General features: G+C 33.1%; 13 protein-coding genes and 2 long non-coding RNA genes across 25 annotated transcripts; 6 read left to right on the forward strand and 9 right to left on the reverse strand.

Moving 5' to 3' along the window:
- Positions 1 to 11,933: 11,933 nt before the first annotated feature.
- On the forward strand, positions 11,934 to 16,927 carry LOC129311903 (proline-rich receptor-like protein kinase PERK12). Its single transcript, XM_054954388.1, has 8 exons — positions 11,934 to 13,093; positions 13,174 to 13,599; positions 13,715 to 13,801; positions 14,352 to 14,422; positions 14,552 to 14,628; positions 15,086 to 15,233; positions 15,987 to 16,148; positions 16,283 to 16,927. The coding sequence occupies exons 1-8, from the start codon at positions 12,154 to 12,156 to the stop codon at positions 16,496 to 16,498; spliced, it is 2,127 nt and encodes a 708-aa protein (XP_054810363.1). The 5' UTR covers positions 11,934 to 12,153; the 3' UTR covers positions 16,499 to 16,927.
- Positions 16,928 to 18,378: 1,451 nt separating this feature from the next.
- Positions 18,379 to 19,343, reverse strand: LOC129312033 (uncharacterized). Its single transcript, XM_054954585.1, has one exon. The coding sequence runs from the start codon at positions 19,092 to 19,094 to the stop codon at positions 18,624 to 18,626; it is 471 nt and encodes a 156-aa protein (XP_054810560.1). The 5' UTR covers positions 19,095 to 19,343; the 3' UTR covers positions 18,379 to 18,623.
- A 1,526-nt stretch (positions 19,344 to 20,869) lies between these two features.
- On the reverse strand, positions 20,870 to 22,508 carry LOC129312183 (uncharacterized). Its single transcript, XR_008593458.1, has 2 exons — positions 22,112 to 22,508; positions 20,870 to 21,489 (listed from the first exon to the last, which is right to left on the reverse strand). It is a non-coding gene; the product is annotated as an uncharacterized LOC129312183 (long non-coding RNA).
- A 2,994-nt stretch (positions 22,509 to 25,502) lies between these two features.
- On the reverse strand, positions 25,503 to 32,572 carry LOC129312120 (pantothenate kinase 1). The gene is given in 12 exon segments (XM_054954714.1): positions 25,503 to 26,123; positions 26,306 to 26,418; positions 26,899 to 27,030; positions 27,198 to 27,291; positions 27,597 to 27,691; positions 27,795 to 27,914; positions 28,669 to 28,785; positions 29,128 to 29,174; positions 29,786 to 29,815; positions 29,818 to 29,994; positions 32,073 to 32,195; positions 32,316 to 32,572. Coding segments are annotated over 11 exon segments (1,215 nt in total). The 5' UTR covers positions 32,158 to 32,195; positions 32,316 to 32,572; the 3' UTR covers positions 25,503 to 25,918.
- Positions 32,573 to 38,659: 6,087 nt separating this feature from the next.
- LOC129312016 (type 2 DNA topoisomerase 6 subunit B-like) lies at positions 38,660 to 45,165 on the forward strand. Of its 3 annotated transcripts, none has more exons than XM_054954555.1 (12): positions 38,660 to 38,765; positions 38,906 to 39,014; positions 39,557 to 39,637; positions 39,741 to 39,767; positions 40,374 to 40,482; positions 40,569 to 40,644; positions 41,433 to 41,453; positions 41,712 to 41,908; positions 42,607 to 42,739; positions 43,331 to 43,546; positions 43,867 to 44,217; positions 44,677 to 45,165. In XM_054954555.1, the coding sequence occupies exons 1-11, from the start codon at positions 38,730 to 38,732 to the stop codon at positions 44,068 to 44,070; spliced, it is 1,209 nt and encodes a 402-aa protein (XP_054810530.1). In that variant the 5' UTR covers positions 38,660 to 38,729; the 3' UTR covers positions 44,071 to 44,217; positions 44,677 to 45,165. The 3 variants fall into 3 exon arrangements, with proteins under 3 accessions (XP_054810530.1, XP_054810531.1, XP_054810532.1); XM_054954556.1 differs by having other exon boundaries at positions 43,346 to 43,546; XM_054954557.1 differs by lacking the exon at positions 41,433 to 41,453.
- Positions 45,166 to 51,337: 6,172 nt separating this feature from the next.
- On the forward strand, positions 51,338 to 53,783 carry LOC129311550 (putative pentatricopeptide repeat-containing protein At3g49142). Of its 2 annotated transcripts, XM_054953890.1 has the most exons (2): positions 51,338 to 52,760; positions 52,917 to 53,783. In XM_054953890.1, exons 1-2 carry the CDS (start codon positions 51,569 to 51,571, stop codon positions 53,591 to 53,593), a joined length of 1,869 nt encoding a protein of 622 aa, XP_054809865.1. In that variant the 5' UTR covers positions 51,338 to 51,568; the 3' UTR covers positions 53,594 to 53,783. The 2 variants fall into 2 exon arrangements, with proteins under 2 accessions (XP_054809865.1, XP_054809864.1); XM_054953889.1 differs by having other exon boundaries at positions 51,338 to 53,783.
- Positions 53,784 to 55,502: 1,719 nt separating this feature from the next.
- On the reverse strand, positions 55,503 to 60,011 carry LOC129311182 (ADP-ribosylation factor 1). Its single transcript, XM_054953256.1, has 7 exons — positions 59,852 to 60,011; positions 59,075 to 59,244; positions 56,737 to 56,807; positions 56,441 to 56,560; positions 56,170 to 56,288; positions 56,002 to 56,083; positions 55,503 to 55,750 (listed from the first exon to the last, which is right to left on the reverse strand). Exons 2-7 carry the CDS (start codon positions 59,220 to 59,222, stop codon positions 55,745 to 55,747), a joined length of 546 nt encoding a protein of 181 aa, XP_054809231.1. The 5' UTR covers positions 59,223 to 59,244; positions 59,852 to 60,011; the 3' UTR covers positions 55,503 to 55,744.
- A 2,967-nt stretch (positions 60,012 to 62,978) lies between these two features.
- Positions 62,979 to 78,070, reverse strand: LOC129311244 (phosphatidylinositol 3-kinase, root isoform). 2 transcript variants are annotated; one of them, XM_054953394.1, is made up of 18 exons: positions 77,714 to 78,070; positions 77,055 to 77,151; positions 76,681 to 76,777; positions 75,713 to 75,871; positions 75,423 to 75,632; positions 75,014 to 75,192; positions 73,962 to 74,109; positions 68,553 to 68,648; positions 66,873 to 67,008; positions 66,661 to 66,782; positions 65,407 to 65,601; positions 65,057 to 65,227; positions 64,802 to 64,939; positions 64,569 to 64,723; positions 64,073 to 64,216; positions 63,825 to 63,972; positions 63,566 to 63,739; positions 62,979 to 63,324 (listed from the first exon to the last, which is right to left on the reverse strand). In XM_054953394.1, exons 1-17 carry the CDS (start codon positions 77,823 to 77,825, stop codon positions 63,602 to 63,604), a joined length of 2,445 nt encoding a protein of 814 aa, XP_054809369.1. In that variant the 5' UTR covers positions 77,826 to 78,070; the 3' UTR covers positions 62,979 to 63,324; positions 63,566 to 63,601. The 2 variants fall into 2 exon arrangements, with proteins under 2 accessions (XP_054809369.1, XP_054809368.1); XM_054953393.1 differs by having other exon boundaries at positions 62,979 to 63,432.
- Positions 78,071 to 80,379: 2,309 nt separating this feature from the next.
- On the reverse strand, positions 80,380 to 84,566 carry LOC129311386 (1,4-dihydroxy-2-naphthoyl-CoA synthase, peroxisomal). Its single transcript, XM_054953673.1, has 9 exons — positions 83,978 to 84,566; positions 83,773 to 83,895; positions 83,286 to 83,387; positions 83,153 to 83,191; positions 82,900 to 82,998; positions 82,584 to 82,631; positions 82,397 to 82,492; positions 82,166 to 82,288; positions 80,380 to 80,714 (listed from the first exon to the last, which is right to left on the reverse strand). Exons 1-9 carry the CDS (start codon positions 84,224 to 84,226, stop codon positions 80,598 to 80,600), a joined length of 996 nt encoding a protein of 331 aa, XP_054809648.1. The 5' UTR covers positions 84,227 to 84,566; the 3' UTR covers positions 80,380 to 80,597.
- Positions 84,567 to 85,666: 1,100 nt separating this feature from the next.
- On the reverse strand, positions 85,667 to 90,287 carry LOC129311385 (polygalacturonase At1g48100). Its single transcript, XM_054953672.1, has 7 exons — positions 89,780 to 90,287; positions 88,676 to 88,807; positions 87,997 to 88,221; positions 87,859 to 87,903; positions 87,560 to 87,767; positions 86,812 to 87,002; positions 85,667 to 86,319 (listed from the first exon to the last, which is right to left on the reverse strand). Exons 1-7 carry the CDS (start codon positions 90,209 to 90,211, stop codon positions 85,927 to 85,929), a joined length of 1,626 nt encoding a protein of 541 aa, XP_054809647.1. The 5' UTR covers positions 90,212 to 90,287; the 3' UTR covers positions 85,667 to 85,926.
- Positions 87,017 to 88,835, forward strand: LOC129311388 (uncharacterized). Its single transcript, XR_008593284.1, has 3 exons — positions 87,017 to 87,423; positions 87,641 to 87,695; positions 88,701 to 88,835. It is a non-coding gene; the product is annotated as an uncharacterized LOC129311388 (long non-coding RNA).
- Positions 90,288 to 101,397: 11,110 nt separating the features above from the next.
- Positions 101,398 to 105,748, reverse strand: LOC129311685 (probable polygalacturonase At1g80170). Of its 2 annotated transcripts, XM_054954091.1 has the most exons (11): positions 105,661 to 105,748; positions 105,342 to 105,381; positions 104,865 to 105,046; positions 104,494 to 104,622; positions 104,228 to 104,398; positions 104,104 to 104,124; positions 103,777 to 103,984; positions 103,394 to 103,475; positions 103,002 to 103,110; positions 102,517 to 102,633; positions 101,398 to 102,028 (listed from the first exon to the last, which is right to left on the reverse strand). In XM_054954091.1, the coding sequence occupies exons 3-11, from the start codon at positions 105,018 to 105,020 to the stop codon at positions 101,750 to 101,752; spliced, it is 1,272 nt and encodes a 423-aa protein (XP_054810066.1). In that variant the 5' UTR covers positions 105,021 to 105,046; positions 105,342 to 105,381; positions 105,661 to 105,748; the 3' UTR covers positions 101,398 to 101,749. The 2 variants fall into 2 exon arrangements, with proteins under 2 accessions (XP_054810066.1, XP_054810065.1); XM_054954090.1 differs by lacking the exons at positions 105,342 to 105,381; positions 105,661 to 105,748 and having other exon boundaries at positions 104,865 to 105,273.
- Positions 104,908 to 108,157, reverse strand: LOC129311684 (putative pentatricopeptide repeat-containing protein At3g05240). Of its 6 annotated transcripts, none has more exons than XM_054954087.1 (3): positions 105,661 to 108,157; positions 105,342 to 105,381; positions 104,947 to 105,046 (listed from the first exon to the last, which is right to left on the reverse strand). In XM_054954087.1, exon 1 carries the CDS (start codon positions 107,649 to 107,651, stop codon positions 105,663 to 105,665), a length of 1,989 nt encoding a protein of 662 aa, XP_054810062.1. In that variant the 5' UTR covers positions 107,652 to 108,157; the 3' UTR covers positions 104,947 to 105,046; positions 105,342 to 105,381; positions 105,661 to 105,662. The 6 variants fall into 6 exon arrangements, 4 of the variants coding, with proteins under 4 accessions (XP_054810064.1, XP_054810062.1, XP_054810063.1 ...); XM_054954088.1 differs by having other exon boundaries at positions 105,003 to 105,046; positions 105,656 to 108,157; XR_008593383.1 differs by having other exon boundaries at positions 105,022 to 105,046; positions 105,342 to 105,415.
- An 8,644-nt stretch (positions 108,158 to 116,801) lies between these two features.
- LOC129310866 (DNA (cytosine-5)-methyltransferase DRM2-like) lies at positions 116,802 to 121,692 on the forward strand. Its single transcript, XM_054952770.1, has 11 exons — positions 116,802 to 117,053; positions 117,581 to 117,631; positions 118,115 to 118,249; positions 118,612 to 118,708; positions 118,822 to 118,948; positions 119,074 to 119,088; positions 119,136 to 119,181; positions 119,337 to 119,436; positions 119,647 to 119,774; positions 119,884 to 120,618; positions 120,829 to 121,692. The coding sequence occupies exons 1-11, from the start codon at positions 117,036 to 117,038 to the stop codon at positions 121,270 to 121,272; spliced, it is 1,896 nt and encodes a 631-aa protein (XP_054808745.1). The 5' UTR covers positions 116,802 to 117,035; the 3' UTR covers positions 121,273 to 121,692.
- An 11,285-nt stretch (positions 121,693 to 132,977) lies between these two features.
- On the forward strand, positions 132,978 to 136,042 carry LOC129310867 (uncharacterized). Its single transcript, XM_054952771.1, is given in 10 exon segments — positions 132,978 to 133,621; positions 133,812 to 133,895; positions 133,994 to 134,074; positions 134,177 to 134,202; positions 134,205 to 134,315; positions 134,650 to 134,770; positions 134,834 to 134,871; positions 134,874 to 134,902; positions 135,387 to 135,449; positions 135,527 to 136,042. Coding segments are annotated over 10 exon segments (693 nt in total). The 5' UTR covers positions 132,978 to 133,559; the 3' UTR covers positions 135,605 to 136,042.
- The last annotated feature ends 1,144 nt before the right edge of the window (positions 136,043 to 137,186 follow it).

Genomic DNA, 137,186 nt, shown 5'->3' on the forward strand with positions numbered 1-137,186 from the left:
GATAAAATTTAGGATTAAGGCTTATTTTTACTCTCAATTTTTTTTAAAGAGTCTAGGGCATTGAACTAATAAGTAGGATAATTTCTCTCCAAACCATTTTTTCAAGGAGCATAAAACTTTTTTTATTAATCATTCATTAACTTTGTTATTTTTTTATTGATGTAACATGTGTATGAATCCACGTATGGTGACAGATAAGATTCCGATCACATTCATGGTAATAACTTACCCTTTAACTATTTTTGCAGAATTGCTAGGCACCCTAAAATTTTATTAAAATAAAAGGTTAAAGTATATATTTAGTTATTTAACTTGATATAATATTTTATTTTAGTTCCTTCATTTTATAAAATGCCTTTTTAGTCTTTTAGTCCTAACACTGTTAATTTTATCCCAATAAAATTTTACATTAAATTTTCAAATATTGATAAAATATTTTAAAATATTGATATATTAAATTTTATTTTTCAAAATAAAAGCATTTGATACAAAAAAAATAATCATTTGAAACTAACAATGTTAGGGTTAAATAATTAAAAAGATACTTTATAAAATTAAAGGATCAAATTAAAATCTTATATAAAGTCAGAAGACTAAAAATATTCTTTAGCCTAAAATAAAATGTAATAAATTTTATTAAAATATTTAATATTTTAATAATTTAAAAATTACTTTTATAAATATTAATAGCTCAAATTAATTTTATAAAAAGTTATAAATGACTTGAAAATTGTGTGTGAAGGTCTGTAAATAGTAATAATATTTACAAATAAACTTGTGAGCCATTTAAAAAGTTTGATTATTACATGAAATATTCAACTCCCCTAAGGACAATCACTCCCCAAAAATATTTAGGGTTTAGGGAAGGGCTTAAAAAATTGCATATTTTTTATGTTCTAGACTATTCGTGTTGGCTTGAACAAACATGAAAAATTTAGGCCAAGTCCGACTTGAATATCCAAATAACATTTCCAATTTTTTTAAAAAAATGTATAAAATAGATTAAATGTTAATTAATCCTTTAAGTCCTAGATTTTTTAATACTAAGAAATCATATATCTGAGTATATTATTATTGATATTTCCTTAAAAAGATAGAAAAATTAATATTTTTATATTTTTGTTATTTTTAATCTATAGAATATTTTAAATAATTTTTACAACGTATTTTCATACTATTTTTCAAACTTTAAGACCCACAATTTTTTTAAATAATTAAGCCTTCTACATTTTTAATAATTCTAAAATGTATATTGTGTATATTTTATATTAATAAAAATAATTAATTTAAAGGAAAAATTGAAATTCATTTTTTAAAAATGGAAAGAAAATTGGCAATTTGGGGATTCGGGTCGACCCAAATAAGCCTGAATCCCAAAAGTGATAGAACTAGAATTGGCTATATCAATTTTTTATATGTTCAATTATTCTAAATTCAATTCAAATAAATCTGACTCAAATTAAGCCTGATTTGAATAAACTAGCTCTTGTCCAAATTACTAGCTCTACCCAATATTTTTGTGGTTCCATCTCAACTTGTTGCATCTGTTTCCACCAAAACCACATGTAAGAAGCTTAATCAAAATTGGAAAAGTTCAGTCTACAACAGCAAATACTGATAGAGTAGAATATAACCCTTGCATAACCATATTTTGACATGCGAAACTATAAAACTAGTTTAATTTGATCATAAGAAGCTATAAATTACAGGAAGATTAGGAAACAGAAGAGTAATAAATTATCAAACAAAATATTGAAATCGAATGAATGCTTCTGAGGCTACTTGAAGCAAATAAAATTAAGAAAAAATGATAATAAAATCTCTCTAAAATGTATATATGACAATTTGATTCCTCAAAATGTCATAATTCTCCTAAAGTTTTTAAAAACTTTTCTGTCATTAATGAATTTATATAAATTATTAAATTGCTCTTGTTAAAAATAAATTATTCATAAGCTTTGTTTAAATATTCATAACTTTTCTTTTTATATTCACAATAATGTAATAACAAATTACAATTTGCTGTTAATTTTTTATTCACTGTTGCATTGTGATGAATATAAGAAGAAAAGTTGTGAATATTTAAATAAAATTTGTAAATTATTTATTTTCAATAAGGATAATTTGATAATTTATATAAATTTATTAATGACAAAAAGGTTTTCAGGGACTTCATGAGAATTATAACATTTCAAAAGACTAAATTATTATTTATATATTTTAGAGAAATTTTATTGTCATTTTTCTTAAAATTAATTGAAAAACAAATGCAGTAATGGAGTGTAAGAAACATATCTTTGTTTCTCTCATTCTCTGGCAAAGCATTAATTTATCTACTTCTCATAATTTAACTCATCTAAACTTTATATATATATATATATATATAAAAGAATTCATCTTCTTTAGTGTAATGCCCTCCAAAAATAATAATCATAATAAAATATAAATATATTTTAGAAATAATCACATTCTGATGCTATACAAATAATATATATGAACATAAAAAAATAGGATTTATGAATAAATATATATGGTAGAATGCATGATAAAAGATAGTGATAATAATATTAGAATAAATAGCTTGATATCTAAATGCCAGGTATTTAATTTCCATGTGATAGCTATTGATCTTTTGAAATTTTTCTCATTTTTGTCTAATATCACGAGAGAAAACGAGAGGGGGTGAGAGTGGAAAAGGGGTTTGCTGCATGGAAGGAAAGGGAGAAAAAGTATCTGATGTGACAAGCAATTAGATGTTAGGAATAAAAAATGAAAAGACAAATGTAACATGAATGATAAGATTTCACTTGCAGGGATACAATGACTATGGTCAACCCAAAAAATTGCAACAGTAAACGATGATCAAGTTAAACCCTAATCATTCATTTGTGCAAAAACCTACTCAAACTGTGCCTATAAATAGCAATTGGTATATGAGAAGAGATGAAACGAGAGGAAGTGGGAGATCGAGGGAAAGGGGGTTAAAAAGAAAAGAGAGATAACATAATAAGATCTTTTTAAAAATCTTTTCACTATTTTTTAATTATACTGAGATATTGTGTTTACATTTTGTAAATAATATTAGTGTATTGTTTTGTCTGGTGTATTGTTTTGTCTTTATTAAAATTCTTTTAAATATTTATTGTTAATTATTTTGATACTCTCGTATGTGTTATCTTCATACAACTTCACACCCTGTGCTATAATAAATATATATATATATATATATATATATTCCTTTTCACATGTTGGATGAAAGAGACAAAAAGAAAAAAGACAAATTGCACACACTTTACGCACATGTTAGTGATTTTAGTTGTAATTTATGTTTTCTATATTATATTTTTTAATCATATAGTGAGTTTGTATTCTTTTTATAATTGAAATGGATAATTATTTATTTACTTCATAGTTACTCATTTAAATTGTTTGGCAAAAAAAAAAAAACTCATTTAGATTAACAATTCATATTTATTTCTTTCTATAAGTGTTCATTACATATACCTATTGTTTTAATTTTAAGTAATAATTATTTACTCATTTAGCGTAATAATTCATTTAGTCATTTTTATAATTGTTACATTGTTATTAATAATTTCTTGTTTACTATTCCACATATCATCCATTATCTGCTTAAATTTATTCCTATCATTTGCTCCTTTAGATAAATAATTAGTATTTATTTTTTTCTATAGTTGTTAGCTCATTATTATTCATGTTTTAATATTAGCAATATTTGTTTAAATCATGCATCAGCTCCTTAAATTTACTTTAGTTACTCAATTAATATTTATTCTCTCTTATCAGTATTAGTTACATATATTCATTATTATATAATGTTTAGTTTTAGTAATACATGTTTAAATACCGTGGCAATATTTATTCTTGATATTATTATTACTAGTATGAATAAAATTATTACTGTGATATAATCACATGTAATTTTCTCAAGAAAATTCCTTTTATATAAGAATTCTTTTATAGAAGAAGATTCATAATAAATTTAATAAAATTTTTATTTGGAAAGAAGATCTAGGGAAGGAAACCATCTTGTGAGTTCACCGTAAGGGATGTCCTTGCATGGTTTCTTATGGAAAAATATAATTACATATATAGTTAATATGAAAATGTGTTTTCCCATCATGCAACAATTATTAGTTTTTAACACTTTTCGCTCAATGTCATTATTTATTTTTGCTTATTATGCCCTCAACTATTTAGTGGTTGTATTAAAAAATGTGAATCTTTTGTATTTGAATTAGCACCATTATTAGCTTGAAATATGTTATCTTGTTGATAATTTTAATAAAAGAAATTCTCATTTATTTACTTTCATAATGTGTCCAAATGCCAATCAAGATGATAGCCATGAAAATCAACTAGACAGTAATTAAAGTGCTTGACTATGGACTGGCCAAAATAACAGTGGACACTTGCATCTACTTTAAAATTGTTTGGGATCCTCCACCACTAGGGCCGAAGCCAAAAAATTTTACTGAGGGGGTCGAGATAATAAAATATACATGATAATCAAAATAAAATAAAATTTATATATATCACTAATATAATATAAATATTTTAATGTATATATTTATATTCAATTTCACACACACACAAAACAAAAATAAATATATAACTTTATTTTTTAAGTTTTTCTCGTTAATTTTTTGTGGTATAAGAATAATTAATTATCATATCTATGATGAAATTTTTAATAATTTTCTTGTCAGCATAAACTATCATTAAATTAGTGAAGCTTTCATCTTCTCAATGAACATTAAATAATTTGAATGTATCATTATGATCTAAATTTTTGTGCAATATAAAAAACTCTATTACTTCTTACTAAATTTACTATTTAATTTTTTCAATAATTAATGATTTTAGTAAATAAATATATTAACGTGATGATGATGCAATTGTCACAAATTCTTTATGTCGATAAGATATAAGTATAGCATGGTAAAAAATATTTATATAATAAATTTCAATAATTTGGTTATTGTCGACAAGAGTAATTTTCCTCTAAAAAAATACATTTTAACCATAATCTCTTGACTTTTAGATAAGTAATTTTATGACAAATATCAAACACATAAAATTTAATATATCTTGAAATTTTTATTGCCTTGCTTGACAAAATTTACTAACAATAATTCTCATAATTTTTTTAATCAAATATAAAATAAAAGTAAAATTAAATGATATCAATGCTTTGAAAACAACTATAACATCATCTTGTTAAAAATAAGTAAACCCTATAACAATTATATTTTATATTAATAAAAATAATTAATTTAAAGGAAAAATTGAAATTTATTTTTTAAAAATGGAAAGAAAATTGGCAATTTGGGGATTTGGGTCGACCCAAATAAGCCTGAATCCCAAAAGTGATAGAACTAGGATTGGCTATATCAATTTTTTATATGTTCAATTATTCTAAATTCAGTTCAAATAAATTCGACTCGAATTAAGCCTGATTTAAATAAACCAGCCCTCATCCAAATTACTAGCTCTACCCAATATTATTGTGGTTCCATCTCAACTTGTTGCATCTGTTTCCACCAAAACCACATGCAAGAAGCTTAATCAAAATTGAAAAAGTTCAGTCTACAACAGCAAATACTTCTAGAGTAGAATATAACCCTTGCATAACCATATTTTGACATGCGAAACTATAAAACTAGTTTAATTTGATCATAAGAAGCTATAAATTACAGGAAGATTAGGAAATAGAAGAGTAATAAATTATCAAACAAAGTATTGAAATCGAATGAATGCTTCTGAGGCTACTTGAAGCAAATAAAATTAACAAAAAATGATAATAAAATCTCTCTAAAATGTATAAATGATAATTTGGTTCTTCAAAATGTCATAATTCTCCTAAAGTTTTTAGAAACTTTTCTGTCATTAATGAATTTATATAAATTATTAAATTGCTCTTGTTAAAAATAAATTATTCATAAGCTTTGTTTAAATATTCATAATTTTTCTTTTTATATTCACAATAATGTAATAACAAATTACAATTTTGCATGTTAATTTTTTATTCACTGTTGTATTGTGATGAATATAAAAAAAAAAGTTGTAACTATTTAAACAAAACTTGTAAATCATTTATTTTTAATAAGAATAATTTGATAATTTATATAAATTTATTAATGATAAAAAGGTTTTTAGAGACTTCATGAGAATTATAGTATTTCGAAAGACTAAATTATTATTTATATATTTTAAAAAAATTTTATTATCATTTTTCTTAAAATTAATTGAAAAACAAATGCAGTAATGGAGTGTAAGAAACATATCTTTGTTTCTCTCATTCTCTGGCAAAGCATTAATTTATCTACTTCTCATAATTTAACTCATCTAAACTTTATATATATATATATATATATATAAAAGAATTCATCTTCTTTAGTGTAATGCCCTCCAAAAATAATAATCATAATAAAATATAAATATATTCTAGAAATAATCACATTTTGATGCTATACAAATAATATATATGAACATAAAAAAATAGGATTTATGAATAAATATATATGGTAGAATGCATGATAAAAGATAGTGATAATAATATTAGAATAAATAGCTTGATATCTAAATGCCAAGTATCTAATTTCCATGTGATAGCTATTGATCTTTTGAAATTTTTCTCATTTTTTTCTAATATCACAAGAGAAAACGAGAGGGGGTGAGAGTGGAAAAGGGGTTTGCTGCATGGAAGGAAAGGGAGAAAAAGTATCTGATGTGACAAGCAATTAGATGTTAGGAATAAAAAATGAATAAGACAAATGTGACATGAATGATATGATTTCACTTGCGGGGATGCAATGACTATGATCAACCCAAAAAATTGCAACAGTAAACGATGATCAAGTTAAACCCTAATCATTCATTTATGCAAAAACCTACTCAAACTGTGCCTGTAAATAGCAATTGGTATGTGAGAAGAGATGAAACGAGAGGAAGTGGGAGATCGAGGGAAAGGGGGTTAAAAAGAAAAGAGAGATAATATAATAAGATCTTTTTGAAAATCTTTTCACTATTTTTTAATTGTACTGAGATATTGTGTTTACATTTTGTAAATAATATTAGTGTATTGTTTTGTCTATGTATTGTTTTGTCTTTATTAAAATTCTTTTAAATATTATTTTTAAATATTTATTGTTAATTATTTTGATACTCTCATATGTGTTATCTTCATACAACTTCACACCCTATGCTATAACAATATATATATATATATATATATATATTCCTTTTCACGTGTTGGATGAAAGAGACAAAAAGAAAAAAGACAAATTACACACACACTTTACGCACATGTTAGTGATTTTAGTTGTAATTTATGTTTTCTATATTATATTTTTTAATCACATAGTGAGCTTGTATTCTTTTTATAATTGAAATGGATAATTATTTATTTACTTCATAGTTACTCATTTAAATTATTTGGCAAAAAAACAACTTGTTTAGATTAACAATTCATATTTATTTCTTTTTCATATTTATTTCTTTCTATAAGTCTTCATTACATATACCTATTGTTTTAATTTTAAGTAATAATTATTTACTCATTTAGCGTAATAATTCATTTAATCATTTTTATAATTGTTACATTGTTATTAATAATTTCTTGTTTACTATTCCATATATCATCCATTATCTGCTTAAATTTATTCCTATCATTTGCTCCTTTAGATAAATAATTAGTATTTATTTTCTTCTATAGTTGTTAGCTCATTATTATTCATGTTTTAATATTAGCAATATTTGTTTAAATCATGCATCAGCTCCTTAAATTTACTTTATTTACTCAATTAATATTTATTCTCTCTTATCAGTATTAGTTACATATATTCATTATTATATAACGTTTAGTTTTAGTAATACATGTTTAAATACCATGGCAATATTTATTCTTGATATTATTATTGGTATGAATAAAATTATTACTGTGATATAATCACATGTAATTTTTGTAATAGCCCTCTGGGTCACCACTGCCTCTCTAGGGTCTTTTTCCAGCGCTGGACAATACACATGTCACCACATGATTGCCGGCTTTTCCACTGGTGGTACAGTGGTTATTCCTCACCCCACCCTCACGGAGGTATTTTGGAACCTCCCCAGACTTGAACCTCCAACCTCTACCACCTTAGCGAAGTTGAGGCAAAGTCTGGTACCACTGAGTCAAGTTGACTCAATGGTACCAGACTTCAAAAGGCCCCCGTGAGGGTGGGGTGATGAATAACCACTGTACCACCAGTGAGAAAGCCAGCAATCATGTGGTGACATGTGTGTTGTCTAGCGTTGGGAAAAGACCTTGAAAAGTCAGTGGTGACCCAGAGGGCTATTACAATTTTCTCAAGAAAATTCCTTTTATATAAGAATTCTTTTATAGAAGAAGATTCATAATAAATTTAATAAAATTTTTATTTGGAAAGAAGATCTAGGGAAGGAAACCTTCTTGTGAATTCACCGTAAGGGATGTCCTTGCATGGTTTCTTATGGAAAAATATAATTACATATATAGTTAATATGAAAATGTGTATTCCCATCATGCAACAATTATTAGTTTTTAGCACTTTTCGCTCAATGTCATTATTTATTTATGTTTATTATGCCCTCAACTATTTAGTGGTTGTATTAAAAAATGTGAATCTTTTGTATTTGAATTAGCACCATTATTAGCTTGAAATATGTTATCTTGTTAATAATTTTAATAAAAGAAATTCTCATTTATTTACTTTCGTAATATGTCCAAATGCCAATCAAGATGATAGTCATGAAAATCAACTAGATAATAATTACAGTGCTCAATTATGGACTGGCTAAAGTAACAGTGGACGCTTGCATCCACTTTAAAATTGTTTGGGATCCTCGGCCACTTAGGCCGAAGCCAAAAAAATTTATTAAGGGAGCTAAGATAATAAAATATATATGATAATCAAAATAAAATTAAATCTATACATATTATTAATATAATATAAATATTTTAACGTATATATTTATATTCAATTTCACACACACACATACAAAATAAATAAATATATAACTTCATTTTTTTAAGTTTTTTTCATTAATTTTTTGTGACATAAGAATAATTAATTATCATATCTATGATGAAATTTTTAATAATTTTTTTCTCAACATAAACTATCATTAAATTAGTGAAGCTTTCATCTTCTCAATGAGCATTGAATAATTTGAATGTATCATTATGATCTAAAGTTTTGTGCAATATAAAAAACTCTATTACTTCTTACTAAATTTACTATTTAATTTTTTTAATAATTAATAATTTTAGTAAATAAATATATTAACGTGATGATGATGCAATTGTCACAAATTCTTTATGTTGATAAGATATAAGTATAGCATGGTAAAAAATATTCATATAATAAATTTCAATAATTTGGTTATTGTCGACAAGAGTAATTTTCCTCTAAAAAAACACATTTTAACCATAATCTCTTGACTTTTAGATAAGTAATTTTATGACAAATATCAAACACATAAAATTTAATATATCTTGAAATTTTTATTGCCTTGCTTGACAAAATTTACTAACAATAATTCTCATAATTTTTTTAATCAAATATAAAATAAAAGTAAAATTAAATGATATCAATGCTTTGAAAACAACTATAACATCATCTTGTTAAAAATAAGTAAACCCTATAACAATTATATTTTCAAACTATTAAAATAGTTGAATTGTAAATACATAAAAGATTATCATAAATTGAAATAAAAATTTTATCTAATATTTTAAAATTTTTATAATGTGTAAATTTAAAGGATTGAAAATATATAACCTTTATATTTTATTAAAAAAATAAAAAGTTATAGAAGGTCGTGATTCCTCTCCACCCCCGTCCACCACCAGCTATTTCAGATCAAATCGTATCACGCTCGCCCTCACACCCCTCGGGCCCTCACTAGCTCCACTACTGCTAATACCCTCGTTGACACTAACCTTAATCACCTCCTCACCTACTGCTACTATGCCACCATTGCGGCATCGCCATCACTCTTCATGCCACCACCGTTTGTGCAGCTGTCTCCGCCCTTCCTGCCGCTATCACCATCACCACCCGACTATATACACTTGGCCTTGATTAAGATGATGCCACCACATCCTCGTATGTCTGATGGCGCGTATTTAGATATTTTAGTAAAATGAGAATGTATATGTGAACATGTGGGACCCCCTTTCTTGACGTATCACACTAGGGGTTATTTTGTCATATTTTGGTATAGTACAAAATCCCAACCCCTCACTTATTAGGAAGTTGTAAAAAATTCTCAAATGCTAACCAACTATTTATGCAAAACAAGAAAAAAAATATTATAGTGTATTTAAAAAAAGGTGCGCGCGCGCACACATGATCTCAACTAAATATGTGCAAAGGTAATCTTTCATTATTTATTTCGTAATTTAGTTTCTGTTCCTTCAAATGTTGAATAATTTAAAGGCAAGAAAAAAAAAGCACGATTTTCTTAAACCTTGAGGTAAATCTAAATAATAATAATGAAGAAAATTACCAAACTAAATCATTCTGGTGGGGGAGGTTACATTTAGCTTCATCAACAACCCAAAGGAAGTCTGGAAACTTGAAAAGCAAAGGGGAAAAAAATGAATTGGACCATTTTGATCTTTCCAGATATCAAAACTCTTTTAACAAATCGGACCTTTCTAATCTTATCGAACGATTCAAAGAAAGATATAAATTTCTTGCGTCGTCTTTAAATTTAAGCACAGAATCCAAACTTTAAAAATGAGCATGAACGCATTTGATATAAAAAAAAAATCACACACATTGAAGAAGGAAACAAATAAGGTGAAGGAAGATGAAAATGTAAATATATCATGTGTGGTTGAAACGTTCTTACAATAAAAGAAGTGTATGAAAGAATAATATAAGATATAAATTGTGTTAAAAGAAAATTGTGAACAACAAATTAGATAAAAGTTGTTCAATTAAGAAAAATTACATAGGGTGCAACATTGCCTTTGCCTGTGTCCCTTTCCAAACCTCCAATTAACAACGGACTCATAAATGTCTTGGAGGTATTCATGATTCCTTTATTTAACGTAGTTAAATATTTTAGGAATCAAATACAAGACTTTAGAATAGATTAATTTAGATGATCTTCCTTTTATTTCATTCATGGGTCAAGGTGCAACAATAGTCAATTTTTTTTCTAGCTTTTAATATTCTTAAATCAACAATGATATCTATTAATCTTATATAAAAATATATTTTCCAATTCATTAAAGTAAATCGGTGCTAATTGTTTAGTTCTAAGGTTAGAACTTCACAAATTGGGAAGTGTTAACCTTTTTTATAAAGTTAATGGTATTTAAATATCATCTTAACCCTTCATTTATTTATACAAATCTTTAAATATTTCACTTATTTACATGAATCTCTAAATTTTTTCATCTTTTTGTAATTTTTTCAAGTATTTAAAAAGTGAGTTTATTAAAGAAAATTGTGAGCGAGAAATCTATAGAAAAATCAATGTATCAATAGTAAAAGTATATGAAAATAAATGTCAATGTTATCAAAATAACTTCACATAATTTAAAGGCGAGAGCCAATGCATGGAAAACTAATCGGGTCAAGCAAGAAGATCCGGAACTTTTAACAGTGACGTGGCCCGTTATGAAGTTTGACCCAGTTCTCATTGCGCGGTAACCCGAAATTCAAGGACGAGCAGCACAGAATCTCTGTCCAAACTGGAAACTACCTTCTTTTTCTTGCCAAAAAATCGCATGGACTTTTTTCAGGGTTTCTGGATTTTGCTACCATACGCTAATAGTTTTTTTTTTTTTTCAAATTTCTTTTTCAAAAAAAGTCGTTCAATTTTAAGCACAATCGCGCACACTCTCTTCCTTGTCAACCCGTTGTATCGTTCTGGCCATTCCAGCTTCATGTTCCTAACGACGAAAGTTCATTCTCGTCGTTCCTATTGTTTGTGTTTTGATTTGCATAACGAAACTTTGGCTTACAGAAATAGTTTTCATATCATTATCTCTCATCTGTTTGACTTTGATTCTGGGAAAACAACGGGGCGTTCCCTTTGCTTCTCATTCTGAGAGTCGCCCTGAGATTACAAATTCTGATAGAAATAGAAATGAATTTTAGTGAGGAAACGAACAACGTTTCGCCGTCTCCGGAAGGATCGCTTCGTCCAACATCAGACAATAATTTGGAGATCCTCACGCAGAAAGATAAAAAGTCACTTTCGGCATCCGCCCCTTCAAGGTCGGAAAAGGGTTCGGAAAAGGACGACGCTCCGCCACCGAACTCTGATGATTCAAACTCCTTATCTAAGCCACCACCATTGCCGTCTCAGACTACCCCGATTCTGCCAAGCTCACCATCACCTAAAGAATCACATTCTAAGAAATCACCGCCAGCACCGCTAACGCCTCCTCCACCGGTAAAACCACCGCCGAATCCAGAGGTAACGCAACCACCCCGTTCATCGGTGAGGCAATCGCCTCATTCACCACCATCTCCACCTCCACCACCACCACCATCACCACCCTCCTCACTCTCGCAACCTCCCACCTCTTCGCCGTCGCCACCGACGCCGCCATTATCGAGTAATGGGAAAAATCTCTCTCACAGTCCCCCTGAACAGTCAGCATCATCACCAGATTCACAAGACCCGTCTTCTTCGAATAACTCTTCTAATAATTCACCACCACAACAACCTTTTGTCAGTGTCCTTTTCCCATCGTTGATACAAAGCGCCCCGCCACCACAAACGCAGGTTGAAGAGGGTATCGAATCGGGTTCAGATAATCCTTCACCGCCCCACTCACCAGGACTTAACACTGGCTCAAATACAAGATCAAGGGGTTCTTCTAACGACTCCGTGCCGTCAACGTCAGGAGGTGACGATGGCAATGGCAGCGACGGTAATGCAGCAAAATATGTGGGTATTGCATTCGCCGGCGTCTGCATCGTTGTCTTTGTTGGTTTATGTTTTTTGGTCGCAAAAGTAAGAAAGAGAAAACGAGGGGCCGTCCATGATGTATCTCACATTCCGCCCAATGTGAAAGCAGGTATAGTAAGCGGCCAGTTCTTGCATGCCTAAGCCTGTGCATCGGACTTAATTTCTAATGATTTTGGTTTTGATCATCAGGTGAAGATTGGCGTTGCTACGGACTGCAGCCCCTGCAAGATGACCAGTACAAAAATGGGAGTCAAATGGCAAGTGTGCAACCTTTGGGAACTTCAGAGTCAGTGCAGCCCATGAGTGCTCAGACAGCTTTTAGCTATGAAAGTATTGTAGAGATCACAAAGGGGTTCTCTAGTCAAAACATTATAGGAGAAGGGGGATTTGGATGCGTTTACAAGGGTTGGCTCGCGGATGGAAGAGCAGTAGCAGTCAAGAAGCTGAAGGCAGGCAGCGGGCAAGGCGATCGGGAATTCAAGGCAGAAGTGGAGATCATCAGCCGTGTTCATCATCGACATTTGGTATCCTTAGTTGGTTATTGCATATCTGAGCAACAAAAGATTCTTCTGTACGAGTTTGTTCCCAATGGAACGCTCGATCATCACTTGCATGGTAATGTGAGTTTTTTTTATTGCTTTTTTCATACATCATTACAAAATGTGTTTATATTCTCTCTAACTTAAGAATCCATGATTCTAATGGGTGGATTGTTTGTATGTGCGGGCAGGAAAGGGAATGCTTGTGTTGGATTGGGCCATGAGGGTGAAGATAGCAATTGGTGCTGCAAGAGGCCTGGCATATCTGCATGAGGATTGTAAGTGTATCTTGCCTTTGTTTTATTGGTTTCATAAATTCTTACAGTAAAACAGAATCATCCTTTGAAAACAGTTGTGCTATTGTCATTTTGTAAGGACACATGGTTCCAAAATATCCATGCCAACCCAGAGTCTAGGCCAAAGACAACAGTGCTTTTTGTGGTTGTCTACTCATTCCATCTCTTGAATTGTGCTGATATTTGATGAATTGCTAGATATTAGTATGAATGGACGAAAATGCCCATATGGCAGCCTAGGGGATCTTACGTTTTGCCTTCAATTCTTAATGTTATCCTGAGGTTGAAATAACGCTCTTAAAAGTTCTGGGCCACCTTATTTTATCCATCTGTGGTCTTATATTCCGAGATTTTTCTCTTACATGTTGGTCCAGTTTTTAAAAAACATGAAGCAAGAGATATTGACTGTTGCCATGCGGGTGTATTTTTTTCTTTTTTCAAGCATAAATTCTCTTCTAAGCATTTTCTCGTGTCATTGCAAATTTTTAAATTTGCTTTTGAAAGCCAACTGTAGCGTTTTATCTATTTCTAGGCCAGCCAAAGATTATCCACAGAGATATAAAGTCAGCAAATATACTTTTGGATGATGCTTATGTGGCGAAGGTATTATATACTCAAATTTTCTTCTTCAATTTGTGCTTCCTTTCGGAAACCGTTATATAGTGGTTAGCCAAGAGTTGATGTCTCTTAATGCATTTTCATTCGATACAATTTGATGTTGTTTTAACGCAGGTTTCAGACTTTGGACTTGCGAGGCTAACAGATGATGCTAATACTCATGTATCAACAAGGGTCATGGGAACCTTTGGGTAGGGTTCATTTCTCAGAACACAGCCATAGATTCTAATGTATCATTATTTTCTGTGAGTTGCAACTTACTTTGAATTGTAAATACCTTGGGGTATTTAAAGAAAGAAAGAAGGACCGAAGGAAGGAAGGAAAAAACACGTGATAAAATGGAAGAGATCGGTGGTTTCTAGAATTTTGCAGGACGATGGTACTTTTGATACTTACTTCTCATGATATGACTTTGGCTAATGACTGAAACATTATATCTGCAAAATTATACTTCATTACTGTCAATTTGAATGTAAAGTAGTATTGAACCTCACGAATCAGCCAAGCTTTTAACATTTGATTTTACAGCAAAACTTATTGCGATACATAGTATAGAAGTGCAATAATGAATGTATTTGCTAGAAACCCAACTCTAATGCGCCCAATTCTTGATCTTATTGTACAAGTAATTCCAACTTCGCTTTGTAGGTACATGGCTCCAGAGTATGCTACAAGTGGAAAATTAACTGATAGATCTGATGTTTTCTCCTTTGGAGTTGTCCTCCTAGAGCTTTTGACTGGAAGGAAACCTGTTGATCAAACTCAGCCACTGGGAGAAGAGAGTTTGGTTGAGTGGGTATGAATGAACCTTTTTCTTTATTTTGCATCGAAATATACTAGGAAATATGACATTTTCTGTTCTTTTGTTCCCCCATATCCTTTCTATCCAGTGATGATGATGAAACTATGCTCTGAAAACCATTATCCTTCCACGCATTCTTACCCTGGGGCATAATATGCCATTTTTTAAAAGCATGTTTTTGACAACTGTAGCAAACCAAAGTTCTTTTTGTAGTAGTTTGTGTGTGTTTTCTGGGAAGCAATTGCACATTTTCTGGGTCTACGGCAACATATTCAGGTCTTTTAACTCATTAGAGCATGCAAGTTCATAATATTTTTAAATACAGCTTGAAATAGCATTAATATCTGAGCAATTTTTTTTTTTTTTTTTTACCCTCTCGAGAGAGACTTTATATGCGCATAGGCCAATTGAGATCGTCTTGTACTAGTACTCAATTGAGTATAACTTACAATGACCATGTTAAAGACGCACTTCCCTGTCAAATAATACCCTACTGGAAGGAGTCCAGTGGGACATACCCATCATCCAAACTAGAAGTTAAGAGTTGAAATCATCTAAACCCATTGTAGTAGCGTTTAAGCAAGCTCTTATTTATTGTGAATATTTTATAAACCAATCTTTGAAGGTCTTATTTTCCCTCATGTAAGAAGATGATGACACATACGCATCATCAACTGGTGATTCATGTTAGGGTCTTGTGATTCAATTCAAGTAACATAGACTTCTAAGATCGATACTTATTTGCAGGCTAGACCTCATCTCATTCATGCAGTGGATACTGGTGACTTTAGCAAATTAATAGACGCAAGGCTTGAAAATCATTATGTGGAGAAAGAAGTGCTTAGAATGATTGACGCAGCTGCAGCATGTGTTCGCCACTCTGCTCTAAAACGGCCCCGGATGCTTCAGGTATTAGAAAAACTAGAAACAGCTATTACGGTTCTCCAAACTTATATTTCATCTGTCAAGTCTGCAACTGTCACATTTAGACACAATTTTGTCCGTTCTCAACGCTTACAACCTGACCTCTTGGTTCTGACCAGGTCGTGAGAGCCTTAGATAGTGGAAGTGAACTAATTGACCTATCCAACGGATTGAAATATGGTCAGAGCACTGCTTATGATTCTGGACAGTATGATAAAGAAATTATGAGATTTAGGATGATGAATGGTGTAAGCTTTAGCAGTTCTGAATTTGATTTGCATGATGAAGAATACAGTTCGAGTGAATTATCTGGCATCCAACACACATGTGCCTAGGATAGTTCAGGCGGCTCGAGCTTTCAGCAAAGGTGGGAGCAGTGGGCATACGATGGAGAAGCAGAAATGTTGACTACCAAGTCTACCAAACTCCTTTAATGGATTTACGGCATCAAGGCAAAATATTAAAGATCAAGTGTATGACTGCCCCCTTCCTTTGCTGGATCCTCTGTGAATTAGAGAGGTAGAGAGAAAATAGTAAACATGAATCGTCATGAAATCAGGACCCTATACCAAGTCACATTCCCTTGTGTCACCTCTCTCCGGATGCATGAATGCATGAATGAAAACGATCTAAGGCTTGCACTAACCACTGACTTAGTGTATAAATGCATTGCCGACCTTTGGTTTTCTTTGATTTTTATTCTATTTCCCCATTTTTTTCAGTATTGGGGGCGCGCGAAGCTTGTTAAAAAAAAAAAAAAAACCTTTTTGTTCTTCTACATGTGTAATGATTAACGTAAACTGATGATTGCAATTATATTTTATTCAGTGTATTAAGTTGTCTTCATTAAAGGACTAGCTTCAGGTAAAACTTTTCAATCCCCACCTCCCCCCTTCAATGATAACGAGGTGTGAAGATTTTTCGTAAAATATTTGCTCAGAAATTTGGTAGGAAAAAAAAACATTTAAAGGGCATTATTAAATGACTTCTGTTCAGTTTTTTTTATTACAAAATTATTTAGGTGAGTTAAGTTGTAGAACTCATCAAAATTATGGCATATTTCCCAATTAAAAGCATTTACAAAAATATTATAGATTGTTCATCGAGAAGATGCTTGCATCACCTCTGGAATCCATTTAAATTATTTGAGACAGTGACTCATTGCTGCTGATTTTACAGTGAGGGCTTTTTTTGAGTGAAAATGTCAAAATGTTAGGGCTTATTATTTTATATATATATATATATATATTTGATGAAATGAAAGTAACGTTCAGAAAAACAGTAAAAGGCAAAATGCTTTCAACCGTCTTTTTAATTCCCCAATTCTCCCAGTTCTTCTTCTGCTGTTCTCGACCAGACGACACCATTCATCTTCCCACGGATCGCAACTCACTCAAATTCAGAAAAATTGTGCAAATTCATGATAAAAACAGATCAAGGAATAGATCGGTACCAAAATTCACCGGATTCAAGCGAGAATGAAAATTGAAGGAAGGAGCATTGCTTCATTTTTTGGCAGTGAGGTCTCGCTTAGAATATTTTATCTTATGCTTCTTTTGGTCTGTATTCCCCATTCCATTTTCTTGCTTTCTAGTTCCATTCCACTAAACAAACTTGACCTTAATGTTGAAACCGTCAGTGTTTGGAGAAAGGATTCCCGCATGAAGCGATGTAACAGCAATTCCTTGTTCTCTCGAAGTTATTTTATTTGATCCCGTAATTCCTGGGTAGTCATTTGCATTTTAAGAAGTTCTTTGGCCAGAAAAAAAGTTGGTCTTTAAGAATTAATGCTCTGTCCATCAACCAAATGGGATTCAACCAAAAGTATATGAGGAAGTAAGTTTCTGGGTTTATACACTCATCTAATTCATTGGAAAAAGGGGTTGTAGTTGAGTATAATTCCAGTGTCAAACACTATCTAAATCTTTAAATTGTATAAGGGCATTATATTTGATTGCATCATATTTTTCATTCGTGCCAGTATTCATACATCTCAAGTCGAAGTTCCAACTTCAGTTCTCATCCTTTACTCTTGGCCAAAAACAATATCAAGACACAAGGATTACTGACCCATCTTGGACTTGTTTGCCTGTTGAACATTACCTAAGGAAGCAAAAGTAAGGAGCGTGGCTAGTTATATGACTAAAAATCATCATTCATTTTCTTTTGTTGAATGAACAAGGTTTCGACATCCTTGGTGTGAAAGGCAAAGCCATGTTCGGAAGTAGAAGGTCCTGCCTTTTTAAAGACTAGTTCTGGTATTAGAATGTTTCAGAAGTAGCTCCAATGTACTGAGACAGTACAGCACGTTACAAAACCATGTATGGTTATACATTTCAACTGGCAGCTGCAAATCTAACAGACTAAAAGAGTAGAGAAGATAAAAACAGTAACACAATACAATATAACAACGCCATAATTTGGCACTAAGTGTATATATATTTCCCCCTTTCGATACCATCATACGCCGGCCTTGAGCTCCCCATCATGACCAATCTTCAGATCAAAACCCTTCATGTCACCATTAAAGTGTGGTTTGGACCCTCCTCTGCCTCCTCCTCCTCCTCCTCCTCTTCCTCTTCCTCTTCCATGCCCATGCATATTATACCCATGTCCATGCCCAAGCTCAATGGGCTTGGAACTGGCGATTCTCTTGTCAAACCCAATTTCAAGATCTCCTTCTTTTGGCCGGAAGTTGTGGTGGTTTTGCTTTTGGTTCTTAGGAGGTTTCTGGTTGTGGATGTGTTTGTGACTGCTGCGGCGGCTGCAGAGTCGCCCCAGAAAGCAAGCTATAGCAGAAACGACAACTATCACAGCCAGAACTATAAAAACTGTACCAAAAGACCCATTTGAATGATAAGGAGGAGGGCTTGAAACAGCAGTATACGGGTAAATTTGAACAGGTTGCTGAGGTTGAACTTGAAAAGACATCCTGGTAAAAGGTTGGAATACAGCAGAGATGTTGGATTTGAGGGCTTTGTTTGGCTCTGAAACTCTTTGTTCTGTGAGTGCAGAGAAAGGAAGGTTTGGGTTTAACTCATGAAGCAAGCTGGTAGGTTGATTGCCTGTGAGAGGAAGAGGTTGAGTATAATGGGTTTCAAGGAAGTAGGATTTTTGAATTCAAAAAAGAGTGAAGAGAGGAACCTACCTACTTTCTTTAATAAAGAGAGACAACCAAAAGATATTCTCTGTGTTCTTTACAGCAGAAGAGTCATTGGCTCTTGTAATTGCTTTGTAATAAGAGAAAGTAGGATTTTGGAGCTCTTAAACCTTATAATCTCTCATGGCCCATAAAAGTGCAGCCTTTGATAACCGGGGTTTTCCCATTGAATCATTGGAATAAGATAGTCTCTATGTTACTATATAGAGAGTAGAAGTGATAAAATATTTAGAGCATACAATGTATCAGTCACTTTGGTTTATTAGGGACTTTTGTTGCAGCAAATATTACTGGCAGTAAGTGATCACTAAATACTCAGTACAAGCTCTAACGAATTTGTTCAGTATTCCTAGTTTTTGATGATAGTTCTGCTTAACTGCTTCAACTAATCAGGTTTTATTTCATTTTGCAAACTACAGCAACGAGTCTAAGTTGTGAAGAGGGTCAAAAGCATCCATATGAAAATGAGATTGTTTTAGTGGACGATGGGCTATAATGCCAGTTATCAATTCTTGGGTCAAGCGCTTCTCCGAAATTTGTGAAAGAAAAGACAGAGAGATCGTGGTTTTAATATAGGGATCTGTGCATAAAATATCATGCAGCACCACTTCCAAGCACAATCTTATGATCTTATCGCTTTAATAGGGTCGCTATGTCTTCTTGTCTCCTTTATTCCTTTATTCTTTTCAAAGGGAGAGGGAATCTGCTGGATAGAGTTGAGTTGTGACTTGGGAGTGATTTTAAAACCATTGATAATTAAGGGAAAAAAATTAAAACTTTATCAATAGAGTAATAGTGCATTTTATGATAAACGCAATTATAATATCCTCTGTTATTATCATATATTCAAATTTGCGCATTCCGCAGTTCAAATAGGGACAGTTCACTCAATATATTTTTATCCACTTACGAGATTACATTGTCCAAGGGATATTACATTGTTTGTTTTAGTGAAAAAATGTCTAAAGTTTTGAGAAATCAATAATACTAAAGTAGATTTCATAGTTTAAAGAGCGTGCATTAATAAAGGTTATGGATTACTCTTCCATTTAAAAAAAAAGGTTATAGATTACTCAATAGTAAGGTCCTAATATCAGATAGTTCGATTCAAACTCAGACTCTTGTAAGTATAAATTGAATAAGTTGAATAAACCTTTGTTGGTAAATTTCTTCCATTTTGATTCAACTGCTAAAACTACCAAATGGGTACATCTTTTTAAATGTCAGTTTGGCCAAATATTCCAATACAGAAGCTGGAAGAACATTATTTGTTAAAGCTGCTGAAAGCATCTGTTGTCTCTGGAACTGCTTGAAATCTTTTCAGTTTTACTGGACAACAAAGGAATCGCTAACATCAAATTTGAGAAAATAACAGTAAAAACCCAAAACTTTTATTAATGACAATTGAAGACTTCATTCATAAAAATTTCTCTTGAATACTCCGGAAATGAGATAACATTTATGCTTCTTAAAATTAGCTAATATCCCTTATGCTTTATTTGATAGCCTGCAAGAGTTTTGATGGAAGTGAGAATGGAAGAGGAAGTGAAATAGAATAAAAATGTGTATTTATAATATGAAAATACTAAAATACCCTCTCACAACAAGATCTCTTCCACCATCAAATCATGAACCATTGTCAAACCCAGGAACAAAAAATTAGCAAAAATTCAACAACAATCAATCAAGAATCAAAACCCCAAATCGAAAACAATAATCGAGGGAGAAATAATCAAAATCTCAAGCAAAGAAAAAGTGTTGAAGAAGGAGGGGTAGTAGAAATGCTCATGGGCGACGCCATCACTGGTGGGAAATCGTCGTTGCTAGTTCATCGATCTAGAGCTGGAGCATATTGTCAAGGTTATCTGAGCATGCTTCTTTTGGTCGCTCGACGTCGCCGCCGCCGCCGCCGAGCATGGTTGTGGAAGTCGCCGTTGAGCATGCAGCTGCAGAGGTCGGCTATGGAGGCCATCAATTGTTTCAAAATGAGAGGGTGAAAGGGCAAAATGGTCAAGCGATGAACTTCTAAGGGAGTGGAACCTGGTTCCTTGGGTTTGAGTATGGAACCCAGTTCCATTATTTTTGGTGGAAAATAAGTCTCTTCATATGCAAACCAAACGGTCCAAATTTGGGTTCCACTTTCACTTCCCTCCCTTCAATTCCTTGCTACCAAACGGACATTTTCATGTTACAATTTACAAACATCATATAAGGTTCATAGAAATAAATTACCACTTATACATCATATGGTTACTATTAGATTAAAACATCATTATCTAAGAAAAAATAGTTATAGCGTTAGGGAGCACGAATGATTGTTCATTTTTATGCTTTTTGAGAGAAATTTCACTTACTAGAATTTAATTATTATTAGTATTAGTTAATGGTCTTTAATTATCATTCATTTGTTCATTTTCTAGGCAAATTATTATTTTTTTTCTCTGGAAGTTAAATTTCATGTATCAGATTCCTGCGTTTGATATGAATCTCAGCTCTGAAACGTAAATAACAAAACCTAGCTAGGTTTGAGATCACTTTGGGTGTACAGACTTTGGAGATATTTCAAGAAGTCGGTTTGAGATTCAAAAGAAATGTGCGAAAGGATTATTAGCATGAAAAGAGAATGTTTCTCTTTATAAAAGAAAGTAAAGGGAGGGGGCAAAAAAATGCTTTAGATGCCTTAAGTTATTTGACAGAGTAACTAATGATGCAATTTAATTTTATGAAAATTTTTAGGGAAAACCATTTTGTTGGTATCTATAGTTTCCCTCGATTTTTAATTTGGTACCTCTAATGAGGAAATTCTTCGCGTAGCCTTTCAAGTCTCCACTCCGCACCGTCACTTCTACGCTTTCTCGTTCTTGCTTGAGCCTTCAGACTGCAGCACCGTCGCCTCTCCTCCTCCTCCTTGTTCTTGCTTCGGCCTTCACGCTCCAACTTAAGCTTCTCTACAATGTCGAGGAGCTATGCCAATAAACAAAGGCACCAAATCAATGAAGATTGCAACCCCACTCTTTGGTGAACTTAGATTGGCTTGTCGTACAAAGATTTGCATGCTTTATGGTGATTAGAGATCGCCCATTATCACACATGAAGATCACTCGCTAAATCTTGAACCTCCCTACCCCAGCACACGAAGCCTTCGGATCATTTTCTATTTTCTGGTTTAACCTCATCTATTCCTCTGTTCGTCCCCCCTTACCCAATTTCCCAATCTACAGGGGCTAGTGTCTTTAACGGTGGAAAGTTGAAGGTGAGAATAAAAAGGAGGGGGGAAAAAATTAGAGGTACCAGATTAGAAATTGAGAAAAACTATAAGTATTAACAAAATGGTTTTCCTAAAAAATTTATTTGCATTTCATTTATTGTCCTGTTAATATATCATCTAATAACGAAAGATATATATATTTATGTAACATTTTATGATTATAGATTATATTATATTTTATACAAAAAGTTATAGTACTGTGGCGGATAATAACAATAATAAAACTCAACTAGATTGGATTTCAATATTCATTTGATGTAGAGTTGAGAAGCCAACAGCAAATGTTGTTTGATATACTCCTTCACATGCATATACATGGCTGCGTATACGTGTGCACAACGTACCATACACGTGCTTGCATGCACCAGCAACTAGTTAGGCATGATTCCAACCTTTAAAATCTAGCCCGAAACTAATTGGACACAGTCGGGCTAAGGCTAATATTTAGGTTGGACAAAGTTTAAAGTTAGGATGTCTAACTAATTTACCCTGCTCAATCCAAGGAATAATTATTATTTTTTAAATAATATTATACGATATTGTTTTGTAAATTGCTAGAGGTATAAATGAAAAATTAAAATATTGAAACCTTGAAAAACTCTAATTCACATCTAAAAGATTCAAACTCACTCACTCTCACATTTTCAATTTACAGCTCTCCTTTGCCTCTCTTTGCCTATCTTGCTTGAGCTCATCTCTGATCATCACTCTCTCTTGCTAAAGCTTGCCTCTGGTCTTCAGTGAGGGTAGGTCTATTTGAGCTTCGTTCGTCTCATGTGTCAATGGACTAGTAGTTTTAGATTTTAGAGCTTAATAGAGTTCATTGGCTCATCTCTTCAAAGCTTAGGTAAGTAATCTGCATATCTCTACTTTTCTTTTACTCTCTATTTAAAGCTTAAATTTGTTGCTGGTTTGTTGTTTTCTTTGCTAGATCATTGTTTTTGTTTTGTTTTGGTTAAAATCAAAATGATTTATACTTTGTTGCTAGTTTGTTTAAAATCCAAGTATATTTTGAGCCCATTATTTATTGTTGGACATGGTTTATTAGGGGCTACTATGAGCCCAATCTTGATATATTTTGATCCAATAAAAAGCTTTCAAATACCCAAAAAAATGGTAGGACTGGACATCTAACTCAAGATGCACAATCCTATTTGACCTTACCACCTAACCCCTCTAAGAATGGACATCTTGGGCTAATGTTGGGTTTTAAGTGCAGTTTTCTTGTCCAAAGACATTTAGGATAGGATATCAAGTTAAGGGGCTGCCTTACCAGACCTTGTCCATGTACAACCCTACACAAGATTATTGTCATTTTAAATTAAAGTAAACTAGTTTTGAGTTAACATGATATACTTTATCTCATTTCAATATTATAAGGCCATTTGATTGAATTATACTCTCAAGGAGTTAATTAGCTATCTTTAAAATTACATACTTTTTAATTTTACCTTTAATATGTCTCAATTAGAAAATCATATCAGTTACACCCTTTAATTAAGAATTTTTGAAAAAAAAAACTTATTAATTATACTTTGAAAGATCTAAAATGTCTTCTATTTTTTAACTTCTTGCTTTAGAAAAATGTCTTATACTCTTAATAAGAGTATCTCACTTGAATTAAGAAACGTAGTTGACTTATTAATTTTGTCTGAACATACTTAGACTTCAAGTCTCCTTTCTTTCTTTCTTTTTTCTTTTTTAAATAGAGGGGTAGACACTAATGGCTTGAAATTACGAGCAGAATTGCAAGAGAGCTTACATATCACTAGACTACAAAGTTATTAGCCAAGTCTCCTCCTAATAAATCATGAAGAGGGACTGTTTGAAAAAGTTAATTCCTCCTAATAACCCGTGAACAATGATATATATGATATTATAATCAATAACCGATCGATTTATAATTATATATATCAGACGATCGATTTGTTTTAAAAACGCCTTGTATGAAAGACTGAAGGGAGTATAGCTAAAATTTAATCAGGTTTCGGGAATTAATGGCGATGACCTGATGGATATTATTATTACCTTACGAGATCTCGTTTTATTTTTTTATTTTATTTTTCTGGTTGCCAAACCACATTACAAGATCAGTAATCGGGCTTCATTTTTGAAGTCTAATGTCCGTGGACCTCTCAGAGCCTGATCTAAAATAGTGATGACAATATTTTTTTTCAAAATGCATTCTGGATTGATTTTTTTTTGAAAAATTAATAATTTAATTCTTATAATTTAACCCTAAATTTTAGCTTGTTTTAACTCAATTCTTATAATATGGTTAATAAAATTTAAAAATTGAGTTACAACTTAATTAAAACTATAAAAATCAAGTCAATGAGTTAAAGTTCAAGAATTAAATTATAATTATGATTGAATTAAAATTATATAGACTAAATAATTAATTTTTCCCCCTTCCCTTTTTTTTTTCTGGTGGTTTTTGGTAAACAGATGGTTTGAGTTATGTTGACTTTAAAGCTAAATGACTTAATCTGGTGGTTCAGCCCAAATTTCTCGTCGTATTTAACTGGGTTTGGGAAAATTAGGTCGAGTTGGACTGATTGGGGACTAGATCACGTTATAAAATTTTCTTAATTCTTATACTCAACTCAATCATGTAACTTTTTTCCACCAAAAAATATGTAATTTTAAATTTATTAATTGTTTATGCTTTCCCATTATTTAATTCCCAATTTTGCAAATAAAAAAAAATATGAAGGAAATTTTTTTTACAGACACTCAAGAAATAATATATCAGTATTGTTTGTTAGTAACAAAATAGACCATTAAATCAACAAATGGAAATTTATGCAAAAAAATTACCCAACCCGCTGGAAACTCACAACACACCACAAAAACAAATTTCTCAGCCAACAATAAATAAACTTTAGTACTGCAAATGTTCAAAAGGACAGTTCAGAAAGAGAAATGTAGAGATTAAAAAAGTGAATGCTCAGAATCAAATCCTCGTTAAATAAGGCACCTCAGATCAAAACGTTGGCGCAAAGAATTCATATTCTAGCGTAACAGAATGGACCTGTGAGCCTTCATTCAATCATTTGTCTCAAAGTTGCCTTCAACTTTTGATCATTATACAAAATGGACAAGATTTCGATGCAGTTCCATAAGCATATATAATGAGATTCATCATGAACACATAACTAGAGGAGATTTTTCTGACTCATTAATTCTTGTTATATTCAAATTGAAGAACTGATAACGAACACTAAAAAATTTATCTATGTTATGTTCTCGCAGGATTCAGATTGCAGAAGTTACAAACACAAGTCAGGTGGAAGGCCAGGCAATGAAGAATTGCCTTACCTAAGCCTAAGCTGAATAGACACAGCACTCTATGCTTTCATCTCCATGCAATTCCCCAGCAACAGCACAGGCTACACTGCTGGGAGCTTGTTGCAGCTCTTTATTTACCAGTAGTTTCTTGAGTTCATGCTGATCGGAACTCATGAAAGCACCCATGGCTCCAAGAAACCCCTCATGCTGCAAAAACATTGCTTTGGCCTCGCCTTTAGACCTGCAATGATCAGAAGGGTAATCTTGCATTCCATTTTCCAAAAATTTTGGCCAGAAGGACAAGCAAGAGATCAATAAAATTGGCTTGAATTTCGTATTGAAAACTTCCAAAAATTCCAGGCATGCTTGAAAATGGCCAGGATGAGCAACATAGAAAGGTCTTGCTTGTTGCTTGGTGCTTACCAGAAATTAACAGCAACAGATATTGTGTCCATTGTAAAAGGATGCCTTCGGATGAAAAACCCACCAAAAAAAATCCTCTTCAGGCCAAATCGAAGAGCATTTAGGTAAGAGATCTGAGAATAAGAAGAGGAATAAAGAAACAAAATCCATTTCAAAGCCTGAGATAAATATACCGGGTAGATTTATAGAAGGCCATATATAAAAGAAATTTTGATAGGAGAAAAAGAAAGGGAGAATATCATTGAAGGACCTCTGATATGATTTAACATTAGCTAAGGACTTGTAACAAGTAAACATTAACAATTGACAAGTGAAAGTTCAGGTTTTAACAAGTATCCGATCTGTTCAAGTCCTTGTTTGATGTTAAATCATTTCAAAGGTCCTTCATTAAATTCTCCCAAAAAGACATGCACATTAATCTATAAACATAAAACATCAGTAAATGGACTTGTCATCATATTAGTTTATTTTTTGTAACCGAACCAAGGTGAAAACAAAAAATTATTTTCCTTTTTAGTTCATTACTGCACACATACATACATATGCCTATGATGTATCATTACTTAATCATTACTAAACAAGCTATAACTGACCTGTCCAATATTATTTGAGATCATTCTAAGGAGAGATCGAGCAATATCTTCAGGTTTGTAATCTTCAATCTCCTTATTATCGGAAATTGCCTTCCCAAAGCTAGAAGCTATTGTTGTTGATGAAAGGCCTATCTGTCATCAATAAAAAGAAACGATTACAGTTAACAGCCACAAAAAGAAAATATTCTCCACCGAAAGCAATTCCTGATTTACAAAAATGTATCAAAGAATGGAATCACAAGAATGCTAGTTTTATCACCTAAAAGTGGAAAAAGGACTTACACTTTCACGAGTCATACCTTTGAATAATCCGTTCCACCATAGATATCTCCAACAAGCATATCTATCACTCTGTTGTTCCCCTGATAACTTAATTCCAGCAATTCATCAAAACTGGAAGAAAAAGCAGATATATTATTGGTTATGCAACGAATCTATATGGACCAGTAATTACCAATATTCTCTTGGTTCAATGGCACCCTACACGCCTTTTAAAGAGGGAGGTTGTGGATTCTATCCTCATATGCTTAAGGGGTGGGTGGGTGTTACTCTTTCCTGTGGGGCGAGGATCACTCTTCTCTACAGGAGAAGGGGCAGGTATGTAGATGGGTGTGGGGTGTATTTGTATTTGATCCATTTCTTTGTTTTTTTTTTTTTTTAAACAAAATGAAGCAGTACTGAATTAGAAAGGAAGATACCTCTTGCACTTAGTCAAAAGCTTTCCCAAACCCCAGAAAGTTCCTCCTCCTATACTTGTTCCACTAACTCGCTCAAATTCACCGTCTCCTTCCACCTAAATGAAAACAACAAAATATTCTGAAGAGCTTCAAGGACTGTATTTTGTAATCATAGAGCAAGTAATATAATATTATATGTAATCTATACATGTAATCTACCTTAATCATGCTAACACCTGATCCAATATTAACAAGAAGATATGGATACAGATCGTCATGGTCTACATTCATGAATTGCTTTTGACCATCCATGTAGGTATATGCCTCCTGATGGACAACCTATAGCAAGAAAAAGTACCAGAACAGATGTGAGATATTCTGTTGTCGTATGTTCAAGGTGCATGAGAGAGAAAAAATCACATTGAAACAGATAATGTAACAACACCCATCCTAAAGCCCGAGAAAGAAGTAAAGGAAATTCAGAGGTAATTTCCTAAAGGCATTGATAAAGAGAAAAGAAAGCATGGTTTCAAAAGGAGAAATATCATAAAGTGCAAGGTTTCTTTAAATATGGCACTAAAGAGTAGTAAGAATCAATTATGAGTTTGAACGACCGACATCATTCTCACCAAAATAGGAAGGGCTATTGTCAGAAAGGATGGCCATTCATTCCTGATGAGTGTACTAGTAGCATGGAAAGGAAAAAGACATGCTTTAAATCCAATATTGTAGATGCTGGAATTAAGTTTGATAATAAGGAAGTTTCTTATTGTCTCCACATGGTAGCATAAGATACAGAAAACTTTAAAATTACCACTTACAATACTAAAATATCTGCTTCTACAGTTCTATGTAATACCAAAATTTCCCATATGCATGCCAAAATACATTAATCTTCAGTAATATCAGATGCTGTTTTCTCAATTGAATAGAGGAAAATGAGTATCAATTATATGATAATTTCAAGATAACTTTAGACGAGAGAATATTCTTTTTTTTTTTTGGTTAGTTAATCAAAGAAGAGAGCATAAAGAAGAGAGAATATTAGCACGAAGCGAGATTGAAGAGTTAGTGTGTACTATTAGAATCCCACCTTAAGCAGAAAATTTGCTCCTGCTACTAGACAATCCATTTCATCTTCCTTGTCAAGATTGATCCCAATTCTTTCCTTGAAGAGATCTGCATATTTATATGCTCCACCACCTGTGGCCTTCGCACCAGTAGATTTCAGTCTTAGGAAGTACATAACATAAATCCAAGTGCTGTATGACAAAGTATACATCATATCATCCAGAAACATGTTTTATTTATTCTCTATAAGCTTGCGCGCACAAAGACACAGGTGTGAATACATAGAATGCATACCTTTTGGAAACTACCAATATTCTATTAATTTCAAATCATGTTTTGGGACCAGTGTTAGTACATAGAACTTGATTACTAGCTAAGTAAGAAGGCATAAAATTTTCTTATTTTTATGGATGGACAAAGACCTAATATCACCCTGCCAAATCAAAGTGGGGAGTAGTAACTCATAAGGATACTTGATTACCTTAACAGCTGTAGTTTGACTTCCAGGATTCCCTTGCCACTGACCACCTGAACATGTCATTAGTTACATCAATTGACCATATATTCTGAATAACCTTAAAAGTGAATTGGATATAAAATAACACATGATCACAATTGTGGTCAGAAATATATTAAATATCTTTCTAAAGTTTATTAATCAACTTGAAACTCCCTGCTTGAGTTTGGTTTCGTAAAATCTAATAAGCTTATCCACAACCTTAGCAAGCTAAAACTAGCTTTGCAGCTGAGGTCAAAGGCTAGCCTTGCCCAGATAGAGTTTCTTTACATTCAATTAGTTCTGATGGATGAACAGTTAATAGTCAAGACACCTTCAAATGGATATATCTAGATCAAGTAGAGGACTATTTGGAAATGAAGGAGGACATTGGGAAACAGGTTTACTTTGCATTGGGCAAATAGGAAGGGTAATTTTTATTCAGTCAGATTGGGATAGTTAGAAAATTGAGATCAAATTAAAAGGCTTCCAGTGGCTAGCTATATTCAGAATGCTCTCAGATCAAGTCTGAGAAAGATTCAAATATTACTAACTTGTAGCTTGATTGCAAGCATCATAACATTTAGTTCAATTGAAACAAACACCAAGACTTTTGAAAGCAGAGAAACAGCTCTGTGAATACCTCCAAGATGAAGTTTCATGGACCTTATAACTCTAAACAGTCATCTATCTTGCTTGTTTCAAATGTTTTAAAATTGATCTTTCCTCTAAGAACTGGATAGCTCTTACTGCCTTTGGATTTTGCCACAGCCTTTTCAGGAGATATCCCATCCTCGCCCTGAATAGCATAATCCTCATAATTTGTAAAGTACACTAGCTTGGCAAGAGAGCCTAAAAAGAAACACAACATTATTGTAAGGAAGTGCAGCTGAGGGAGAAGCAGAACTGTTCTAGCCATGACAAATGGGCAGCAGCCTGACAAAATTACTGAATATTGGACTCCATAATAATAACCGTCCAGTTTCTCTCAACTCTAGGAAAATATTATGAAAAGCCAATGTCTGCATCTTAGCAAGTAAAAATAACCATTAATGGCAACAATAAGATATGACCCTGAGCAAAAATGGGCATCCATTAATTAATGAGAAGCTAGATGCATAAAGATGAACAGTGAAGGGAAAAAAAAATAAATCTTGTACTTCTTCAGTCCAAGCAAGGCACAATAAACAATCAGAGGGAGCCCTTTTCCAAGCACGATATCGTATGAATTAATATTAACAATGAGAAATATAACAATAGAAACATTGAATACTTAAAAAATATTGGTATCCAAGAGTGGTCATATAGGAGAAGGAAAAGTTATAACTTTATGAGCAAACATACAAAATGAAAATGAATAACAATAAACTCAAAAAAAAAAATTACAAAAGAGCTTAGCTGATTTTACAACAGGATATACATAGTTTGACCTCTGGTTTCCACCTTGGGATCCATAATTGATTTCTGGTAGTCGTAGAATTAGTGATAAAGACTTCTTAAAAAGCAAGCAATTGTGATTTCTATCAATAACCAGGAAAAGGTTAATTCTCAAATGATCCATAGGGAGAGCATGACTGGGTTGTGACAGTTTTCATGTGTATCTGATCAGAACAGACTGCAATACAGTAGCTGTAGCTCTGATTGGAAAGACACCTTGAGTGTCTAATGGCAGAATAGAAAATAAGTATAAAATTTGGGAAATTATTTAAGTCTGCAACTCTTGTTCTTTGAAATGCAGACAAAAGTAGAAACAAGTTAAATCGCTAATCGGTCAAGTGTGTTACCCATGATAATTCAAAGGGAGAAGACAAGAACATTTTTTTCCCTAAGAGAGAAGCTGATCGTATTTTTATGTGTAACACTGACGTGATACTGGCTCTTGAGTGCACTTTGCAAAGATTAAATGCAATTTTTTTTTTTTTATCTTTTTCGATGCAACACTTTTCAGTCCTCTTGCAATATGTGGAATGAGATATTCATATTCGACCCAAAAAAAAATAAATAGATATTCATATGATGTATTGTATATAACAAATGCGAAGCAAAAATACATGCATCCTATTTTGCTACTTAGTGCGAACATTTTTTTTCACCAATAGAAGCAGCAAGGATAATGGCAATCTTGCTTGACACAATGGCTTTCTAGGCCTTGAAGACCATGGTTTGAACGGACATACCCACGCATGTTTAGCAGCAGTTGGGGATATAGTGTAGCCAGATTAGCAGTCCCCTAGTCAAGCATATATCTAAAATTTGTGGCACGAAGAACTTTATTTCCATAATTACAAAATTATGATTGTAGGGTTGTGGAAATGCAGCAGAAAAAACGAGATTGCCTAACTTTATCAAATTTAGGAATATGCTAATAAAAAGTGAATAGCAGAGGGTCTTCATTCCAGTAACAAGTTAGATCAGGAAAAGTCATGAGAAGCAACTACATTAATGCGGCCCCGATATATTTTATCTAACCAAAATGTAATCAAGTGCGAGTGTCATTCCCACGCCACGGCAAGGTACATAATTAATAGCCGAACTGCATTGGTGAATTTCATTCAACCAGCTTGACGGATACAGTTAACAGTAATATGAACTGCAAAGCAAAATTCTGGCCTCTAAGAAACTCATGATAACTTTGCATTCATGTTATGCATGATTAGAATGTCAACGAGGTTCAGTAGGCGGCCCTAGTCAGATTAAGATAATGAATCAAGCATAATTGTTACAATCACCAGACGCGACCCTCAAGGAGAAACCAGAGACGAGAGGAATTTCAAAAGAGCTCTATTGTTTCAGTGTAAACCAGAAAATTGCGCAATAGAGAGATAGCAAACTGAACACAAATAAATAAAAATAATGAATGAATTAAACGTTCACCGGTGGAAACTATTACGACAAAACAGGGCTAGACAAGGGGAGACTTGAAGATTTACCTCCAATATCCAAAGCCATATGATATATACGTCCGGATTGGTACGGATCCAAATTTCCTTCATTTTCACTTTTCCGGAGATCCATGAATTTTGCCGTCTACTCTCTATGTTTAGCTGTACCTACTAAAAATGGATCTGTTACGCCTCTCTCTGTATGACCCAGTACTTCAATACTGCAATAATGGGCCGACGTGATTGTAACTAACCCCCTCTCATCACAAGACACAAGAAGAAATAACTCACAGTAGTATCCGTTACACAAAGAAAAATTTGATCGCTGTCCATCAAAAGATATAATTGCTACTGTGGTAACGGAAAGTGATAGAGCTGCTTTGCCAATGAATCAGATGGAAAATGCGTGGATGCTTATCTGCCCCCAGTTCTGATCCATTTTACTCGTGTTTGAAAACGAATAGTTGCTCCATTCCGTTGAAATCAAAGCAGATGAAACAAAGCTGATGGTAGTTTGGTGGAGGGTCGGTAATGAGTAGATGCGGAATATGGACATGAATGGATTAGAATGGTGGATTCTATTTTTTTTTTTTTAATTTCTTTTTTCAAACATTTACTTCGTACCGCACTTTCGTGGCATCTTGGTCCCCCTGTTTTAAAAACAGTACCGAACATTAAAACAAAAAAAAAAAAAGTTAATGATTTTAGGTTTTTATGATCTTATGGATCAGAGTAGAAGTTAAATCAATAATATAATAATTAAATAAAAATAATATAAAAAATATATATAATATTATAAAAATGACATAATTTGATTGTAAATTAATAATATTTTAAATATAAATTATAATTTTATAATTTATTAAATTTATAAAATACAGTTTTAAATCATATTTTATACATTGTTTAAAAATAAAATTAATTTTTAGTAAGATCTAATTTTAAATTTTTTATTTTTAAAAAATTTTAAATTTTTTAATATTATATTTAAAATCGTTGAATGTTTGAAAACCGCTCCAGTTCTTGATCCAACTTAAATTTTTAGCTTAATAATAGTTTAACTCATTTAATTCTGATCTAATCTAACTCAATTATAAAAATAATTTTTTGATTCAGACTGAGCCGTTAATGATTTCAATCGACAATCCAACTGATCCAACCACCTGATTTGATCAAGTTTTTAAATCATTACTTGCTCCAAAGGTTGATAGAATGAAAAATTTCCACCGAATGAAAATATTATTTTCCACCCTCCGCCGGCGAGCAAGCATTAATAAGTTTTTTTTTCCCTCAATTCATGAATCATCACCGGGCCTTTACTTTATGGGCATTAGGGGTGTTCATAGGTTCGGTTTGGTTTGGTTTTGGGCAAAAACCAAACCGAACCGAACCGTTCGGTTTAATGATAATTGGGACCTGATCGGTTTTTATAAAATTCGGTTTGGTTCGGTTTTATTTTCGGTTTGGTTCGGTTTGGTTAAGGTCTTGATCAAGTTTTAATGCACTTGTTTAATTTTTTTTTTCTTTTCTCCATCTTCACAATGGTGCTATGTACTAAAATTAAATTTAATTCTTTTTTACTCCTTTTTTTCATAAATAGAGGTATAAAAATATAATAAAATTTTAATGTGATAACAATAATTAATCATAAAAATTCATATAAGTTTTTAATATTAAAATTATTTAATATTATATATTTTCATTTAGATCCTTTGAAAATGTTTATCTATATATCTATATTTTAATAAATAATGAAAAACTTATTATACAAAATTCAAAACAAAATGTTTCTTGTAGATAAATTAAATACTGAGGCTTTTAGATTGTAAATAATAAAATGATGATCATAGCATGATTATTATAATTACTTAATATTATGCATTTTCATTCAAGTATTTTAAAAATGTTTATTTATTATTCTAAAAAATTCAAAACAAAATGCTTCTTATAGATAAATGGTTATATATTTTATAAATAAATAAATAGAATTTTTTTAATCAAGTTTGGTTCAGTTTCTAGTATTCAAAACCGAACACCAATCGGTTTTTATGTCATAAAAACCGAAGCAGACCTAATTATTATTCGGTTTTGATCGGTTTTTATCGGTTTGGATTGGTTTGGATCGGTCCTTTCGGTTTGGATCGGTTTTGAACACCCTTAATGGGCATGTCTTAATGGAGACATTCTTAAATAAATTAGACATGTCACATCATTCATAATCTCTCTAATTAAAATATTATAAGTAATTTAAATAAAATTTTATGTGATATTATTTTAATTAATTTTATTTTTATAACAGAATTTATATTTAATTTATTTCTTTTTTCTATGATTAATGTTATAATCAATTTATGTTTAACATGATTTAAATATCATGTTTTTATTAAACAGATTACAAATGATGTAATGCACCCAATTTAGCTTAAAAATTTTTTATTTTAATGAGAAATTTCCATCACAGGTTTCTTTCAAAACATAGGATTGCAGTTAGTAAATATTTAAAAAGCACAATATGATTTTTTTTTTTCATTTTCTACTTGAAAATAGATCATAATTTGAGAACAATTGTGTTTTTTTAATAAAAAGTTTAAATGAGTTAACTCTTGTCAACTCATTGAAACTGAGACATTGATAAAATTGACTTCACATGAGAAGTCATCCACTAAGGATTAATTTTGATTATTATTAACGTTTGGAAAAACTTGTATTGCACTAAAAAATTGACTAAATATTTTTTAAAATGACACTTATTTAAAGCCTAACTTATTAAAATTTCTATTCTAATATCATCCATTTCATTTAAAAATAGTTGATATATGGCGAGGAGTTTGAATTTTCGATGGCTACTCACAAATCACTCTCTATTTTGTTTTTTTTTTTTTTTCACTGGGACTTGAGCTAGCCCAATAAATTTTCTTTTCTTCCATTTGTGTCTGACATGTGTGTCATAAAAAAAAATGTCCAACGAATATTGAATATACAAATTAATCTATAGGGGATTTTTTTAATAGGATCTATATTAATATTAATTTATATGTTTAATCTTTTTTTGGCCAAAAGAATACTTTCATTCCAAACTCGAATAGAAATCCTACAGTACAATGCAAGGGCTCAAGATAATAAGCCAACTAAAATCAACAGCAAAAGGACAAAGAAAGAGCCAAACGGTAACAATGAAGAAATCAGCCGCCGTCATCTGAGACAACAGAGGAATTAGTGACAATAGACAACTCCTTAAAAGTTGACGGTGAGAACACCCATCCTATCAGACACCTCCTTAAAAGCGGACATTGCAATAAGATCAACAATAGAATTACATTCGCGTGGGGTGAATTTAACAAAAAACCTAGCGTTGGTTGCCACTAGTGCCGAGATGTCTTCAGTGATACTTCTACACCATCAATCTACAAGAATGATTTGGCCCTTCTAAATACAGTTATCCAGCACCAGACAATTAGTTTCAAACATAGCATGAGCATTGCCTAAATCATGAGCAAGTATAAGCGCACACCGTAGGGCTAAGGCTTCTGTCACAAAAGCAAACAAAGATTTAACTTCATCAACAAAAGCCCACAAGTAAAGCCCTGCATCGTCAAGACACACCAAGCCATTTGATGTTTCGCTCCTACCTTTCACAAAAGAACCATCACAATTGATCTTTAAATAGCCAGCAGGAGGTAAGGTCTAGACTTGAGATCTAGATGGTTTGGTGACATTTGAATCCACAGCATTATCAAGTCCACTAACATGCCAAAATTCAGCAGCAACACATTGAGCAACATTATTAACACCATAAGGGTTTGGATCCACTTGATCGAAAACTTTCTCATTTTGCTCCTTATAGATGCACCACAATAGCCAGCTAAACAAAACAATCCCATACTCCATGAATGGGGAATTACCATGAAAAAATTCAAACCACCATTGGCCAAAATTATAAATATCAACCAGATTCATTCAAAGGGACAGTCCACACCCAAACCAACACATTAAGTCCAAGGACAAGAGGGAAAAAATGCTCAACTGTTTCAACATCATCCTCACAAGCAAGACACATATTTGTATGCCATTATGCTGATATGTCAATGCCTTATTCATAGCAAGAGCATGTGAAAGAGCTCTCCAAATAAAATGAATAATTCGTGGGATGGTTTTAGTTTTCTAGAGATTACGCCACATGTGATCGGTAATAGTAAAAGACAAGCTAGAAGCGAATTTCCTCACCTTATGTGACACCACAGTTGTATTGTTGCCTTGCTTAACAGAGTACACACCATTGCTTGCCACCGTCCAGCATAACTTGTCACTGGAAGCATTTTTGAAAGTGGAATTTGTGAGATGGCTGCAAGAGATGCTGTATCAATGTTGGGGGTCAAGGCAGTGAGGTTTCACTGCCTATTTTCAATTACGGACACCACTAGCAGCTCAAACTTAGCTAGATTTCTATCTTCAGCATGGAGATGCATATTGGGGAGGCTAGGGATCCAATTATCCTTCCAAATCCAAGCAATCATTCCACCACCTATATGCCAGCATAAGTGTTTTCACAAAAAATTCCTACCATTAATAAGGCTGGACAGCACCAAGAGGTTTTGGACCATTTTTTGGCATCAAGAAAGTGATTCTTGGGAAAATAAATTCCTTTGTGCACTCGCCATCCAGATTTTATAAGAGGTGCCACGTTGTTTTGGCCAATACCAATAGTGCCAAATTATAATTGATAAAGTCTTTGAAACCCTTACCTCCCTCCGTCTTAGGTTTAACCATTTTCTACCAAGCTAACCAATGAATCTTATTACCAGCTGTACCTCCATCCCACCAAAAATTGGAAATAAGACTATTGAGATCCTTGCATGATTTGACAGGAAACTTGAAACATAGCATTGGAAACATAGGAATAGGATTGACAACTGCTTTTATCAAGACCTCCCTCCCTGCTTGAGAAAGGAATTTTCAACTCCAACCATTTACTTTGGAGGTAACTCAATTGTGAACATAAGCAACAACTTGGTATTTAGTTTTCCCGACAACACTAGGAATACCCAAGTACTTCCTTGGATCATCTGTAGACCTAATACCCAAAATAGTCACATAGATTCCCGTACATTAGGTGGTGTATTCTTAAAGAAGATATTTTTTCTGAATTGGCAATCTAACCTGAAGCTTCACAATAAACCTTAAAGATTCTAGCCAGTGTTCTGCACCTAGTCCTAGCAACATTCATAAAGCATAAGGCATTATTAGCAAAGAAGCTCCGCGTTATCATAGGACATTGAGTTCTCAATTTAATGCCCTTGAGCACAGCGTGGTCTTGAGATTTCTGGATCATACTTGAAAGTACTTTTGGTGCAAGGATAAAGAGATATGATGATAGAGGGTCTCCTTTCCTCAAGCCCCTCCCATGTTTAATAGCAGCAACTTTACAACCTGAGAGACAAAAATTCAGAGATACAGATTCCGCACACTTCATAATAAGATTCACCCACATATTGCAAAAATCAAGTTTTAATAACATGACAGAGAAAATCCCATTCAATTCTATTATAGGCCTTACTCATGTCCATCTTAAGAGTAAATTCATATTTCCTGCTGTTACATTTCCTTCTCAAATAGTGATACACCTCATGTGCTGCAATAATATTATCATGAATATACCTCCCCAAGATAAAAGCCCCTTGACATGGAGAAATACATTCATTAAGAAAAGGTTTTGTCCGGGTAGCAATAATTTTTTATATAACCTTATAGGAAAAATTACGAACTCCAATAGGCCAAAAATGAGAAACTCATTCAGGTTTATCTGTCTTGGGACTGAGTGTAATATTCTATCATTGATATCAGTGATATTAATGTTTGCCTTCGGAAAAAAAAAAAAAAAGTTTCTTCACAAGCAAGAAAATACTATCATTCACTTCATGCCACACAGATTGATAAAATTTACTTAAAAAGCCATTAGGACCTAGTGCTTTAGTAGCCCCCAAACTAAAAACAGCATCGTGCACTTCAATCTTTGTGAGCGGAGCCACATGAGTTGTTCATTAACAGAATCATCAACACAGTGATCCAGAAGTGCTTCGTCAAATTGCCTTGGGTGGGGGGACGCAGTAAAAATTTGTATGTTTAATCATATGTATACAATTCCATCAAAGCTATTATTTTAAACATAGGCTTAACTTTAAATTAAACTAAACATCTCTTACCGAGAGAATTGAGATGCACAAAATAGATAATAGTTTAAAATATTTCTGGGAGATTGCATTTTTAAATATTTAAACTCTGTTGATAATTGTAAAAAATAAAAAATTGCGTAAAACTCAATACAATATATTAAAAATGTCGGTTAATAAAAATTGCAAGGATTTTTTTGCAAAAAGCCAAAAAAATTGCAAGGAATTCATTCAGAGGAGTCAAAATATTCATTATTTATGAATATTTTGGCTATTTTATATTGATATTGATCGATGTTGATATATTGAATTTATTAGTTGATAATAAAATTGATATTTTTAATTTAAAATAAAAATTGAACCGGCACTTTGCAGAAGAAAGTTTAAATTGAAATCGAAATAAATATTTGGCCCAAAAAATTGAAATAAAAAAAAATGACACTTTAAAGTTTATACTCCATACAGATTCGCGCGCGTACCCGGGTTTACCGAGGGAGGGAATCAGGGAAGGAGAGAAAGAGAGGCGAAGGAGCCCCCAATGGAGTTTTCTTCTGTTAATACACTCTGTCTTGATGTGAGTTTAATCTTCTAAAGTATCAACACGACAGATTCACTTCTTTAAGAATGTCTTGATTATTAACGGAATTACTTTATCTGGTATTCTCGCTCACTCTGATTTTCGGTTTGTTCGGATACATGAAATTATGATTGCAGTTGATTTCTTCTGCATTTCAAAGATGCCGATTATCTGAGCAGATTTGCAGATTATCAGTCATCATCAATCGCTCTTCCTCTTCGCGTCATCCCTCCGTTCAAATTTCAAGTAGGCTTCTCCCACTGTATTGAGAGTGTGGGACTGCATTTACATCTTTGGTGTTAATTTTATTGTCTGAGAATCGGTTAGCGATACGAATTAATAAACAATTTGTTCTGACAGAAGGTAAATAAATTAGAAAATGAGTCAAAACCACGTCCGTGGGAGTTTTGAGTTATCTGATTTTTGAATTATTATTCCTATGGAGGTTGAGATATAAATTCTTGTTTTTATGCCTTAGCATATGATTACGTTGCTTTAGAAAAGTGGTGTTCTGATTTGGTGCCGGAGAACGTTGACCCCAGGCTAAAAAAAAAAAAAAAGAAGAAGAAGACAAAGCACAATGACCAGACTATAAAATAAGATAATTTGACCAAGTATTCTGGGTTCAAATCTCAGCCGGAGCTTGGTCAATCTGCCTCGATACTATGTTGGAGAACTTCTAGAAAATCAGCCTATTATCTATCTTAGATGCCTCGATTAATATTATGATTGATGATGTCGTCTTCCATAAAACTTCGAGGAGATTGAGTGGTATCTTGTTGAAGCAGTTTCTGATACTGGTATTGGAAGCTGCTTAAAAGAATTTCAAGACTTGAAGTTTTCTAGGGGAGGTATCGCTGAGAATTGGGGTATGTGAAAAATTCGTTGTTACCTGAATGAATTTGAATTTTCGTTTTTTAGCTTCCAATTATTTATTTACTTATTTGTTGTTTGTTATGCTCCTTGTAACAGATGGAATGCTTCGTGTTAACACCACCAGTGAGTTTAACTCTCTCTTCATTGTGCTTTGATCTGAATGAACCTATAGGAGGTGTTTAGCACTTGATATGTGTATTCTTATGTATCTGGGATGCATAAGCACAAGATATATGGGTGTCTAAAATTCCTATTTTTGGGGTACAAAGCGTTGATTCGTGAGCTTGAGTCTCTCTCTTTTCTTTTATAAATGTATTGCGTTGCTATTAAATAAAACGAGTGCAGAGAAAAATTAAAATTTGAATTTCTACAATACCTCCCAGATATACTCAAATGGAGAAAACTATTTCGTTTCCCCGTTACTTCAAATATATTGTTCGTAATACAGGAGGTGATATGCCAGCCTTTTAGTGTGAGGATATCGGATTAAACCCTTTCCTTTTGACCATATTTTAGGTTAGCTATTTGTCATAGGAACTTGGTTATTATCAATTATATAGTCTAATAAAATGTTTTGTTTACTTTCTTGGTTCCTTGTTATCATATGCCATCATTTCAGAGTGACTTAGAATTCAACAATTCATTTAATTGAATTGTTATCAATTATATTGCTATGTTTAGTTTCATAATTCTTATGAGAATTGTTGATATAGTCTAATGACATTGCAGGCATCAGTGATACTGAGATTTATATTTACCAATTTAGTTTGAAAGAGAATGGTTCTTCCAGAAGAATAAATAGGCTACCTTCATTCCAAAAAAATGGCGCAAAATTCAGGCATACTAGATGATTAAATTACTATTAGTTTAAGACATTATCTGTACGTCTAGTTTCCTGTAACTGATCGATTGCCCTACTTGCAGTGGTACTGAAGTTTCCCTGTCTTTTGCTCAAAGCCTAGATATTTTACTGGCCGATGTTCATAGATTTTTGCTGAAGGTCAGTTGAATTTCTAGTGCTACTTCGTTAATTCTTCCATGACACAATGCTGGAAAATTAGTTAGATAGATTAACTTATATGGTAATTTAATCATTTTGATAATTATTTATCTCTACTCTCATGTGATAGTACAAGCAACTGCACTCAGACATTTAGCCATACGCTTTTTCCATTGTAAGCACACAAACTTAATTCATTTAAATTCCACTATAATAAAGTAATTGCCTGATTAGTTTACCAAAAAAAAAAAAGAAAGAAAAGAAAAGTAATTGCCTGATTAACGCTGCAGAAAGTAAGATATATCTGAATGTCGTTCAGCAGTATAAAAAGGTCTTTTCAGGCAAAAAAACAAGTATAAAAAGCATTAATATCAGAAATAGAAGTCAATTCAGTGATCTTGACTGTACAAATATACACCACAGGGGGATGTGGAAAGCAATTTTTGCCATTTAAGCCATAACTTGATTGAGTAAGTAAAGAGTATGTGTGCTTATATGGGGTGCAATGACACATCAAATATTCATAGGAAGAATTTTCTAGAAAGGAAGAGATATCAGTGCCAACCAGATAAATAGAGGTAGCTTTGGCAAGCATGAATTTACTGCAGTGTCCTTCATTTTTCTGGTTCATCACTGCATATCAAGTGATACTATTTTGTTTCAAAGGATTTTAAATTATTGCGTTGAATTTCTGATGCTTCTTTGCTTCTTCGCAACACATTGGTCTGTTTTTGATTATTTATTAATATTATATTTCTCTTTCTACTTATCAAATTTCTCTTTTGCAGATGCTTATTCTAAGGATACCTGTAAGTTAAACTGACATTATTGCAGAATGCTGTAGTATTCTCATTTTTGCTTTTTAAACATCAATTAGATGCAGTCTATAGAAGCCTTGCTGATGCACCTCAAGAGCATTTATTCTTGATTTTGCTATCAGTAATTATCAATTATGCCAAATTAAATTGCTAAATTCCATGACTAAAAAGCAATCCCATAACCTGCTATAGAACCCTTGATCAAGACTTTGGCACGGATGTAGTGATTAGCTTTACTTTTTCATTCAGAATATTGCAATACAATTGGTGGCAGAAGACTGTGATGTTCCAGGATCTCGATATGAAAAGGTTTTTCTCGCAAATAAGCCTATGCAATCACCTATCTTGGCACCAAATCTTGAACATCTGAAATCAGGCTTTGAAGAATATGTCTTAACGCATGGAAATAGTTTAGATAGCAAGTGTGATTCTTGCTTCCAAAGTTGGTAAGTTCACAATCATGATCAGATCCCCATCTATTATTGAGAATTGATGATTTTATTCTATAGTTGGTAGATTGATTAATGTGCTGTGGTTAAGTTCCTCAGCAGGAGATCCTCACTCCTCTGCCATAGATTAAGGTTACGTGTATAATTTCATCATTTGTTCCGTGTTGGATACACTTGAACAATAAAGTATCTTATATATATACCGCTCTATTGTGCATAGTGAATGTAATCATCGTAGTTTTCATGGAAAGAAAAATCCAATTTCATACATTTATGTCCCATAAGCCGGTACAGCAAATCAGTTAACTCTTTCACCAGAAGTAATTCTACATTTATGTAGAAGTGCCCAAACTGTGATACGATCGAAGCAGTCTATCTTTTTTTTTTTTTTTTTTCCTGACATCAACCTGCTTCTCATGTTAAGTGCGCACTGCTTTAATCTTTAATTGGATCTGTTGAAAGTGATGTTGATATGTAATATCACATATTTGGAGGCAAAATATCTCGCACAATTTATTAGAACAAAGAAGTCTCACATCAAGTAAAAGTGGAAGTCGGAAATTAATATGTTGTTTAGCCATAATTCTGTGGGCTGTTCACAATCTTCATTTTCTGGGTAATCAGAAAAAAATCTCTAGATTCATAAGTCATGTACTGATAGATTTGGAACGATTTACTTCGTGGGCTATTGTTAGGGAGCATCTCAAGGTTGGGAGTGGACGAGCATGCTGCACGGAAACTGAACTGGTGATGGAAGCAGTGATAATAATTAGTGATATATCAAAGGACAACACTGCATGCTTGAGAGAAAGGGGTGATAAAACTGAGGTTCTTCATGATATTTCTTGAGCTATAAGTTTCAGTTCAGTTTTGTATTGAATAATGAATAATCAACAATGCCATTTGCATGCAAGCAAGTCTACCAGTAGTGTGTGTATACAAATGGACAAATTAGTACATCTGGCATTAGTTTGTGTATGCTCATTATCTTTGATAGCTTAGGAAGGCAACTTAGTTCAATGGTAAGGGTAACGTTTGTAAAGTTAATATTAGTTTATGGATACTGCTTTCAACATTTATATATCTAGAATGAGATCAATATTGCCATGGAAATATCTGGTAGAGTTACTGAAAAGGTTTGCATTGTTATATAAACGTTTATGATACGCTGTCATTGACGATAATTTTGAGATTAACCATCTATCAAAGATGTTTATGATACGCTGAAAATCATCCAAGTAGAAGACAAGGTTTTCTTAGTTGACTTGATGTGAAAAGAAGTGATGATTCATTTTTGCCTTAAAGTCAAGGATTATTCTGGTGACTTGTCTGCATTTTCTACTGTTTGGACGCTTTGTTTGTGATGCCTTTTAGGTTCGATTTATTCTCCAATTTAATAATAACCTTGTTTAATATCAGGTTTTGTATTTTAAGGATTTCTCACCTTGCACAATCCCTCAATCATCTATGAAGGCGTTGAAAAGCGTTGACTGGAGAAGATATGGTTTGAATTTAGCAGGCATAGCGCAGCAAGATGGCTGTGCATTACTAGAATGGGAAACCTTGCCAACGGATACTCATATTGATATTGTGCTCCACTCCTATTATCAACAATGTCCAGCTTTTTCTGAGAAAGTATTTGTCATTTGATGCTTTCCTGTAGGATTGAACAGACACATTATTGCATAGAAAGCATCGCATATTTTAATATGAAAATTGCACTTTATATCTTGCTCAGAGCACAGCAATAGCTTGTGTCTGAAAATTACACTATATATCTCGCAAAAAAATAAAATAAAAATATCTTGCTTATAGTCGATAAATGTGGTAGATAAACTGAAGTGGACGACAAATTTCTTCACATGCATTTAATAATTAGTATTTGTGTCATGCATCGGTGGGTGCATATAATTTCTTAATTTATATTTGATATATTTCCTTGACGTTTTGTTAAGGCCATCATGCGAGCACCAAGGAAAGACTCTCAAATTGATAGAAATCTTGTTAAAAGAGCCATTAAACTTTCATTGGATGACTTGAAGGACAAGCATGCAGGAGTTCTTTTAAGTGCCCGTGCTACTAAGGTGAACCCTCACAAAAGCACAACCTCCCTCTCTCCCCGCACAAAAGCACACATTGGCATGCATATGACCAACTAGCTTGGCTTGTTCGTTAGTCTTTCAATGATAATTTAGATATTAAGATTTTGATAATTTAGAAATCTTGTTAAAAGAGCCATTAAACTTTCATTGGATGACTTGAAGGACAAGCATGCAGGAGTTCTTTTAAGTGCCCGTGCTACTAAGGTGAACCCTCACAAAAGCACAACCTCGCTCTCTCCCCGCACAAAAGCACACATTGGCATGCATATGACCAACTAGCTTGGCTTGTTCGTTAGTCTTTCAATGATAATTTAGATATTAAGATTTTGATAATTTACTTTATGGGTGCAGATCCCTTTATCTAGTCTATCATGACCGGATTTTTATCACTTTGCACAACTTTTTTTGTGGCCTTTTGTTAAAAAAAGGAAAAATAGATAGACCAAATTGGCGTTCCCTATCAAATTTGTACTTTCATCAATTTTACTTTTACTGTTTCTTTGTGGCCTTCTATGTTGGTGGGCTCCTTTAGCTTTGCACGGGGTCTGAGATAGATAAGTCACATTATTTATGATTTGTGAAGTATATAGTTTGTTGTGAGTTTTATATTTTATTTTAAATATTGAGTATTGATGATATTGATTTGGCTTCTTACATTTCCAGATCTGTAGTTATGCCCCTGATCTAGCAGAAACAATTGCTGGTTTAATTTTGTCCTCTAATGACTTGGAATTCCAAGAAGAATGCTTATCACTTCTTGGATTACAGTCTCAAGGTTTTGGAGCTGAAACTGTGAAAAACAATATTAAAGATAGGATTGTTTCAGTGATAGAGATGAACGACAAAAAGGATCAGAAAACTCAAGAAGCTGCACCTTGCCTTTTTGATGACGACCGTCACCGAGAAGAAGGGTTTCAAGAAAACGACGATGAAGGTGATTATAACATGTTTGCGTTAGAAGATTAAAATTCTAGATCTTTTTACAAATCACTGAAGCATCCATTGAGGCATCCTTGAACATTACAGCCTTTCAAACTTGCGTTATCCCTTTTCGTCAATTTTGTTTGCCTTGTTAGAATGCAAGAATTTTACGTATCTTTAACAAGTTTTGTTAACTACATCCGTGAAATTGAAATGATTTAAAGAGGTTCATGTGCGTATAAGATATTATCAGACTTTTTTGATACATTCCAATGTTTGTAATAGCTTGAAGGTGTAAAATATTCATGTTACCAAAATATAATAATGATACAATCTACTAATCAATGCGCCGATTTTAACAACATATAGCGATCTCCATGTTATGAAACAAATTTAACTATCCAAAATGTGTAACATCTATTTGTTATAACTATCTTTTACTTTCCAGTGCATTATTTTTATAAAATTAAATCATCAAAATAACTATGTATATTCCAGGAAATCTATTTTTTAACACTAGGATATCTATTTTTAATATGATTAATTTCGCAGTAATTCAATTGATTACATCAAAAGTCATATTTTAGCTAACATATGCAAGCTAACATCTTAGTAGTACACTTCTTGTTTTGCAGTACACTACTATTTCGTCATTCATAACATATATGTATTTGTCGTATAATATATAAACTTTGTATTGTCTTTATAGATTCAAGAGATGAAAGTTTCATTTAATTATTTTCAAACATGAAAACAACATATTGTGTGTTATTGTCAAAACCATGACATATAGGCTTCCCTTGCAAGTTGCAACAAAGACACACTTTTTTATTGGTAAACAATGAAAGACACCTCTATCTCGTAAAAGTCTAAACCTAACCGCCTTGGTCCGAAAAAAACCCAAAAAACTGGCCGCTGGACGCTAGTTATGAATTTTAGGACAACTTTGCCCCCTGTCCAATTTTCATATTAAACTTCTACCATCTAAAGGAAGAATGATAATTAGGTTTTAAAATATTGAATTAATAATAGTTAAGTTTTCAACAATATTTTGAAAATAAGTTATAAATATCAATTCAAATTATTACAAATCTAAGAGTTTTAATTATAAATTAATATTTAAATATCATATGTAGAGTTAGGAATAAGTATTAGGCCTATAAACCCTGTAGAGTTTAGGCTTAAAAAATGGAGAATTTAATTTTTAAGATAATGGGCTTTTGGACCTAGACCTGATGAGCCTTAAAAAATGAGTTTGGGCTCGAGTGGCCTACCAAGCCCTGTTATCTTTGTTTTTTTTAAACAATCTATCTAAAAAACGGGTATAGAGAAAAAACCTAATGCTTAAACTTCTTCAATTTCTAATCTCATGACTCTCACTCTCTCAGCCTTCTTTGTTTGATTGAAACTTTCACTCCCTTAGCTAAAGATAGAAGATTTCAAAGTCACTCATCTGCTCTCCATAGGCCATCGCTTATCTCTGTCTCAATCAGCATCTCTACTCTCTCATTAGCTGTTGATCATCCTACCTCATCTCTGATCTTTTGCCCCACTCAGAGTCACTCAGCTCTCCCTCCCGTATTTGCTTGCCTTGTTACCCCTCATGTCTATCAATTACTCCCCTTACACCTCTCATAGTTTGCTTTTCACCCACAGCTGTTGTCTTGGTGTGGGTGCTAGGTAGCGAATGGTGATACTTTGATATTTGCTTGTCTTAGAAGAGTGCCCTGATTCTAACCAAGTTTAACTAAAGTAGTTATTTTTTTTGCTAGAGTAATTACTTTAATTTATTTATGTGTAATTTTAAAATATTCTAATTAAATTATAATATTATTTGTTTTGTAATCGGGCTAACGAGCCCCGCCTGAGCACTTTACATAAATGCTGGGCCTCAAGATTTGGAGGAATTTTGAAAAATTAGGCTTCAGGGCCTAAGTCCTTAAGGATCGAGCCTGCCTGTCTCCCAACTTTTATATAGTAATAAAATTTCTTTCTTGTAATTGTTTGAATTGATATTTATAATTCATTTTTAAAATTTTTTTAAAAAAATCTTATGTTATTAATGCATTACTAGACCTATTCTCCTAAGTATAAACCCTAGTCGCTCCATAGGGATATCTTGGAGGGGTTCTTTGAAGGAGTAATACAAAGCAAGGAATGATTAGAAATAGTAGGTGAGTGACTGACTGAGCACGGCGGTCAACAGTATGAAAGTTAAAAGACTCAAATCTTCGAAATCAATAGGAACCATTTTTTGCATTTTGTCATTTTATACTTTGCTGATATCCGCTTTTTTGCAAGCTCACCATAACATGTTTCTGCTGCCCATAAAGTTTCTAGAGGAATAACTTGAATGAACACGAAAACCAGGCCTCATGAATAAAAAATGTGTCATAGCTGCACTCTGTACCCCAATCATGACCTGACTTGCATTAAGTGCTCTATAAATCTTTGCCAATTCTATCGTTTTGTCTGGCTTTAAAACTTCAACTTTAAACCCAACTTTTTTGCTTGCAAATCTCATTAGTTATCATTCTTGATCTTGTTCTTGACATAATAGTAAATTTAGGTTTATTCCCTTGATTTTCTGTTAATATAGGGAATAATCCATCTTATGCTTCCTTTGCCTTGTCTTGAATCAAGCACTTAATCCGATGTGAGTAAGCTCGTCCGAAGGTTTTGAAAATCAATGATGCTCTTGTTATCCTTCATCAAGTTAGAATCCACAGTATGTTTCTTGACTAACATCAATAGGAGGAAAGGCTCTGATAGATGAGAAAGGAAAGGCTATTCTTTGTACTTTTCTAGGTATGTTTCTTGACATGTTAGTTTGATATGATATTCTTGATCTTATTGATCTTGGGAAATTCTCTACTTTCTCAAACTCTTAGTTGTAGATTCCTTACCAACCTTGTTATATTTATTCTCAATTGTTTTGCTGCATTTTTTTTGGACCTCAGATTGATTTACTATTAAATGGATTGTTTGTGTGTACTCTCTATTTTGCTGTTTTTACTTGACTGTGAGCTTGTTGAGTGTATTGATGTGAGAATTTTTTTTAAAGAATAATGATACAAATTTAATTTTAAACTATTTCTCAAGGAGTGTTTGGTAGCTTATATTATAAGGTTGTACAAAATAAATTATAAACTACTCAAAACGGAACACCTAGCACATTTCCATCCATATGAGTAACGTCTGTTTTTTTTTATGGTGGGCCTTGTATTGTTGACATCATTCTCTTCAACTCCCTTTGTCTCTCCCCCCTCTTTTCTCTCTCATTCATTCTCCATGGCTTTTTTAGAACTATACAGATGAGAACTATGGAAAATATTCACCTTTAATACACACAAGTTCGTTAGAACAACAATTGATCTTGCCTCTTAATATTTGTATTTGATTTGTGAACCAGTTTTGTTAGAGAAGATAAGACATGAACAGTGAAGCATGGTGGTCGAAGGAGACAAAATAAAACAAACCATTCAGTAAGCTCTAGATGCGATGGTCTATATAGTAGCCAACAAGCCAATGTTAAAGAGCAATATGGTGCCGATACAAGAGGCGAAGATGAGGGTGACTAGAAGAAATGGGATAACACCAAGTAGATTGGTAGCTCTGGCACATAAAGTAGTGGCTTACAATGAGGAATGCATGATAAAGGAGGATAAGGTCAAGATGAGTGATATTGTTTACAGTACGACAATGAGATTGTTAACGGACAAGGAGGCAACATGGCAGATGCTCGTGGAAGTGGTGTTTGTAGAGTTGAGGCACAACACTAATGTGTCAACCACTCAAGGAGAACAACTTCGATGGTCACCACTGCTAGGCTCTCCCTTCTCTCTCTTATTCATTACATCACCCACCCCTTTTATCTTCATTTAACACTAACAGTCTGATGCTGCTTAGTAGTATTCCAAATGGGATGCCTTGCTTACACATGCTTTATGAAGTTATAACATTGTTGTATTTACTAGGCTATGTAATCCATGAAGAAGAAATGAAGAAGATGATAGATATGGGTGTTAATAATGCTATTTCTGGTCTATGAAAGCCATATAGAGGATGAATGAAAGGGGGAGATGAAGAGGATGATGTCTTAAATCCGAGTCCTACCATAAAAAATAAATGGACATTACTCATTGGATAGAAAAGTGCTCGATGTTCTACTTTAAATAGTTCATAATTTATTTTGAGGAAATTAATCTTTTAGTAGTCCTTCAACTTTTAACTAATTTGTAACTTAATCTCTTAATTATGATTTATTATGACTGAGTCTCTTAACAATGACTCACTACGATTTAGTCCATTAACTTTTGATTTACTTATAATTTGGTCCTTATTTTTTAATTTTTTAAAAAATTATCCTTATTAAATAAGAGGGATAAAAGAAATACTCTTATCTTTTTCTAAAATGTTGTCATCTTGCTCTTTAATGTGGGATCTAAGTTAACATAAAAAAAAGAAACAAATAAAAGTTGAGGAATCAAGTCATAGACGAATAAAAAGTTAAGAGATTGAGTTGAGTTGCAAGTTAATTAAAAGTTGAAAGATTAAAAAATTAATTTTTTTTATTTTGTACACTCTATAATCTAGGCCACCAGACACTTACAATATAATTCAGGGTTAAATTTGTACCATCCCCTTTCTTTTTAGTTAAAAAGCAAATCGTGGATTTCTTTTTTAAGGGGGGAAAACCCTAAATGCAGTTTTCATTCTTATATGGGCTGTAAAAGAAGAGACGCAGACAGGGAAATGGGCCAGAAATTGGAGGCCTACGGTGGACTTCTTACACTTGACTCTCTGGCGGTGAATAGAATTGACAGCTTGCTTTGCACACAAAGGATGATAAAAGAGTAAATATAGCAATTTGGAAAATTTTTAATGTGTGTGTGTGTGTATATATATATATATATATATATTCATTTTTTAATTATCCATCTTCAAATATTGTTCAAAAAGGGTTTGCCACAAATTAGAGCTTAAAATTTTAATTTATTCCCGATATTGCATATATATTTAATGTCTAATTGTTAACTTATCACAGTAATTTTCATTTAAAGTTAATTAGTTAATCTTATTTCTAAAAATAAAAAAAAAAAATATATATTTACAAAAATATATCATGAATTGAGAGAACTACATGAGAGATTCAAGGTTGTCTAACATGGACAAGATTTTATTTATTAGATGGGAAGTTTGTATTTATTAAGCAGCAGACGAGTTTGACAATTCATTACAGTGCTGCAATTGTCTTTGGAAAAAAAGCCTATGCATCGATTTTGTTCAAAATTCTCTGTGCAGCAAATATCCAATAGGTTGGTGGCTTTATTCTTGCATGATAGAATGTGTTTGCTATGCTACTCAGTCTTGAGCTCAGTCTGTCTTATACTTGAAGCCTTTCTTGAATCACGAGCTATTTATAAGAGACTGAAGAGGTATTTTTGTAATTTGATTAAGATTTCAATAATTAATTGTAGAACAATATTGAACATTATAAATACAGATATTGTAAATTTCACTTAATTTATTAGCGATGGCAATCATAGAAATGTAATATGTAGCATAAAAATAAAATCAAATATGACATTAACAGTCCAAACAACATGATTGAAAAAAAAAAAAACAATCATTGAAGAGAAGCCATGTTAACAGCCAGCAAAATGCTACCTTATACAAGATAAACCGATAAAGTTATAAAATTATTTTATTATTTAAATACATGATTTACACAATTTTTTCATCAAACAAGTCAAACCAAATTTAAAAGAAGTATATGAATATCACATTAGGATGGTCCTACTTGTGCTTTAAAGCGGGTGATTGTTCCCTCAATGTGACACCTAATGTAAATATAGACTGAGTTTTAATTTATTTTCATTAATATGTTAATTTTGAACTCATTGTTAAAAAAAAAAAATCAAGGGAGGTGGAAGAAAGAAGGGAAAAAGATGACAATCATATTGGCTTAGGTGAGAGATTGGAGTGGAGAGTTTGTAAAAGGAGATATAACGGATAGTTGTATTTAAGATTTTAAATTTAAGATATTAAAAGGAGTGAAGTTGATAAAAAATCATTAATATTTTAAATGATTATTTTTTATTAAAATTTTTATCTCAAGCAGTTTAATTCTTATGTTTCTAGTGGAACCCTTTATTTTATTTTTTAGTTGTTTTTAAATTTTTATTAAAATGATTTATATAGTTTTAAATAATTTTGATCTCTAAATATTCATTTGTTATTTAATTTTTTTAATAAATCAAGTTGATATACAGATAGAGGTCTCATTATTATTTAGTAAATTGGTTAAATAAAGAATTAATTTTTTATCTTATTGTAATTCTCCTTCTAAATAAAAAGCTCTTGAAGATCTCACAAAATTTGATGGTGGTGGAACTGGTATTAGAGTGGTGGAGGCGAAGTTTGAAAATTACTCCTTGAGCCGTTTAAATCAAATATTGATCGACTTGATTTTTGGTTTTGTTTTGTTTTTGTTTTTTTTTTTTAAGAGGGATCGACTTCGATTTTAAACGTGATAACTTGAGCTGTTTATCGATCAAATTTTCGTGGCGTCGCCGTCAATTAAACGCAGATTTCAACGCCCAATTCTCGCATTGAAGGAAGCTTCAAATTCATGAAAGCTAGTTCTTTTCTTTCTCGGCAATTTTTCGAATTACAAGCCTCGTTTTCATCACTCCAAAAATCCTTTCTGTTACCAGCTAATCTAAGTCTTGTTGAAGAACTTATTGGTAAAGCGTTAGATCAATTTCCTACTGTCAAAACCTTAAAGAATGTCCACTCAATCATATTTCGTTACGATCTTCATCAAGACCCTTCTCTGGGAATCAAACTAATGAGGGCCTACGCTGCAAGCGGGGAAGTTCACCTGGCACGCAAGGTGTTTGACGAAATTCCTGTAAAAAATGTTGTTTTCTATAATGTCATGGTAAGGAGCTATGTGAACAATCATTTGTACGACGATGCACTGGAAGTTTTTAAGACCATGATTAATGGTGGCTTAAGTCCGGATAATTATACATACCCTTGCGTCCTAAAGGCCTGCTATTGCTCTGAGAATCTAAGAATTGGGTTGCAACTTCATGGGGCTGTGTTCAAGGTTCGACTTGATTCCAATTTGTTTATTGGAAATGGTCTAATTGCCATGTATGGGAAATGTTGTCGTTTATTGGAGGCACGGCAAGTTCTGGATGAGTTGCCAGGCAGAGATGTCGTTTCCTGGAATGCAATGGTTGTCGGGTATGCACAAAATGGACAATTTGATGATGCATTGGAGATTTGCCGGGAAATGAAGGTGTCAGGACAACAGCCTGATGCTGGTACAATGGCCAGCCTCATGCCAGCTATAGGTAACACATCATCTGAAAATGTTTCATATGTTAAGGATATGTTCATGAATTTAGAGATGAAGACTTTGGTCTCATGGAATGTGATGATAGCTGTGTTTGTAAAAAATTCAATGCCTAACGAAGCTGTTAAGTTATATTCACAAATGGAAAAAAGTTGGGTGGAGCCTGATGCAATCACTTTGGCTTGTGTTACTTTAGCCTGTGGGGACCTATCAGCTCTGTCGCTTGGAAGGAAAATTCATGAATATGTTGAAAAGAAGAAACTATGCCCCAATTTGATATTAGAGAATGCATTGATAGACATGTATGCTAGGTGCGGATGTCTGGAAGATGCAAGGAAAGTGTTTGACAGAATGAAGTTCCATGACATTGCATCATGGACATCATTGATATCTGCTTATGCTATGACTGGGCAGGGTCGCAATGCTATCATGCTCTTCAAAGAAATGCAAGATTCTGGTTTAAGTCCTGATTCCATTTCTTTTGTTGCTATTCTCTCTGCTTGCAGCCATTCAGGTTTCCTGGATGAAGGCAAGATTTACTTTAAACAAATGACAGTTGATTATAAAATAACCCCAAGGATTGAACATTTTGCTTGTATGGTGGATCTTTTAGGACGTGCTGGGAAAGTTGATGAAGCCTATAATTTCATCACACAAATGCCTTTGGAGCCTAATGAAAGAGTTTGGGGAGCTCTGCTTAGTGCTTGTCGTGTGTACTCCAACATGGATATCGGGCTATTAGCTGCTGATAAACTTTTTCAGTTGGCTCCTGAGCAGTCAGGTTACTATGTGTTGTTATCTAATATATATGCAAAGGCCGGTAGATGGAAAGAGGTAACTGCTATTCGATCATTAATGAAGAGAAGACGACTCAGGAAAATGCCTGGAATCAGCAATTTTGAGCTGAATAATCAGATTTACACCTTTCTTGCTGGTGATAGATCTCATCCACAGTCAAAGGAAATATATGAAGAGCTAGATGTATTGGTGGGGAAGATGAAAGAATTAGGTTATGTCCCTGAGACTGATTCTGCTCTTCACGATGTTGAGGAAGAGGATAAGCAATACCATCTAGCTGTACACAGTGAAAAGTTAGCAATTGTGTTCGCCATTTTGAATACCCAACCTGGTTTTGCAATCAGAATTACCAAGAACCTTCGTGTCTGTGGAGATTGCCACATTGCTGCAAAGCTCATCTCCAAGATAGTTGAGCGTGAAATTATCGTCAGGGACACTCATCGATTCCACCATTTCAAAGATGGGTCATGCTCTTGTGGAGATTATTGGTGACATATAAGCCAACCTGATCAGCATCTAACTGAGACTGAACATCATATTTGAGGGACTATTTAAGGTCATATTTTGGATCGAATATTATCTGAAGCAAATGATTGTGAACTGCGATGATGACCAAACTTTAAAGTGATGGTTAGGTGCAAAATATTATAGATTTTAATAATATATTAGAATCTCTATGTTAGCTCCTCGCTTAAGTTACATTTTCTCTTTGCATGAAAAATATCATGCTCTGTAAATTTTAAAATTTGTAACAGAAACGCAAGCAAGCCAATTCAAGAGTGAAAAGAAATGATTATCCTTATATTATGAATTAAAGTCTAGATTGATTTTTTTTGAAAAAAAACTACTGACACAAAGATGAAAAAGAAATTGAAGATGTATTTGTAACGGTTATTACTAATTATACCATTCTTATAAAAAAATCTTCATCAAAATTAGTTTAAAAATTTAGATTACCAATAATTATGGAGTTCTCTAAATTTCAATAAGAACATTTCTTTTACAAGGCTGGCTTTATGTACACAATGAACACGTTTTTATCCATTATTTAACATTTAACTTTCTTCTTGAAAATCATAATTTTATATTCCTATTTGGAGCGAAAAGAAAAACGAATGGATTCTGCAAAGAAAATCCTAAAGTAAAAGGATATTGTCACAGAACAATTTGGAAGGAATTAAGCATTAAATAAATATTGCTTCAATATTTTATTTCTATTGACCTCAAGTTAATTTGATAAGATGACAAAAATGTGCGGGATGTTAATGCTAAAAACTATCGGGTAAAGATGATGCATTTAGAAGAAATTATTTTTCTTTTATCCTGAACGGATTACAAATAGAGAAAATGATCAACTAGAGGCCTTGAAAATTAGTCAAATATAACAATATAAAATGAACTAAAACTTAATAATTAATATTTAATATATATATATATTTTTTTAAAAAAGTTATAATGTTGTTCGACCCTACTCAAATATAGTAATACACCGGAATAATTAAAATTTGTTGTTTTGTTAAAGACTTATTCAGGACGGCCCTAGTTCTATAAATCATTGGCTTAGAGAGTTATCTTTGAAAGGAGAATACAAGCGGACTGCCCAAGTCCAACATAGCACATTTATAGTATCACTTCATATTTTAATCAAAAACCTTAACGAGTCTTTCCACTTATATACCATTTATTATCCAACCTAATTCCATTCTATCTAGGACTTCTTTCTCCTACAAAGTGAAGCCAACTAAAACATGCTTCCACATATGCCCACACTATGAAGATACCATCATGCCAAATTTTTTCATTGTTTTCTCACTAAGTCTCTTACAAGGACTTATTCTAATATCACTTGTTAGACCCAGAGAACATCTCGAAAGAGAACACAGCTAGACTCAACACTCCCATAGGATACAAATCTAATGCCACATCTCAACCTAAAATTGGGTTTATGAATATTGTTCACTTGTATATCTCCCCTTAAACCCAATACCGTTCAAAGTGGAGGCCCCTTGGGGAAGAAAGGCAAACGGCAGAAAGTGAGTAACATTTGAAAGGGTTGGGTCAAGTTGAGCTTGGTGCCAGAAATTTGGGAAAAGCTAGACGGCATTTGGTCAAAAAAAATGCCATCCCAAAAAGATCCTAAAGTTACAAAGATGAAACCAATTCCATCATCGTGATACAATCTGACCTTCCTAAGGGAAAGCAGCAGTGCAGCTTACCAAACCACAAGTCATTCGTCCTTCCTTCTCCTTTCCCCTTTTCTGCAGGCCCAAAACTCCAATGCACCAAATAGAGACTAACATATACGTGGGACACGTGTTTAAGATTTACTGTGCGCCTTCTAGTAATTGCAGCAGCAGCAGCCCAAATAGAGTTTTCAGAGAAAAAAGGATGGCGCATTGAATTAGTTTCCATGACAGTTATAAACATTGCAGCCAAACACCAGTATAAAGCTCTGGTCTTACATATCCCCATCAAAACATTTCTACTATAGCTCGAGTCCTACTACACAGCAGAAGATAAACACAACCAAATTTATCTCTCAATGATTCCCTTTTTTTTTTTTTAATAGAACAAGAAAAATAAAAACCTAGATAATATTCACCCCTGCATCCAGAATTACTCCCACATGACTCCGAAAGAGCATCAAGCCTGAAATGATGGAAAAAGCAGGTAAGAATCGCCTCCTAGCATTTTAGCAAAAGAGCGTAACTTAAATGTTATTGAATTCTTAAAAAGCCTGTTAAAACAAATCAAGATGAAGAACACGTGCAAGCTAAGAGCCTAAGAGGCATATATCAGGAATTTTGCCATCATTCAAAACTAACGAAATATCCAAAACCTCCATCCATCATTAAGCACCGTTTTTAAGCAATACAGCAAAGAGCAGAACCAATAGCTACCTTGGTGGCAATATTGTTGGAAAGCCAATCCAAACCCTCATAAAGGCCTTCCCCAGAAGTTGCACAGGTGCTCTGGATATACCTGGAAAGGCCACAAAACCATCAGACCTCATCAGGATCGCTAATCCTATCAATGCTAAATGACAAGAAGGTTATCGAATTATTTACCAGTGTCTCTGCCTGAGAGAGTGGAGGCCCAGCTTATCAGTGATCTCAGCAGCATTCATTGCATTGGGAAGATCTTGTTTGTTGGCAAATACAAGTAATACTGCATCTCTGAGTTCATCCTGAAAGATAATTAAAGAAAATGAAACATTTTCAACGTCCCTCGTAATCAAAAGAGAACCACTCAGAGCAAGCTAACATCAATTGCTAGACTAATGCATTAACAATATGGAATCGCATCACATTAGATAAAGATAAATGCTGACAGAGGTACCTCATTCAACATTCTGTGCAACTCATCTCTTGCTTCAACAACTCTGTCCCTGTCATTGCTGTCCACGACAAATATAAGGCCCTGTGTATTCTGGAAGTAATGCCTCCACAAGGGGCGAATCTGCAAAACATTAAATGAAAAAATAAATATCCAGACATCAGCCTCCAAGACAAGAATATCTAAAAACAACAAAAGGTGTATCAAAACATCGTTTGGCAGTGAGATAGAAGTGGCCTACACTACGAATTATGTACGCCTAGCAATATAAAAGAATGAAGAGGGATCAAAATTGACACCTTATCCTGACCACCAACATCCCAAACAGTGAAGCTAATATTCTTGTATTCAACAGTCTCCACATTAAACCCTGAAAAAGAGTGTCAGAAAAGCCCATAAAAGCACAGGTACTCCCTCTGGTCCAAAATATAAGCATTTTCCCTCAACTAATTTTGGTTCAAATTATAAGCAACCTAGCATATGTAAAAAATTTCTCCCAATTTTACCTCTTGTATCTATTAGCCTAGATCCTTGTGTAAAGTTATCCCTCACTTATCATAAAGTGCATTAGTAATTGGGACTAAAGGTAAATATATATATATATATTATGAGAATGAGGGCTTTATTGGTACATGAATTTTTCTAAAAAAACTGCCTATATTTCAGACCGGAGGGGGTATTTATTTAGTCAAAAGGGAAAAAAAACACATGCATCACAAATGTTCAGACTGACAAATAGGATATCAAACAAAAACTTCACATGCATAGGAATCAAGAGAATAATATCAGAATCACTACAGTAGATCAAGGAAGAAAAAAATTCAGTCTGGGTGACCAGCCACAATAAATACCTCATCAACTCTCAAAAGCGAAAACGAAGCTCAGAATTGACCACCAAAAGTTATCAAATTATGTATGCCCATGTATATGGAAGTGGCTTTAAGTGTAATGCCCGCTAGCAAATATTTACACATCCATAACAATCAATCAAGCAAAATTTATTACTTTCACTCAAAGATAACTCTTGAATAAAATTATGTATGCCCACACACCTTTCTGAGGGGGAATGAAACCAAAAATAAAGAGTAATCAGGAAATCATATGCTTGTACTTTTACTTCCCTTTTTAAGGGGCTAGAAATGCTCCTGTCTTCCATGTGAGGATCTAGACTGCACAAGAATTGCACTGTAGACTGTACCAGAAATCAACAAGATTATGTGTTCATATCTCAACGTAAGGATCAAGAAAAGGTAATACAACTACTGTTGTCAGAGGCAGCACTGAGGCAAGATGCTAAAAGGCCTAAAAGCCTCTCATAAAGTCAAGGTAAAGTGCCTTCAACCTGGGTAACTGGCAGCAACTTTAGCACTTCTATGGTCTATGCAACTTGCCAAAGGCCTGTTGCAGGCATAAATTGTTTTTATCCCTAAAGGTCCACCCACAAGTTTTCTGAAAACAATACAACTATTTTAAGGGCAGGGAAAACCATAAAACCCTTAACCTAGACCAAAACTTCATAAGTAATAGGGTAAAGTGGTTATTCTCACTTTAAAATATTTACTTAGCCTCTTTGTTATTGATAGAGTTCCTCCTGTCATTCACACGTACTCTAGGAGGCACAAGAGGAAGTGTGAAGAATCAGCCTTTGGGGGTAGCTTTTAAATAGCATTTACATTAAACGAGCTGTTATATGTAGTTATGGATTAGGGCGGTTAAAAACTTCATACTTTCTTGGACACAAACTTCTTTACTTTGGCTTCTATACTTCTTTTCCTCAATCCAGACTTCTTCTTTTTCCTCTGGAGCCTCTAACCTCAAGCTGTTGTACTTATAATCTAGCACCTTAAGTGTACCTTTTGTATTAGACTACCTTGATAAAACATACCAGCCATATATTCAATGATCAAGTATCAGGTTGGCAATTAGACAACTCATCGTTAAACTTCTACATAGATATATATAAGTATATCATGCTGATACAAAATTGAACACTTAAAATTTCAAGTGAACGATCTGCCCAAAATTTACCAGGAAATTCACAATGAATATGATATTAATCAAGAGTATTTAGTAAATTAAAGGCGACAAGTTGCATGCTGGATCTCATCTCAACAATCCAATATTAGGTGGCATGTCTGACATCTAAAAGGCCAGATCATCTAGAGTTTTAGCAGCCGCAATTTTCAAGGTTTGTTCATGGCTCTTGATCTGCTGCTAACTGGCAATTTGTAATACATTGTGATTTCAAGAAAGCTTATCAACATATCAACAACAGAAATCAGTTATCCCAAGTCTTATTTGATCAAGATAGACCTATAGAATACTATAAAAGAACAATAGTGAAAAGTACAAAGTAAATAGTTACTATTAAATTATAGTTATTCCAAGATTTAGGATCACAATTAAGGACTAACAAGTTTCAAGCAAATATAAAAGGGGAAGAATTGAATGCATCTGTTGCACTTTTGGGTAGGAATTCAAACCGGCCCAAATGGGGATTTAACCAACCCCATCCCCCTCCCCCGCTCTTCTAAAGTTTCTCCCCCAGAAAAAAGTCGAATGGACAAAGTTGTCCAAATTAAAAGCACACAGCTGTAATAATAAAGCATCAACAGAAAGTATAGTTCGGAAACTTACCAATGGTAGGAATTGTAGTTACGATCTCTCCAAGCTTGAGCTTATACAAGATGGTGGTCTTACCAGCAGCATCAAGACCCACCATGAGAATTCGCATCTCCTTTTTGGCAAAGAGCCGACTGAAAAGCTTCGTGAATGTCAGTCCCATTTCTCCTTCAAACAACGGACCCCTGCATATACCCATGCATAAAACATCAACCCGCTACAATATTTTAGGAGCAAATTTCCAAGTGTTAAAATTTTATTTTACCACAGAAAAGTCTGTCTTAATCAGGGAATCTAACCAAGCCGAATCTTAAAGGAGAATAAAGTTAATGCCACTGAATTTGGCCAGATCTCATGATAATGAGACCACAGCGTCATACAAAATGATTCGAAATTCGCATCGCATAGTCTTTTGAAGGCAACGGAAATGGATCGCACAGATCAAAATTACGATTTGAACAAGGCATTTTAAACATATCCTGCCGGATTCATTACAATATCGCGAAAACAAACTATCAACGTTCCCGAAATCATCAGATCAACACAGTTAGAGAACAATAAAAAAAAAAAAACCAAATAGTCAAAATACCAATAAAACCAACCCTCACTAGAAACTTCATTCAATCGGAAAATGAGCTTAAAACTCTTATCCCCTAAACGATACACGCTAGAAACACTTCTGGAATGCAATAATCCAAAGGAAAAAAAATAGAAACTTCAAAAACGATATTCAAAAAGATTGAGGGGACTGACGAAACAGAAGGAATGAATGATCTTCCATTTAAAATTTACCTAGAGAGATGTGCGGCTGAAGGATCTAGTAAAATAAATCGAATCGCAGAAAGCGAGAGAGACACGCGAGGGCTGAACCACGCTTTGGAGCAATGCGAATGCGAGGGGATTTTATAACAAAGGAAGTGAATTGTCCATAAAATCTAGTAAAACTACGGAATTACCCTCGATCGGAAAGCGGAATTGATCAGAAGCTTCCAAATGCAACAACCCTTCATGTAATCTGACACCAATACTTATTTTATAGCAAGATTTTTCAATGTGTAAATTTCAATTCGAGTTTATGAAATTATGAATGGCTGACATATTTTTTTACATTCATTTTAAATTAATCTAAACATGCTATATACACCCTAATTAATAACATAGGATCAAATTCAGACAAAAAGAAAGAATAAGACCAAAATATATAAGAGTTTATATTGCGTAACTGTTTATGTATGTAATATTGTATAATAAATTAAACTATGGACAGTATTTTTAACCGCATCTTTAAATTAAAAATTAAATTAATTAGATTATCAAAAAAACTAATTTTTTTAATTAAAGAATCAATCAGAAGTTCATCCAAAAAATGTAGATGCAAAATAAAGGTTTAAATGAGAAAAAAAATAGTAAAAAAGAAAAAGAAAAAAGAAACACTTGACAAAACGTCATGTGTTAACCATGATCTAAGAAAACTTTAAAAATTAAACAAGGAGAACTTGTAAGGACCCTGATAGCTATCATGTATTCACAAAGAGATGTTAACTCTCTGATTTCTGGAACTGTCAAAATCGACTTTGCAGCTCTTACCCGTTCAAATAAATCGATATGTTAATTCCATAAGAAGATGGGTCTTTCTTCTTCCTGTATGCAAGGAAGCATCTTGATGTGTGTTAAGATTTGCTCATGATAGCTGTACATTTGCATTGCTTGCCAGATTTCACCGAATAAACAGACACCTTCCTCTTTTTCGTGGCAAACACGCTTTAAAAAGAAATGAATCTGGTTAACTTCAGACATTGCTGTCCATGAATAAATTAATGCATTGCTTTAAATATATATATATAGTATGACATGAAAGATATTTAAAATTTTCAATGCAATTTATTCAAGTTTTATTATAAATTTTTATACTTTTATTTTTCAATATTTTAGACCTTTCCACAAGCAGTGTTATAGGCACTTAGAAAATTAAAAAAATATATATAAAGACTTAGAACACTAAGAAAAAAATACAGGAACTTATAGCAAAATTTGAGTAAAATATAAAGACCAAAGTTATGTTTTCCCAAAAAAAAAAACTTCTTTCCACTGTTCATTAGGGACTATTTTTTTATTTTGGTTGAAAATAAACAACTATATATTTTTGCAATCAAATTAGATTATAATCCAAACAAAATTTGGTATAGGAGCCAAATTTTACTAGTACCATGACGTGAAGCCTTTTTTTCCCCATCACATTGAATCATCTATTCAACTTACTAACTCCCAGATTTTTTTTAAACACAAATGTGCCGACATCTATTAATGATCCTGCGAAACCATGTGTAGGAGTATAAACCATCTATTAATTAACCATATCCTCCTGCCCAAAAAATTATATCTTGTGAAAATTCATATTTTTAATATAAACTAAACCCATTTTTAATATGCTGTACAGGATCTGAAAAGTTGATTGTATCGCCCATAATTTATAAATGATGCCACTAATTAAAAAATTTATCATACATTGACCTTCATAAAAAAAATTGAAATGAATGTCAAACCAACTTAACTTCTATAGATTCTTTTAAATTAATGTTGATCTAACATAGCCTCGATGTTTTTTGCCCCTCGCGCAACCTTAATCCTTTTTCTTTTTTTTCTTTTACTTTTCCATTCCAAAAAAAAAATGAAATATTGTTAATAAAAAAAATTGCATGCTGAGAATGAAAACTATCTCGTATCTGAATAATTTTAAAAACATATATTAGCGTTTTTGTCACAACTCAACATTACGCTACGTCTTCCAAACAAATTTCGCTCACCCATTCCTTGCAGACTTAAATCCACGCATATGATTGAAGAATCACTGCAGCAAGGCAAAGAATTACTTCCTCTGTTAAAAAATATAAGATATTTTTAATCAAATTTCACCCTTAATAAAATAGTTACTTACTTTTCAACTAACCCAATCTTTACATATTTACCCCTATTAAATACCTTACAATAAATTAAAGTTATCATTAATAAGGATACTTTTGAAAAAAAAATGATTACATATCAAAAGATTAAAAATACTATATATTTTTAGATAAAAGGAGTAAGATGGTTTACTTGGTGGTTGATTAGCCATATTGTGAGGCCGAATTTAGTTTATTCCCACTACATTTTCACTACAATTTTAAATGGTTTAAATTAAATTTTAACAATTCAGATTTATTTAAACTTTTTAATAACTATTTAATCTGATTTATTAAATTTAATCGAACCCACAATTGAGAAGATCTCTCCGCCATGTGATTCCATTACTTGGTTATTTACGAGCAGATTGCGTCAATCAGCCAAGACTTTCCCGAGAGGAAGAATGCGCTCTTTAAAGGCTATTCCCAACATCCTACCATCCGTACTTAACTAAGGCTACCCAAGAGAGAGATGCCCAAAGATCTTCACAAGGGGAATTGCTGCATCTACGGCTACTTCAGATGGAAGAGTGAGCAACTCTTGCTCTTTTCAACTGGTCTGGGATAAGTGCTGTTTTCGTAACCGGACTTGAGAGTAGGGAAGGGGGGAAAAAAGTCAACGACTAGTTGCATCAACGAATGGATATGTTCCTGCTATTAGATTATTCAATGAGAGCATTACAGAAGAGAGAGCCTTCAGACAATGCATTCAACAGCTTACAGGGCTTCTCTCCAGTGAGCACCCATCGGCACAACTAGAGCTTAAGATCCATATAAATGTTATCTAACCCATCAATTTTTCTTGCACAGGCACATTCTTTAGGCACGCTGAGTTTTTCAATATTATTGATACTCAAATATTTGAAATAAAGATTACAATCTTTTCTTATTACCATTTTTAACTTCTTCACATTGAATAAAAACAGTATTAAGGTGGAAGGACGTAGACGAGTTCAGAAATATACAGTCGGAGTCAGCGATTTTAATTTAAAAACTTCAACTCGATTATCACCAACATAATTGCAAGAATAATCTGAGAATCCTACAAAAGGTAGGCGAAAATTAACCCTACTTCAAAAAAGAGTTCATGAAGTACGAGATTATAATTGACAACGTAATCTAGACACGAGAAATTCTATTCAACCTAAGCGGCCATAAGTTAGAAGAAGACACAGAAATTAAGTTAAGCTGGCGTGTTGATATAAATTTAGCCAGGAGAATAAAAGAAACTATATATTATATACAGTAGCAGACAAACTCACTGCCTTCCAGATGATGAAGTTCCAAGAATATATACAGAATTCAGAAGCCTCCGGACATCTGAAGCTGCAAACAAGGGAGCAAGTGTGAGGAAGATGAGGGCAGAAGTCCCCACACTTGAATTTGTTGAGGTGAGACTTAAAGGAGAAACAAGAAACAAGAAACGCACAGGCACTGCAAATTCACCAGAAAAGTAAACCATTAAAAAAAAAAAAAAAAAGCCTTGTCACCTTTCACGCAGTTGCAAAACAATATTATCCCAGTATTGATCTTTCAAGAAGAGAGCTAAAGTGACAATAAAGCTCACCAGTTCTGTTTGAAATTCGAGCTAATAATAATGGGGTTAGCGCCAATACTGAGCCCAGCGATGAATGGTCTCAACCATCTGGGGAAACAAGGCACTAACACTCTCATTGATAAGATCCTGGAAGAAATGTATGCTAGCTTCATCATCCAAGTCTAACCGAAACTTCTCCTGAAGCTGTATGGCAACGGAATTTCTAAATAGTGTGAGAAACCAAAGAACATGTTTTGACTGAGTGATGTTTAAGCAAGAATAAACTCACCTTCAGAATTCCTTTTTCAGGATCAGAAGCAATGTCAGGAATATTGGAACCCGCCATTAAATAAAATAAGTTCAAAATTAGGTTGCTAGATTTGCGAAGGATGTTGTATGCTTCACAACAATAGGACTTGAACCTTGTGTAATATTGGCTGCAGGGAGAGTCGTCAACGATACACATTTTAAGCCACCAAACACATGATGCAATCACCACCTTGAATCTAAAATGAATAATCCTAATGTGAAATTTACCTCTCAGCTCCCCCCATAGCCTCAACCATTTCCTTGCAAAGCTTCATCGGTGGCGGAAATGGCTTAGGATCTCGCCCAAGAATGAAGCCAAAATCAACATGGAAAAGACGCCCATCATCTCTAAGGAGGAGGTTGTCTAAATGCCTATCAATCAGAATAAACTCCTAAGAATTCACTTCAAGTGGGAAAACAAATATTTTTGTAAATTGCAAAGGATATTTTTGTCTTTTCAATTTTTTATATATATTTAAATTCCTTCCATATCCTTCTAAAGCCATACCAAATACATTGATGGTAATCGATATTGCATTGCATTGCAATAGGGATGTGTAATTGAACCAAACGGAACCCTTAATAGCAGTAAATCCTCATTGTAAATTCAAACCCTTGTCAAACCCAATGAGAAGTGTTCGCATCACAGAGATAAACAAGATTGGAGTGTTTAAAGGATTAAGGTAAACTACTCTAGATGAAAAATACTAAAATTAACAATCACCTGTCTCCAATCCCAAGTATATATGTTATAACAGAGTAGCCAGCACAGCTTTTAATAAATGTTTCAAGACAGGCAGCTGTAATGCCAAAAGGACCTTGGTCATCAGGATGAAACTTCTGCAAATAGCTGATAATACTACGATGCTCTGACAGGATCTAGAATGCAAGGATTATATATTAGTTTGGGAATGAATTCAACAGCATGCAAATACAAGAATTTAGAACAGATCATACCTGTGCCAATGAACGAGATGGAATGAATTCTAACATGCCTTCATCTTGCCCAGTTGCGAGCACTTTGTATGGCGTTAAGTGCAGATCAAGATTTTCTAACTTTAGCAATCGGTCCATGAGTGAGACCATTTGGACAACCTAGAAAAAATGTGTTAAACTAAACTAATTCTTTCTAAACATTCATATCCAGACACATGCGATAAAGCTTCTGCGCATGCTTAGACACACAGAAAAAGCAAGAATCTGAATGATTACCAACTGATCCTGCCGAATATCATCTCCCTTCTTAAATATGATTTTACAAGTACCGCCATTTGCCGTTCTAAAGGTAAGTCGCAATGGATGCAATGCGCTCTTAAATATTGATGACTCTGATGGTATAATCCCAGTTATGAGGATATTTGGTGCCAAGGGTGAACGTATAGGCTAGAATCAAAACAACACATCAATATTTGTTTGAGAAACTGAATAAAATTTTCTTGAAATAATATGGATATAAATCAAGAGACTACAATTACATAATGTTTCTGGTGATGTATCATTCAATGAAGTACAAAAATGTTTAAAAAATTATAACAATAAAGAGCATCATGGTAAGGACATACCTCTTCGAAATAGGTAAGTTCACTAAGAATCCCAGAAAGTACATGTCTAAGCTTTTCAATCTTCTTTTGGGTATTACCACGGGTACCCCTTACTTCTCTTGAGACTGAACACAATTGAGCAGTTAATTCTGTCTGACGCACCAAACTCTGCCACAATTTAAACCCATCTTCCTCTCCATTCACACCATTAGCTGCCTATTTCAAAGACAATGTCATCAATAAACTGATTCTACCTCAGACCATCATTTTTAATCACCTTTAATAACTTCAAAATATCACTAAGAAGATCAACATGTTGCCAGAAAAGTTTTAATTGGATTCCTTTACCCCCCAACCAAAAAAAAAAAAACTATATATATTTGCAAAAATTAAACCATGATGTATAATTAAATTAGCCAACTTAAGCGAAGCCTTATGCTGATTTCATAATAAAATCTTAGGAAAATTGCCATAAAATCCCTCCTTAGGAGGGAAATTGTTTTGAGGAATCAAGACCAATTTAAGGACCAAACGCATAACAGGTTTATCACTTTGCACACCAGGCCTACTACCTTGCACCTCAAGCCTACCACCTTGTACCTTGCACACCAAGCCTACCACCTTGCACACCAAGCCTACCATCTTTCACCTTGCAGGTCAAGTTTGTGACCTTGCACACCAAACCTATTACCTTGCACACCATAAAGGTGCAAATTTCATGGAAATACAACCTATGATCCTGAAAGTGATGGTCTACAAGAAAATAATAACATGGACAACAGAATGTTCAGACCACAAGCATGTAAATTACATGATATTTTTGAAGACTAACATGTAACTCTGTTACAAGGTGATAGGCTCGGTGTGCATTTAATACTTAAATTGGTTTTGGTCCCTCTAAACAATTTCCCTCCCAAGGAGGGATTTTATGGCAGTTTTCCTACTAAAATCTTTTTCTTTAAGTAAAAGCATATCTGCTGGCATCTCCAAGCTCTACATTTTGAAAACATTTTATCAAAGAAAATTCACTTATTCAGGGAATAAGAAAAATGTTTAGATACACTGAAACAACAGAAGATTTCACATAATCCTAGGCATTCAGTGACAGGATATCAGAACAGTTAAGACGCAGAAATGGTTTTGCTATTATGTCAAACTTGCAAATGAAGAGAGGGAAAGGGGAACAAGATATCAAACAGCTCTACATTAATAAGCAATTAAGTGAAAATTATTATGGCAAATACAAATATATTAATAATTCATACAAGCTCACACCTTCAGCATATTCTCCTCCAGAATCTCATATGTGCAATAAAACCGTTTGGCATATGCAGGATCATAGAGTTCAGCAGTTACATACCAGCGAAGAAAGCTGGCAAATTCAATATTGCGTAATGCTGTTGACGTTTAAAAAAGGCTCACTTCAGACAGGAGGGTATAAAATGAAAGAAACACTTGATCTCACTCTAAAACCCTCATGCACATACCACGTCCGACAAGGAAATGACAAAGGCGAGATTTATCAGAGCGCTCAAATCGAAGAGCTTGAACCAATTGAAGCAAGTAACACTGAAGCTCTTCATTATCTGCTCTTTCAAGAACACTAACTGCATATGCACGGACCTGCAAAGCAGAAGTAGAGTAAGGCCTGATATATCTTGTGGCCAATAAAACAAAAAGCTGTAAATATGGTGTAATGCATCTATACTAGCACCAAAAGAAGTGGATGCATTGGCATTTCAAGTTGAACAACCACTTGATTAGGTGACAGCATTATAAACATATCCTTACACTGATAAGTATTCAATTAATATTTAACTGATAAGTATTCAATTAGTATTTAAGGATAAAACAGCAGAAGTTTAGATATGTCAAGGGTTAGTGTTGAAGTAAGGCCCATGAAAGTTTTGGCATGAATTTCTTATGTGAAACCTCCTTGGGCTTGAAATGTGGACAAAGTACACAACTATTTTACTGGTATAAGAATAAAAAATTAGGGGTGGAAAGAATCAAAGTCTTGCCCGACTGTTCAACGAGGCTTTGCCATCATGTCAACGATCAAGAGCATGGATGAATTGATCTCTTAAATGAAAGACTAAGAAATCTCCTACACTCGAGGGTAGCATCCAAAGTCCTATTCTATCAATCTTTCTAACATTTTTCACCCATAGCTGCTCTAGAAAAGAGGCTTAACATCTTTGAAGTTTGAATGGTTATCATCACTAATTCAGATACAAAACAAAAGGTCCACTGTAGCACGAGACCACAAGCCCCTATAAAATGGATTATCATTAGAAGCCCAAGCAAGTGAAAACATTCAACTTTTTTCAGAGCAAAATCCAGTTGCTTCAATAGTTGTGTCGTCCAAAAGGTCAATTATGGCTGTGAACTACCTCAGACAAGCGAATATATCCAAAATCTGTCACTTTGGAGATACTCCTCTAATTCTATTTATAAATTACTTCCAACATGTTTCACCTAGAAGGAAAGCCTTTGTGATGAAAATTTGTGAATCATGTAACTTATAAAAAGGATCAAAAAAATTCTTCTCTCTTTGCCCTATAAATAGAACCGAAGAGAGTATGCCCTTAGTAGCACACTTTTAAAAACAACACTATGTAAATGTAAAACATACCTCAGATTACTGTCAATCCAACTGCCAGAGTCACAAGCTTTGGTGGCACATTTTTTTCTAAAATTATATTAAATGTAAAAAAACCTGAGATAACTGTTAATGTAATTGCCAGAGTCCCAATCCTCGCAGTGCACAAAATTCAGACTACCCAGCTAAAGCTATAATATTTATATATAGTTCATAATTTTGATCATCAGTAATAATAAATTTAAAAACATGGTGAATCAAGGAGAGATGATATGGGCATAACAACAGAAGCATATGTAAGGATTCATAAAAATTTTGTGATGGTATCCTGTAAAATTTACCATTACACCAGGAAAAGACAGAAAAGGCAGCTTATCATTTGCGACAGTATTTAAAATGAGGTATTATGGACATACCAACCAGAGCTTAAGTAAGAAATAACTCTAGGTTTGAGATGGTACTCCTCAATATTTACCATTACACCATGAGAGACAAAAAGCCAGCTATATTAACAACATTTAGGAAAGCAGGCATAGCTCTGAACTAAAATATACGTCCAAATTACCTCTTCACTTTCAAAAACAGGAGATAAGAGTTCAAGCGCATCACAGACATCAATCATTTCCCATTTTCCCATCAATTCCACAGCTTGTTTTGCTTCCTGCAGTCAAATGAATATTATAAATTAATAATGTTGTCATTATCTTCTTAAAAATAGAAAAAAAAAAGATTAAGAAAAAGGAGAAAGAGAGATAACAAGTCAACCATTGAAATAACACAAATCAACAAAAATAGAAATTCAAAGCATGTGATTTGTTGGTTGATAAACTTTCAGTCCAATTTAGATAATGACAATGCAGCTATATGTACAATAACGAGAAACTGGGAAACAGTTAGTATCTGAATGGAAACAAAAAGCATGATAGGCCTCAAACAGATCCAGTCCCAGAATTACCCCAAATTCCTGTTTCCATGTAAAAGACCCTGGTCATCCTCATATACACTTTCAGAAAAAATGTCTCTATATAAACATCAGTAGTTCTCACATTCTCCAAAAGCAAAAGGTTCCCTGCTCAAAATCCTTGGAATTAGTATTTGACTCTTGTTGAAGTGTGCCCAATACTTCCAGTTCTTAATGAAGAAATATGGTAGTAGACATTCTATTTTACTAATTACACAAGTATCCGTCTATATTTTTATGAAAACCAAGGCAGTATAGGATGCCTAGACCCAGATGGAGAAGAATGACATACTCAATAAGGTACTTGAATGGGTTGGTTTCCCTACCCCAATGACAATAGCTAGCTTTTTGCGATAATTTCCCATCTGATAGGAGCTTAGAATAATCAGAAGAAATAATAAGAATAAATTTATTAAGATGATATAGAACAAGAATCTCATTCTGTATTTCTCTCAATAGCCACGCTCGGGAGAATCTCCAAAGGGTTTGAAAAACTGTTTTATCAATCTGATGATATGCTAGCTTCTAAGTTGCTAGTCATATTTATAATGCTGAATACAATCTAAAATAAAATTTAGATAACTATTTAAGATAATGAATAAAATCTCAATAACTAGATAACTAAATAAAATTTCCTAAAATCTAAAATACTGAATAAAATCTAACTAGATAAAATACTGAATCTAAAGAATTAAATAAATAAATAAAATCTGAAGAAATATCTAAATACTAAATAAAATACTAAATTAAATGAAATTAATCCGAATTTATCTTTTGCCTCTTCCTTCTTGAATAAGTTTGAATTCTATCCAGAATCTTATCATTACCCCCTCTTGAAAACTCAACTTGTCCTCAAGTTGAAAAGAAGGGAATTGAGCATGCAATAGGTCATAGTCCTCCCAGCTTGCTTTTTCCACAGGTCACTCGTGCCATTCCACCAATAATTCAAGCAAATGATAACGAGTCCATCTGTGATCTAAGACTCAATGAGGTCGTACATGCAACACAAAATCAAGTGATGAATAAGGAATGACTACTCAATGACCATAGAAAATTTTTTGATTAACTAGATGGAATTTAGGACGAGATGTTGGATTGTTTTGCAAATCCTGCATTATTTCATTAGTGAATGGATCTAAGCCCAATGCAGAGGGGAGGTCATGTAGCTTGGTCACAAAGGGTACTGCCAGTTGAAAAAAATCTGCATGTTACGGTCATCTTGACAACGCATCAACCCTCTTATATCCCACTCCTGCTTTGTAGATAATAGTAAAATTAAATGGTAAAAACTTGATGATCAACCTATGTTAAGTGTTGGTGGTGATACATTGTAGTAAATATTGAAGGCCGGCGTGATCTGTTCTAATAAAGAAATGCCTCCCGAGGAGGTAATGGAGCCATTTTTGTACTGCAAGCACTAACACAAGGAGTTCACAATCGTAAGTGGACTTGAAGCAGTTAGAGAAAGAAAACCCTTTACTGAAGTAAGCAATGGGATGGTTGTTTTGCAACGGTATAGCTCCAATCCCTTCAATGGATGCATCGCATTCAATTGTAAGTTCATCTTCAAAATTGGGCAAGTGTAAAACAGGTGCCATCATCAATGCAAGTTTCAGGCAATTAAAAGCCTTTTGAGCTGGTTCAAACCATAAGAAGGCATCCTTCTTAATCAACTAAGTAAGGGGTCGCACAATAATTCCAAAATTCTTCACAAAACATCAGTAATATCCAACAAGGCCTAATAACCCATGTAACTCCTTTACATTTTCTGGAATAGGCCACTCACGTACTGCCTCCACCTTTTCAGCTTCAACCTCCACTCCTTGTGCAGAAATTTGGTGCCCTAAAAAGGGAACTCTTAACCTCCCTATAAAGCATTTTTTTAAATTGACACTGAACATATTTTCCTGTAATGTTTGCAAGACAGTGTGCAAGTGATCTTGGTGCTATTGGAAGGAGGAACTGTAATCAAAATATCATCAAAAAATACCAATACAAATTTTCACAAATAGGGACGAAATAAATCGTTCATAACTGCTTAAAAAGTGGCTGGAGCATTAGTTAAGCCGAATGGCATACTGTGAATTCATAGTGCCCAGAGTGAGTTCGAAATGCTGTTTTGTAAATATCACGAGGTGACATCCTAATTTGGTGGTATCCAGATCGTAGATCTAATTTGGAGAAATAAATCGCCCTGTGTAGCTCACCTAATAACTCATCAATATTGGGAATTGGATATTTGTCTGAATTGTAATGTTATTCAATTTTCGATAATCTAAACAAAAACACCATGAACCATCCTTCTTTACGACCAACATGACTAGGTTGGCAAATGGGCTAGAAGTGGGTTGAATGAACCCCTTTTTTAGTAATTCTTCATCTTCAACTTGCTTCTCAATATTGGTTTTTTGATAATGAGAATACCTATACGGTCGTAAATTAGGAGGATTAATAGGGTAATGGTATGTGAGTGATTTCTAACTGGTGGCAAGTTTGTGGGTTCTTCAAAAACAAATGGGAATGCTGCAATTAAAGTTCCGGGTTGAAATATTGGAAAGGTTTAGAGTCAGCAGAAACTTCAATTCGTTGCATTGAGTTAAGTTAGCACCTCTAGTAGTATTAGGGACTCCTTGCAGCTTATACCTCTTACCATTTATCCAGAAAATCATAAAGAGTTGATTCCAATTGGCTTGCACTGTGTTAAGGGATGCTAGCCACTTAATACCAAAAACTAGATCAACCCCCTAGAGTGAAGGGGAAAAAATCTTCCTTAATGGTTAGACCTATCAGTTCTACTTCCACATTTTTGCAGATTCAGTTGCAACGCACAATAATACTGTCATCTATTTGAACTCCAAAAGTAGAAATAGACTGGGTAGGTAGATGAAGTTCCTGGATTAATGCATCAAAGATAAAATTGTATGTGGACCCACTAGCCACTAATAATAACACCTGTCGAGAGCCCAATCTTCCACTAAGTTTCATTGCTGACCCAAAGTTACTGCTTAGGATGGCATTTAATGAAATTTCAGCTCCCTGTGGTTCTATTTCTTCGAGTGCAGCATCTTCAAGTGGAGGAATAATCTCCTCGCCTTCTTCTATGACCTCTATTAAGGAGAATGAACCCTTACATCGGTGCCCGGGCCAAAATTGTTTCCCACAACAAAAGCAAAGGCCCTTCTCCCTCCTCCGTAGATGCTCAGCATCCATGGAAGCTGGTCTAGCCAAGCTTGATGATGCAAGGTTGAATGAAGAAGATGTTGCTGGGTTTCTGTACGAGTTCGAAGATGTTATCGAAGCTTTTTGGGCCTAAGTCGTCTATTCTCATGCAAAGGTAAAGGAAGAATTATATCAATTGTGGGTCGGTAGAACGTTTAGCTTGGACCCACGAGAGAAAAGTTTTCCTTCAAACTCTAGTGCAAGACTCATAGCGCGGTAAACACTCCTAGGTTTGTGAATACATGCATCTGCGCGTGGGTCATCCTTCAGTCCGCAAAAAACACCGAGTAGGCAATGCTCCGGCCAATTATTGACTCAAAATGATCATTTAGCAAATTCTACTCTGTATTCCTGCACGCTTCCTTCTTGTTTGATGCTGCACAGGAATTCGCCAAGGTTTTGGTACTCAAGGGGCCCGAAATTCTCCTGAAAAGCTATCACTAGTTCCTCCCAATAATGAAGCATCTGTTCATGGCTGATCCAAGCAAACAAGTCAAAGGTGTCACCTTTCAGAGACAATGAAGTTACGTCTACTTTATCTCCTTTAGGTGTGCCATAATATTTGAAGTATTTTTCAACCTTTAAGAACCAACCTCGTGGATCACCTCCACTAAATTTTGAAAATTCAATTTTTATGCAATGAAATCTGCTACATCTATGATTTTCTTGCTCTTCTTTACTTTCTTCTTCATAATAATGCTTGTGGAAGCCCTCTTGAGCATTTTTGCCTTTGTTGAATGTAGAGGCTTCAAGTGCCTCTATTTTCTCTTTTAATAAATCAAGAGTTTCAAGTCTTGAGGCTATGGCAGCTAGATTTGAAATGATCGAGTCTTGATTTTCTAGGGAATGATTGGATGAATTGTCAAATGGTTTGTTTCTTGACCCGTAGGAGTGGTAAACATGGCTTTGATACCAAATTGATAGGAGCTCAGAATAATCGGAAGAAATAATAAGAATAAATCCATTAAGATAATATAAAACAAGAATCTTGTTCTATATTTATCTCAATAGCCACGCTCGGGAGAATCTCCAAAGGGTTTGAAAGACTATTTTATTAATCTGATGATATGCTAGCTTCTAAGGTGCTAGTCATATTTATAATGCTGAATACAATCTAAAATAAAATTCAGAGAACTATTTAAGATAATGAATAAAATCTAGAAAACTAGATAACTAAATAAAATTCCCTAAAATCTAAAATACTGAATAAAATCTAACTAGACAACATACTGAATCTAAAGAATTAAATAACTAAATAAAATCTGAAGCAATATCTAAAAACTAAATAAAATACTAAATTAAATGAAATTAATCCTAATTTATCTTTTGCCTCTTCCTTCTTGAATAAGTCTGAATTCTATTCAGAATCTTATCACCATCCCACTTGGTTGCCTATCAATAGGTATCGAAACTAGATATTGAAGATGGAAGGCTAACTGGTAGAGGATTTTGACTAGTGAGAAAGCTAAGTGTCACAAAATGTAGCCACTGGGATGTTGACTCTCCTAGGTTGTCCAATTGATGGAAATCAAAGTAGTGTGGGATGCCTAGTCCCACATTGAGCAATATGAATTACTTTATGGAGTATTTAAATGGGTGGGTTCTCTCAAATTTTTAAGGAAGGGTTCCTCACACCCTTGAGTGCCCATCATATTTACAATTGAATATTTTACCATTGAAAAACTTTAAGTGGACACAGGATGCATCGTATTCAAGTTATTGTAACTTGTCTTGGTAAAACAATTCACCCAAATAACGTCGATTGCTTAACTTCTAAGATTCTATTAAGCTGACCTGGATATCACTCCATTCAACACAACGAAGGAACTTCGTGAGAGCCTTCTTTTCAGACATCAGAGAGAAACGGAATTTCCATAAGAGCTGCCTCTCATCTCCACTCAATGTTCTTGTTGGAGGGTATTTTAGTATTCTTTGTATGGACCTTGGCATTGAGGAGAAAGAAGAGCAAGCAAACATTCAGACAATGCAGTTATATGCCAGAAATATTGAACAAATATAATAGCGAGAAAGGGAAGATTTTTTCCCCAAATTACATCCAAAAGAGAAAAACAAATATGTATGTAAATAAATAAAAAGGTTCAACACATATAAGCTACACAAATTACGTCAATGCTATCACTTCCTTCCCAATTTTTCCATTGCAACAAAGACATATGATATGAGCATCCCATGTGTTTTTCTTTCACTGGCATTTTGAAAGGCAAATAAATGTTCAATTATCTAACAGAATATGACTCTTAGTACTTTGAACAATACTGACCATGGGCTTTTGGCTGCAGTTATGTGACACCATTTCTTTTTACCTTAAAGAATGATCATCTTCAAGATTTTGGGGAAAGAATAAAACTCCAAAAACATATTTTGATCATATTTTACTAAAAGTATAATGTTCAGCAACAAAATAATCCTAGTTAATTCCAAAACCATTTATTTATGATAGACATGTGGCACAAAAGACATATGGTAGTGAAACCCCATTAACACTTTAATTGATTTTTCTTCCTCATTTGATTAACATTGCATCCAGATGAGAAAATATGCAGATCTATGGACTAATAATGTCTGACTATGAATCTCCAAAGTCATTAACAAATCCATATTGTTTCATGATTAGAAAATTTCATGTAGCAGAAGATCTGGAGGCCCTTAACAACAATGCTCATCAATTACAGGAATTGGCATCGCAACAGGAATGAAGTTATAATTTGCGCATGATAAAATCATTAAAAAATCAACCTAGAGTTAGTAATCATATTTAAAGAAGAAAAGCAATATATTTGGTTATAGTTGTCATAATTATATCAGACATACAAATTAAAGCATACTTTCTCTCAATTGAGCTTGGCTTCAGATCTCTATCTATAACACCACGAGTCAAGCTCCTTGCCAACTTTAATTGCTTGTGCTCAGAGGGATTTATCTTTCCCACTTCTGGGTCCCAGACAATAACAATATCATTGGTTGAAGCTATAGGGGATGGCAATAAAAAATTTGCACCTGATTCCTACATTCAAACACAGGGTTACTGCAAGGGAATAATCTGAATCAAAATTTCCAGCATGATTTTTTTTTTTTTTGGGAGGATGTATTTCTTAGATGTATTTCTTAGTCACACCAATATCTCTGTACCAGTGCGTAGGATATCTGAGTAACTTGGAGGCCTATGTTAGAGCAAATAACTTAAACACCTGTACACCAATGCATGTAATTCAAGAAAATGAAACACATGGATACCTGAAAAGCAACTTGATGCTCAAAACTACAGAAATCCACAACCAAGTACAAATGAGAGCTTCCATTTTGTAAGCTTTCACATTCCTTAATTTTCTCCATAGTTTTGAATGTGAGGCGATCCAGCCAATCAATGGGGTTTATCTGACCTCGCTCATACTTGTTTTCCAGCTTTTCCAAACGTTCCAACTCCCCACGCTCGTGCCTAGGGACCTAACAACGACAAGAGAAAAGATAGGGAAAAAAAAATGAAACATCACATATAAATTAACTGAGAACTGCTTATTTTAAACCTTTCCAGGAGTGCTAGTAGGATAAGTTCCATCTGCCTCTCTTCCTGCCCAAAGCCTAAGCTTTTGCTTCCCAGTTTTAAGTTGTTTTTTGCTGTTAAAGAGAAGAATTGTGGCTCCTCCAATCAACCCTTCTTCTGTCCCTTGAGAAACATCCCAAACCTGTTGATGCAAAATTATTACCAAAAGTTCATGCCTGACAAATTTGAAGTAAATTTTGAACATATTTTGATTTATTATATTACAGATTAACTATTTGAAAAATAAGCAATAATTCGGACAACAGACAGTAGGTGAAGCAAAAAACAAAAGTACAAGAAATTACCATTATTATAAAAAAACGATGGTAACAGTAATAATAGAAATGAAACCCAAAATAATCACTAAAAAGAAAAAGAAATTTCAAATTCTTCTGGGACCGAATTTCTATTTGATTTTGGCAATTTACTTTTCACTCTTAGAAACTACTATCCAGGATTTGCAATTTTTAAGGTTTTTAAGCAAGCTCTCAGGGTTTTACTCAATTACAGTTTGGTTTGATTTAGGACAAATATAGATCTATGAAGTATGAGAATTAGGTGTCAAAATTTTATTCACAATAATACCATGATTCTTGTAGCATTTCCTATATCCATCCTTTGCATTTTTAAAAAAGTTGAAGGGCATAGCATAATCCCAAAAGTATTCTTCTCTCACCCCCCTCTCACATACACGTTATCTCTCCCCCTTCTCCCCCTAATCTATCCTTCATTTTAACTCCTGCATCAATTAGCAGTAAGAGCTAATGAAGTCAGCTATTATTGTGAGGTGCAAGAAAACACTCAACCAAATTCCAGTTCTAGCCCCAGTTTGAGGAGGGGCACAAAAAATGCAATAGAAGTAATGCTACCAGATAGTTAGAAAACCAAAAATTCTGCATAATAGCTTGAAGATGGACAAAGTATACATATAAATTGAAATTGGAAACTTACAGTAAAAGCAAGTTGTGACTGAACAGTTAAATCTCGGTATTTAGTTGTCAATGTGATGAGCTCATTCCAATAATACGATGGTCCTGTAGATTCCAACCTTCACCAAATGATTGAAATTTATCAAGTTCAATGAAAATAGTATAAAGTCAACATAAAACTGTCATATGGCTGTTAAATAAGAATCATTCTTTATCAAGGAAAGAAAAGCATGCCAGTGAGTTGATAGCTCACATGGCAGCCATTATGATTGAGGTGAATTTGATGTCAATGGTGTGATCCCTACACATGCCCCTACAACCTAACATCTGTCCTTCAGGTCCCCAAAATTAATAGCTATTGGCACAAAATATTTCAAACTTCAATTGCATAGAAACCTTGTTCTTGTGGGAAGGCCAAACTGTGCGCCATCAATGTACAATGCACACTCAACATATAACTCAGGCCTCCTATCCTCTTCTGGGGCAACATTCTCTGCACAGAATTTTTTATATAAGAAATTTTAATAGAAATTTCTACATGGTAAAATGAACATAGCCATAAGCGGATAATGCATACTCAAGCATAATCACAGAAAAACACTTTCCCATACTGATCATATATTTGATATTCGATTATATCATTACAGTTACAGTCATCAAGTTTAGACTGATTGCTCAAATAATGTCGAACTCTATGTTTATATTGCCAAAATCCGTACGACCACATCAGCGAACGGATTATGTCAGTTCGAGCTCAAACTGAACTTTCGTGCATACATACGTCCAAACGAATACACAAATACTAGTGCCTCCAAACTAGAAAGTTAGTCGTTCTAAAATATCAATTCCAATCCACAAACATTCAAATATTAAAACGCAAAAGAGTGCAGGCATTACGATTCAATCGTCCAACGCTCGTGATCAAAGACACTCTTCCAATCCTCCAATTTGGAGTCCGAAGTTAAACAACCAAAAATCGAAATAATCTAAACTCAATTATCGTGGGACAAACATGGTAAAGGTACGGACAAGACAGGTTGGAAGAGAAAACTCACCTGAATTCGAGGACTTCCGAAGGGGCAGACTGCCTTCAAGCCGCTCAACCCGAAAGGTTACCGGAAGATTGATATCGCAAGACAAGAAGAAGCGAAATTCGTTGCCTGTCATGTGCACTACCTTCTTCTTCTCCAACTTCTAGGGTTTAGAAAGTGTAAATGATCATAGGTAAAGTTGAGAAACACTTCGTGATCGTCAAAACAACATCTTTGACACAAGGTAACAGAAATCAACTGATACAGATAACCTTCCTCAAGGACTGTTTGTTTATCTTTCCGGCTGTAGTCGGCCGGGACGGCTACGCATCGGTGGGCGCGGCGAGCTAACGAAGACGGTCAGGTGACAAATCTTGGCAACAAAATTTTATGTCACAAAAAAAAAAACAAAAACAAAAACAAAACAAAATTTTAATTAATTTCCATTTAATATGATCCAAAAAATTCAATTATCATTCAATAATTATGTTTTGAAGATTACGCCGCCGGTATATCATAGTAAAAGAAATTCAAATTTTAAGTATTTTTGTTTAATTGTCATTCAAAAAATTTAAGTAAAAAATTAATTATCAATCAATAATTTTGTTTTAATTATCATTCAATAATTTGAAGTATAAAAAAATTAATTATCATTCAGAAAAAATAAATCATAGTAGAAAAAAATTGGCAGAAGTCATTTTTTCTTTTAAGACAAAACATAGAAGTATTTCAAGTATTTTATATTTTACCCTCAATTTTAATTTGGATTTTATTCAGTTTTTCTACAGAGTTTCAATTATAAAAATATAAGGGAAAACCTTCTCTTCTACGGCGCCATAAAAAATTACATAATCTCATAACAATTTTAAAATATTCATTTATCCCTACTTGGCATGGGAAATGATTTTTAATAGAATGAGATAAGAAGTGGGAATAAAAAACAAAAATTTATTTGGTATGTCAACAAAATAAAATGATGATATATTTTTATTTGATATTTATAATTATAATATCTAAATACTATTTTACTTCAATTTTAAAAAATGATATGCTTATGAAAAGTGTGAACCCAAACAAGATTATGATAAAACACCATCATAATTAAATTAATAATTCATAGAGGTTGAGTTTATTTAAATTAAATTCAATTCAGCTCAGACTTGTTTAAATTAAATTTAAAATATCATATATTTAAAAAAAATTATGTAATTAAGTACGATTTTAATTTTTTTCTGGCTATTTTGAATTGGCCTATCAAGCTTGTTGAATAGAGTCTAAATTACCGGCTTTGCTGTATAGGCCCATATAATATCTTACATTTTAAAATCTATATAGTCAAACTAATGCTAACTTTTGTCAGAACGTTCGGCCTGACAGAATTATCAGCTCCAACTGTAATATCATTTAAAAAAAAAGACACAAACTAGCCACGAAGGAAGAACCCGGAGCTGGGTTGCCGTCGACATTGAGGAAGATAAAGAAAGAAGAACGCAAATCTAGGTTGTCGTCGACATTGAGGAGTTGCAGGAGCAGCGCCGATGTGAGACCATAAAAAGTTGTTATTATCCCAGTTTGAGAGATGGGAGAGAAGATAAAAAAGAAATTGTTTTATGTCCTTTAACCAATCGTGTCCCAAATAAGTATGCTTTTCGATTCAGGCCCAAAAAAAATAAGTTTGCTTTTAGAAGTATCCTATTCAAAATTGAGAGTTGCAGGAAGTCTCCATCTCACACTAAACCAAAATCTCAGATAGCTCCCCCGCCTTTTTCAAGAGTGATTCAAGTATTAAGTAAAAACTATCTCTTGACTCTATATCCCATAACTTTTACGGATGATATGGCCATTTTGGTGCACACAGGATGTTAATCATTGGACAAAAAAAAAAAAGAAAAATATACATTTTGATTCTTATATTTTACTCATATTTTATTATAAATTTTTGCATTTTTTTCAATATTTTGAATCCCTATACTTTTATTTTTTGGTGCTTTATATTCATTCAAGATCCTTATACTTTATTCATTTTATTCACTGAGAGATTTAGAATACTAAAAAATGAAAGTATAAAAACTCAAAACATAAACAAAAAAGTACAGAGACATAGTGAAACACAAATAAAGTGCAAGAAAGATATGTTTTTTTTTTCTAAAAAAAAAATATCAAAGTTACAAAAGCAGTGCTAGTAGGAGTAGATGAGAAAAGTTATTATTATCAAATTTGAGAGGAGCAAAATGAGGTCGGACAGCGGGGCAAAAGAATGGGCAATCAAGAAGTGAAGGTTTGCAATAGGGAGAGAAAAGAAGTGCAGTACTATCAATATAAATTTTATCCAGGAACATTTTAGATTGAAAAAAATCATTCCCAAGAGGCTATAGGAATGAATTCATTCTTATAGTTTCTGAATGGAATGGGGATCACTTCAAATGAGACAATTGAAATGACTTTTCCCATATACCAAACAAGGTAATGGATCATTCAATCTCCCATTCTCATTCCATCACCTTCCCTGCCAAGCAAGGCCTTATATGATAATCTTGTTAAAAGTAAAATCAATAATATAAATTTTAAAATGCAGTAGAATATTAGTCTCACGTTTTTCTGTAGTTTTGAGGTGAGTCATGTTGGCCATGACTTATCAATATTATGGTTTCTTACGAATGTTATATAGATACATAGAAGTAGATTCACCAAAGAAAAATATTTGAATATAGTATACATATCATACCAAATGTATATTCTGATGGGAGCATGTCATCATCCCTCCCAACCACAACTCCAAAAAAAAAAAAATTCTCCAAACAATAGCTTGAGGACAAGAACAAATGTAAAAATTTGGGGAGAATTGGCTAGTTATGAGGATTATTCAAAAATGAGATTAATTAGAAATATAAATGAATTGAAATCAATATCAAGGTCTCCTATGAAACTTGCAAAAGTCTGGGGCTCTACGTTGCATGAATGCTGTCTTTCCCTCGCTAGCTTCCTCAGTGCCATAAAATATAAGTGTTGCGTTTCCACCAAGTTCCTGTTTCACATCAACACAAGTTAAACTTCTTTTTTTTGGAACGAGAAGTGAAAACTTTCATTCAATCAAGGTAAAGAAGCAAAACGACCAGGGGGAAAAAACAGAGACAAGACAAAGCCACCTTTCATCATTCATCATCTCCCAAGAAAGATGGTTTATGATCATCAACAAAAACAAGAAGAAGCTTTCTCTCACTACATAAGGTTGGCTACATGAATTGTACGACATCATTGTGGTCTATCATTTATTAAGTTTTTAGAAATATTGTTAATCAAGAGATCTCGATTAACAACTTCCAAAAATATTCTCTTTGACTTTTCTCTACCCCTCTTGACAAAGTTCAAAGTTATATGTTCTACTATCCTCACAGGTACCTCTCGTAGTCTTTTTTGTATATGTTCAAACTATTTCAAAGATAGTTTATGATCAAAGATACAAAAAATCATCAACTAAGGTGTGCCCATATCTAGCTAGACTATCAACAAAACAATTTGAATATCTGCACGTTAAGTTAATTGAGACATTCCAATTCCTACTCAAGATGTTAATAGTATTAATAGTATCCTGAATAATATTGTTGTAAGGGTGATTGTAGCTTTGAAATCTGGTGATGAGATTAATAGCCTAAGCACAATTACAATAAACTTCAACATTAGTCCAATAAAACACACCAAAGAATACCAAAAACTTCAGCAATGGCACGATGGAAAGAACCCAGTTTACAACAGGAACACAAGTTAAACTTCATTCTGCAAATATTGCAACACTTTGTTTAGCAAAATCCTAATTAAACACATCCTAATAAGCTTTATAATTTGGTGTGTCTCAAAATGAGCAACGGCGAAGAGAGGGGAGGACTGAATAGGGCTATGGTCCATCAATTTTCAAGTTTTTCTTAACGTTAATAGTTGTTATATATTTTCAATCCGTCTAAAATTTAAACAAACTTTATCCTATATATATTTTCCATCTCTACTTCTCTCATAAACATTCTGTTTCTCACTTAAAAAGAAGAAGAAGAAGGATTTGAATTTTTCTGAGTGTCGCAAATCCTCTCCTCTAATGAGTATCTACACTACAGCCATAAGATTTCATCAACACCTGGAAATTTATACTTGAGCAGAAATAAATGAAATGGTGAATTAAGTGACAGTTTTATGATGATGCATTTCAACCATTTCTCTGCAGTCAAATAAATTGCTGGATTAAGATATATACAGTAAAAGGACTTTGGACACTTACCGAATCCAGATCCAAGACAAAGAGAGAAATAGAGTTTGAATTGTCTATATTATGCTCTCAAATATTGAAAAAGAATGTGACCTTGGGCAATTTCATATTCACCACCCCCCCCCTTTTCCTCCTTGTATGGATTGGATGCGTTGAAATAACTCCTTTCAGTATTAGGGCATAGAATGTTGAAAATTGAAATCTTGAATCCCAATATATACCTGAAGTCCAGCATGGCCATCATCCACTGCATTAAGAGCTGACTTGAGAACTCGTATCGCAGTTGGGCTATTCCTCAGAATCTCTCGACACCATTTTACTGTCTCTTTCTCCAAGTTTTGTAGCTGGACCAAATTGAAACATTACATATTCACCGTGAGTGTCAGGTTGGTGTCATCAGTGAAATCTGCATTGCTGCGTCAATAACTCATTAAACAGAAAAATTAACTTACAGGAACAACAGTGTTCACAAGTCCCATTTTCTCTGCTTCAACAGCAGTATAAAACCTCGTGAGAAACCACATTTCACGTGCTTTTTTGGGCCCCACCTGTAAAAAGATTCAGATTTTTTACTTTCATTTTGAATCCCACCATCTATGAACATGATATTCAGTACATATTTTAGTATATGGTGCTTACCAGACGTGACATGATGGAACTTCCATAACCAGCATCAAAACTTCCTACCTGCCTCGTGCATGAAACAGAAGACACTGTAAACTCATGAAGTTGTATCTCTATTAAAAGCGACAAATTTCTGTTTTCTCATCATAATAGACCACACCCTCTATTCTACATGTTTTTTATATGATTGAACTTGGGGCTATCTTATAAGCGATAACTTAAGCTATTTAATTAGGGCTCGTTAAAAGCTATAGTTGTCTTACATGCCTGATCACTTCTAGATATATGATACAAACTGTGTCTTAAATGAACAGGTAAACACTACAAGCACCTTAGGACCGGTTTGGCCAAATATAGCATTATCCGCTGCTATGGTTAGATCACAGACCATATGTAATATATGTCCTCCTCCAATAGCATAACCTGCTACCTGTATTTTAATGCCAGGAGAATATTATATATCTATATCCAACAAGAATCGCAAAGAAATGAACAAATTAGACATCATTTTGTTAACAGAAGTTTGAGGGGGTTTAAAGATCAAGTGCACCAAAAGAAAACGTAAATGCAAGAGAGACATTAACCATAGCAATCACTGGTTTTGGAAGACGACGGATCTGCACCTGCAAGAGAAGAATGAGGAAGGGCTAAACTTTTTTTAAAAAAAAGTAACATCATGATAAATACAGTTATCCGTCGAGAAATCAACTAATTTACCTGTAAGTCTAACACATTAAGTCGGCTAATACTTTCGAAATCAGCATAACCATCTTTAGTTCTCAAATCCTGGTCACCACCACTACAAAATGCCTTGGTTCCCTATAATGATATAAAACATCATGATAAAGTCTACAATAGTGTGAATATTAGTTGTCCTCATGAACAGGCACCAAAGATTCAACGTTGTCACTTTTTAAGATCGAAAAGACGGAGGGTTTTGGGACAAGATAGTTTCATCAACAATAGGTGGATGGCAAAATAGTACTGGAGACAACTGATTGCTATCATTTTGATTCCATGATATACTTATAATACCAATGTCTTCAATAAACTATACCTCATTTTGGCTTTTTGAAGATAATATGATATGATAGCCATATGTGAGTCCATAAACAGACCCCAAAAGAATTGAAATAAACAAGAAAGGGAGTTGAGAAATTAACATTGAAATTAATGTGTCTGATGGACACTACTGGTTGGGTACCTTCCCAGTGAGAATGATGACCCCAACAGAGCTATCATCTCTGGCGTCATTGAAAGCACGAATAAGCTCCTTAATGGTATGGGGTCGGAAAGCATTCCTTCTCTCTGGCCTATTAATGGTGATCTGCAAGAGTTGCCAGACACAATCAAAACGATGCCGATTCAACAACAAAAATAACTGCCAAAGGTACTGAGTTAGAACTCACCTTTGCTATAGCTTCTTCTTCAGCCTTCTCGTATACAATGTCAGTGAATTCCTTGCCAGATTCATCAGAAGCGATCCTCCTCCAAACCACATCATGAGAGGGAACGTCACCGTGAACCCTGTGGTAGCTATCTTTCATGGAAGTATTACACAATCCGACTGCCCCATTCTGCGAAAGGTGAAAGGGAACGAGATGGTTGGTTATCGAGGCCAGTCTCCTCCTCATGGTGTCAAGGTCCTTCTCTGCCATTGGAACTCTGGCTCTAACCCTCCTTGATTTGAGTAGTTATTAAGAGCTTTCAAAGACGAAAATGAAAGTTTTTGAACATTTGGAGGGGTATCGTAGAAAAATAAAGATTCATTTGACTTTGATATCAAAGAGATGTTGGACAACATGGAAATTAGCTTCTAGTCTCAGTCTGCGGTGATTTGGATAAGATAAGGTGAGCTGAGACAGAGACGGTAACAACTAACAAGTTGACAACAGTTAGCTGGCGTCTTAAAAAGAACGAAGCGAAATAGTGCGTTTTATTGCTTTACGTTCGCGCATTACCGCTGCGTTTTAGAAGCTTCACTTTTCCAATTTTTCTTTAACCGATCGCTCGCTGAGTCGAAATAAATAATTTCCGGAATTGAAGAAGGCAACGCATGAGGTTGAAGCTGGATTATTTGTGAAGAGCTTGCTGTTTTCTCTTCGATGGAAGCTATCATTTTGTTAATAAGCCAAATTGATTCTTTTTTTATTGTTCGAGTATTTTTTTCAGGTCCCGCGAGGACTTCACTTGTTATGCATTCCATGAATGATTATGTATTCAATCATACAAGAAATCATGAATTGAATTTGAGTGCCTTCACCATGAAATTTGTTATACGCATTAATCCTTAATGAAAGTAAGTGTTACTAAAATATGTACTTCTGAGCTCTGAAAGCTCGATACCGACAATGTGATCTCATCTCCTAAAATCTAGGATTTTTTTATTGCCCAGTAAAATAAATGACCAGCTCTAGCCTTAGGGTTAGAGAATAAAGTTAGTTCCATAGTATATATCGGCTCCCTTTTCTTTTCAGAATTTTGACCTCCGAAGTTTTTTCTTCCTTTTGATGTGATGGCGTTTTTAGATTTTCTTAAATACTATCTGGTGCCATGGATTTTCTGGATCAAGTGCCCTTTATTCGGATTGTAACCTTGATATTCATTATCCCTGAAACAATAAAAGCTTGCTCATTCCGATGATTCCAACTTCTTCTGTTCCCTCCATTTACTCTCTCTCTCTCTCTCTTTAAATGAATAGAAGAACATCTAATTTTTACTTTGACTAAAACTTAACTGGGCTAATTAGATTTATAAAGGTATACATACTAGTTTTTGTGGCCTGGTTCTGAAATCATGAACAGACATCTATCAATGTTTTTTTTCCACTTTACCCTCCTTATCCTGAAAGAGACAAAGAAAATATTAGTGATTAGTAAAATATAATCATACCTAATAGCAATTAACACATGATGTATCTTTCCCAGTCAATGGTTTTTCATGTCTGGTGTCAAGTGTGTTTCCCTTTTATTCATGGCCCGATTTGCTGGCTGTTTAAGTTGTAAATTTGTCTGGAAACTGATTTATATATTATTTCCTCACATAAAGCACTATATTTTGTTCTTTTAACTTCGTTTAAAACTCCATATCTCAAAATATGTCTTGATGATAATGATATTTTTATTGCAGAAACTGATGCAAGCACGCATATGTATCTCACACTCAGGCAATATGCCATAGGTACAAGGCTGCTTTGCCCACTATTCTTGGCCTCTAGCTAAATGCAGGGCCAGCAAACTATCATAATGGTAAATCGTATTGCCCTAATGACGAAAAATTCCCTATAGATTAGGACTTGCTAAAATATACATGCTTTACCTAACTGGCTAATGGTGTAAAGGAATTTTAGATCTTGCTATCAACACAGTTCATGATCAATCTGAACCCGATTGCTGGATGGCTTTCCAATATGTAGACAAGCAATTGGTGGTGTTGTCGGAGTTCTTAGTTCTCCAAAAGTCTGCCAGCAGAACGGATCATATAGGTGGTATTGTTCTTGAAGTGGTTTTAGCTCAATGGAGGTTAAAGTGACATCTGCACATGGCAGGCTATCACTGCAGGCGAAGTGTACAGGCTTAACTGTATATGTTCCTCTTATTCTTTCATAGTTGATTCCTGCAAGAGCCACAGCTGATGTCTGGTTTGTGCATGTCCTTTTATCACAATAGTATTGGTCGATCACAATTGGGAGTTGAACTTCAGAAACTTGTATATTTGAGAAGAGGACCCCCTGTACAGAGCCTGATCCACCCTGCAAAAATGTTATCTAATTTATAGGTGATAAAACATACTCATGAAGCCCTAACCTTGGAAGGGAGGGGAGTGCTTGGAATGAATAAAAACTTTGCAAAAGGTGATTGATCAACATCTAGTTGGATAATATCTTTCAAGAAGAGTTCAATTTGTACTGCAAACCAAAATCTGCATCTTTAACAATAATTTTGTTGATTTTTTTCTCGTTACCCTAAAGTTCTACATGAAAAGAGACGAGATGTTTCGAATTGTTCAGATTGACTTTTTGTGAAGTTATTTTTCACTCTAAAAGTTCCACTGGACCGCAGTAATCCATTGGAAGACCACCAATGCATTTGTAATAACAAAGTTATTTCTTTTAATTTTTCACTTATTGGTAGAAATAAGATTGCGCAGAAGTCATTTTCTGCTTGTAGGTCGCGGAGCAGTTAATTTGTCTTAAATCTCATGACTTGTAACCTTCAATTATATGGGGTTGTTTATATTTTACCTGCCACGTTTTGATTCTGACACCATTCATTGTGTTGTGCATGTTGACATCTCTGACAGTAATGTTTGAGACGCAGGCTCTTGTGTTATCCTTTCCTAAACTTCCAATGCTGATTCCATGCCCTGGACCGCAGTTGACATTGTGCACATATACATTTGAGCATCCAGTTTGTATGGAAACACAGTCATCTCCTGCAAAACAGTTGAAATTCGAAGCCTCACTTACCACTCATCTTGAACTAGATATGCCTATTGGTCTCTCTGGCGTGATTATCTGTTAAATAACTTGTTCTAGCTTGAAATGGATTTTGTGATGTGCTATATGTATCCTATGGTCTTCTAGATTAATAAGCGGGGCCTCCACTGGATAGTCGGCAAGGAGGAATGAGAAGCACTATGCACTTATTTTGTTGGCTAATACAAGACAAGGCTGTCATAAAAGGCACACATATGAAGAGTTCCTGTCTCTGGATTCAAAGAGTAATATAGCGTTCGATGATGCAGTGAGGATTTTTGACTCGACACGGGCCATATATAGATAGTGGTTGTAATACGTGATTTGTTGTGAGATTGTTAGTTGCCACGTGTCCAACCTCTCTGGGCAATGGATAAGGTAGATAATGCCATGTTCTTATTGAGCTTTATAAATCAACCATCTAAGCTTTGTTTTTCTGTTTCCTGTTTTTTTTTTAAAAAAAAAACATGAAAGTGTGCAATTAGTAATTACTGATCTGTAATTAAAGTATTACCGCAAGCTAATTTGCTGCTGTGAATCAAAACATCTTTGGAATTCTGAAGGTGAATTCCATCTGTATTTGGACTGTCGCCAGGAGATGAAATGCTCACATCATGGACCAGGACGCCATTGCAATTGTCAAACTTGAGGTGACACTGTTGGCTATTTTGAATTGTTATGCCTGTGACCGTTGGATTAATACTGCCATAAAACCGTAGTGCCTGTGCAAAAACAATAAAATCATTATGTCAACAATATTTGCTAGACATGAATCCCACTAGTTTTCTGAAACTTCCATAATATGGCCCTTACAGTAGGCTTGATGAATGGCATTTTCCCTCCCATCTCACTTTGAACCTGTAAGTACAGTTTGCAGAAGTGTGATCTATTAGCTTTAGAGGATGAGATTGAAATTACTATGTACTTGCATAGCTAAAAAGTTCTTATTACGGGCATTGGAGGCCTCTTCACTGTGTTGTTGAGTGGAACTATGAGCTTTTCTTCATCATCAATGGGATTATCAAAAGGGTGGTCTTGCCACCAGACTGAGCCTCTTCCATCAATGATTCCCTTTCCTTGAATGGTAATCCCAACCAGCTTGATGAAATCCAACCACTGCAACAATCCTCTGCCCCACGCCTTGGGATTTGTTGGGGCAACAATTGTTCCATCAAGCTGAGAAAATCTCATCACATTAGCCTTACAAATTAACTGAAGTGTCGGTGGCTAGTCTACAGTATGCACTAACACATGTAAGTTACTGTGTGCAGGCAAATCTAAAGTATTGTCTAGCTTCATCAATTGACGTGAAAGTTATTTAACAAGTGGCACTGACACTTGAGACACTTACACGATGAACTAGCTATTTTGTCTTTTACATATTGAAATTAACCAAGAATCTCTGGGGAGAATCCTATGAAAATTAAAAGGATAAAGAAGAAGAAGAAGCAGAAGAATAGGTGGTGCGTAATGCAAGATTTTTTAGTGTTACAATATGGCAGACGTATATATTGATGTTGTCTTCTGCTAAATCTTGATTACATGCATTTATCTTTTCACATGTACTTCGTTGTCCTGTACAACTGCTCTCTTTACTGCCTGTGTTTTCTGTTCTAACTTACTGGGTTACCTGAAAAACTATGTTGGGCTTGCAGAATGGACCAGAGAAGGAAATGGGTCCCACAAGGAAGACGTAATCTGCTGGGATGAGCATGGTTGATGCCTGTGCCTTACATGCAGCCGCCCATGCAGTTTGAAATGCCTGCATTGCATCGAAGCTAATATTATACATTACAGCAAGTAAACCATATATAATATATGCTTTAAGCAATGATGTTTTTATTTTATTTTATTTTATTGACCAACCTAATCAATGACGTTAGGTGTTAGTTTGTGTGAATTTTTAACCGCTCTTTTGGGAGTTACGATTTAACCCTTAATTGCCGTGACGAGAATTATTTTCATGGTCATCGGGGCCTTCCCTTGTTGGGTTGTTCTGTGTCTTCTTCCCCTTGTATTCATCTCTAACTGTTTAACTTTCGTCCATAAATTTAATCAAACAAGGTCATCTCTTTATTCTACAAATATTATATATGGTGATAAAAATGGGCTATATTATTTAATATTTTACATTTATCAACATGCAGTAAATTTTCATTTATAACTATTATTAATTCCGTTTTCAGTTTGTCACACAACGAACATGAACAGGGACAGAAAATATTTATTTTGCTTCCTATCCCCTGGTGGCATAAATTATTCTTACCACTGCTGCCAAATTTGCTAGGTGAAAATGAAAGAACCCCTAATTAGAGGTTAGAGAAGGAAAAAAGATTCCTTCTTTCTGACTTGGGACACCATCGTTTCCAAACAAAAGAGGCAATCTCTCTGGGCCCAATTTCGTCTGTGACTAAATTAATAATTTAGCCTTCGAATTTAAGTTTATTTATTTTTTATGCCAAAAAAGAGTTGTGAGTGTATGTATTAAGTCGATGCAAATAAATGTTTAACTCTTTCGGCACTCAAGCCAGCAAAAATTCTCGAAATTTCAAGATCCCTGAATCCTAACTCGAATGCTGAATAGCGTATATACATTCTAAGCGTGAGAAATATGAGATTTCCCCCTGAATTCTCAAAGACCATAGAATTCAGTGATATATGGTATGAAGAATCTTAGTCTGTGATGCGAACTTGTGAGCAATTTCTAAGACTAGATGGGAATGAAAGAACTTACCTGTGTATCATCGGCTTTCCCATCGCCCTTAGCTCCAAAATCTAGGACATTGAAGATGGAAGAATGACCCACATTGTAGCCTTTTGGTGGCGAAGCTGAAGGAGTACCTTTCTTTGGCTTGGGAAATGGTGGTGGTGAAGTTGATGGTGATGGAGTGATTTTATAACGTGGAGGAGCCTTTGGTGGATGATGCGGCGGCGGCAGCGGCGATGAAGGAGGCTTTGGTTTTGAATGTGATCCTCCTCCATGGTGGTTGTTGTGTTTATTTCCATTACTATATCCTTTCTTCTTCTTGTACAGAGAAGCTGACACATCTCTGTTTTGCCTCCAATGCTTGCCTCTTCTTGCAATGCAGGCTTCAAAATTGGAAGACCACACCAGAAATCCAATCAAAACCATAAATGTGAAGCCTCTGAAACTAAATTCTCTCATTTTTATTAGTTAAATGGAAATGTGAGTTCTGTGTAGAGAAGAAAGACAAACTGAGAGAGAGAGAGAAGAGAGACAAACAGAGCTTCTTTGCATTGCCAAACACAAACTAGTGACATTTATATTTATACAAGGGGATGGACTTGAAAGCTTAATACGACTGTGAAGGAAGACAAAGCTGTAAATTATTCTTAATAATAGAAGGTATGCATGCTTCGTTCTCCTTTTATTTTTTTTTAATTTCTTTCATTGATCAGTCTGTTTTACTTTTTGTGATTTTTGGTAAGAAATGAACTGCTTTCCTTTTTGCCACATAATCCAAAAAGTCATAACATGTGACCAATCTAATTGGTAGTGAGATGAGGTTATTATTGCCTTTTCACCATACATAGATGCCCAGCATAATTATATCATTGGATGAATGCAGAGACCAAAACTACCACTTGTCTTGTCCATCAACTTCGTCTTCATTTTCCCACCTTAACCCATTATTAGCATCGTCGGTTATTTGATAATCCACACCAAGATTTCTTCAACCCTCTCCAAACCATGATAAATTGCAGAACAGAGGGTGTAAGAATTAGTTGTTCTAATTCCAAAACATGTATGTTACATACGTTGTTTTAGTTATTGATTCGTGTTAGTTGAGTCAATCATTGTAGGTGAGAGTAAATTTAAGTATTAGGGATATGATCGCATTTTGCGCTGCTCGCTTCCTTGATGGAATTCTGTGCGTGTGTGTGAAATGGGGTTGCATTAATTTCTGTAATAAACAAGATTTGATGGAAAGGCCAAAATGATACACGTGAGTGGGTCTAAGAGATGTCAAGCGCGCTGATTATAACAGCTCTTTATTATCACATGCAGCCTTCACGGGCCAAAACTTTTTGGTGCTTTGTCTTCTTAAGCCACACACCCTCTTTAGATCAGTTAGATTATGCTCATATATTCACAAACATGCGCTTGGAGGGGGGGGGGGAGAGAGAGAGAGAGAGGCTCACTTCTTTTCTCAAGGTATTCAAGAATTCTATTACTAAAAAGGTTGGACTTAATTAAAAAAATTAGTCCCTTGAATTTTTATTGAAAGTGCCTGTATTTAATATTGAGTAAAGGTACAAACTTGATCATGTATTATTTTTTGTGGAATATATAATAGTCTAAACTATTAAGTGGTGCGAAATAACTCACAAATTTTAAAAAATGAGCATTCAGTAGCTCGCCTTTATTTTCAGCTGATGAATATTATGTGAAGCACATAATAACACGTGGCACTCCACATCAACATGTGTAAATGTATAAATTTTGTCGCGAACTATTTTTTGATAAGTATTGGATAGCCTCTACTATAAAAATAGACCATTCAACATCATCTCATTAATTTTGATCAAACATTATTTATTTTCAGACTTATGAGACCTACAACGCATCAATCTCTAATCTTTTTATCTTCGTTCTCAATCTTAGCTCAAAAAAAGATGTTCAAATAGTTCTTATCTAAAGATATTTAGGAATACAATACAAACAAAGTAGAAAAAATTATTCATGACTAAATTAAGCTGGAATCAAGCTTTTTGCATGTGTAGTAAAATTAAGCTTTTATTTCGTTGGCATCATTTTTTTAAATGTTTTTAAATAAAAACTCTTTGAACCTCTTTTTCTCAAGCTTATATTGAAAACAAATACAAGAAGATTAGAGAGATTCACGCTTTGTGAGTCTCATAAGTATAAAAAAAAACTATGTTTGATCAAATTTGAGAAAAAAGTGTTGGATGGTTTATTTTTTAATGGTAGATATTACCCAATGTTCCTCAAAAAATAGTTCATAACTAAATTTATACTTTTACACATGTTAACATGGAGTGCTATATGTTATTGTGAGCCTCACATAACATTCATCAACTGAAGATGACGGTGGACTACTGGATACTCTATTTTTTAAAGTTCGTAATTTATTTCGCACCACTTGATAATTTAAACTATCAGATACTCCTTGAAAAACAGTACATGATCAAACTTACACATTTACCCTTTAAGATTCTATTGTACCTTAAACATATGCACAATAAAAAGAGAAAGAAAGAATTCTACTCTTGATGATCTATGAATAGTACGCATTTCATACATAAATGTACAGATTGTTCTTGGATCTATCATATGCAATCAATCTTATGGCTATAGTGCAAAAATTTATTTGTTAGCCGATTTCCTCCAATTTCGGCTTGTTATTTGGAAAGTGCGTACTTGCTAGCGAGCCAAAGGAGGTTTTTAATTGTTAGGCATAAAAAAGTGAGTTGAATAAATAAAATGAAAGCTGAAAGATTACAAAAGGAGTACTATGAGAGTACACAGTTGCAGATCATAGAATCATATGAAAGGAAAGGGTTTGAATGGAAAATCAAAACCTCCATACGCCCACAGATTTGAAACAACATGGTTTATGTTTGTTATTTTTATTTGCAGGATATCTTTTTCTGTGCCCACTGAATAGTAGAAACAAAAGCAAAAGTACCACATTTTTTGTTTCCTGGCCGAACTAGGGGACAATATCACAAGGAGAAAAGGTCACAGAAATAAACAAATGGACCAGAAAGTTTGCTCCATTTTATATACTCATGCATCACAAGTTTGAGAGTTTGGATTTGGGCAATGATTGTGAATCCCTTGCTCTTGAATGGATTGAATATATAATTGCTCACATCCTTGATTTTGATCTATAATTGCATATATAAATAAGGGGGAAAACTTATTTGGTGGTTTTTTTCCCTAACCTATTGTGAACAGTCATTGTTTGATGAGCATGGTGTACTCATAGTTAATCTAAATTGATTATATTTTAAATAAATATTTATTTTAATATAAGCATAATATTAAATAAAAATAATCCCATGATTGTCACTTTTTTAAAGAAATTATCATTTTAAGAAATTAAATATTAAAAATTTTAAATCTAAATGACATAAATTACATATGTACAGTTCAAATCTCTTCGTAAAATGATGAGTAATCAATTACCGCCCCAAACTAAGTCAATTCAAAGATTTTGAGTTTGATTTTTGTTAGCATTCTTGATGATTATTTTCTAAAGTTGAAATAACCTATGTCTATTAAACTTTCCTAGAATTACTATTGGCTTGAAAATATAAGGTATGGGCATGAGGGTGAAGTATCATATGCAATGATCAAAGATTATGGGCTTGTGTTATCATCCATGGCATGAACTGCTTGGGATTAAATAATGTCGGGTGTCTCAGTCACATATTTACGAGAATGCCACCGCTTGAAAGCCCCCATTCACTCTAAAATCTGAATCGCCATCGCCTAAACTGTTCACTGCCATCACATGTCCCTTTCCCTTCCAGATTTTGCCTCAAACACCAATCTTCTTCTCATTAATGTGTCACTACATCATGTAATGTAAAAAAATATATAATAAATTGACCAATGAGTAGTTCACTTAACTAAATGATTGACATGAATTATATAAATTTTAGTCATTGAAGTAAATAGTTAAAAGTTTAAATCTTAGTTCTTGTGTATATACTGTGTAACAGTTTAGTAAAAAAAAATTAAATTTTATTATGTTACTATGTAACACATAAAAAATAAGTTTCGTAAACAATAAATAATATCTCTCTTGAGGTATTGAGATTATGAAAGTAATGTGTATATATCTCCCAACTAAATTACTATATATACAAAAATTAGAGTCCAAATCCCATCACTTGTTTAAATGATAATAATTTCTATCACTTGCTATAACTTTAGGTAATGAATATACATCTAATTTAAGAAAAATGACTTTAAGATTTCAAAACAATGAATTTATAACAATTAGGTCCCTAGTAGAATTTTTTATAAAATTAATTATAAATATTGATTCAGACAGTTGCAAATTCAAAAGTTTTAATTATAATTAAGATATTTAAATTAGAAATATAACTCGTAAGTCACAATTGAAAACTTGCTTGTAATTGTTTAGGTCAATATTTGTAACTTATTTTTAAAAAAATTGTTAGAGATCTAAGCATAATAAATTGTCTATTTTTAGACTTTATTGTAATTTTCTCCTTAATTTATTCACCATCATCCTCTCCAATGCTATATTAAGTCACACGTGTTAATCTCAATCTCTCTCTCTCTCTCTCTCTCTCTCTCTCTCATATTCTAGTAAGACTCACACTTTGGGCTCTCAAAAGTGAAATAATTACACTACAAGCCCTTTTAATTTTAAAACAATCATCCAAGCTGAATGACCCTCTTTGCAAATAACATTTTCACTAAAAAAATTGCCCTTGATTTTCAAATATATGTTCGCATATTTAGTACCAAATATTCATTTAGTTAGTAAAAATTCATATATTCACAATGATATGTTCATATATTCATTAACATAAGTTCATCTATTTACAATTATAAGTTCACATATTTATAACTACAGTCTCACATATTCACTAGCATATATCCACACACAAGTTCAGGTTTCTAATTAGCAAATATGTAAACTTATTATTGTTAATATGTGAATCTATACTTATAAATTAGTGAATGTCTAGTAGTAAATGTATGAACATATACTTGTATCAAGGGCATTTTCATCTTGTCAATGAAAATTTTATTTGTAAAGAGGACCCTTAGGTCTAGACAATTATTTCACAATTAAAAGGGCTTACAGTGTAATTATTTCATGGCTCTAAGTGTGATTCTCCTTATATTCTAATTATAAATTCCATCTTGCTAGGAAGAACATGCATATTAATTATTATTCTCTATTATTTCATCATTTTGCGCGTATACAGTTGTGCGTATTTGGTTATTTGAGAACACGGGAGACCCTGCATATGTATACCTTTTTGTATAATTGTTTATAAGAATCTTTATTTTATGCTGATAAAAAAAATAGTTGAATTACAAGTGCACTAAGAAGAGTTGTGCTCGTTTAATCAAAAATTTTGAATTCAAATCTTAAGAACTCAGCAGTGTAAGTGACCAAGGGCACTGAATCTTGTGATACTTGTCATATCTCGATTTGAATTAATCTAGACTTTGTTAAATTCTCATAACTTGAGTGAGACAAGCCCAAGACATCAGACGCTCACGCAAAAAAAAAAAAAAGAAGAAGGGGAGGGAAAGATGGTTGATATTTTTTTATAATTATTTGATGCTATCAATTAACTTGAGTTTGAATAGAATAGAGATGTAAATTTGTGGCACCTTCTTTGTCCGCAGAGCTCTCTATTCATCAATCATCATGTTCTCTTGTTTTCGCCTATTTCACTCCAAGTCTCCAATAATTCATCATAATCTTTAATTAGTTCTTTTTAATTGTTTTTATTTGCATGTGATTTTTTTTTGGATAATAAAAAATCTAGATGAACTTGGATCTCTAGTCTGATAAGGATTAAGACATGTCTTCAAATTTAAAAATAAAGAAAGATGCATATATAGTGCTCATCAACAAAATATTCACATCAGCATTAGAATTCAATCCCACAATTTCATGAATTATGACTAAATTGATATTAATTACACCAACTCTTTTATAATAAAAAATTTAGATGAATTAAGTCTTAAAGCTTGCTATAATTGTGACATATTTTTAAATTCAAAGAGCACTATACTTATATATCATCAATTAATAAAGTTTTTATATTTATAATAAAATTTGATTCCACAAGTTTATAAATAATAAATTAAATTTTTATTAATTAAATTAACTTTTGCTGACTACAACTTTTATTGTTTCCGCATGTGAGTTTGTTGGGGGAGGGAGAGAGGGAAGGGAAGGGGCAGGGTTCGTAATTCTGTACGAAACGACCTCCTTAACTTAGGTGTACTTGATGCGACTCATGTTCTCGTGAACTCAAATAAAGCCTCCTCGTGAACTCCACTCTATTGCTCCAACCACACGCCCTCATGATTGATTTACCTTTGCTTCCTTCTTCCTTCTACCATCTCTATTAATTTAGTGATTTTGTTCCTGTGACCATTCATTAAACATTTCATGCTTCTTTTCAATGCCCTACAGGGGAAAGCTAGAAGATAAAAAAAAAAAAAAAAAAAAAAAGATCATGCCCTTAGGCACCACCTCTCGTAGTGACAGTTATTTTTGTATGGCCCACACAAATATAATAAGTGAGAGTAATTTATAAAAATCATCCAAATATGCAAATGATAAAATTTATTTTTCGAAATTGCTCCTATAGTAAATGGACCAAATTTAAATTTTGAGTAAATTTAGATAAATGGCCTTCATTAAAAAAAAAAGCAATGACACCCTGAACTTTGACTGCCAGCCACTGTCGACCAATGCTTAATAACTTTTAGTTATCATTTTTATTATATTTATTTATCAAAATTTTGTGGTATTTAATTGTGTTATGAAAAAATTATTATAATTCGCCATTAATTTAATTGGTGAGAGTAAATGATATTACCATCTCTCCACAGTATTCACTGCTACAAAAAGAAGTTTTAGTAAGTATGTTTTGCAAACTACACCGTCCCATGTTGGCATCCTTCAACAAGTGAATTTATCTGCATGTTTTATTAATAATTATTACTGTATCGCAAAAAAAAATTTATAAATTAATTATGCGCTAGTATTTTCACAAGAATTTGTGGTTTTTTTCCTGGTCATTCGCGATTATTTTGAAATAATATGATATGGTAATTAAGGAAATAATTATTTTCCCTCATTTTCAACTACATTGCCCAATAGCACATGATCCATGAATGCCTTTGGATGCATTCAAAATCATGCTACTTTTAAAATTTTAAAATAGTTCCAATGCTAACAAGTCACACCTTTTGACTACTCAAAGATCATTCTAGAACTTTGATGACCAGCAGCATGTGCTTGTAAAACTTATAACATTTTTTATAAAATTAATATTTAAAAGGAATAATTCAAATGCAATTGATGAGAACGAGAGAGGAAGAATAGAATATAAAAATGAGAGAAAGAGAAGAGAAGATTAGAGATAGAAAAAAGGGAGAGCTCAAAATAACATTATTAATTCTTAGACATTTTAAAGTTCATAGAAGATTCTTAACATCAGCTTTGTCTCGAATTTTGTTGAAATTACAAGAACACCTCTTTTACTTATAAAACTTACACCAATTAGGATCCCATGAAAATAAAACCTTAAACAATCTATATCTATTTATACATGCACATTGTAACATCCCAATTTAAATTTTAATAGTTAATTTGGATTAATAGAAATTAAAAAAAAATATTTAGAGGTAAATAAATTAGTAGAAAATGATCATTAAATCTAACTTGGGATATAATTTTAAATTAAATTTTTTTTTAAAAAAAATTAATTAAAAAAAATATTATTAAATTATTATTATAAAAAAAAGGAAGAAGAAGAAGAAAACGAATTTGCTTCGTCCGCCGCCTCAACAGTAACAATAATAAAATAATAATAAAAAAAAGAAGAAGAAGAGAGAGAAAATAATTAAAAAAAATATGGGACCCACTGAATTTTTATAAAACTCACCCGTTTCCTTTCATTTCTTCAATTCCTTTCCTGCGCGCGAGCTGAGGCGGAGAGAAGCGAGTTGCCAGTGCGAAATATCTAAATTTTTAAGGTAAGAGTTTTTAATAGGATATTTAGGGTGTGATTTTAAGCTTTTCAAGACTAAGTAAGTGTTCTAAAATTTTTTCTTAGTCATCCTTTTTTTTTGTTTCTGAGTTTGTAGTGGTAGAAAATTTAAGATCTGGAAGAGGGATGAATTTATGTTGAATAAATATGGTTTTTGAGGTTGTTAGTAGTATAATAAATATTCTAGAGTATAAATTTATTGGTGATCTTTGAATTTGTGGCTTATGGATCAAATTCTAGACTAGATCTGAAAATATATGTTGATTTATTGAGGTTTAGATGATTATTTGGGATGAGAAATGAATTATTATGGCTATAGGATTATGATTCTAAGCTAGAGACTTAATTTTTAATTTTTGGGTATTTTAGGTACGAATTTATGAAATAAAAAGAAAATTTTGATAATAAAAATTAGTTTAGAAGTTGATTTTTAGATTATTAATGTTTATTGATAATTAAAAGAGGAATTAAAAATTTTACTTAATAGTATTAACTATAGATTTGTATTAAGATTGAAATTAGGAATTATATTATATTTTTAATTCTATTATTAGAATTATTTTATTAGTTTCAAAAATTGAAACTAATATTTATAAATAATATGTTATTTGTAGATTGTATTACTGGTGAAGATTGTGGTGAGAGAGAAATTTTAAGGAATAATTTATTGAAAAAGCCACAAGGTAACCATGCTTTTAATTTATGATTAGTGTTACTTCATGTTAATTGGGTGATTATTGAGAAAATTATGAATTTTGTAATATTGTATAATTGTACAATATTATTATGAATTTGTTTATTTATTGTGGGAGGTGTTGGGAGACTTGCTATTATTGTTGTAATTATGTGCCACGTGGTACGCCCCTATTGGAGCTCAATAGGTGGTTTGTAAGGGCTTGGGCTAATCTACCTTTGGCCGGGTAATTTAGTACCGAGTGAGGGCTACGACTCGAGGTTAATGGAGGGATATAAGGATGGTTGTTTGTGTTTATTATAATATTCCTTATATTTGTTGGAATTATATTATTTTTAATTCTCACTTAGTAAGCACACACTTAACTGTTTGTATACACTATCATAAATTGGCTTTGGTTATTGGGACTTTTGAGTCTCATTATGTGGTTAACAATTTTCAGGAGAAGAGCCACGAGTGACACGTGGAGGAATCCCAGAGGCTTAGTGGTATAGATCCACTGTCTCTTTTGGGTATTTAATTTATGATTTATAATGTATTATATTGCCAATATTAGGGCTTTTTGTTTATTGTCAATTATATGAATATATAAATGTAATCATGCCTTTCAAACTATTTCTATTTTTAGTACAATTTGGATGACTATAATTTTAATATTTGGTTTACTTTGGATTGGTTAAAATGGCATGATTATAAGACCAAATAACTGACTTGTGTTGAAAATTGACTAAATTACTTATTTTATTTGTTGGGAGTATAAGGATGGATAAATGTAATTTAGTTTACTTGTTGGGAGTATAAGGATGGACAAATGTGATTTAGCCTAATGGCATATGGGAGGTAAAAATTTATCTAAAATGTTATAGTGTGTGAGTTGAAGCCAATTATAAAAATATTTTATATCGAAATTATTGATATAAAAATGTGTTGGGTGGCTGTAACCCAACTATGGTTGAGTTAAATTATTAAAAAAAAAATTTTGGTGTGTTACACACATAATATATAATTTAATACAACCAGTTATAGATTCTAAACCGTACACTCATTCCAGACTTGATAGTCGATATTCTATATAAAGAAATCCACGTGATTTTATTATATGAGTGATTGTTAGCTCTATTAAATAATGTTTTTTTTTTGCTAAAAAAAGGATATATTAAATAATGCTACCAACTCATACCAGGGACCTAAAAAAATTATTTTGTTATGTAAAATTGTAAATCTTCAGTTTTTTTTTTAATAATTAACAAGAGAAACAAAATGACAAAAGTGAAGTGGCCTATCATTTTGTCCGCATTTTTTACACACACACCCCTCGTTCTCCCTTCCTTCCACAGGTTGATGGTTAAAGTATACATTTGACTCTCTAATTCTATATAATGTTTAAATTTGATGAGTTTTTTTTTTGAAAAAAAGTTAGATCAGTTAATTTTATAAAATATATTTTACTCCTTTGATTTTGATATTATTAATTTTAAATAATTATTTTTTATATCAGTCATTTTTATTTTAAAAAATTAAATTTAATCTGTATTTAAAAGTTGTATGTCAGAAGTTTTGTCGATGGCGGTGACATTATTGAAAAGAAACTTTACATTGTTAACGGATAAAATGATTAAAAAACAAGAAAAAGTAAAAAAAAAAAGGTGAAATGAAATTAGGATAATAGTAACATAAATGCAAGCATCGTTGACGGATGCGAGGATGGCTTTGAGCCACAAAAAGACTTTTGCTTTGTGGATGTGGAATGCGTAGAAGTTGCTTTGGAGGAAATGTGAGGCATAGTTTTCATCTTTTACTGGTTGGCCTATATTGCACGGCGGTCACGAGCAAGTTACAAGGTGACATATTTACACAGACAAGAACCTCATTTTATTTTGTTTCTATGGTTTGCGTGCACTGCGCACACCCATGTGCCTGCTTTTTGGTTTTTTGCTTCCTTCGAATGTTCATAGTGTCCTTCTAATCAGTAATCACACGCACCTTCCACTTCTCTGCTACAAAAGTACCATCTCAAGATTCACCATTTTAATGCACCACCGCGACATGGTCGTCATCATGCTGTACATTATTCTCTCAAGAAAGAAAGCTGCCCACCCTCAACAAAACCATGTTCGCGTTTGATCCTCATCAGTATCACCTTTGTTAATGGATGGTCCAGATTTAAAAGTTTTAATTTGTAATTTTTAAATGATAAATTTATTTTTAAAAAAATATGACAGTTAGCAAATTATCTTTTTTTTTTTTCCTTCAAATCACAGGCTTATTAAAATTAAAATAATAAAATTAAATCAAATTCAGATAAATTGACTCTCAAGATTTCATTCGGCTAGGGGTGGTATTTGAACAATCAAATCAAACCTAAATCATCTAAATTTAATCTCAATGGTCCATACTTGAGATGAGCATCCATGAAATGCACTAAATTTAATCTCAGTGCTGGTTTTAGTTTAAAAAAAATGAGAGGAAACAAAAAACAAACATTTGTGTGTGTGTGTGTGTGTGTGTAAAGAGGTCTTCGGGTTATCATACTGGATTGGGCCTCAACATAGTGCTTGATCCTGGAAATTCAAAACGAGCTTATAGTGACTGGGCCGGGCCACAAGTCTCAAAATATGGACCGGATGTTGCACTAAGATAATCATATTAGGCTCAACCTGACCCGTGTGCTTTTTTATTCAGTTTCCCTAATCACTTTAATAATGTTGAAATGCTTCTTTATAGGGCCAGATTAATCCAGTAAAATTGGATCAAACTAAAAGAAACTGGTAGCAGATTAATTTCCCCACAGCTTGTAAGCATTTTAGAAGTTTTAATGTACCAAAAAAGAGTTTCAAGAAGCGAAAAGCACGTTCTTGTGAAGACTCTACATAAGACATTTGGCATAGTATGATCTTGATTTTTTGTATTTTAATATTAAGCGAATACACAAATCTCATAGATGAGAGTGGATAAAAAATCAACAAACACGAAGCAATCTTAATGCTAAGACTCAAATACATCTCAACCAATATCATAATATTGTACATGCATCTTGTTTTCTTTCTTCAATCTTCTTGTCATTGGCCAATGCGCTCTCTTTTTCAGGAACAAATCGTAGAATATTTTCTATTCTTAACTAAGTAAATGACAGGCAACATCCCTTTTTGTACTATCTCTCACCTCAAACTTCCACCATCAAATCCTTGCTGTTAACTTCATAAAGGATTATTATAATGTATGTATAGAGAATCCAATTCATATTTCACTGTGACGAATATCTTCTTTAACTGGTTCTGCAATCTTGTCATCGGAATTAAGGCAATCTGCAGAAGGATGAACCACCCCACATCCAAAGCCTTGAGCAGAATGACAGTATGTCTCCACTGTGCCATCCTCTTTCTCCAAGTCAACGTTGCTGAGCACTAAGCTGCTACATGGAACCGTGTCGCTGCAGTCAAATTTAATGGCCTTCGCGCTCTTTGTTGTCCCACTGATGTTCTGATATATGATCTCGCTTATGTTCACAGCTGATTCCTGTCAAAAATCAATTTTACAAGAATTAGTAACATTACAACTTTTTTTTGGGCCTGAACATTACTTGTTTTAACCAATGTCTAAACAGACGTTGGGTACATTGGATGTCTGGAGCATTTAAGATACCTGTGTTTGGCATACTGGAAAACAAAATATGAGGTGCCATTTAAGATATGCAAAGAATTAGGACGATACCATTATGGGTGATTTATCATGCCAACCAAAATTTATAGGGAATCTGACTTCACTTTTGAGTTTGTTAACTTTTCATCAAAATACTTGTCATATCCTTTCTATGATAACTGAAGGTTGAAAACTTGGGATGATAAATTTAACAATCTTGGACCCCTTGATGATATCTTACACCTTGGTATTCAAGATAGCAGAGTATAAGATGGCAATATACCATATTGTGATGGGTTACACTAGACTGACAAAGTACATAGTAACCTGATGAGACAGAATACTTGAGGACTATTCATATTTACCTGGATTTGACAAGTCGTTGGAGAGTCACAGTAGAACTGATCTATAATTATGGGGTTTGATACGTTATCCATCCTCACATTCTGAAATCGTACCCCACGAACATAACCAGAACCTCCCTGTATGATGCCAGAATACGACAGAAAGCTGTCCTAGTTATTCTCAAAAACACCAATTTACACTATATCTTTTTTTTACATGTAATTTAGAAGTAAGTATCAATTTCTGAATGAACTATGGAAGATCTTTGTGCACTATAAAAGTAGGGGACCATTCACATTTATTACACTATTTTTTTCCCCAACACGAGAAAGAACTATGAGACTTTCTTTCTGAGAAGACAAATATCCTTAATAATTTAGAGATTCTGAGATTCATATCTTCCCCCTTTCCCCACCTTGCGTTAATCCTAGCAATTAGTTTTTACTGACATCTGATGTTATAGCAGATTATTCCCAAATAATTTTATGAAAATTGAGAAATTTACCTGCCAAGTTTTAATCCTGACACCATTGGTAGTTTCCTTAAGAACTGCTGTATCCAGAATCACCTTAGTGACTATGCCAGCGGAGTTGTCCTTCCCAAGGCTTCCAATGCTGAAAGCATGGTGTTCAGAGAAGAGAAAGAAACCAGGGATTAATGACTTTTGCTAAGGGACCAAGTTATTTGTCAAGCAGTTAATAATATATATCTATAATTCCTTATATATATAAAGTTATATTAATATATAATATAAAATATATAAGAAGTCACGCTATTCATAAATCAACAAAAGGACGGCTCCCCTAGACTTTGCAAAGTATGAGCCCACAATCTAATTTTGAATTAGGTTTATGGCGGGAGGAAGAAAGGGGAAGAGAAATTAAGATTGAATGTTACCTAATTCCATGTCCTGGTCCACAATAGATCCTCTTCATTTTAATATTAGAGCTAGCATTGACAATTGACACACAATCATCCCCTGAATAAAACACAAAATCATCACGAGAACAAGTGGCTGGTGCATTTTTCTCCATAAATATCAAATTCTCGATATTCTGGAGCACACCGCTTTTATGTAGAAACAATGCAATCAAAGCACTATTTGCAGTTAACCTATGCACACTCGTGTTTTATTTCCTTCAGTGTTATTGTTTCGTGTCTCTTCTGTCGTGTGTAGGTGTTGTGTAAGTTATCTTAAAGAGTTTTACGTCACAATCTATCACTCTGCAATTTTTATATTCTGTTTTAAGTTGAGCGCAGAATTTTTTTTTAACAAGAACCTGTTCCAATTCTGCTGTTTTGGAGCACAACATTTGTTGATTCACTTATGTGAATTCCATCAGTGTTGGGGCTGTCTCCTGGTGCAGACACTTTCACACCATTAATTCGAACCGCATCACATCGGGATATGACAAAATTCATTTGCTGGCTATTCTGGATAGTTAGCCCTCTCACCCTTATAGCTGAGCTAGAATCAATGGTTAATGCCTGCAAAAACCTCTCAAGTAAAATTTTACTACGTAATTATCATTACATTTTCGGCAAATTTTTCTACTAGAAAAAACTAAAATATAGCAGAGGCTAAGGTTTAAGAAAATGGTCCTTACTGTTGGGGCAACTTTGCAGGGCTGCAAAAAAGAATGGAAGGAAACACAAAAGAGAAGTTATTACGTTCGGTTGAAGATTTGAATAAATCGACAAGACGAGCAAGGTCTAGCTCTGAAATGTTACATTTGACTTGTTTTTCTTGCAAGATGCTGCCCACCATTTACTTCCTGAGCCATCAATAACTCCATGTCCCTGAAAAACAGCTTTATCTAACTTGGAAAAATCAAGCCAAGTCCGTGGAAAATTTGGATCCCAGTTCTTTGGCTCATCCGGTGCTATAATTGTTCCATCAATCTAGAAATGGTAATATTATGTCAATAAGCATATCAACACAAATCTTGTAGATAAATCTGACAGTAATAAATCAGAACAACTGTAAGTACAATCACCTGGATAATTAGCTTGTCTGCACAAGGACCTTTGAATCTCGTTGCATTAATGAGGTAACGGCGTCCTTGAGGAACTAAGAAAACAGATTTTGGAGTAGAGCATGCTACATCCCACGCTTTTTTGAAAGCCTATTAATCACAACATTAGAAAAGAGAGAGAATAAAATAGTATGACTTGTTAGTAATTAACGATGCACGAACCACATTGCTAGTACTGAGAAGAAAAAAATATCTGACCATGTTTGATAATGGATTTAAGTGCAGAGTTCATGTGAAGAAAAAGAACGGAGTATGGGTATTTAGTTTTACTATTAGTCTATTACAGGTACAACTCAAAAACACCACCCAAAAGGGGGTAAAAAATTCCTGACCTGGGTATCATCAGATTCTCCATTTCCAACAGCACCAAAGCTATCTACATTCACAAGAACTTTGGCACCACGTTCGCTATTCCATGAAGGGATCTCAGAAAGCTCGACCTCATTTTCTTCTTCTTCTACGTCCAGACTTCCAAGTTCTTCTAGCATGCCTATTTTGTCACATAACACACTTCCTGCAACTCCATGAGCCACTATCAGCAAACCAAGTAAAAAAACAAGGAAGAATTTATCCATATTTTGACTTTGTTGGCAGTATTGCACGGATTGGCTGATATGATTAACTTCAATGACTACTTTGGTTATAATTTATACGTGCAGATTATCTCTAGAAATGAAGGATTTGAAGGGCTTTATGGCTTGACTTGAAAGTGGATGAAGGTGTTCAATTTTCCACATGCCCACACTTAAAGTACAAGGGAAATTGTTTGAAGTATTTTGCTTTACTCATCAACCAATCATAAAACTCACCAGTGACAGCATACGGTTGGGCTTTTCCTTCCCTTTACCCCTTTGAAAGAGAAATGATATTAGTAACATGTAATCTGCGAGACATTTTTATATTTCCTTAGCTAATTAAAAATGCAGAAGTGTGTCATGGCCATACATATAGGGGAAAAGAAAAAATTTCCTATTTCAAGAAGACGATCACAGTTAGTTATACCAAACAGGGTATGAAAATGCCGACCTCATTTTCTTGGCATGCCTACCCAATACCCCACTTCAAGGGAAACCTCTTTCCCATCAGAATGCAAGATTTGATGACTCCACAAAGTAAAGAATACCTTACCATCAGTGCTTTATCTCAATCAAACTACGACCAATCTCCCATATCATCTTCCTTGCTAGAGCCACTTCTCTGATTTGCATAGATGCATCAAAATCCCCAATCTCAGAATAAAATTGTGAAGCTTGCAACCAAACCGCTGGATCATTTGGACCTAGCTCCGCTATAATTTTTGCCACTCTTCTTCCAACCTCTTCATTCTTGTGGACCCTGCAACTTGTTAGTAATGAACACCACATAGAACAGTCGCCTTCTCCATGTGCCTTCTGCAGCAGCTCTTCAGCTTCATATAGCAATCCTGCGCGGCATAACAGATCCACCATACATGAAAAATGCTGGCGATCTGGGGATACCCCATGAAGCGATTTCATAAAGTTGAACACTAATCTTCCTTCATCAACGAGTCCCGAGTGGCTACACCCTACTAATGCACACAAGAAGGTAACCTTATCTGGTTTTAGGCCTTTCTCAACCATGGCTTGAAGCAATTCTAGGCCTTCTCTCCCCATCCCATTTCGGGCAAATCCATTTATCATTGATGTGAAACATATGGCATTTGGAGAACGAAGTGTTTCAAACATGCGACAAGAGAGTTCCACATGCCCGAATCTTGAATATGCATCGATTACAGAACAGGCAACGGCAATGTCTTCCTCAAATCCACATTTTAATGCGAAACAATGCAGCACCTGACAGCTACTAAAGTTTGGTGAAGCAGATGATGACAATGCTTTTAGTGTAGTGGAGAAAGTTATTTCATCTGGTTTAATGCCTTCATCCAACATTAAACCAAACAACTGCACTGCATCTTCTGTGGCATTACATTGAGACAAAGATGTCATTAATGAATTGCAACATTGTAAAGTTTTCTCAGGAAGGCACTCAAATATGGCTATCGAACTATCAATGTCACTGCATTTCCCGTACATATCAATCAAAGAAGATTGGACATGAACGCTTTGTGTATCAAAACCCAGTTTTAGAACATAACAGTGAATCTGTTTCCCCAGATTAATATTTTTTATCCTACTTGAGAAATTCAGAAACCCCACTAATGAACGGATGGATGGTCTCTGCCCCCATAGTTGCATAGTTGTGAATAATTCCAGAGCATCACATAATAAATTGTTGTCTACATAAACAGAAACTAATGAGTTCCATGAAATAACATCCTCAATCGGAATAGCTTCAAAAGATTTCCTCGCGTCAACTAAGCACCCACAAGCAGAGTAAAAATCCACCAAAGCGTTAGCAACGTAAATGTTCGATTCCCCCAGGCCGAGCTTCAGAATGCGACTTTGAATCTTCTTCCCTTCATATAACAATCTCAAATTACTGCATCCCCTAAGTAGATAACAAAATGTAAGCCCATTGGGCTCAACACCTTCCGATTCCATCTGGATTTGAAATCCAAGCACCACTTCTTCTTCCATTCGACCCAGCTCAGATAACCCACGCAATACTATATTCCATACCGCCAAATCTCGGTGAGGCAACTCATCAAACACTTTCATTGCGACCCTACTAAGTCCCATACGCATGTAAAAATCAATGATGGCACCAATAACGAACACGTTCAAATCGAATCCAAGCTTAATCACCCTACAATGCACCTGAACACCTTCTATATAAAACCCAGCATCGCTACAAACTCCTATCACGGAGGAGAACGTCGAAGCGCTCTCTCTCATTCCAACTAAGCCCATTTCAGCGTAGAGATGAAGAGCCTGACTCGAGAGCCGGTACCTACTCTGCCCGGAAATCAACAAGTTGTAGGTAACAACATCACGTACTGGCATGTTATTGAACACTGCAATGGCTTTGTATAGATTCTTCGATACGATCAGATGATCGATTTCACGATTCTTCATATAAATATAGCCACTACTAGTATTATCACCGGATAGCAAACAGTTGTTTGAAGCCGTGGGTCTATAATTCGCGAATTTGGATGTTATGACTCTGGCGAAGCACAAGACTTTAGCCTTTTGCATTTTGCATGACTCATTAGAACTCTTTACTAGACAATGAACACTCGGGTCTCAAACATCCTTAATACTTATCGCTACTCGGAAACAAATTTGCAAGGCAGGGAACTTCATAGTAGCCACTATTCAACACAAGTGCCCAGTTCCACTATCAACTTCAACGCTGGCAGCTAGTAAGTGGTGACAAGAATTGCTTCATGATTAGAAAAAACAATATGCAATATCAAATTAAAACGAGTATAAAATTGATATTCAATATGCAATGTATCTAGTCCGAGTTGGTTTCGAAATGACTTGTATAATAAAACTTTTCATTTATAAATGTGCAAAGAAAAAAAAGACTCAGTTGGGAAAAAAAAAACAAGAAAAATAGTTTTCAAAGAATATTATTCATTATTGGGTTTCGAAAGACTTTCAATTTACAATCAAATGCATAATTCACCAGTAATTTACTCAGAAGATTGCATGATTTACTCAACAAACGCTTGAAAAGAAGATTCATCCATTGCCATGCTTGGAAGATACATGCTCAGCTTCCTTTTTTAGCAGCCAAGGGTTATAGAGCTTGACTTCTTCCTTCAAATATAAGAAATAATCCACCGCCCCACTTAGTGCAAGAGACTCGAATGGTGGTGGTGGAATCACAACCTATAAGTTTCAAATCCATACTTGTGTTTGGAGAAACTTGGCTATATTACAGCTTGTTATAATCTGACGTGAAATTGATGTATTTGGATTTTAAATGTTTAAATTTCACATTTGAAATCTTTTATTAAATGTATTTAAAATCTTTTATTTGAGTAGTTTTTAAAATTTCAAAGGAAAAAAAAGAGAGAGAGATCAATTGAGATTCAAAATGAAAATAAAAAATATAAAATGATAAGTTTATTTTTGTTTTCTAATTAATAAGAGGTGAGAAAAGATATATGAATGATAAAAATATTAATAGTAAATTTTAATCAAATCCAAATTAATAAATTTTTATATATTTAAATAAGAGATTTGATTCAAATTTAAATTTTTATTCAAATACATTATCAAGATAGTTCGTAATTTATCAAAAATATACTCTCTCTGTTAAAAAATATAAGGCATTTTTTAAAAATTTAGATATTAAAAATAAGGCATTTTTAGTCTTTCGAGGTATAATTGTTATTTTTTTTTAAGTATCCTTATTAATAGTGACTTTATATTTATTACAGGGTATTTAATAAAGGTAAATATAAAAATATAGGATTAGTTTGAAAGTAAAAAATTACTTTATTAGGGGTACATTCAGTTAAAAATATCTTATATTTTTAACAGAGGGATTATAACACGTAGATCCTTGTGAAGAAACGTTTTCTAATTTCCAATTCATGTACGATTCTACAACGCAAGACATAAAATGTCACTGTCCTTCAGAGTGGTTAGAAGTTCAATCATTTATTTTAGAGCTAGTAATTTGAACTAAATTCGATGAACCAACTTGAACATATTCAAAAAAATTTAGGTCCAGACCTAACAAAATATTTTTAAATATTCAAATAGGCTCAAAAAAATTTGAGCTAAGCCTGATAAAAAATAATAATATTTTTTAAAAATATATAAAAATATAATAAATATTAATTAATTTTTTTATTTTTATATCATCTTATATTAAAATATCATATATTTAATTTCATTACTATAGTTATTTTAAAAAAATTAAAAATATTTATACTTTCAAATTTTTATTATTTTTAATTAATAAAATATCTTAAAATAATATTTAAAATATATTTTAATATTTATTTTTATATTTGAAGACCCACTTAATTTTTAAAAAATTTTGAGTCCTATATATCATTTGAGTATAAAAAAAAGTATATTTTATATTTTTTATAAAATAAAAAAGTAATTCTAATTAAAAATTAAATTAATAATAATTTTAAAATAAAATTTGGGCGTGTATAAATTCTTAATTCTACTACTAGATAAATATAATAAATAAAACAATATCTTTAAATACTTATTTGGTTAGAGTTTATGGTAGACTTGCTTAAAAATTAAAAATAAATTAAAATAAATATTTCTCATATGTAGAAGTTAAACAATATAAAGGTTAAAGAAAAATTAGTTAAAAAAAGTATTTCACTCATAATTAAATAATTTTATTTTATATGATATAATAATGATTATTTTTCTCACGTTTTTAAAAGCAGAAGTTATAATTTAACCAAAAGTTATTGAAAATTTTGAACTAATCAAAGCAGTGATTTTAAATTAGTAGTCTAACCGTGATCAAATTGATATCAACTTGATAATAATTAAAATAATTTAATTTAATTAAAATATATAAAATATTTATATATGATCATGATAAAACTAATATTTAAATAATTAAAACATTAATTTATAAGTAAAGAAAATATTCATAAATAAATTACACATAATATGATAAAACAATAATATATTTATTTAAATATAAAGTTAATAAGTTATTATTTTTTATTTTATTATTTTAAATTTAAAATAATATTGTATGCTTACCAAAATTATTAAAAATTTTAAATTGATTCAAAAAACAAAAAAATATTTTAAAAAAGTTTCAGGTATTCGAGCCAGCCAAAATAAGTTCGAAGCTTGAAAATATTAGGGTTAAGCTTAATTATATGAGCTTTTTATATAAAATAAGATACTTTAAGCTCATTTTAAATAAGTTTGGCCTGAATTGAAATCAGATCGAATAAATCTAACCCGCTCAAATTACCGGCTTATGTTTGGCTTTTTCATCTATTGCAATGTTATGTCCAGTTTCACCTTTCTTCCTCCCGCCGTAATGGTAGTGTTTTTAAAAATGAGAACCCAGAAAAAAAATCATGAAATAACAAATTAATATTCATATCTGTCAGTCAGTTAATATTCAGCATTCATATGTTTGTTTAATATTAATATTAATATTTATATATTTATCAAAATTTCTAATAAGTCATATTTCCGGACGGTAGATGTTGAGATGGGACAAGATTTAGTTAAGCAAAAAATATCAAATTTATATAGTTTAGATTTTTAAAACCTAACCAACGTTCTTGCAAAGTACTCCTATGATCTTATGTGTTGGGCAAAAAAAAAAAAGTTTAATCCTATTTATAGATATCCATTATTTTTTATATTTATTTATACCTTTATATCTTTATTAAATGTTAGATAAAATTATTAAAAATAATTATTTTTGTTTTTATTAAAGGAAAAATTCTTATTAACCCAATGCATCATGTCATTCATAATGCATCTAATAAAAACATGGTATTACATATAAATTAATTCTAACATTAATAATAGCAAAGAGAAAAAATAATAAATTAAATAGGCATCTTATTATAAAAATAAAATTATTAAAAATAATTTTATTTAATTGAATTGATACAATTTTATTAGATTGACCACATATTACGTGGCATATTGGATCTAACCAAAATTTTCTCTTATTAGGAGTTGAAGTAGAATCTTATTAATTTTAAAATAAAGTTAATAAAATTTAAGATTTTTTTTAATTCTGATAAAATATGTTGAAATTGATGTATAAATAGAATCAAAAAAAAATAAATTGCAGCTTTTGCTAACATGATCTATTATTCATTTCTAAAGTTGATGTTATATATACACATAGCATGCCAATGCGACAAACTTTTTATCCATTTAAATAAATTACATTTAACCCCAATTTGGTTAGTTGAAGGGGAGTGAAAGAGAAGGGAAGGAAAAATTAATAAATAATGAAAATTTTTCCTCCCTTTCTTTAAAGGAATAGAGGGTTTGTCCACTTTTTTCTCTCATTTTCTCAATTATGAACAATAATTTTATTTCATCAAAGAGAAATTTTTAAATAAATTGGGTGCACCACATTATTTGTTGTAAAGGGCGTCCTAAATTAGGACTTAATCATCACACTAATCATGGTTAATTAAGAACTAATCCAAATGGATTATTCATTACGAGATTAACCTAAATGAATTCTTAACATGTATTTTTTTACAAACTATTTAATACAAAAGGATCCCAAGTCTTTAAAATATTTTAAAAACTCATATCATTTAATTAAACATATGCGGAAGCATGATAATAACTATTTTTACTTGCACAAATATTTTGGCCCATTACTATAATACAAACATCAAAACACATTCTCAAGGGCCCAAAATATCTTTCTATCCAACACAAAACCCATAGTGCAAATGGATTAAGAATATATTATCCTAATTGACAATATCATAAACTAAATACACATATCAACATAAAAGGAGAGAGGCTTACAGAAGTGATTATTATCACTTGGCTTAATGCTCCTTTCCTCTGTTCTTCTCAGATGAACTAGCTCCTGTAATATGTTTAAAGAAAGGGATGAGTACAACCACTCAGTAACCAAGGTACATCTAAGTTATACAAATGCTTGATAATTAATCATGATTGCAAGTGGCTGATAAATTAATTAAAGTGACCATTCAAACAATCACATTAATAACATGTTAATCACATTAACATTTAACTCATGTGAATAATTTAAGAATAAAGTCAAGTACAAAATTTGCACAAATAACCACATATACATTATTTGCATAATTACTACATGTTCTCATTTTTACAATTACAATCATATTCTCAACATAGCCATCAATCACTCAAATGGCATGATAATAATAATATCATGATTGATCTCTTCCTTATATCCCCCTTATTCCTTCTGACATGAAATCCGTAGGCCAACAATCGAAAGGGATCGTCCATGTGGTGAGACTACCCCAGACCTTAATCATATCATGAGGAGCTATCGGGCCAGGGTTACCTTACTCACTTATAAACACGGTTTCCCCCAAATCACACACTATGGGGTGTCATACCCAAAACTAGCTCTACCCAAAACTCCAGGTAGGGCAGTAGGGTCAAGTCCCTTAATAGGAACAATGCTACAGTACCTTACAAGGTAAGTAGCGGCTATAACCCCTGAAATTATTGGTTAATAGCTAAGTACCATATGGATTTTGTGTAATCGTTAACTCCTTCACTAAGACGAACTCCCCGTCATATGATCATATCATGAGAAAATGCATTTCAAAACTCATAATATATATATATATATATTTCAAAAATTATCCTACATGCTTATCAACTTTCATCACTGTATATAATCCACAACTTATAACCAAGAGTGTACATATAATCATCAACCATCAATCTCATTACTCACAAGTCATAAAGTCTCAATAAAGTCACATACATTACAAACAACTATTTCAAATTTATATATATATATTATATATATTCTTTTATTTCACCAACATAATTAATTAAGTAACATACAAATGCATAAAATAGATTTTCCCCCAGTTACCTCAACCTTGAGAGGTCAAAGGTTACCCCTTAAGTTACAACACTTCCAAAGCTTGAATAGTGTCAATCTACAATTGATTATATCCCAATGTGTCAATAATATATTAACACAATTTTTACTTATATTCTAACACTTAAGTATTTATTTTATTTTATTTCATTTTTTTAAGACCTTAGTCTTAGCCTCTTAAGTTTTAAAATTTAATTTTTTGTATTTGAACCTATCTACTAGATTCAATAGTCTCCTTGACAATAATTTCATTCAAATAATTTTCTAATATCAAAATTTCCCTTTTATTTCAAAAATTCGCATATAAAAATACCGAAAAATTGCAAACTTGATTTCAAGCCTAGAATCATTATTCTATAGCCATAATAATTTATTTTTTCATCTCAAATAATCATCTAAATATCAATAAATTAATTTATATTTTCAGATTTAATAAAAAAATCTACCCATAGGGATCTAGGGATAAACTCAAATGTCTCAAATTTCAATTCTATCAATAAAATAGTACTCTAGAATATTTATTACACTACTAACAACCTCAAAAACTATATTATTCAACATAAATTTATCCCTCTTCCAAATCCTAAATTTTCTACCACCACAAAATCAAAAACCAAAGAGAAAAGATGACTAAGAAAAATTTTAGAATACTTATTTAGTCTTAGAATACTTAAAATCTCATTTAAAATATCCTAATATGGAGCTTCACCTTCTAAATCAGATCTATCGCAGGTGTCGCGCTCGCCGTCTCTATTTTCGCTCTCTGTGTCGCGCAAGAAAGAATGAAGAAAAGAGAAGAGAAATGAAAAACGCAAGAGAAGTCTGGTGATTTTAAAACAAAGAGTGGGTCTCACAATTTTTTTTTATTATTTTTCCTCTTTCTTCTCCCTTCTTTTTTTTTTATTATTATATATGTTATGATTGCATGGAGAGCGCTGAAAGCACAGCCACTTCTTCTTCTTCTTCTCTCTCTTTTTTTTATACCTTTTCTTTTTTAATAATAATAATAATAATAATTTAATATTTTTTTATTAATTAATTTTTTTAATTTAAAATTATATCCTGAGTTAGATTTAATAATTATCTCCTACTAATTTGCTTACCTCTAAATATTTTTTTTTAAAATTTCTATTAACCCAAATTAACTATTAAAATTTAAATTGGAATGTTACATTTGTGATTTGTCCAATTAGAATGTTCTAAATCATCTAAATAATTTTTACATGACATTATTTTAATTAATTTTATTCTTATAATAGAATGCACAATTAATTTATTGCCTTTTCTCTCTCTGTTATTATTGATATCAAAATTAATTTATACTTATTATTATTTGAATGTTATGTTTTTATTGGATAAACCATAGATGACATGACATACTTGTTCTATTTAAAATTTTTTTATCAAATAAATTAATTTTAATTATAAATTTAATGAATGGTTATGATTGAAAGTGAAAAAAAAAAAGAGATTCTCTCTTATTTAAATCAGACAAGGAAAGTAGAGGGACTCTCATTCTCTCCTGCAACTAAACATAGGGGAAGTCCAGTTGTATAATTATTTTATTTTGATGTTATCTCCTGATCGATTTCGTGAAGGGGCTCGAAGTCAAGGTTGAGAATTTAAATCTTTAAAAAAAAAATTATTCATGCTAAAAGATTATACTATTAGATACGAAATTCTAATTATATCAAATAAAGAGTCATTGATTGCTAGAAAAATAAAAATAAAATAAATTAAAGGTTGAAATGCATTTTTGCCAATCAATTATTTATCCAGAGGTATTTGATATTCTAAACTTATATGTGGTATAATTTTTAACTTCAATATTGAAAATGATGAATTGAATAGGTTGTAAAAAAAAAATAACTTTGACACCCAAAATTTATGAAAAGAACCTATAAAATTATAAATAATTATCCTATAAAAATTAATACTAATTAAGTTTCTAAAATAATGTGATCATTTATAAGTTTTCTTTCAAAATTTATAAGTCCTCCTAAAAAAATTACAGCTAATGTAATTAACATATTCATTTATAAATAGTATATACATTAGTTAAGTTATAAATTTTTAGAGAATGTATAAATCTTAAAAGTTAACTAATAAAATTTACTCAAAAAAACTTACTCTTTTCATTCAAAAATGTAAAATATTTTTAAACGAATCTCACTCCCATAAAGTAGTTACTACTTTTTAACTAACTCTATTTTTTCATATTTACCTTTATTAAATACCCTATAATAAATATAAAATCATTATCAATAGGGGTACTTTTGAAAAAAAAGATAATGATTATACCTCAAAAGATTAAAAATGTCTTATATTTTTGAACATCTAACACCTCAAAAATATTTTATATTTTTTAATGGAAGGAGTATAAATTATGTGGGAAGATTTGTAAATAATAATAATAATAATAAATTATTACATATTAAATTGTTAAATATGATGTTATTAAAGAAAATATAAAATTTTAATTATTATTGATTTTTTGCCATCAATTATGATCCGTTAAATGTTAATTGCCCAGTAATTAGTTAAATTAGTTGGTTAAAATCACATTTTTGTCTTTATATGGGTAAGAAATAATATTTTATCTTGGTATTAATCTATAATTTTGAGGACTTTTTTTAATTGATATTAATTTATAGAATACTTATATGTAATTTTATGGATCCTTTTTTATAATTTTTAAGATTTTTTTTGTTGCAATTTTGAGTCAATTAATAATCAAAGGTGTCTTAATGTACTATTTTTACACGTTGAAGGAGAAATTACGTCGCATGTAAATTTAGCATATCAGACCCTTCTAAGAAAATAATCAAAGGATGAAAAAAATAATTTTTTAGCCCATAAATTAAAGAAATGAAAAAAAGTAAACTCTTCATTTTAATGCTACAACTTAATTGCACGTTTATCTGCATGGTTTCATCTTTACCACGAGAAAAATCCAAATATCACAAATGTGAAATCACACCCCTTCCACCAACTCCATAAATTATAATTTTCAATTTTATAAATTAAATTATCTTTTTTTTTCCATAAATATAATTGGTCAATCCATCCTTCATATTTTAATCATTTTATTTTATTTTTATCTTCATTTCATTATCATCCTTAAACGAAACCACTCTAATATGTCTAAACTTAACGTGGTGATAATTAGTGATCCATATTAAGTACTCTTTTTACTCTATTTAAAAGTCATTTATATTTCACTGAAATTAATGATAAGTAATTAAATTATTGATGTAATCTTTAAAAATATTTTCTTTCTCAGTAATTTTTTACTCTCCATTCATAAAAATGGTAAAAGATTAAAATTAAAGTGTTAATAATCCTTATTTTTACATGTGACTTTTAAAAAGCACACTCTGATTTATACAAAAAAAAACTTAAATTAAAGTGTACTTTTAGTTCTTTAACTTTACATAAGATTTTATTTTAGTCTCTTAATTTTTAAAAGTGTATTTTAATCATTTAACCCTAATATCCTTAATTTCATTACAAAATTTTTTATATTAAAATTTAAAATATTGACAAAACATTTTAAAATGTTGACTCATTAAATTTATTTTTTTAAATAACAATGATCGGTATGAAAAAAATTATTTAAAATAAAGGTGGTTAAAGATTAAAAATATACTTTATAAATAATGAGATTAAAATAAAATCTTATGTAAAATTAGAGGATCAAAAGTATACTTTAATCAACACCTTATATATTTTAAAATAATTATTTTTAATTAAATTAAAATATGTAAATATTTTATAAATTATTTATTTATGACAACCTTTTATTATTAAAATTATTAATATATTAAAACTTATTTTCTTTTATTTAATTAAATAAAAATATATTAAATATATAAGTTTAGTATTATCATTTTGGTGGCGCATGTTCGCGCTTACACGAAGCGCGTGTGGGCGAGGCCAAACGGTTACAGGTGGCGGGGTACGAGTTCGGTGTGACCGGTGCGAAGCAAGACGATGCGCTCCTCAATGTCGTTGCGCGCTTGATCGTATTCATGCACCAATGGCTAATGGTATACGCACTCTTCTTCCCCTTCCCCCTGTTGTTGCCGGCCCCTGCAGACACCTCTCTCACTCTCTCAGCCTCTGAGAACAACTAAGCAAGCAAGCCTCACTCGGCGCTGCATTTTCCGGCATGCCCTTTTCTTCACCTTCAAGAAATCCGCCCATGTTCTGCTTTAGCATTTCTACTTTCCTGCTTCTATATATTGATATATGCACACTTATATTTGATATATATCGCCTCCAAATAATACAAGATTCATAGATTTTCTTTAAATGAATTTATTAACTAACAGTCCAAGTACAATTAATCATTTAAATAAATTATTATCTTGAAATTTCAGAAGTCTTCAAGTCATTTGAGTCCGGTTTATCTTGGATTTCGAAGGTCTTCTCATTATTTTATCTTATCTAATCATTTTCCTCTTCAATGAGTCAATGAATCTCACTAATATTACATCCCAGTCTAACAGTTTGTTCTTCGTTTTTAGTTCTTTATAATTTCTACTAATATATCCTAGCAATGTATGCGTTGTAGAGTTCTGGAGCCTGTTTGGGGAGGGTAAATAGTTCTCACTGCTTACTCATGGTATGTTTTCGCCTCCAATTAGAGGATTTAGTGTCCGTGCTAGCTATCAAGATTCAGAATTAATGACCCTTCTTCATCATGATCGGCTTGTCGATATAAACCTGTGCGCATAAATTTTTCTTAGGCTGAAGCATCCAGTGTCAATGACTGGTTTTAAACACACTGCGAAAATTCCAATACTTTTTTACCTGTCATTAGGTTTAATTTTTAGATGTTTCTGGGCTAATTAGATATATTGGAAGCAACAAAAACGTTACGGAGCAATAACGTTATGGTACTTTTTGGGCGAAAAAACGAAAAAGGGGAATATTTATTCAAGCCAATGGAAAACAATATACAGCAACTGGTGTTACGGCACTTTAACTTTTAACAATGCTTTGTTGTTTATTTGATTGATAAAGAATCTAAGATTTACCTTGATTTTGGGTCTTGCTCTTCTGGTTTTTTCTCCATCAATTACCATTGACGGGAAAAATTGTTAAGGATGCAATTGATGATAGCTGGGAGAATAACATAGATTGGACCACTGATGATGAGCTTGAGGTATTTGATATGCCATCGCAAGATTCTTTGAGACTAACAAATACTAAACAAGAGAGTGTTAAATCTTCTTTGAAGGTAAATTCTGTATCCACTATTCTCGCAGTATATTCAATATTCACCGAAAAAGCTGGTTAATACTGGATTTCAATTTTGGATTTGAGAGAAAGGCTTGACAACGATAGTGATTTAACGAACTTCTATGAAAAATAACTTCAGCGTGAAGAACTAAATAAATTTTATAACATGAAACTAAGATTAAGAAAAATGAATTCTCATTCAATCATCATCATTCCCAGTCTCGTGCTATGATTTGGTACACCCTGCAATGAACTGTTTGTTCGACGTTAACTAGAGAGAAAGCTCCATGCTAAAGTTATATGAAATAAGCGGATATCCTGTTTTCGCCTTCCGTTTTGCTAATTGATTTCTTGATGCAGGAAAACACTCGTATGATAAAGAAGGACGAGACATTGTCAATGCTTGTGGATATGGGATACGCAATAGAAGAGGCTTTGATAGCTATGGATCAATGTGGTGTGTGGAAATAACTGTATTTTTTTTCTAGCTGCATGTTTACCATGCACCGCCTGCAAATCCATCATATGGTTGGTTTTATGTTTGCGGTATCTTATTAGAACATTTGGCAGGCATCAATACCCAAATGAGTGAGCTGATAGATTTTATTTGCGCTGCTCGTGTGGGAAAGGAAACTGATTCCAACTTCAACATTCGCATAAACATAAACCCAACGCCGTTGTCCATACATTCGAAAAGGTATTTTGTAGTTTGTACAATCTATTTAAATGACTATGCTTTTAGTTTTATCTTCTTTAATGTGACTCTGTCATTTAAGTAGAAATATTTTCATTTCTCAATCATGCTGTATTTTTGCTTTGTAGGCAACATACTCCTTTCACAATACAACCAACGAAGTGACACAAAACAATGGCAAATGGGAAAGCATAATATGCGGGGCAAGTGAAAAGGCTGTAGTGGTTGATGCGGAGGTGATGCATTTTCTTAACCCCAAGCGATATATATAGGATTTGATATTTGTTCACTGACAAAACTTGCCGAGTCAGTTGATTATCAGCCCTACTTCGCTATGCAGATATCTTCTATTTTTTTAGCATCCATCTAGCTGAATGATTCCTTGATGCAGGATGAAATTTCTTATATGCTTGAGAAGGATGAGACATTGTCGACGCTTGTGGATATGGGATTCACAATGGAAGAGGCTTTGATAGCTTTGGATAAGCATGGTGTGTATTATCATAGTTTCCTTTTTTTTCTTTCCTGTTTCACTTCTATATTTCTTGTTCTTCTTTTGATTCCCCACGTATCGGCTGCTGCATTAAATGATCTAGAGTAGTTTAGAAGTTCTTGAGGAAAGAACTATCTTTTTTGCCTTCTATTTTCCATGGAGAATTTACACATTTTGTGATTGATTTGAGAGTTTTGGCACGTTGCAGGCCTTGAAGCTGAAATCAGTGAACTGACAGATTTCATTTGCGCTGCTAGATTAGAAAAGGAAATTGATTCCCAGCTTCAAAATTCATGCAATGAAAAACACAATGGAGCCATTCATGCCCTTGAAAAGGTCTTATCTATAACTGTTTTAAATGACACAGAAATGTTTACCTTTTTTACTGCGAGTCGGTGATGTAGATACAAATATCCTCAAATCATGTTGTACCTTTGTTTTGCAGTCAAGATATACCTATAGTTACACAACTAAGAGAATGAAACTTGGCAATGAAAAATGGAAAAGTAGAATATGCAGGGCAAGTGAGAAGAAGGCAGCAACGATTGATAAGGAGGAGGTGATGCATCTTCCTAATCCCATGATAGGATTCAGTACACCCAATGAATTTTGTACCATTGTAGAGCGCAAGCTCCCAGAGATAGTTGATGGTCCACCCTACTTCTATTATGAGAATGTTGCTATCACTCCTAAAGGAGTTTGGAGTAAGATATCACGTTTCTTATACGAAATTGAGCCAGAATTTGTTGACTCCAAGTTCTTCTGCGCTGCAGCAAGGAAAAGAGGATATATCCATAATCTTCCCATTCACAACCGTTACCCTCTTGCTCCTTCCCAGCCACTCAATATTGCAGAAGCTTTACCTTCAACCAGCAAGTGGTGGCCTTCGTGGGACAAAAGAACAAAACTTAATTGCCTTCAAACCTGCATAGCTAGTGCCAAACTCACAGAGAGAATAAGGAAAAAGCTTGAGCAGAGCGATGGCGAGCCTCCTCAAGATGTCCAAGTGGATGTACTTCAACAATGTAAAAAATGGAACTTGGTTTGGGTGGGAAAAAACAAGTTGGCGCCTCTTGAACCTGACGAATTGGAGTTGCTGATGGGATTTCCAAGGCATCACACTAGAGGTGGTGGAATCAACAGAACAGATAGATACAAAGCGCTTGGCAATGCATTTCAGGTAGTTGATTTTGTAATCATGTAAACACTAAACTAATTATAAAAGGACAGATGGTTGTGTCAAATACACAATCTTTCCGAAAAGGTTTCTTATTGAAAACCCTACCAAAACGTACGTAGAACCAAACATGTACAGTCTACATGATAATTATTTTCCTCTGCTAACTCCTTCGACAAGCCCATTAATCAAATGCAATTGAATGGGTTTCAGGTTGATACAGTTGCCTACCATCTTTCAGTGTTGAAGGATCGTTTTCCAAATGGCATGAATGTTTTGTCCCTCTTCTCTGGCATTGGTGGTGCTGAGGTTGCTCTGCATCGGCTTGGGATTACCCTTAAAAATGTGGTATCCGTGGAGATATCTGAAGTAAATAGAAACATTATTCATAGTTGGTGGGAACAGACCAACCAAACAGGAAATCTGATTGAGTTTGAAGATGTGCAAGAAGTGAGTGCAGATAAGTTGGAGAGCTGGATGGCTTCTTTTGGTGGGTTTGACCTGGTCATTGGTGGGAGCCCCTGCAATAACCTCACAGGCGCTAACAGAGTGAGTAGAATTGGACTTGAGGGCAAGGATTCCTCGCTCTTTTATGAATACTTTCGCATTCTAGACCAACTCAAGACAATAACAAGAGCCAATGGCTCAGGTCTATAATGGCACCACGTGGTTCCACAAATCCTCTCTTGATAAGAGGTCACAAGCTCTAACCTTTGTAGTGCAAACTGCGGGTGTGTTTAAATTGTATCTTTTATATATATATATATATATATATATATTAAGACAAAGATTAAGAAACATACAGACCAGAGGTTTCTATAAGTTTGAAGGAACATTGACATGAAAACATTTTGTAGGGCAGGTTTATAGCATTCCTCTTAGACCAAGATTTTCGGTTTAAAATTGTCTCTAATCAAGGAAAAATACGGATAAGAGGTTTCTATAAGTTTGAAGGAACATTGACATGAAAACATTTTGTAGGAAAGGTATTTAGCATTTCCCTTGGACCAAGATTTTTCGTTTTGAGGACATTTTGTTTGGAACAAGACTTGGTGGTTTACATACTTATCGTCTAAATTTTCAGTTGCATTGAATAATTGTTGTGTTTTTGTTCTTCATAACAATAAATTAGAATTTAGATTTGTCGAACTTTATACCAAAATAGTTTATTGTTTTCTCTTGTATCTTTTTACCTGAATTGTCTTCTGTAGTTTTAATATCATGTTGGCATTACATATTAAAGCATGATTAAGCTGAAGCCATTTGATAGAGATTTATTTAAGCTTGTATATTGTTTAAATACTTGATGAGGGACTTAAGCATACTTCTGATAATAGTAAGTTAATAACACATCCATATTTCTCTACATATCGTGTAAATCCTGTTAACTTATTTATAATTTTTAAATTTCAAAAGTTCCTAATATCCATAAAAACATCATGAGAATAAAACTATCAATAATAGGAATCGCTACATTAGACTTTGCATTTCATCATTGCTTGGATTGATATAAACTAAAAATAGCATATGACATGGGAAGAAAGGAAAAAACAAATATGAAAAAGGGCTTGGCTCATGACACCATGAATCATACAAAGATGGTAATACAGATGTGAAACTAATAACATGTAAAAATTACATTAAAAATATTAGATTTTCCTCCGTGCACAAAGTTGATATGATATAAAGACAAGGAAAGATATTACCAAAGAATCATTGAAGATATTTTATATCAAAGAAAGGTGGTAAGATTCTGATTTTTCATTGCACTTCTTTAGTCTTTAGCTGAAAATAAATTTTTATAAAAAGTAATTGAATTATCCCTAAAGTTTAAAATAATATGTGTTTAGTCTACTTAAACAAAAAGTTATTTGAGTTTTGACAATAATCAATTCATGATTAACAACATATTCAAAATTTAACAAAATTGAAAAACTAATAACAAGTTTAATAAATAAGTGTTTATCCTGCATAACCAACAAGCTATTTAGATTTTGACAACAATTAATCCATGATTGATTACCATGCATTTAGAATTTAATAAGATTGAAAAACTAATGACACAAGTTTAATGGAATAAATGTTCAAACCTTTTGAGTTTTGACAATAATTAATTCGTTATCAATAACAATACATTCAAAATTTAACAAGATTAAAAAATTGACATCACAAATTTGATGAAACAAGCATTCACCTTGCATAAATAATAAGTTATTTAGATTTTGGCAAGAGTTAATTTGTAATTGATAACAATACATTCAGATTTTGACAAGATTGAAAAACTAACATGATGAGTTTAATGTAATAAGTGTTTACCCTGCATAGACAACAAATAATTCAGATTTTAACAATAACCAATTTGTAATTGATAACGACACATTTATACATTAACAAATAATTCATATTTAGTTGTTTCTCTTCAATTAAGAGCGGTAATTAAGTTATTTCTTGTAAAAATATATTTTCAAATAAGGATTAAGGGGATGCAATAAAAATCATAATCTTAAGGTCTTTTTTGATATAAAATATCTCCAATGATCCTCAATTGATATTTTTTCTAAAAACAAATGCTCAGAGAACTTTCAATACATAGTATTTAGTGCTATCAATTTGATTTTTTATGTAATTAGAAGTACACAAAGGAAGTCAAGTTTATATGTCATAACCTTAAAAAGCAGTAGTTTTTGGATGGCAAAAAGTAAATATACTATAATTAATGCTATAAATGAATCTAAATTTAAATATCACTCAAGTAGTAGAAAATAAGTTAGATTGTTAAAAAAATTATAATAAAAATTACATGCAAATCAATGCTTAAGCAATTTTATAATTATAAATAACCTAACAGTGTTAGTAGAGTTTCAAGTGTCAACAATCGATCAATAATGTGTGAAAAAAATTCATATGTTATTGTTTTGGTAGAGAATTGGATGATAATGATAACTAATAACATAAAGTCAAGTATCTAATCTATCTATTTATTTTTTTTAAAAAAAAGTCACTGATAATAAATATATTTATTCAATTAATATATAACATAAAATTTTGAAAATTTTAAAATCAAACCATATAGATTAAATAAAAAATTTAATGGAAAAATTTTAGTGAGGGACCCTTGACCAAATATAATGAAAAAGAAAACTCCCTAATTTCTAAAATTTCACTGTAGGACCCGATACTGAATTGAAATTAAATTTGTGATGGAAATGATAAAATTTCCTCATTTAAATAAACAACATATCATAGTAAGATGACTTGTTCGTTCCCATATTGTATGCTGTTCATTTATTTATAAAATATTATTCATTTCCTTACTTCACTTATTTTAGTCCTATTTTCATTTAATTTCATTCCAAAAGCTATAAACAAGTGAAATAGGTAAACGAACAATATTTCGTAAGTAAATGAATAATATACAAGATGGGAATGAACAAGCTATTTTATCATAAAACTAACATTTAGAATGAAATTAAATGAAATTAGGGCTATCAACAAGAGATGTTAGGTAATTAACAATATTTTATAAGTAAATGTATAATATATAGTATGAGAATGAATAAGTCATCTTAACTATGGTATGTTGTTCATTTAAATGAAGAGAATTTTGTTATTTTTGTCATAAATTTAATTTCAATTTTGCAGTGAAATTTTAGAAATTTTGGGGATTTCTTTTTTAATATTTTCGGTCAAGGTCCCCACTTGAAATTTTCCTAATTTTAATTGATACGAAGCTGATTTGTCTGTCCACGGTTAGGCGCTAAAGGAAACTAAACCAACTCTCACGGCCAAGGAAAGACAAGGAAAGAAGACGGCAACCACCTAAGCGGATCCACGGTAGGGCACAAATGTAGCATCTTGAAAATTATTCCCTTGATTAATTAAGCTAATGAAGGGTAAATATATAAATTTAAGTATAAATGAATTTGAGGATGGCTAGAGATAGCTAATAGGCCTATTGGGCTTGGTCTTAGTCATTAGATTAGGTTCAAAAATGAATTAGGCTACCTGGGATTAAATGGAAGAGAGAAAATAGAATTTGACCAATTGTGCATTATGCTGCAACATAATGCATTTACGCTGTAATATAATGTTACAAATCTAACTTAAAAAGGGCATATGTGTATGCGAAAAATAAAGAAAAAGAGGTGAAAGAAGGGGCTCATGATCCTCTCCACTAAAGCATGATTTTGCTGGTGTTTTTGGGATTATTTAAGCTTCTAATCACTAACGTAAGCCTCCCCTATCATTTCTCTTCCTCTCTTCATCACCATTTTTAAGTTAAGGTTGTAGTTAGAAGATGATTTTCAAACCTTGAGAACTTTGAATCCGAACCTATTGATTTAAATGGAGTTAATGGGAGTTGTTTGAGTTATCTACTAGAGATAGTGGTTTTATGCGTTCATGAGATTGGGCTTACAATTATAGACCAATTTGTGCATTTAAATGCCATAAACAGTTGTGCTTGAGGTTTGTGGCTGCCATTAATGTTGATTAAGAATTGTGTTAGTGTTAGTTGGAGCTAATGAGAGCTAATGAACCTAATGTGGTGATTAAACTTAGTAGTTGAAAGTTTTGGTTGTTGAAATTTAAGAGTAGCAAGTGAGAAAATTGTGACATTGATGATGATTTTGGGTTTTTAGATGATATATTATTGATTATTTAAGTTATGAGAGCTAAATGAAGTTAATAGAATTAAGAAACTCAATGGATGTGAGGTTGATCTTGTAGTTAGGAAATTTAGTTATTGAAGTATGAAATTAGATGTTGGAAGTGGTAATTTTAATGATTATTAGTGATGGGTATTAATGTAATTATAGACTAACCTCATGAAGCACCGGTGAGCTTGAATTTAACTTGAAAAGAAAGCTATAATTGAGGGGTAACCTTTGACTTCGTAAAGGTTTGAGATAATCAGGAGAAATCTTATTTATATAGTTATATGTTAATTAAGTAGTTGTTAAAATTTATAATTTAAAACTTGTTTGATGTGTAGAAAGTTATTAATACAATTTTGGTAATATGTGGTATTATACATGAAATGACTTTTGAAAAATGAAGAGTTTTATGCATGATGCATATCTGTGAAGCAATGATGTCATTTGACTGTGATATTGTGAAAATATAACATATATGATATATATATATATATATATTAGTTGTGGAGTTTACCAGGAGTGAGAAATTGATGTGGACATAACATGGGATTGTGAATTTGGTCACATTTGCATAATATGTGTAACTTGTGCATAGCATAATTATTGGCAGGAGTTCGCCTAGGGAAATGAGTAGATTGATAAATTCACATGGTGTTAGCGGCAACCGTTGGAATTAAGAGCTTGCCTTAGCACCTACCGTTAGAATCAAAAGGTAGCCCTTGTCCCATGATTAATTCGAGACTGTCTTACTTGTTTTATGAGGGACTCAAACCTAACTAATCTCCACTGGTTCATGAGGAGGCTAAATTAAGGGTATGGCACCCTATGGTTGTTAGTATTGAGAGAAACCGGATTACACAAGTGAGGAGTTGACCCTGGCCCGATAGCTCCTCATAAGTGAAAGGCTAGGTTAGTCTGTAAGGGTGTAGCCATCGAATAGCCATCGATTTTATGTCGAAGGTAATTAAGAGAATATAAGGTTGGCATATAATCATATATTTAGTTTCAACCATATAGTTGTTAGTATTGTGGTCCAGTGCTGTTTAGAGGCACATGATTGGTATTATTGCGACCCCAAGTTATGCATTATTAATATATATATATATATATATATATATCTGTGTGTGTGTGTGTGTGTGGTGTTTGAAACCTAATCATATGGTTGTTATTGTTGTGGTCGAGGCTATATGTTATCATACATACTTTATATGTGTGCTTATTGTCAATTGCATCCGTTTTTTATTGACATGCAACTATATAGATTAGGTAAAACTTGATTATTGAGTAATTGTACTCAGCCCTCTATTTAAGATTTTATAAGTACTAGTTTCTAACAGAGCAAAGGGAAAACACCAGAGGCTTGAAAGCTCGGTTTTCTAATGTAGGCCTCTCGTAATTTTAGTTGAATATGTATAATTTATTGATATTGCAACTAAAATGTTCATATTTTATTATTGCTTGTACTATTAAATATTAAGTATTGAAATGTATATTTTGGGCCTAGTGCGAGCGGTATCTTTTTCATTGAGATATATGAGCAAGGTCAAAATACTAGTATAAGTATAAATTTGACTATATGTATGGTTATATTGGATTTATTGAGTTTTGAAATCAAAATGTCTCCTCCTGTTATTTCTTAAATTTTATACTACAGCATAATTATGCTAGAATTACTTTTTTTTTGCTGTTTTGATCCCAATTTAATGTTATCTTACCTTATATGATACCTATTCTTTCGTATGCATGTTTTGCTCTAATTTTAGTTTTTTAAAATAAATTTACAGTATTTTAAGTTTTGAAAACTTTGGATCCCATTTATAAAAATTTTATAAGCTTAGTAATTCATTTAGGTTATTTCCATGATTATCTTGATTTTGTGGAGTTAATTATGGATAAATAAGGTTGACCTTACAACTTGGTATCATATTCTCAAGTTTCGAGGACTAGTCTTGTGGTTATTGAGGTTGATTGATGATAGTAGTTGTACATTTACATATAGAGTTGGCAATTATCATTATTACACATATATTTTCCTTGTTAAGCTAGTGACTAACTTGTTTCCTTTTGGTAATTGCTTCCATCCTTATGAGGGGAGAAATGATTTGAAAGATCGGCATCTTATAAACCTATACTTAAGTTCTAGTCCCTCGTTGAATCAATGGGACAGCCCCTCGTTGAATAAGTGGGACAATATGTATATAAACAACTCAGGCTAGCTATCAACTCAGATGGGAGCCTTACCACATGAATTTAAATCTCTACTTCTCTACCTAGGCAAACTCTCATCTCTTATGATCACGCAATGCATAGATATGTAATAGCTCATTGCATGCAAGTATTCATTACTCAGACATACTCAATCATTTCATTATACTCATATTTAACACATATCATCGAACTCCATAACACATATGTCATTGAATTCCTCAAATACATAATTGTTGTATCCTATTACAATTCACATCATTGAACTCCAAATAAAACAAGCCATTGAACTCCCTATTTTAGTAATCATTATACCTCACACATTCACAATCATCAAATTCCATGATTTCAAAGTCATTAAACTTCATTAGTTAACTACCTCATAGTGGGTTTTTCAAACAAATCTGCCACATTAGCATTTCAATCAATCTCACACAATTTAATTATCAAATATCAATTAATAAATTAATTAACACACAAAAGCACAAGATAAAATTCACCCAGTTATCTCAAACTTTTGAGAGGTCAAAGGTTCTTCCCCTCAAATACTCACTCTCAAAGCTTCCAAGAAGCTTAAATGATGCCAAAAATAGTCACTCTACAAACATTAAAAATGCAATTCATTAATATCTGCATTTGGGCTATTTTTTAACTATTAACTCATCACTTCTTCACTCTCAAAATTCATTCTTTACTCCTATAAAAATACCATAGGATTTCTTACCTTCTTCTAACTTTTATTAACATTATTGAGCTCTTTACTGGCCACTAATGGAATCATATCGTCCTCAACTAACATATTTATGGGAAATTTCTCATATTAAATGCTCTCCAACCACCAATAACCATAAATCCATAAATATCAAGTTTCATTAGGTCAATCTACTCCCATTAACTGTATTTAAATCAATAAGTTCAAAACCATAGCCTATATGGACTAAACATTATCATTATCAACCAAACCCTAACTTCCATCATTAAGAAAAATGGAAGAAGGTAGGAAGATTTTGGTGTAAGAAGCTTACTTTTAATGTTTATGAGCTCCAAAATACTTCCAATACTCAGATTCCTCAAGCCCTAGCAGATCATTTTCGTTGCTCTCTCGTATCTCTTTATTTTTCTCTCTTCTTCTACTTCATTTTGTGATTATATTTCAATAAGAAAGTGACCATATGTTGCGACGGCCTAATCCACGAGCCGCGGCGTAGGCACAGAGCCTTACCCTTTAAATTTCTCCCTCTTTTCATTTTCGGGTAACTTCACTTCCTTCGAACCCACGTTTAGGGTTGAAAACACAACCAAACATACCCGTTAGACCTCTTTTACCACACATCTCTCTAACAACTTAATTAATCTACTTCAAGCTTAGTTAATCTGATTTAAAATTTAAGGATGTTACAGCCCCTCTTCCATATTGTTGCAAGTACAGCATATCAACCTCAGGAAATATGATAGTACATTTAAAGCTTGGTTTGGCAATGTTCTCGTCCTAAAAACAAACTAGAGAAATATTATGTTGCCAAACATTTAATAGCCTTCGTGTCATACAATCAATTTCTATCCTCATCACAAATACATACAATTTTATTCATTTTTCACCTCCCGTTAGCACAAGTGTGAAAATATTTAGTATTGTGATCACCATATATTGACCATTTTAATTTAGCTTTTTGTGCCCATACCAATGACTCTTGAGTGAGAACATCTTCTAGGTCTTGCCATAGCTTAAGTTGTAACTCCTCAAAGTTACGAGCATCCTCACCCCTCACAATGACTTTATTAATACCATTAAGTCACCTTAATATTTTGTGTTTCCTCGTATCTGTGTGGCCAAAAATATTCATGTTCCAAGCAGAGCATGCAATCATAAAAGACTCCACCTTCGCATTCCATTCAAGCTCATATTGCTACTAGTTTAACACAAAGTCACCAAATCTTTCATGAAGCACCCATGACGCAATGAACCAAAAAGGATGATTTTTTTGTTGTGCAGACATAAGCTGGTTGCCAAGTCATAAAAGCAGCCGTTTATGGTCAGATTTAAGGCTTGAAAAGATGGGTTTGCATTAGGAAACAAGGTTCTCCAGTGTTCATTATACAAGACCCTATCCAATCTAGCTTCCATCAAACTATGTTGCCAAGTAAACTGTGGCCCTTGAAACCAGCATCTATTGGATTGTTACACTCAAACTAGTACAAGAACTCCTGGTTATTAGAAATCCTATAGGGAGCTGACGACTTGCATTCATCATGAAAAAGAGTAGTGTTGAAATCTCCTCCTAACACTCATGCTCCAGACATAGTGCTACCAATTCGAGTGAGCTCGTTCCAAAGAGAACGGTGAAGAGTGGAATTTAAGACTAGTATAAATTATAGTGAGGAACCATTTTTCTTCCCTTGAAGACTCCACTTTAAGATACATGAATTGAGGATTTCTTTCTATCACAGTCACCCTCTCAATGGAAGCCTCTCACGTACATCAAATTCCACCACTATACCCTCGGCATCAATAACCTCAGCAAAACTAAAGCCCATTTTCTCTATTTGCTTATTAGTTTTTAGCTTATCACATCTTGTTTCCAAAAGGGTGAGAAAATCAAGATGATAATGTTTCTTTAAATCTTGAATCAAGTAGAGAAAGGCTATAGCCCTTGTACCTCTTGAATTCCAGATCATGAATTTCATAAAGAAATTATAGGAGAAGCGTAGTGTTTACTATCTTTCACCTCGACCATATCCACAACCCGAGCATTCCCAGTTACACCTTGCATGACATCATCCTTATTTATGAAATTATCTGCATGTGGCATCATAAGGAGTCTTGAGTCATCCTGCTCACGACCACTCACTTTAGCCTGCCCAACTATACTATCCAAGCTCACCTGGTATTAGAGAACAATAAAAGTATTCCATATGGTAGTAGGCTTTTGTATCATTTACATTACCTCCTCGTTTTACTGGCCCAAGCTAGATGGGTGGTTCTCTTTCCCACGTTTCTTAGGCTGTACTCTATCTTACGTTTTAATCCTACTAGAGTCCAATCATTATCCATGTGTTTAATTTCCTTCCCGAACTTATGTTTGACCTGGTCACTTGACCCTACTGAAATCCCATGATTGTCCCTCTTTCCATTATTTCCACATGTGTTGTTTTTAACCTCTCTACTTTCCAAACTTCAATGATCTTGATGTTTATTCCCATATAAAGTCATGTGTTGATTTTTGACTATGATCCTTTCCCTAATCCCTGAGTATCCACCTTATTACTATTACCCTCGAAATCACACGTAGTAATCATCTAGGATCCTAGCCTCTGTTTTGCGTTACTCTGATCACTAGAGCCATCGTCTACCACCCCCATAACTAACTACAAACCTCTATCAAAACCTTAGTCATTTCCTTCATCCTTCCTCCATGCCTTCTCCGTTCTCACCATTAGCCAACAACATCCTCTTTTTAGTCAGGGCATTGCTTCTTTGAGTGACCAAACTTACCATAATAGAAGCAAACAAGGTGTAATCCCTTATAACAATCCCTCAATTCTTCCTACACAGCTTTGAAAAAAGGTTAAAGGTTTATGCAGATCAATCTCCATGCAAATCCTAGCAAAGCCTCCTTTATCATATATTGACGTTGACCAATCAACCTTTATAGTCTTCCCAACCATATTCCCTATGCTTCAAAGAGACTCTGCATTGTATAATTCCATTGGTAAGTCCGGTATAGGAATCCAAAGTGATCCTTTACTATAAGTCTGCATTCCATAGATTAAAGTTAGGATGCCACGGTGGACAAGCAATAAGTGGGTCATCAATCATCCAAGGTCATTTAATGAGTGCATAATCCTTATCTTCCTTGGTAGTAAACGACACAATATAATACCCATTAATTAAGGGAATGATCTTTATTGCTCCCTGTGGCTTCCACATCCTATTAACTCGATCTCAATACCCATTTCGGCTTGGTTGCACCAGGCAATTTACAATAAGTGAATGGGTTAAGGGTCATTTTCCCCTTAAAGTATACACGAAGGTTTACAAATGACCTTAAACTCAACTTGAGGGTAATTTTATCCCTTAACTTTAAAAATTTGATCTTTCGTACCCTAACGTTATTTTTCTATTAAGTTTATAGTATGAAAAATTACTCTTTCTCCACATACTCTCCCTTTCTCTTCTTCATCTTCCTTTTCTCTTTGATTTAAGAAGCAACGCCAGTAAACCGATGACACTTACCTAGTTGCACTACCTCTTTTTGATGAGCTTGCTAGATATGACATAAAACTTGAAGATGTAAAGCTTGGGTGAGCTTTATGTAGTCGGAGCAATCGAATTGGGTGAGTTGGTGTTAGAGATGTAAAACTTGAAGGCATATGGTTGGACGATGAGCCAAAAGATGATGATAGCAAGGCTGAGATGACAATGAAAGTGACGAGGAGATTCCTGAAGAATTCAAAAAGGTAGCAACAACAACTTCTACTGCGATAATGGTGAGAATAGGGTTGCTCAGTTGGAGGAATGACTTGTGTAATTTGTGGATGGTGACATTACGTGGCATACCTTAACGAGCCCACTAGCAACACACATAAGGCCATTGCCCTTATCATCGTCAAGAAGCCACCCTATATAGTTCATAAAAAGCCTTGCGTCACGATGTCGGTGGCCTCATGGCTGATGGATTGGCATCTTGCACCAAGAGTCTTGGCTTTGAGAGCTACCACCAAGACTGCTTGATGGATCGACTTGAGATTAATCGTCTCGCTAAAGATTCTTGTTTGATGAGGACAATGATGAATATAGACGCTGAGATTTATACAAGGACCAGTCATCCCATGAGAAAAAAGGTGAGTTCATTTTCACCCCCTTCTTTCTTGTTGAACCTAAATGGTCGGTCGAGTTTCTTTTTCAGAGGAAGGACGATAGGTTAAAGCTCACCGAAGTTAGAATACATCGACCAGAGATTCTCTACTCCTAGCAACACAATGGCCATCTCACATTACATCTCATACCGGACGAGAGTGCTCTAGATGATTTAGAAGACAACAATGAAGAAGAGAACCAGAAGAGGACGAAGAACTAAAAGAAGGAAAACAAGAACAAGTAATAAAAACATCAACTGATGACGAGCAGGCGAAAGAAATAGTAAAAGCGATAACAAATGAGGATGGAGAGTTCAGATTTAAGGATTGGAAATTTGGGAAGGAAGGGTTGAGGATGTGGTCAACAGCAAAGAGGGAAGAGATTGGGACAAAAAAAAAATTAAAAAAAATAATTGTGGAACCCACTATTAAATATTTGATAATATGAAATATTAAAAAAATAAATATAGAACTCACTTAATAAAAAAATAATATTAAGAGTATGAAAGATTAAATTTTTAAAGTTAAAAATAAAATTAATTTTAATTAAATTAACGATCATTTGTGAATCTTTACAGAATCTTTGAATAAAATTGATCTTTAACCCTAGTGAATTCATCCATCATGTGCACCATGATGAGTACTTGTAACTTCGGATAATTTGATCCATCCAGGCTTATCCCTTCGCTTTCTTCGTCAGAGTCCGATCGTCTTTCCCCTTCCTTTGTTTCTTCCTTCTCATTCATTTTTGTAAAGTAAGCCTTCCAACCCTGAACAATATCATCATTTCATCGTGTTTCATCAGAAAGCCTGCGCCATTCACCGAGACAAGTTTGTCCTTGTAAGATGAAGGCACCGGCCTCTTCCTCCCCGAACCTGATCAATATTCTCCTCATCAACCCTAGTACTCTTGTTACTTCCACTCCCGAAGACAAACGTGCCCCCTGAGAGCTCTGGAGGCAGCCCTTGTCTCTCTCTCGGCCTCCCCCATCACCGTCGCCGCCATCACAGCCCTCCAAACGCTCTTCGCACGACGCACCGCCACTTATTCTCTGTTCTTTGCAGCCCTCCGAAAACAGTCAAACCCCTGATTTTGGAATCTACACTCGCAATCTCCACTGCAAGCTACTGCAAATTACGCCAGAGTAATTGAGCGGCATAGGGAGCTCGTGAAAGGAAAAAAAAAGTTGATCTTTCTCTGATCCTGGATAGGAATTGTAGAAGATCATGCCTCGTTATAAGGATGAACCCCCAGCAGTTCGCGTCTACACTGTCTCTGATGAATCCAGGTAAGTTTGTGCTTCCTAATTCTCTCTTCTTGGTCTCGATTTTTATCTTTTAATCTTTAACTATCAAATTGATTCTGTTATCCTTGCAATTCAAGACATTTTCTTTCTACGAAGTACAATTAAACGACAAGCTCTTTACATCAATTGCTTATATTTTTTAGTTTGATTGGATATTTTTTCCGGGCTGTAGATATTTGATTGTTAACAATGTTCCAGCGTTAGGCTGCGGGGATGATTTATTGAAGCTATTTTCAACCTATGGAGAAGTTGAGGAGTAAGTTTATTGCCTTCTGATTTTGCTCCTTCATTGATTCGTTCTTGTTCTTCAGTCTTATCCATGGTAGTAGTTTGCTTGATATTCTTGTTCTTCAGATGTAAACCAATGGATGCAGAAGACTGTGAGCCATTCACTGATGTTTATTGGATAAAATTTCGCCTTTTCAGCAATGCCAGGTTCCTGAAACTGTATACTTTATGACAATCTTTAGTTACTTGCAAGAAGTAGTAAACTAGTAGGATCTTTGAGAAGATTAAATACCCATCTTAACTTTTCAGGTTTGCAAAAAGAAAATTGGATGATTTTTTTTCCTCGGGAATCGGCTGCAGGTATCATATGCTCCCCATTTTGAGAGCCTCTTGGACACAAAGGATAAGTTAGAGGGAAGAAGAAAGGAGGTTTTAGCACGATTAAATCGTGAGTTAATCCTGGAATGGAGATGATTTCAAATTTAACTTTTTTGTACTGCTCATACCTATATTATGGCCGCAGAAGTCCTTTAACTGGTTGGATGTTCTAAGCTTTTTATGGAAATTGATAGTGTGGGTTTCAGAGGAAGATAGACGTAGCATTTGAGGTCTAACACTTGATAGTGGACTCTACTAGTGTCATTAAATGTTGGTTCCAGATACATTTTTTTGCTGCCCTATTTATATTTTAAGAAATTTAGAGGGTCCAAATCCTCTCTAATGAATGCTTTATTTAATATTTTTTTATCAACTTATGCATGCATTTACCATGATGATTGCAGCTGGAAGATCCAAAGAGTCAACAGCTTCGAGCACTTTGTCTCTCATGAAGAGCAACGCTGTTCCAAACTCCTCACAGACCAGCTGCCTACCTCAACATTTAGATTCTAAAAAAGGTGATTTGTAGTACCAAACCTGAGTTTAAACTAACACAACATTCAATTGATTCTTTTCCTTACTGTGTAGGGATTCTAGAGAACTTGAAGGAAGACCACTGAGCGGTAATCCCCTTTGAAAACGGTTTCCTCAAATGAGGTTGATCCCCCTTTGAAAACGGTTTCCTCAAATGAGGTTGGTTACTGTTCTATCGTACATCCATGCCTTGACCTTAGCTTCAAGGTGAAACTTATAAAATGAGGGGCACAAGAAATTATTTGTCGTGATGTTCTGAAAATTTTCGAGCTCCTTAGCTTTATTAACTTTATCCCCTGGAAAGGTAGAAGGAAATTTTTCAGCTTGATGGGTAATAATCTATGTCTACAGTTACACTGTAGAACCATTATTTGTATGGTTAATTTTTGAGTTATCCCTATTTTACTTGTGGAAATTAGTTGTTCATAATTGCATCCTATGTTGTGCTGAACCTTTATTCCATCAATCTGTTAAGCCTTGTATTTAAGGATCTGATATTATGCTTTTACATGTTATTGGACTTATAATTATCACTAACCAAGATGTTACATGCAAGATAGAAGCTACTCGCCACCTACTAACTTGGCCTAATGTGTTCTTGACTCAGGATTATTTTTCTTCTCAATCTATGAATCAAACTGTAAGGTTGGTGAGAGAGAAGCTTGATAAGGTAACGAATTTACTGCATGATTTGTTGGTCAAATCGTTTGTTTATTATTTAATGACATAACGATATCTTCTATCCAGATTCGATCCAGTGGTGAGCATGTAAAAGCTGAGCCCGCATCAAAGAGATCAAGAGTTGACAATAGAAGGAGAATCTAAACTTGGAATTTCGTTTGTTACATAATGTTCTATTGCTCTCAGCTAGTCTGTCTTGCACCTTCGACCTGTGCTAACAAAAGTTAGGTGGACTCTTGTGCATGGCGTAGAGCATTTGAACTTGGGATCGTAGAATCTTTCTCAAGATATTAGTTATTATTCATCTTTGTGGCAACTTGAGCGATTCAAGTGCTTCATCTTTACTTGCTCATCATTTGAGGGAATAATTCTTCTTCCTGCACGTGTCATGCACTAGTTATTAGTGTGAAAAGTCAATGGAAACTCAAGGGTATTGCCGGACTTGACCTTCTAATTTGATTTTAGCAAAGTTTTTTTCCTACTTTTCTTCTTCCTCTCTTTTCAGAGTTAGTGTAAAGTATAATTCCTTTTTTTTTTTTTTGACATTTTCTCGAACTTTATAAGAATAGAGTATTTTCACGATTTGGTTGTTTAAGTATAAGTAATTTAGATTGATGTGGAAAGTCTCTCTAATGAAATTAAGCTTAATAAGTATGTATAAACAAAGTGGTGAGGCTCAAACTTGAGAAGATTTTTGAGTTAATGTGTGATATTTGTTTACTCTTTATCGTCCATTTACTTTCATGCTTTTGGGTTTTTATCAAGTCTTGTTAAATCTAAATTTTTACTCAGGAATTGTACGAAAAAATGATCTTGGCACTAATTACGGAAACATGGATTTATGCTTGTGGTGTCTTGAGCCTTGAATTTGTTTTAGTTAAGATATTTCGTTTTCTACTCTTGATTGTCCTTTTATTGTAGTTTCCCGTTTTTCAAGTGATCACTTTTTAAGTTAAAAAAAACGAAAAAATAGTGGAGGAAGAGAAGTACTCTAGGGTGGCAAGCCCTTCGTTTTATAACTTAGGTTGACAAGTTATGTTTGATCAGTTGTTTTGAATTATTCATGTAACATAAAATCAATATTGACAAATAAAACTAGAACCAAAATTAATGGAATTTTATTTATTTTTTCGGGCCACATGGTTTAACTCTAATTGGTATTACGCATAATACATTATGTTAAGCAAACATTAAAATTTTGTACAGAATTATATTCCATATTTGAATCCAAACAACCCTATAAACTTGACACTTTTGTGTTCTATATACATATACATAAAAAGCCAGCTTGCGTAATAGTGTATAAATTTTAACATTACTCTCAATTTTTTTGGATAAAAATTAATTTTATTATTATATACTTTCAAAAATATGTTTTTGGCCAATGCTTTTAAAAAAAGTTAAATAGTTTATTTAAACATGAAATTAAAACAACAATGGGGATAAAAAAAATGCGGGAAATCAATTTAGCCTTAGGGCTTACCTCAAACGGGTCAGTTGGTCATATAGTTACCCGCATCCGAATCCGATGCCTTCTTCGGTTTATCTGCTCCGGCTACGTAAATCAGAGAAATTTGTGACGAAGAACGGACTCAGAGACAACGCATTGAGCCACTGTGTATAGAGAAAGATGATCATTCCCGTTCGTTGTTTCACCTGCGGAAAGGTAATAATTACATCTGCAGCTCCATGTGCCAATTAAACCAGTTCTTTTCACTGTTGGTAG

This window comes from Prosopis cineraria, unplaced genomic scaffold, assembly GCF_029017545.1.
Source record: "Prosopis cineraria cultivar Desert tree isolate PC_DT_omini unplaced genomic scaffold, ASM2901754v1 PC5, whole genome shotgun sequence".
NCBI lineage: Eukaryota > Viridiplantae > Streptophyta > Magnoliopsida > Fabales > Fabaceae > Prosopis > Prosopis cineraria.

Excerpts from the sequence above, each read along its gene's own strand:
- LOC129311684 (XM_054954089.1), bottom strand. The coding sequence starts at position 107,651 with ATGCAAAAGGCTAAAGTCTTGTGCTTCGCCAGAGTCATAACATCCAAA.
- LOC129311903 (XM_054954388.1), top strand. The coding sequence starts at position 12,154 with ATGAATTTTAGTGAGGAAACGAACAACGTTTCGCCGTCTCCGGAAGGA. Across the intron at positions 15,234-15,986 it reads AAGAGAGTTTGGTTGAGTGG|GCTAGACCTCATCTCATTCA; the intron begins GTATGAATGAAC and ends ACTTATTTGCAG. Across the intron at positions 16,149-16,282 it reads AACGGCCCCGGATGCTTCAG|GTCGTGAGAGCCTTAGATAG; the intron begins GTATTAGAAAAA and ends GGTTCTGACCAG.
- LOC129312016 (XM_054954555.1), top strand. The coding sequence starts at position 38,730 with ATGGAGTTTTCTTCTGTTAATACACTCTGTCTTGAT. Across the intron at positions 40,483-40,568 it reads AAAAATGGCGCAAAATTCAG|TGGTACTGAAGTTTCCCTGT; the intron begins GCATACTAGATG and ends CCCTACTTGCAG. Across the intron at positions 41,454-41,711 it reads TGCTTATTCTAAGGATACCT|AATATTGCAATACAATTGGT; the intron begins GTAAGTTAAACT and ends TTTTTCATTCAG.
- LOC129311550 (XM_054953889.1), top strand. The coding sequence starts at position 51,569 with ATGAAAGCTAGTTCTTTTCTTTCTCGGCAATTTTTCGAATTACAAGCC.
- LOC129311244 (XM_054953394.1), bottom strand. The coding sequence starts at position 77,825 with ATGACAGGCAACGAATTTCGCTTCTTCTTGTCTTGCGATATCAATCTT. Across the intron at positions 77,152-77,713 it reads TCGGAAGTCCTCGAATTCAG|AGAATGTTGCCCCAGAAGAG; the intron begins GTGAGTTTTCTC and ends AATTCTGTGCAG. Across the intron at positions 74,110-75,013 it reads CCAAGCTCAATTGAGAGAAA|GTCCATACAAAGAATACTAA; the intron begins GTATGCTTTAAT and ends CTCAATGCCAAG.
- LOC129311386 (XM_054953673.1), bottom strand. The coding sequence starts at position 84,226 with ATGGCAGAGAAGGACCTTGACACCATGAGGAGGAGACTGGCCTCGATA. Across the intron at positions 83,896-83,977 it reads AAGAAGAAGCTATAGCAAAG|ATCACCATTAATAGGCCAGA; the intron begins GTGAGTTCTAAC and ends CAACTCTTGCAG. Across the intron at positions 82,999-83,152 it reads CAAAACCAGTGATTGCTATG|GTAGCAGGTTATGCTATTGG; the intron begins GTTAATGTCTCT and ends ATTAAAATACAG.
- LOC129311685 (XM_054954090.1), bottom strand. The coding sequence starts at position 105,107 with ATGGATAAATTCTTCCTTGTTTTTTTACTTGGTTTGCTGATAGTGGCT. Across the intron at positions 103,476-103,776 it reads AAACAGCAGAATTGGAACAG|GGGATGATTGTGTGTCAATT; the intron begins GTTCTTGTTAAA and ends TGTTTTATTCAG. Across the intron at positions 102,634-103,001 it reads TCAGGATTAAAACTTGGCAG|GGAGGTTCTGGTTATGTTCG; the intron begins GTAAATTTCTCA and ends GGCATCATACAG.
- LOC129311385 (XM_054953672.1), bottom strand. The coding sequence starts at position 90,211 with ATGAGAGAATTTAGTTTCAGAGGCTTCACATTTATGGTTTTGATTGGA. Across the intron at positions 87,904-87,996 it reads TGAAGAGGCCTCCAATGCCC|GTTCAAAGTGAGATGGGAGG; the intron begins GTAATAAGAACT and ends CTGTACTTACAG. Across the intron at positions 87,003-87,559 it reads CAGCAGCAAATTAGCTTGCG|GAGATGACTGTGTTTCCATA; the intron begins GTAATACTTTAA and ends ACTGTTTTGCAG.
- LOC129310866 (XM_054952770.1), top strand. Across the intron at positions 118,250-118,611 it reads GTGTTAAATCTTCTTTGAAG|GAAAACACTCGTATGATAAA; the intron begins GTAAATTCTGTA and ends TTCTTGATGCAG. Across the intron at positions 119,437-119,646 it reads GATAGCTTTGGATAAGCATG|GCCTTGAAGCTGAAATCAGT; the intron begins GTGTGTATTATC and ends GGCACGTTGCAG.
- LOC129312033 (XM_054954585.1), bottom strand. The coding sequence starts at position 19,094 with ATGTCTTTTCAAGTTCAACCTCAGCAACCTGTTCAAATTTACCCGTAT.
- LOC129311182 (XM_054953256.1), bottom strand. The coding sequence starts at position 59,222 with ATGGGACTGACATTCACGAAGCTTTTCAGTCGGCTCTTTGCCAAAAAG. Across the intron at positions 56,808-59,074 it reads AACTACAATTCCTACCATTG|GGTTTAATGTGGAGACTGTT; the intron begins GTAAGTTTCCGA and ends ACTCTTTTTCAG. Across the intron at positions 56,084-56,169 it reads TCTCTCAGGCAGAGACACTG|GTATATCCAGAGCACCTGTG; the intron begins GTAAATAATTCG and ends TGGCCTTTCCAG.